Here is a 143,672-nt window from a genome sequence, read left to right on the forward strand (position 1 = left end):
AACCTAGTTTCCGAGCAAGACTCCAACCAAGCAGCTAACCAAGACAAACTGGAGGTAGGTCCTGACAGTGTAATCTTACCCGTGTGTGTGCGGGAGCTTTTTGATCCCTCCTTTTTTTGCAGAACAGACATGCCCCTGGTCATTTGTTTTCTCTAGAAATCTGTTTCTTTTCTGAGTCAACACCTCTCAGGGAGTACACCAGTGTAGCAGGGCATTTGGTTCCCCCCTTCGGATGTACATTGGAATCATTGGGCGTAATGTTTTGAGAATCTATTTTCCTGAGTTTCTCAGTTTGTTCCTCAGCCACATCTGGAGTAAGTTGCCCACTTGTTCTTTGCCTTCTCGGGATAAGCGTGCTAGGTAGTCTACATCGGGGTTCTCCTGGCCTGTGTCTGTGCATTCTCCTTAGCCAGAATATTGCTGTGTTGACAAAACCTGCTTTCTGTTCTTTCACCACACAGTTGCGATCGCTAAAACCCATCTGATGTTTCTCTGGAGCACTTTCTCTGTATATCATGGATTTCTTTGCATTCTGTCCCTAACTGTTTGTGTATGAATTTTGCATTTTTTTCTTGTTAGTGATGTGGGATTTATGTGATTTTGTTACAGAGCAGCACCATAAGTGCATCAGCAGTTCCCTGCGAGGGGAAAGAACCAGGTGCTGGCCAAGCAGCAACAACTTCGGCTCATCCACCCCAAGGGCCAACCGGTCCTGCGAATCCATTCCGGAGGGTAGGGCCTCCTCACGCTCACCCCCCTGCAGGAACGTGGCCAGCCACCCGTGCTTCCACAGTTTTGCCTACGGGTGCTCCTGACCTAGGGCCACTACCACCGTGTGTAGGAGGTATGTGATTTGGTTTGTCAGGGCTTTTTTTCCCCCTCTTCCTTGAAAGCTACGGAGTTGAAACACTAGTTTTGTACGTGAAGGAGATGCTCACTTGACCGTGGCTCATCTAGTCACAAGAGGGTAAGCAAGAGCCAAAGATTTTGGCTCTAATGCCATGGGAATGAAGCGTGACTTTTCAGATTGGGAAGGGAGCCAGCCAGCCATAGACAGCCTTAACGTGAGTCACCTGAATGAGGGGCAGTTGCATACAGATTGTAATACTTGAGAAAACCACTTGCTTCCTTTTTCCCTGTTACACTAACACGGGCATTATTTCACTCTCTATTAGTTGATAGAAACCAATTATGCTGGCTGCTACTGAAGATGATCCTGATTTCCCTTGTCCACAAAAGGACTTGGTGAAATGGTCTTTCGTGAGCAGCTGCTGTACAGTCCTAGTCTATTTACTACCTAGTGAGTGTAAGGCTGCTTCGATCCTGTTTGGCCTCATTATTCCTGACTCTTTTGGCTTTTGTGGGTAACTTGAGATAAGCAACAAACAAAGAGAAAGCTGTGGGGTCGGTGGCGCTGGGGAAAATTGATTGCTCGACTCTTCTCACCTGCCATTCACAAAGAACCAGGTGACTGGAGCATGAATGGTCGTGTGACAAATGCTGGGCCAAGGCCCGTGAACTGTCTTGTCTGATGTCATTTCTGCCCGTGCTTTGGAAATGGAAGGCCAAGGAAAATGAGTTTTGTGGGAGGGGCTGGGGATTTTTTCAGATACACTTTTGGATGCAGCCAAGTGTTTGCCCACCTTTCAGCCAGTCCTACTTGCATTTGGCTAAGATGTCCCAAGCCAAACTACTGTTTTCCCGTCACTCATTTCCTTCAACAGCCTCATGGCACTGTCTGAAGTTGGTCAATCTAGGTATGTGGGTATCCGTGGTGAGTGGACAAGAGGAAGAACTTTTGAAAGACAAGGAAAACATTGATAAGAGATTCCCTCGGGAAAGGCTGTCTATTGGCGTGGGAAGCATGCGGAGATCCGGTGGCCATATTGGGTTTCTGTTGTGTTGTTGTCGGTTGTACGATTTAACGGACAAGCATTATGAGAGTGAGCATGAGGGTCAGAGGTGATCTTGGACCCTTGGATCAGTGTGCCCATGGCTGCGATGGCATGGCATAAGAGGTGATGGCATCGCAGTGGGCACGTTCACACACTGTATCGTTGGACAAGCCATGGCATATTTGTTTAGGAAATTGGGGATTCGGTAAGGCTTATTTTTCTTTACCTGAAAAGCAGGGCTACAGGGAAGAGGCGGCAGGGGTGTGTGGGCTGCGTGTTGGGTTTCTGGATTCTTGTGTGTGTTTGTGTTTTAGAGAGTAGCTGCTGTTTAGGGGAGAGGTAGCAGAGTCACACAGAGAAAAGAAGTGCCAAGAGAGCTTGCATCCTCTGCCCGACTCCACACAAACCACAGCCAAATCGAGGCCGTTGTGATGGTGGGAACCAGGAGTGTGTTCCGAGTTTGCCGTGTGTTTGCAGGGTCTGATGGCCTTGGGCCCGCCTCTGCTGGTTTTCCTGGTTTGGAAGCAGGAAGCGGGATTAGAAAAGAGAGCAGCAGCCAGTGCTCCCCATGCTGGCCATTAGTATGTTGGTGAAGTCTGTACTTAATGGATATGAAGCATCTGACACGTTGTGCATTCAAAATGTGCCATCTCACACTCTTCACCATTCAGTGGCCACATAGCGAGTGTAGGTGCTTTTCAGGAGGATGGATGTTGTCAGTTGTTGGTTGAGGAGGAACCTTGCTTCCATGTCAACAGATGGAAGGCCAGGCACTATGAAGCTGGCAGTATGTTGAAGGAGATGATCAGGTTGAAATGTTCAGGTTCCAGTTGTCATCAATGTGGGCTGTTGTGAGTGAGTGAGTGAGTGAGTGAGTGTGTTTTCCCAGGGTGGGGGAGTTTGAGGGCTCTTCGTTTTCCATCTCTTCTGGCTGTCCAAGTGGCTCAGGTGTAGGTAAAGTGATGTGTGAGCCCCAGATTGATGTAGGCTTAGCACGGTGTCAGTCAAGTACAAAATGAACATGATTTCTAGGACAAGGCTGTTGGCAACTGGCTGACCTGACAGATTGTGGAGTCTGGTGAATCGGGAGAGGATTGAGCAAGTGAGGATGCTGAGAGGTCGGAGAACTAGCACTTTGGTGCGAGCACCAAGTGAGCTGCAGTGTGAGTGAGTAGCCGAGAAAGCAAGGGAAGGGTCAAAGAGTTGTATTCCCAGGAGGGATGTGTGAATGGATGTCCTCGGACGCTGAGCAGTTCCTGATCATAGAGTCCAGGAACACGTATTGCCCAGTGGGGTCTCGTGTTGGCCAGTATTCATTGAAGGAAGAATCAGGAAGCAGGAGCAGAATGGCAGGAAGAAGAGAGGTGCTACTCTCTGGACAGCTTCTCAATGCTGCTGCAGCAGGTGGGTTGCTAAGTGCCAGCTGCAGAGACCTCAACTTCATTTGGCTGTAGAGCATTTGGCATAGCAGGAGTTCCAGCGGCCTCAGGGTATTCTTGTGGCCATAGATTAGGAGGCAGGTGTCAAGCTGGCTTATGCACCGACCTGGATGTGGGAGATATCACAGTGTCCCTTGCGATCCAGAAACGTCCCAAGAACAAAATGCTAAGACCCACGATGTTCATGGTTTCCTTTTTCTCTTTCTTTCTTTTTAATAATGTGTAGGTCCAAACCTAGTTTCCGAGCGAGACTCCAACCAAGCAGCTAACCAAGACAAACTGGAGGTAGGTCCTGACAGTGTAATCTTACCCGTGTGTGTGCGGGAGCTTTGTGATCCCTCCTTTTTTTGCAGAACAGACATGCCCCTGGTCATTTGTTTTCTCTAGAAATCTGTTTCTGTTCTGAGTCAACACCTCTCAGGGAGTACACCAGTGTAGCAGGGCATTTGGTTCCCCCCTTCGGATGTACATTGGAATCATTGGGCGTAATGTTTTGAGAATCTACTTTCCTGAGTTTCTCAGTTTGTTCCTCAGCCACATCTGGAGTAAGCTGCCCACTTGTTCTTTGCCTTCTCGGGATAAGCGTGCTAGGTAGTCTACATCGGGGTTCTCCTGGCCTGTGTCTGTGCATTCTCCTTAGCCAGAATATTGCTGTGTTGACGAAACCTGCTTTCTGTTCTTTCACCACACAGTTGCGATCGCTAAAACCCATCTGATGTTTCTCTGGAGCACTTTCTCTGTATATCATGGATTTCTTTGCATTCTGTCCCTAACTGTTTGTGTATGAATTTTGCATTTTTTTCTTGTTAGTGATGTGGGATTTATGTGATTTTGTTACAGAGCAGCACCATAAGTGCATCAGCAGTTCCCTGCGAGGGGAAAGAACCAGGTGCTGGCCAAGCAGCAACAACTTCGGCTCATCCACCCCAAGGGCCAGCTGGTCCTGCGAATCCATTCCGGAGGGTAGGGCCTCCTCACGCTCATCCCCATGCAGGAACGTGGCCAGCCACCCGTGCTTCCAAATTTTTGCCTATGGGTGCTCCTGACCTAGGGCCACTACCACCGTGTGTAGGAGGTATGTGATTTGGTTTGTCAGGGCTTTTTTTCCCCCTCTTCCTTGAAAGCTACGGAGTTGAAACACTAGTTTTGTACGTGAAGGAGATGCTCACTTGACTGTGGCTCATCTAATCTCAAGAGGGTAAGCAAGAGCCAAAGATTTGGCTCTAATGCCATGGGAATGAAGCGTGACTTTTCAGATTGGGAAGGGAGCCAGCCAGCCATAGACAGCCTTAACGTGAATCACCTGAATGAGGGGCAGTTGCATACAGATTGTAATACTTGAGAAAACCACTTGCTTCCTTTTTCCCTGTTACACTAACACGGGCATTATTTCACTCTCTATTAGTTGATAGAAACCAATTATGCTGGCTGCTACTGAAGATGATCCTGATTTCCCTTGTCCACAAAAGGACTCGGTAAAATGGTCTTTCGTGAGCAGCTGCTGTACAGTCCTAGTCTATTTACTTCCTAGTGAGTGTAAGGCTGCTTTGATCCTGTTTGGCCTCCTTATTCCTGACTCTTTTGGCTTTTGTGGGTAACTTGAGATGAGCAACAAACAAAGAGAAAGCTGTGGGGTGGGTGGCGCTGGGGGAAATTGATTGCTTGACTCTTCTCACCTACCATTCACAAAGAACCAGGTGACTGGAGCATGAACGGTCGTGTGACAAATGCTGGGCCAAGGCCCGTGAACTGTCTTGTCTGATGTCATTTCTGCCCGTGCTTTGGAAATGGAAGGCCAAGGAAAATGAGTTTTGTGGAAGGGGCTGGGGATTTTTTCAGATACACTTTTGGATGCAGCCAAGTGTTTGCCCACCTTTCAGCCAGTCCTACTTGCATTTGGCTAAGATGTCCCGAGCCAAACTACTGTTTTCCCGTCACTCATTTCCTTCAACAGCCTCATGGCACTGTCTGAAGTTGGTCAATCTAGGTATGTGGGTATCCGTGGTGAGTGGACAAGAGGAAGAACTTTTGAAAGACAAGGAAAACATTGATAAGAGATTCCCTCGGGAAAGGCTGTCTATTGGTGTGGGAAGCATGCGGAGATCCGGTGGCCATATTGGGTTTCTGTTGTGTTGTTGTCGGTTGTACGATTTAACGGACAAGCATTATGAGAGTGAGCATGAGGGTCAGAGGTGATCTTGGACCCTTGGATCAGTGTGCCCATGGCTGCGATGGCATGGCGTAAGAGGTGATGGCATCGCAGTGGGCACGTTCACACACTGTATCGTTGGACAAGCCATGGCATATTTGTTTAGGAAATTGGGGATTCGGTAAGGCTCATTTTTCTTTACCTGAAAAGCAGGGCTACAGGGAAGAGGCGGCAGGGGTGTGTGGGCTGCGTGTTGGGTTTCTGGATTCTTGTGTGTGTTTGTGTTTTAGAGAGTAGCTGCTGTTTAGGGGAGAGGTAGCAGAGTCACACAGAGAAAAGAAGTGCCAAGAGAGCTTGCATCCTCTGCCCGACTCCACACAAACCACAGCCAAATCGAGGCCGTTGTGATGGTGGGAACCAGGAGTGTGTTCCGGGTTTGCCGTGTGTTTGCAGGGTCTGATGGCCTTGGGCCCGCCTCTGCTGGTTTTCCTGGTTTGGAAGCAGGAAGCGGGATTAGAAAAGAGAGCAGCAGCCAGTGCTCCCCATGCTGGCCATTAGTATGTTGGTGAAGTCTGTACTTAATGGATATGAAGCATCTGACACGTTGTGCATTCAAAATGTGCCATCTCACACTCTTCACCATTCAGTGGCCACATAGCGAGTGTAGGTGTGTTTCAGGAGGATGGATGTTGTCAGTTGTTGAGGAGGAACCTTGCTTCCATGTCAACAGATGGAAGGCCAGGCACTATGAAGCTGGCAGTATGTTGAAGGAGATGATCAGGTTGAAATGTTCAGGTTCCAGTTGTCATCGATGTGGGCTGTTGTGAGTGAGTGAGTGAGTGAGTGTGTTTTCCCAGGGTGGGGAGCTTGAGGGCTCTTCGTTTTCCATCTCTTCTGGCTGTCCAAGTGGCTCAGGTGTAGGTAAAGTGATGTGTGAGCCCCAGATTGATGTAGGCTTAGCACGGTGTCAGTCAAGTACAAAATGAACATGACTTCTAGGACAAGGCTGTTGGCAACTGGCTGACCTGACGGATTGTGGAGTCTGGTGAATCGGGAGAGGATTGAGCAAGTGAGGATGCTGAGAGGTCGGAGAACTAGCACTTTGGTGCGAGCACCTAGTGAGGTGCAGTGTGAGTGAGTAGCCGAGAAAGCAAGGGAAGGGTCAAAGAGTTGTATTCCCAGGAGGGATGTGTGAATGGATGTCCTCGGACGCTGAGCAGTTCCCGATCATAGAGTCCAGGAACACGTATTGCCCAGTGGGGTCTCGTGTTGGCCAGTATTCATTGAAGGAAGAATCAGGAAGCAGGAGCAGAATGGCAGGAAGAAGAGAGGTGCTACTCCCTGGACAGCTTCTCAATGCTGCTGCAGCAGGTGGGTTGCTAAGTGCCAGCTGCAGAGACCTCAACTTCATTTGGCTGTAGAGCATTTGGCATAGCAGGAGTTCCAGCAGCCTCAGAGTATTCTTGAGGCCATGGATAAGGAGGCAGGTGTCAAGCTGGCTTATGCACCGACCTGGATGTGGGAGATATCACAGTGTCCCTTGCGATCCAGAAACGTCCCAAGAACAAAATGCTAAGACCCACGATGTTCATGGTTTCCTTTTTCTCTTTCTTTCTTTTTAATAATGTGTAGGTCCAAACCTAGTTTCCGAGCGAGACTCTAACCAAGCAGCTAACCAAGACAAACTGGAGGTAAGTCCTGACAGTGTAATCTTACCCGTGTGTGTGCGGGAGCTTTGTGATCCCTCCTTTTTTTGCAGAACAGACATGCCCCTGGTCATTTGTTTTCTCTAGAAATCTGTTTCTTTTCTGAGTCAACACCTCTCAGGGAGTACACCAGTGTAGCAGGGCATTTGGTTCCCCCCTTCGGATGTACATTGGAATCATTGGGCGTAATGTTTTGAGAATCTACTTTCCTCAGTTTCTCAGTTTGTTCCTCAGCCACATCTGGAGTAAGCTGCCCACTTGTTCTTTGCCTTCTCGGGATAAGCATGCTAGGTAGTCTACATCGGGGTTCTCCTGGCCTGTGTCTGTGCATTCTCCTTAGCCAGAATATTGCTGTGTTGACAAAACCTGCTTTCTGTTCTTTCACCACACAGTTGCGATCGCTAAAACCCATCTGATGTTTCTCTGGAGCACTTTCTCTGTATATCATGGATTTCTTTGCATTCTGTCCCTAACTATTTGTGTATGAATTTTGCATTTTTTTCTTGTTAGTGATGTGGGATTTATGTGATTTTGTTACAGAGCAGCACCATAAGTGCATCAACAGTTCCCTGTGAGGGGAAAGAACCAGGTGCTGGCCAAGCAGCAACAACTTCGGCTCATCCACCCCAAGGGCCAACCGGTCCTGCTAATCCATTCCGGAGGGTAGGGCCTCCTCACGCTCGCCCCCCTGCAGGAACGTGGCCAGCCACCCGTGCTTCCAAATTTTTGCCTACGGGTGCTCCTGACCTAGGACCACTACCACCGTGTGTAGGAGGTATGTGATTTGGTTTGTCAGGGCTTTTTTTCCCCCTCTTCCTTGAAAGCTACGAAGTTGAAACACTAGTTTTGTACGTGAAGGAGATGCTCACTTGACCGTGGCTCATCTAGTCACAAGAGGGTAAGCAAGAGCCAAAGATTTGGCTCTAATGCCATGGGAATGAAGCGTGACTTTTCAGATTGGGAAGGGAGCCAGCCAGCCATAGACAGCCTTAACGTGAATCACCTGAATGAGGGGCAGTTGCATACAGATTGTAATACTTGAGAAAACCACTTGCCTCCTTTTTCCCTGTTACACTAACACGGGCATTATTTCACTCTCTATTAGTTGACAGAAACCAATTATGCTGGCTGCTACTGAAGATGATCCTGATTTCCCTTGTCCACAAAAGGACTCGGTGAAATGGTCTTTCGTGAGCAGCTGCTGTGCAGTCCTAGTCTGTTTACTACCTAGTGAGTGTAAGGCTGCTTCGATCCTGTTTGGCCTCATTATTCCTGACTCTTTTGGCTTTTGTGGGTAACTTGAGATAAGCAACAAACAAAGAGAAAGCTGTGGGGTGGGTGGCGCTGGGGGAAATTGATTGCTTGACTCTTCTCACCTACCATTCACAAAGAACCAGGTGACTGGAGCATGAACAGTCGTGTGACAAATGCTGGGCCAAGGCCCGTGAACTGTCTTGTCTGATGTCATTTCTGCCCGTGCTTTGGAAATGGAAGGCCAAGGAAAATGAGTTTTGTGGAAGGGGCTGGGGATTTTTTCAGATACACTTTTGGATGCAGCCAAGTGTTTGCCCACCTTTCAGCCAGTCCTACTTGCATTTGGCTAAGATGTCCCAAGCCAAACTACTGTTTTCCCGTCACTCATTTCCTTCAACAGCCTCATGGCACTGTCTGAAGTTGGTCAATCTAGGTATGTGGGTATCCGTGGTGAGTGGACAAGAGGAAGAACTTTTGAAAGACAAGGAAAACATTGATAAGAGATTCCCTCGGGAAAGGCTGTCTATTGGCGTGGGAAGCATGCGGAGATCCGGTGGCCATATTGGGTTTCTGTTGTGTTGTTGTCGGTTGTACGATTTAACGGACAAGCATTATGAGAGTGAGCATGAGGGTCAGAGGTGATCTTGGACCCTTGGATCAGTGTGCCCATGGCTGCGATGGCATGGCGTAAGAGGTGATGGCATCGCAGTGGGCACGTTCACACACTGTATCGTTGGACAAGCCATGGCATATTTGTTTAGGAAATTGGGGATTCGGTAAGGCTCATTTTTCTTTACCTGAAAAGCAGGGCTACAGGGAAGAGGCGGCAGGGGTGTGTGGGCTGCGTGTTGGGTTTCTGGATTCTTGTGTGTGTTTGTGTTTTAGAGAGTAGCTGCTGTTTAGGGGAGAGGTAGCAGAGTCACACAGAGAAAAGAAGTGCCAAGAGAGCTTGCATCCTCTGCCCGACTCCACACAAACCACAGCCAAATCGAGGCCATTGTGATGGTGGGAACCAGGAGTGTGTTCCGGGTTTGCCGTGTGTTTGCAGGGTCTGATGGCCTTGGGCCCGCCTCTGCTGGTTTTCCTGGTTTGGAAGCAGGAAGCGGGATTAGAAAAGAGAGCAGCAGCCAGTGCTCCCCATGCTGGCCATTAGTATGTTGGTGAAGTCTGTACTTAATGGATATGAAGCATCTGACACGTTATGCATTCAAAATGTGCCATCTCACACTCTTCACCATTCAGTGGCCACATAGCGAGTGTAGGTGCGTTTCAGGAGGATGGATGTTGTCAGTTGTTGGTTGAGGAGGAACCTTGCTTCCATGTCAACAGATGGAAGGCCAGGCACTATGAAGCTGGCAGTATGTTGAAGGAGATGATCAGGTTGAAATGTTCAGGTTCCAGTTGTCATCGATGTGGGCTGTTGTGAGTGAGTGAGTGAGTGAGTGAGTGTGTTTTCCCAGGGCAGGGAGCTTGAGGGCTCTTCGTTTTCCATCTCTTCTGGCTGTCCAAGTGGCTCAGGTGTAGGTAAAGTGATGTGTGAGCCCCAGATTGATGTAGGCTTAGCACGGTGTCAGTCAAGTACAAAATGAACATGACTTCTAGGACAAGGCTGTTGGCAACTGGCTGACCTGACGGATTGTGGAGTCTGGTGAATCGGGAGAGGATTGAGCAAGTGAGGATGCTGAGAGGTCGGAGAACTAGCACTTTGGTGCGAGCACCTAGTGAGCTGCAGTGTGAGTGAGTAGCCGAGAAAGCAAGGGAAGGGTCAAAGAGTTGTATTCCCAGGAGGGATGTGTGAATGGATGTCCTTGGACGCTGAGCAGTTCCCGATCATAGAGTCCAGGAACACGTATTGCCCAGTGGGGTCTCGTGTTGGCCAGTATTCATTGAAGGAAGAATCAGGAAGCAGGAGCAGAATGGCAGGAAGAAGAGAGGTGCTACTCCCTGGACAGCTTCTCAATGCTGCTGCAGCAGGTGGGTTGCTAAGTGCCAGCTGCAGAGACCTCAACTTCATTTGGCTGTAGAGCATTTGGCATAGCAGGAGTTCCAGCAGCCTCAGAGTATTCTTGAGGCCATGGATAAGGAGGCAGGTGTCAAGCTGGCTTATGCACCGACCTGGATGTGGGAGATATCACAGTGTCCCTTGCGATCCAGAAACGTCCCAAGAACAAAATGCTAAGACCCACGATGTTCATGGTTTCCTTTTTCTCTTTCTTTCTTTTTAATAATGTGTAGGTCCAAACCTAGTTTCCGAGCGAGACTCTAACCAAGCAGCTAACCAAGACAAACTGGAGGTAAGTCCTGACAGTGTAATCTTACCCGTGTGTGTGCGGGAGCTTTGTGATCCCTCCTTTTTTTGCAGAACAGACATGCCCCTGGTCATTTGTTTTCTCTAGAAATCTGTTTCTTTTCTGAGTCAACACCTCTCAGGGAGTACACCAGTGTAGCAGGGCATTTGGTTCCCCCCTTCGGATGTACATTGGAATCATTGGGCGTAATGTTTTGAGAATCTACTTTCCTGAGTTTCTCAGTTTGTTCCTCAGCCACATCTGGAGTAAGCTGCCCACTTGTTCTTTGCCTTCTCGGGATAAGCATGCTAGGTAGTCTACATCGGGGTTCTCCTGGCCTGTGTCTGTGCATTCTCCTTAGCCAGAATATTGCTGTGTTGACAAAACCTGCTTTCTGTTCTTTCACCACACAGTTGCGATCGCTAAAACCCATCTGATGTTTCTCTGGAGCACTTTCTCTGTATATCATGGATTTCTTTGCATTCTGTCCCTAACTATTTGTGTATGAATTTTGCATTTTTTTCTTGTTAGTGATGTGGGATTTATGTGATTTTGTTACAGAGCAGCACCATAAGTGCATCAACAGTTCCCTGTGAGGGGAAAGAACCAGGTGCTGGCCAAGCAGCAACAACTTCGGCTCATCCACCCCAAGGGCCAACCGGTCCTGCTAATCCATTCCGGAGGGTAGGGCCTCCTCACGCTCACCCCCCTGCAGGAACGTGGCCAGCCACCCGTGCTTCCAAATTTTTGCCTACGGGTGCTCCTGACCTAGGACCACTACCACCGCGTGTAGGAGGTATGTGATTTGGTTTGTCAGGGCTTTTTTTCCCCCTCTTCCTTGAAAGCTACGAAGTTGAAACACTAGTTTTGTACGTGAAGGAGATGCTCACTTGACCGTGGCTCATCTAGTCACAAGAGGGTAAGCAAGAGCCAAAGATTTGGCTCTAATGCCATGGGAATGAAGCGTGACTTTTCAGATTGGGAAGGGAGCCAGCCAGCCATAGACAGCCTTAACGTGAATCACCTGAATGAGGGGCAGTTGCATACAGATTGTAATACTTGAGAAAACCACTTGCCTCCTTTTTCCCTCTTACACTAACACGGGCATTATTTCACTCTCTATTAGTTGACAGAAACCAATTATGCTGGCTGCTACTGAAGATGATCCTGATTTCCCTTGTCCACAAAAGGACTCGGTGAAATGGTCTTTCGTGAGCAGCTGCTGTACAGTCCTAGTCTGTTTACTACCTAGTGAGTGTAAGGCTGCTTCGATCCTGTTTGGCCTCATTATTCCTGACTCTTTTGGCTTTTGTGGGTAACTTGAGATAAGCAACAAACAAAGAGAAAGCTGTGGGGTGGGTGGCGCTGGGGGAAATTGATTGCTTGACTCTTCTCACCTACCATTCACAAAGAACCAGATGACTGGAGCATGAACGGTCGTGTGACAAATGCTGGGCCAAGGCCCGTGAACTATCTTGTCTGATGTCATTTCTGCCCGTGCTTTGGAAATGGAAGGCCAAGGAAAATGAGTTTTGTGGAAGGGGCTGGGGATTTTTTCAGATACACTTTTGGATGCAGCCAAGTGTTTGCCCACCTTTCAGCCAGTCCTACTTGCATTTGGCTAAGATGTCCCGAGCCAAACTACTGTTTTCCCGTCACTCATTTCCTTCAACAGCCTCATGGCACTGTCTGAAGTTGGTCAATCTAGGTATGTGGGTATCCGTGGTGAGTGGACAAGAGGAAGAACTTTTGAAAGACAAGGAAAACATTGATAAGAGATTCCCTCGGGAAAGGCTGTCTATTGGCGTGGGAAGCATGCGGAGATCCGGTGGCCATATTGGGTTTCTGTTGTGTTGTTGTCGGTTGTACGATTTAACGGACAAGCATTATGAGAGTGAGCATGAGGGTCAGAGGTGATCTTGGACCCTTGGATCAGTGTGCCCATGGCTGCGATGGCATGGCGTAAGAGGTGATGGCATCGCAGTGGGCACGTTCACACACTGTATCGTTGGACAAGCCATGGCATATTTGTTTAGGAAATTGGGGATTCGGTAAGGCTCATTTTTCTTTACCTGAAAAGCAGGGCTACAGGGAAGAGGCGGCAGGGGTGTGTGGGCTGCGTGTTGGGTTTCTGGATTCTTGTGTGTGTTTGTGTTTTAGAGAGTAGCTGCTGTTTAGGGGAGAGGTAGCAGAGTCACACAGAGAAAAGAAGTGCAAGAGAGCTTGCATCCTCTGCCCGACTCCACACAAACCACAGCCAAATCGAGGCCGTTGTGATGGTGGGAACCAGGAGTGTGTTCTGGGTTTGCCGTGTGTTTGCAGGGTCTGATGGCCTTGGGCCCGCCTCTGCTGGTTTTCCTGGTTTGGAAGCAGGAAGCGGGATTAGAAAAGAGAGCAGCAGCCAGTGCTCCCCATGGTGGCCATTAGTATGTTGGTGAAGTCTGTACTTAATGGATATGAAGCATCTGACACGTTGTGCATTCAAAATGTGCCATCTCACACTCTTCACCGTTCAGTGGCCACATAGCGAGTGTAGGTGCATTTCAGGAGGATGGATGTTGTCAGTTGTTGAGGAGGAACCTTGCTTCCATGTCAACAGATGGAAGGCCAGGCACTACAAAGCTGGCAGTATGTTGAAGGAGATGATCAGGTTGAAATGTTCAGGTTCCAGTTGTCATCGATGTGGGCTGTTGTGAGTGAGTGAGTGAGTGAGTGTGTTTTCCCAGGGCGGGGAGCTTGAGGGCTCTTTGTTTTCCATCTCTTCTGGCTGTCCAAGTGGCTCAGGTGTAGGTAAAGTGATGTGTGAGCCCCAGATTGATGTAGGCTTAGCACGGTGTCAGTCAAGTACAAAATGAACATGACTTCTAGGACAAGGCTGTTGGCAACTGGCTGACCTGACGGATTGTGGAGTCTGGTGAATCGGGAGAGGATTGAGCAAGTGAGGATGCTGAGAGGTCGGAGAACTAGCACTTTGGTGCGAGCACCTAGTGAGCTGCAGTGTGAGTGAGTAGCCGAGAAAGCAAGGGAAGGGTCAAAGAGTTGTATTCCCAGGAGGGATGTGTGAATGGATGTCCTCGGACGCTGAGCAGTTCCCGATCATAGAGTCCAGGAACACGTATTGCCCAGTGGGGTCTCGTGTTGGCCAGTATTCATTGAAGGAAGAATCAGGAAGCAGGAGCAGAATGGCAGGAAGAAGAGAGGTGCTACTCTCTGGACAGCTTCTCAATGCTGCTGCAGCAGGTGGGTTGCTAAGTGCCAGCTGCAGAGACCTCAACTTCATTTGGCTGTAGAGCATTTGGCATAGCAGGAGTTCCAGTGGCCTCAGAGTATTCTTGAGGCCATGGATAAGGAGGCAGGTGTCAAGCTGGCTTATGCACCGACCTGGATGTGGGAGATATCACAGTGTCCCTTGCGATCCAGAAACGTCCCAAGAACAAAATGCTAAGACCCACGATGTTCATGGTTTCCTTTTTCTCTTTCTTTCTTTTTAATAATGTGTAGGTCCAAACCTAGTTTCCGAGCGAGACTCCAACCAAGCAGCTAACCAAGACAAACTGGAGGTAAGTCCTGACAGTGTAATCTTACCCATGTGTGTGCGGGAGCTTTTTGATCCCTCCTTTTTTTGCAGAACAGACATGCCCCTGGTCATTTGTTTTCTCTAGAAATCTGTTTCTTTTCTGAGTCAACACCTCTCAGGGAGTACACCAGTGTAGCAGGGCATTTGGTTCCCCCCTTCGGATGTACATTGGAATCATTGGGCGTGATGTTTTGAGAATCTACTTTCCTGAGTTTCTCAGTTTGTTCCTCAGCCACATCTGGAGTAAGCTGCCCACTTGTTCTTTGCCTTCTCGGGATAAGCGTGCTAGGTAGTCTACATCGGGGTTCTCCTGGCCTGTGTCTGTGCATTCTCCTTAGCCAGAATATTGCTGTGTTGACAAAACCTGCTTTCTGTTCTTTCACCACACAGTTGCGGTCGCTAAAACCCATCTGATGTTTCTCTGGAGCACTTTCTCTGTATATCATGGATTTCTTTGCATTCTGTCCCTAACTATTTGTGTATGAATTTTGCATTTTTTCTTGTTAGTGATGTGGGATTTATGTGATTTTGTTACAGAGCAGCACCATAAGTGCATCAACAGTTCCCTGTGAGGGGAAAGAACCAGGTGCTGGCCAAGCAGCAACAACTTCGGCTCATCCACCCCAAGGGCCAACCGGTCCTGCTAATCCATTCCGGAGGGTAGGGCCTCCTCACGCTCGCCCCCCTGCAGGAACGCAGCCAGCCACCCGTGCTTCCAAATTTTTGCCTACGGGTGCTACTGACCTAGGGCCACTACCACCGCGTGTAGGAGGTATGTGATTTGGTTTGTCAGGGCTTTTTTTCCCCCTCTTCCTTGAAAGCTACGAAGTTGAAACACTAGTTTTGTACGTGAAGGAGATGCTCACTTGACCGTGGCTCATCTAGTCACAAGAGGGTAAGCAAGAGCCAAAGATTTGGCTCTAATGCCATGGGAATGAAGCGTGACTTTTCAGATTGGGAAGGGAGCCAGCCAGCCATAGACAGCCTTAACGTGAATCACCTGAATGAGGGGCAGTTGCATACAGATTGTAATACTTGAGAAAACCACTTGCCTCCTTTTTCCCTCTTACACTAACACGGGCATTATTTCACTCTCTATTAGTTGATAGAAACCAATTATGCTGGCTGCTACTGAAGATGATCCTGATTTCCCTTGTCCACAAAAGGACTTGGTGAAATGGTCTTTCGTGAGCAGCTGCTGTGCAGTCCTAGTCTGTTTACTACCTAGTGAGTGTAAGGCTGCTTCGATCCTGTTTGGCCTCATTATTCCTGACTCTTTTGGCTTTTGTGGGTAACTTGAGATAAGCAACAAACAAAGAGAAAGCTGTGGGGTGGGTGGCGCTGGGGGAAATTGATTGCTTGACTCTTCTCACCTACCATTCACAAAGAACCAGGTGACTGGAGCATGAATGGTCGTGTGACAAATGCTGGGCCAAGGCCCGTGAACTGTCTTGTCTGATGTCATTTCTGCCCGTGCTTTGGAAATGGAAGGCCAAGGAAAATGAGTTTTGTGGAAGGGGCTGGGGATTTTTTCAGATACACTTTTGGATGCAGCCAAGTGTTTGCCCACCTTTCAGCCAGTCCTACTTGCATTTGGCTAAGATGTCCCAAGCCAAACTACTGTTTTCCCGTCACTCATTTCCTTCAACAGCCTCATGGCACTGTCTGAAGTTGGTCAATCTAGGTATGTGGGTATCCGTGGTGAGTGGACAAGAGGAAGAACTTTTGAAAGACAAGGAAAACATTGATAAGAGATTCCCTCGGGAAAGGCTGTCTATTGGCGTGGGAAGCATGCGGAGATCCGGTGGCCATATTGGGTTTCTGTTGTGTTGTTGTCGGTTGTACGATTTAACGGACAAGCATTATGAGAGTGAGCATGAGGGTCAGAGGTGATCTTGGACCCTTGGATCAGTGTGCCCATGGCTGCGATGGCATGGCGTAAGAGGTGATGGCATCGCAGTGGGCACGTTCACACACTGTATCGTTGGACAAGCCATGGCATATTTGTTCAGGAAATTGGGGATTCGGTAAGGCTCATTTTTCTTTACCTGAAAAGCAGGGCTACAGGGAAGAGGCGGCAGGGGTGTGTGGGCTGCGTGTTGGGTTTCTGGATTCTTGTGTGTGTTTGTGTTTTAGAGAGTAGCTGCTGTTTAGGGGAGAGGTAGCAGAGTCACACAGAGAAAAGAAGTGCAAGAGAGCTTGCATCCTCTGCCCGACTCCACACAAACCACAGCCAAATCGAGGCCATTGTGATGGTGGGAACCAGGAGTGTGTTCCGGGTTTGCCGTGTGTTTGCAGGGTCCGATGGCCTTGGGCCCGCCTCTGCTGGTTTTCCTGGTTTGGAAGCAGGAAGCGGGATTAGAAAAGAGAGCAGCAGCCAGTGCTCCCCATGGTGGCCATTAGTATGTTGGTGAAGTCTGTACTTAATGGATATGAAGCATCTGACACGTTGTGCATTCAAAATGTGCCATCTCACACTCTTCACCGTTCAGTGGCCACATAGCGAGTGTAGGTGCGTTTCAGGAGGATGGATGTTGTCAGTTGTTGAGGAGGAACCTTGCTTCCATGTCAACAGATGGAAGGCCAGGCACTACAAAGCTGGCAGTATGTTGAAGGAGATGATCAGGTTGAAATGTTCAGGTTCCAGTTGTCATCGATGTGGGCTGTTGTGAGTGAGTGAGTGAGTGAGTGAGTGTGTTTTCCCAGGGCGGGGAGCTTGAGGGCTCTTTGTTTTCCATCTCTTCTGGCTGTCCAAGTGGCTCAGGTGTAGGTAAAGTGATGTGTGAGCCCCAGATTGATGTAGGCTTAGCACGGTGTCAGTCAAGTACAAAATGAACATGACTTCTAGGACAAGGCTGTTGGCAACTGGCTGACCTGACGGATTGTGGAGTCTGGTGAATCGGGAGAGGATTGAGCAAGTGAGGATGCTGAGAGGTCGGAGAACTAGCACTTTGGTGCGAGCACCTAGTGAGGTGCAGTGTGAGTGAGTAGCCGAGAAAGCAAGGGAAGGGTCAAAGAGTTGTATTCCCAGGAGGGATGTGTGAATGGATGTCCTCGGACGCTGAGCAGTTCCCGATCATAGAGTCCAGGAACACGTATTGCCCAGTGGGGTCTCGTGTTGGCCAGTATTCATTGAAGGAAGAATCAGGAAGCAGGAGCAGAATGGCAGGAAGAAGAGAGGTGCTACTCTCTGGACAGCTTCTCAATGCTGCTGCAGCAGGTGGGTTGCTAAGTGCCAGCTGCAGAGACCTCAACTTCATTTGGCTGTAGAGCATTTGGCATAGCAGGAGTTCCAGCGGCCTCAGAGTATTCTTGAGGCCATGGATAAGGAGGCAGGTGTCAAGCTGGCTTATGCACCGACCTGGATGTGGGAGATATCACAGTGTCCCTTGCGATCCAGAAACGTCCCAAGAACAAAATGCTAAGACCCACGATGTTCATGGTTTCCTTTTTCTCTTTCTTTCTTTTTAATAATGTGTAGGTCCAAACCTAGTTTCCGAGCGAGACTCTAACCAAGCAGCTAACCAAGACAAACTGGAGGTAAGTCCTGACAGTGTAATCTTACCCGTGTGTGTGCGGGAGCTTTGTGATCCCTCCTTTTTTTGCAGAACAGACATGCCCCTGGTCATTTGTTTTCTCTAGAAATCTGTTTCTTTTCTGAGTCAACACCTCTCAGGGAGTACACCAGTGTAGCAGGGCATTTGGTTCCCCCCTTCGGATGTACATTGGAATCATTGGGCGTAATGTTTTGAGAATCTACTTTCCTGAGTTTCTCAGTTTGTTCCTCAGCCACATCTGGAGTAAGCTGCCCACTTGTTCTTTGCCTTCTCGGGATAAGCATGCTAGGTAGTCTACATCGGGGTTCTCCTGGCCTGTGTCTGTGCATTCTCCTTAGCCAGAATATTGCTGTGTTGACAAAACCTGCTTTCTGTTCTTTCACCACACAGTTGCGATCGCTAAAACCCATCTGATGTTTCTCTGGAGCACTTTCTCTGTATATCATGGATTTCTTTGCATTCTGTCCCTAACTATTTGTGTATGAATTTTGCATTTTTTCTTGTTAGTGATGTGGGATTTATGTGATTTTGTTACAGAGCAGCACCATAAGTGCATCAGCAGTTCCCTGTGAGGGGAAAGAACCAGGTGCTGGCCAAGCAGCAACAACTTCGGCTCATCCACCCCAAGGGCCAACCGGTCCTGCTAATCCATTCCGGAGGGTAGGGCCTCCTCACGCTCACCCCCCTGCAGGAACGTGGCCAGCCACCCGTGCTTCCAAATTTTTGCCTACGGGTGCTCCTGACCTAGGGCCACTACCACCGTGTGTAGGAGGTATGTGATTTGGTTTGTCAGGGCTTTTTTTCCCCCTCTTCCTTGAAAGCTACGAAGTTGAAACACTAGTTTTGTATGTGAAGGAGATGCTCACTTGATCGTGGCTCATCTAGTCACAAGAGGGTAAGCAAGAGCCAAAGATTTGGCTCTAATGCCATGGGAATGAAGCGTGACTTTTCAGATTGGGAAGGGAGCCAGCCAGCCATAGACAGCCTTAACGTGAATCACCTGAATGAGGGGCAGTTGCATACAGATTGTAATACTTGAGAAAACCACTTGCCTCCTTTTTCCCTCTTACACTAACACAGGCATTATTTCACTCTCTATTAGTTGATAGAAACCAATTATGCTGGCTGCTACTGAAGATGATCCTGATTTCCCTTGTCCACAAAAGGACTCGGTGAAATGGTCTTTCGTGAGCAGCTGCTGTGCAGTCCTAGTCTGTTTACTACCTAGTGAGTGTAAGGCTGCTTCGATCCTGTTTGGCCTCATTATTCCTGACTCTTTTGGCTTTTGTGGGTAACTTGAGATAAGCAACAAACAAAGAGAAAGCTGTGGGGTGGGTGGCGCTGGGGGAAATTGATTGCTTGACTCTTCTCACCTACCATTCACAAAGAACCAGGTGAGTGGAGCATGAACGGTCGTGTGACAAATGCTGGGCCAAGGCCCGTGAACTGTCTTGTCTGATGTCATTTCTGCCCGTGCTTTGGAAATGGAAGGCCAAGGAAAATGAGTTTTGTGGAAGGGGCTGGGGATTTTTTCAGATACACTTTTGGATGCAGCCAAGTGTTTGCCCACCTTTCAGCCAGTCCTACTTGCATTTGGCTAAGATGTCCCGAGCCAAACTACTGTTTTCCCGTCACTCATTTCCTTCAACAGCCTCATGGCACTGTCTGAAGTTGGTCAATCTAGGTATGTGGGTATCCGTGGTGAGTGGACAAGAGGAAGAACTTTTGAAAGACAAGGAAAACATTGATAAGAGATTCCCTCGGGAAAGGCTGTCTATTGGCGTGGGAAGCATGCGGAGATCCGGTGGCCATATTGGGTTTCTGTTGTGTTGTTGTCGGTTGTACGATTTAACGGACAAGCATTATGAGAGTGAGCATGAGGGTCAGAGGTGATCTTGGACCCTTGGATCAGTGTGCCCATGGCTGCGATGGCATGGCGTAAGAGGTGATGGCATCGCAGTGGGCACGTTCACACACTGTATCGTTGGACAAGCCATGGCATATTTGTTCAGGAAATTGGGGATTCGGTAAGGCTCATTTTTCTTTACCTGAAAAGCAGGGCTACAGGGAAGAGGCGGCAGGGGTGTGTGGGCTGCGTGTTGGGTTTCTGGATTCTTGTGTGTGTTTGTGTTTTAGAGAGTAGCTGCTGTTTAGGGGAGAGGTAGCAGAGTCACACAGAGAAAAGAAGTGCCAAGAGAGCTTGCATCCTCTGCCCGACTCCACACAAACCACAGCCAAATCGAGGCCGTTGTGATGGTGGGAACCAGGAGTGTGTTCCGGGTTTGCCGTGTGTTTGCAGGGTCTGATGGCCTTGGGCCCGCCTCTGCTGGTTTTCCTGGTTTGGAAGCAGGAAGCGGGATTAGAAAAGAGAGCAGCAGCCAGTGCTCCCCATGCTGGCCATTAGTATGTTGGTGAAGTCTGTACTTAATGGATATGAAGCATCTGACACGTTGTGCATTCAAAATGTGCCATCTCACACTCTTCACCATTCAGTGGCCACATAGCGAGTGTAGGTGCGTTTCAGGAGGATGGATGTTGTCAGTTGTTGAGGAGGAACCTTGCTTCCATGTCAACAGATGGAAGGCCAGGCACTACAAAGCTGGCAGTATGTTGAAGGAGATGATCAGGTTGAAATGTTCAGGTTCCAGTTGTCATCGATGTGGGCTGTTGTGAGTGAGTGAGTGAGTGAGTGAGTGAGTGAGTGTGTTTTCCCAGGGCGGGGAGCTTGAGGGCTCTTCGTTTTCCATCTCTTCTGGCTGTCCAAGTGGCTCAGGTGTAGGTAAAGTGATGTGGGAGCCCCAGATTGATGTAGGCTTAGCACGGTGTCAGTCAAGTACAAAATGAACATGACTTCTAGGACAAGGCTGTTGGCAACTGGCTGACCTGACGGATTGTGGAGTCTGGTGAATCGGGAGAGGATTGAGCAAGTGAGGATGCTGAGAGGTCGGAGAACTAGCACTTTGGTGCGAGCACCTAGTGAGCTGCAGTGTGAGTGAGTAGCCGAGAAAGCAAGGGAAGGGTCAAAGAGTTGTATTCCCAGGAGGGATGTGTGAATGGATGTCCTTGGACGCTGAGCAGTTCCCGATCATAGAGTCCAGGAACACGTATTGCCCAGTGGGGTCTCGTGTTGGCCAGTATTCATTGAAGGAAGAATCAGGAAGCAGGAGCAGAATGGCAGGAAGAAGAGAGGTGCTACTCTCTGGACAGCTTCTCAATGCTGCTGCAGCAGGTGGGTTGCTAAGTGCCAGCTGCAGAGACCTCAACTTCATTTGGCTGTAGAGCATTTGGCATAGCAGGAGTTCCAGCGGCCTCAGAGTATTCTTGAGGCCATGGATAAGGAGGCAGGTGTCAAGCTGGCTTATGCACCGACCTGGATGTGGGAGATATCACAGTGTCCCTTGCGATCCAGAAACGTCCCAAGAACAAAATGCTAAGACCCACGATGTTCATGGTTTCCTTTTTCTCTTTCTTTCTTTTTAATAATGTGTAGGTCCAAACCTAGTTTCCGAGCGAGACTCTAACCAAGCAGCTAACCAAGACAAACTGGAGGTAAGTCCTGACAGTGTAATCTTACCCGTGTGTGTGCGGGAGCTTTGTGATCCCTCCTTTTTTTGCAGAACAGACATGCCCCTGGTCATTTGTTTTCTCTAGAAATCTGTTTCTTTTCTGAGTCAACACCTCTCAGGGAGTACACCAGTGTAGCAGGGCATTTGGTTCCCCCCTTCGGATGTACATTGGAATCATTGGGCGTAATGTTTTGAGAATCTACTTTCCTGAGTTTCTCAGTTTGTTCCTCAGCCACATCTGGAGTAAGCTGCCCACTTGTTCTTTGCCTTCTCGGGATAAGCGTGCTAGGTAGTCTACATCGGGGTTCTCCTGGCCTGTGTCTGTGCATTCTCCTTAGCCAGAATATTGCTGTGTTGACAAAACCTGCTTTCTGTTCTTTCACCACACAGTTGCGGTCGCTAAAACCCATCTGATGTTTCTCTGGAGCACTTTCTCTGTATATCATGGATTTCTTTGCATTCTGTCCCTAACTATTTGTGTATGAATTTTGCATTTTTTCTTGTTAGTGATGTGGGATTTATGTGATTTTGTTACAGAGCAGCACCATAAGTGCATCAACAGTTCCCTGTGAGGGGAAAGAACCAGGTGCTGGCCAAGCAGCAACAACTTCGGCTCATCCACCCCAAGGGCCAACCGGTCCTGCTAATCCATTCCGGAGGGTAGGGCCTCCTCACGCTCGCCCCCCTGCAGGAACGCAGCCAGCCACCCGTGCTTCCAAATTTTTGCCTACGGGTGCTACTGACCTAGGGCCACTACCACCGCGTGTAGGAGGTATGTGATTTGGTTTGTCAGGGCTTTTTTTCCCCCTCTTCCTTGAAAGCTACGAAGTTGAAACACTAGTTTTGTACGTGAAGGAGATGCTCACTTGACCGTGGCTCATCTAGTCACAAGAGGGTAAGCAAGAGCCAAAGATTTGGCTCTAATGCCATGGGAATGAAGCGTGACTTTTCAGATTGGGAAGGGAGCCAGCCAGCCATAGACAGCCTTAACGTGAATCACCTGAATGAGGGGCAGTTGCATACAGATTGTAATACTTGAGAAAACCACTTGCCTCCTTTTTCCCTCTTACACTAACACAGGCATTATTTCACTCTCTATTAGTTGATAGAAACCAATTATGCTGGCTGCTACTGAAGATGATCCTGATTTCCCTTGTCCACAAAAGGACTCGGTGAAATGGTCTTTCGTGAGCAGCTGCTGTGCAGTCCTAGTCTGTTTACTACCTAGTGAGTGTAAGGCTGCTTCGATCCTGTTTGGCCTCATTATTCCTGACTCTTTTGGCTTTTGTGGGTAACTTGAGATAAGCAACAAACAAAGAGAAAGCTGTGGGGTGGGTGGCGCTGGGGGAAATTGATTGCTTGACTCTTCTCACCTACCATTCACAAAGAACCAGGTGACTGGAGCATGAATGGTCGTGTGACAAATGCTGGGCCAAGGCCCGTGAACTGTCTTGTCTGATGTCATTTCTGCCCGTGCTTTGGAAATGGAAGGCCAAGGAAAATGAGTTTTGTGGAAGGGGCTGGGGATTTTTTCAGATACACTTTTGGATGCAGCCAAGTGTTTGCCCACCTTTCAGCCAGTCCTACTTGCATTTGGCTAAGATGTCCCGAGCCAAACTACTGTTTTCCCGTCACTCATTTCCTTCAACAGCCTCATGGCACTGTCTGAAGTTGGTCAATCTAGGTATGTGGGTATCTGTGGTGAGTGGACAAGAGGAAGAACTTTTGAAAGACAAGGAAAACATTGATAAGAGATTCCCTCGGGAAAGGCTGTCTATTGGCGTGGGAAGCATGCGGAGATCCGGTGGCCATATTGGGTTTCTGTTGTGTTGTTGTCGGTTGTACGATTTAACGGACAAGCATTATGAGAGTGAGCATGAGGGTCAGAGGTGATCTTGGACCCTTGGATCAGTGTGCCCATGGCTGCGATGGCATGGCGTAAGAGGTGATGGCATCGCAGTGGGCACGTTCACACACTGTATCGTTGGACAAGCCATGGCATATTTGTTCAGGAAATTGGGGATTCGGTAAGGCTCATTTTTCTTTACCTGAAAAGCAGGGCTACAGGGAAGAGGCGGCAGGGGTGTGTGGGCTGCGTGTTGGGTTTCTGGATTCTTGTGTGTGTTTGTGTTTTAGAGAGTAGCTGCTGTTTAGGGGAGAGGTAGCAGAGTCACACAGAGAAAAGAAGTGCCAAGAGAGCTTGCATCCTCTGCCCGACTCCACACAAACCACAGCCAAATCGAGGCCGTTGTGATGGTGGGAACCAGGAGTGTGTTCCGGGTTTGCCGTGTGTTTGCAGGGTCTGATGGCCTTGGGCCCGCCTCTGCTGGTTTTCCTGGTTTGGAAGCAGGAAGCGGGATTAGAAAAGAGAGCAGCAGCCAGTGCTCCCCATGCTGGCCATTAGTATGTTGGTGAAGTCTGTACTTAATGGATATGAAGCATCTGACACGTTGTGCATTCAAAATGTGCCATCTCACACTCTTCACCATTCAGTGGCCACATAGCGAGTGTAGGTGCGTTTCAGGAGGATGGATGTTGTCAGTTGTTGAGGAGGAACCTTGCTTCCATGTCAACAGATGGAAGGCCAGGCACTACAAAGCTGGCAGTATGTTGAAGGAGATGATCAGGTTGAAATGTTCAGGTTCCAGTTGTCATCGATGTGGGCTGTTGTGAGTGAGTGAGTGAGTGAGTGAGTGAGTGAGTGTGTTTTCCCAGGGCGGGGAGCTTGAGGGCTCTTCGTTTTCCATCTCTTCTGGCTGTCCAAGTGGCTCAGGTGTAGGTAAAGTGATGTGTGAGCCCCAGATTGATGTAGGCTTAGCACGGTGTCAGTCAAGTACAAAATGAACATGACTTCTAGGACAAGGCTGTTGGCAACTGGCTGACCTGACGGATTGTGGAGTCTGGTGAATCGGGAGAGGATTGAGCAAGTGAGGATGCTGAGAGGTCGGAGAACTAGCACTTTGGTGCGAGCACCTAGTGAGCTGCAGTGTGAGTGAGTAGCCGAGAAAGCAAGGGAAGGGTCAAAGAGTTGTATTCCCAGGAGGGATGTGTGAATGGATGTCCTCGGACGCTGAGCAGTTCCCGATCATAGAGTCCAGGAACACGTATTGCCCAGTGGGGTCTCGTGTTGGCCAGTATTCATTGAAGGAAGAATCAGGAAGCAGGAGCAGAATGGCAGGAAGAAGAGAGGTGCTACTCTCTGGACAGCTTCTCAATGCTGCTGCAGCAGGTGGGTTGCTAAGTGCCAGCTGCAGAGACCTCAACTTCATTTGGCTGTAGAGCATTTGGCATAGCAGGAGTTCCAGCGGCCTCAGAGTATTCTTGAGGCCATGGATAAGGAGGCAGGTGTCAAGCTGGCTTATGCACCGACCTGGATGTGGGAGATATCACAGTGTCCCTTGCGATCCAGAAACGTCCCAAGAACAAAATGCTAAGACCCACGATGTTCATGGTTTCCTTTTTCTCTTTCTTTCTTTTTAATAATGTGTAGGTCCAAACCTAGTTTCCGAGCGAGACTCTAACCAAGCAGCTAACCAAGACAAACTGGAGGTAAGTCCTGACAGTGTAATCTTACCCGTGTGTGTGCGGGAGCTTTGTGATCCCTCCTTTTTTTGCAGAACAGACATGCCCCTGGTCATTTGTTTTCTCTAGAAATCTGTTTCTTTTCTGAGTCAACACCTCTCAGGGAGTACACCAGTGTAGCAGGGCATTTGGTTCCCCCCTTCGGATGTACATTGGAATCATTGGGCGTAATGTTTTGAGAATCTACTTTCCTGAGTTTCTCGGTTTGTTCCTCAGCCACATCTGGAGTAAGCTGCCCACTTGTTCTTTGCCTTCTCGGGATAAGCGTGCTAGGTAGTCTACATCGGAGTTCTCCTGGCCTGTGTCTGTGCATTCTCCTTAGCCAGAATATTGCTGTGTTGACGAAACCTGCTTTCTGTTCTTTCACCACACAGTTGCGATCGCTAAAACCCATCTGATGTTTCTCTGGAGCACTTTCTCTGTATATCATGGATTTCTTTGCATTCTGTCCCTAACTATTTGTGTATGAATTTTGCATTTTTTCTTGTTAGTGATGTGGGATTTATGTGATTTTGTTACAGAGCAGCACCATAAGTGCATCAACAGTTCCCTGTGAGGGGAAAGAACCAGGTGCTGGCCAAGCAGCAACAACTTCGGCTCATCCACCCCAAGGGCCAACCGGTCCTGCTAATCCATTCCGGAGGGTAGGGCCTCCTCACGCTCACCCCCCTGCAGGAACGTGGCCAGCCACCCGTGCTTCCAAATTTTTGCCTACGGGTGCTCCTGACCTAGGGCCACTACCACCGTGTGTAGGAGGTATGTGATTTGGTTTGTCAGGGCTTTTTTTCCCCCTCTTCCTTGAAAGCTACGAAGTTGAAACACTAGTTTTGTACGTGAAGGAGATGTTCACTTGACCGTGGCTCATCTAGTCTCAAGAGGGTAAGCAAGAGCCAAAGATTTGGCTCTAATGCCATGGGAATGAAGCGTGACTTTTCAGATTGGGAAGGGAGCCAGCCAGCCATAGACAGCCTTAACGTGAATCACCTGAATGAGGGGCAGTTGCATACAGATTGTAATACTTGAGAAAACCACTTGCCTCCTTTTTCCCTGTTACACTAACACGGGCATTATTTCACTCTCTATTAGTTGACAGAAACCAATTATGCTGGCTGCTACTGAAGATGATCCTGATTTCCCTTGTCCACAAAAGGACTCGGTGAAATGGTCTTTCGTGAGCAGCTGCTGTGCAGTCCTAGTCTGTTTACTACCTAGTGAGTGTAAGGCTGCTTCGATCCTGTTTGGCCTCATTATTCCTGACTCTTTTGGCTTTTGTGGGTAACTTGAGATAAGCAACAAACAAAGAGAAAGCTGTGGGGTGGGTGGCGCTGGGGGAAATTGATTGCTTGACTCTTCTCACCTACCATTCACAAAGAACCAGGTGAGTGGAGCATGAACGGTCGTGTGACAAATGCTGGGCCAAGGCCCGTGAACTGTCTTGTCTGATGTCATTTCTGCCCGTGCTTTGGAAATGGAAGGCCAAGGAAAATGAGTTTTGTGGAAGGGGCTGGGGATTTTTTCAGATACACTTTTGGATGCAGCCAAGTGTTTGCCCACCTTTCAGCCAGTCCTACTTGCATTTGGCTAAGATGTCCCGAGCCAAACTACTGTTTTCCCGTCACTCATTTCCTTCAACAGCCTCATGGCACTGTCTGAAGTTGGTCAATCTAGGTATGTGGGTATCCGTGGTGAGTGGACAAGAGGAAGAACTTTTGAAAGACAAGGAAAACATTGATAAGAGATTCCCTCGGGAAAGGCTGTCTATTGGCGTGGGAAGCATGCGGAGATCCGGTGGCCATATTGGGTTTCTGTTGTGTTGTTGTCGGTTGTACGATTTAACGGACAAGCATTATGAGAGTGAGCATGAGGGTCAGAGGTGATCTTGGACCCTTGGATCAGTGTGCCCATGGCTGCGATGGCATGGCGTAAGAGGTGATGGCATCGCAGTGGGCATGTTCACACACTGTATCGTTGGACAAGCCATGGCATATTTGTTTAGGAAATTGGGGATTCGGTAAGGCTCATTTTTCTTTACCTGAAAAGCAGGGCTACAGGGAAGAGGCGGCAGGGGTGTGTGGGCTGCGTGTTGGGTTTCTGGATTCTTGTGTGTGTTTGTGTTTTAGAGAGTAGCTGCTGTTTAGGGGAGAGGTAGCAGTCACACAGAGAAAAGAAGTGCCAAGAGAGCTTGCATCCTCTGCCCGACTCCACACAAACCACAGCCAAATCGAGGCCATTGTGATGGTGGGAACCAGGAGTGTGTTCCGGGTTTGCCGTGTGTTTGCAGGGTCTGATGGCCTTGGGCCCGCCTCTGCTGGTTTTCCTGGTTTGGAAGCAGGAAGCGGGATTAGAAAAGAGAGCAGCAGCCAGTGCTCCCCATGCTGGCCATTAGTATGTTGGTGAAGTCTGTACTTAATGGATATGAAGCATCTGACACGTTGTGCATTCAAAATGTGCCATCTCACACTCTTCACCATTCAGTGGCCACATAGCGAGTGTAGGTGCGTTTCAGGAGGATGGATGTTGTCAGTTGTTGAGGAGGAACCTTGCTTCCATGTCAACAGATGGAAGGCCAGGCACTACAAAGCTGGCAGTATGTTGAAGGAGATGATCAGGTTGAAATGTTCAGGTTCCAGTTGTCATCGATGTGGGCTGTTGTGAGTGAGTGAGTGAGTGAGTGAGTGTGTTTTTCCAGGGCAGGGAGCTTGAGGGCTCTTTGTTTTCCATCTCTTCTGGCTGTCCAAGTGGCTCAGGTGTAGGTAAAGTGATGTGTGAGCCCCAGATTGATGTAGGCTTAGCACGGTGTCAGTCAAGTACAAAATGAACATGACTTCTAGGACAAGGCTGTTGGCAACTGGCTGACCTGACGGATTGTGGAGTCTGGTGAATCGGGAGAGGATTGAGCAAGTGAGGATGCTGAGAGGTCGGAGAACTAGCACTTTGGTGCGAGCACCTAGTGAGCTGCAGTGTGAGTGAGTAGCCGAGAAAGCAAGGGAAGGGTCAAAGAGTTGTATTCCCAGGAGGGATGTGTGAATGGATGTCCTCGGACGCTGAGCAGTTCCCGATCATAGAGTCCAGGAACACGTATTGCCCAGTGGGGTCTCGTGTTGGCCAGTATTCATTGAAGGAAGAATCAGGAAGCAGGAGCAGAATGGCAGGAAGAAGAGAGGTGCTACTCTCTGGACAGCTTCTCAATGCTGCTGCAGCAGGTGGGTTGCTAAGTGCCAGCTGCAGAGACCTCAACTTCATTTGGCTGTAGAGCATTTGGCATAGCAGGAGTTCCAGTGGCCTCAGAGTATTCTTGAGGCCATGGATAAGGAGGCAGGTGTCAAGCTGGCTTATGCACCGACCTGGATGTGGGAGATATCACAGTGTCCCTTGCGATCTAGAAACGTCCCAAGAACAAAATGCTAAGACCCACGATGTTCATGGTTTCCTTTTTCTCTTTCTTTCTTTTTAATAATGTGTAGGTCCAAACCTAGTTTCCGAGCGAGACTCTAACCAAGCAGCTAACCAAGACAAACTGGAGGTAAGTCCTGACAGTGTAATCTTACCCATGTGTGTGCGGGAGCTTTTTGATCCCTCCTTTTTTTGCAGAACAGACATGCCCCTGGTCATTTGTTTTCTCTAGAAATCTGTTTCTTTTCTGAGTCAACACCTCTCAGGGAGTACACCAGTGTAGCAGGGCATTTGGTTCCCCCCTTCGGATGTACATTGGAATCATTGGGCGTAATGTTTTGAGAATCTACTTTCCTGAGTTTCTCAGTTTGTTCCTCAGCCACATCTGGAGTAAGCTGCCCACTTGTTCTTTGCCTTCTCGGGATAAGCGTGCTAGGTAGTCTACATCGGGGTTCTCCTGGCCTGTGTCTGTGCATTCTCCTTAGCCAGAATATTGCTGTGTTGACAAAACCTGCTTTCTGTTCTTTCACCACACAGTTGCGATCGCTAAAACCCATCTGATGTTTCTCTGGAGCACTTTCTCTGTATATCATGGATTTCTTTGCATTCTGTCCCTAACTATTTGTGTATGAATTTTGCATTTTTTCTTGTTAGTGATGTGGGATTTATGTGATTTTGTTACAGAGCAGCACCATAAGTGCATCAACAGTTCCCTGTGAGGGGAAAGAACCAGGTGCTGGCCAAGCAGCAACAACTTCGGCTCATCCACCCCAAGGGCCAACCGGTCCTGCTAATCCATTCCGGAGGGTAGGGCCTCCTCACGCTCGCCCCCCTGCAGGAACGTGGCCAGCCACCCGTGCTTCCAAATTTTTGCCTACGGGTGCTCCTGACCTAGGGCCACTACCACCGCGTGTAGGAGGTATGTGATTTGGTTTGTCAGGGCTTTTTTTCCCCCTCTTCCTTGAAAGCTACGAAGTTGAAACACTAGTTTTGTACGTGAAGGAGATGCTCACTTGACCGTGGCTCATCTAGTCACAAGAGGGTAAGCAAGAGCCAAAGATTTGGCTCTAATGCCATGGGAATGAAGCGTGACTTATCAGATTGGGAAGGGAGCCAGCCAGCCATAGACAGCCTTAACGTGAATCACCTGAATGAGGGGCAGTTGCATACAGATTGTAATACTTGAGAAAACCACTTGCCTCCTTTTTCCCTCTTACACTAACACGGGCATTATTTCACTCTCTATTAGTTGACAGAAACCAATTATGCTGGCTGCTACTGAAGATGATCCTGATTTCCCTTGTCCACAAAAGGACTCGGTGAAATGGTCTTTCGTGAGCAGCTGCTGTGCAGTCCTAGTCTGTTTACTACCTAGTGAGTGTAAGGCTGCTTCGATCCTGTTTGGCCTCATTATTCCTGACTCTTTTGGCTTTTGTGGGTAACTTGAGATAAGCAACAAACAAAGAGAAAGCTGTGGGGTGGGTGGCGCTGGGGGAAATTGATTGCTTGACTCTTCTCACCTACCATTCACAAAGAACCAGGTGAGTGGAGCATGAACGGTCGTGTGACAAATGCTGGGCCAAGGCCCGTGAACTGTCTTGTCTGATGTCATTTCTGCCCGTGCTTTGGAAATGGAAGGCCAAGGAAAATGAGTTTTGTGGAAGGGGCTGGGGATTTTTTCAGATACACTTTTGGATGCAGCCAAGTGTTTGCCCACCTTTCAGCCAGTCCTACTTGCATTTGGCTAAGATGTCCCGAGCCAAACTACTGTTTTCCCGTCACTCATTTCCTTCAACAGCCTCATGGCACTGTCTGAAGTTGGTCAATCTAGGTATGTGGGTATCCGTGGTGAGTGGACAAGAGGAAGAACTTTTGAAAGACAAGGAAAACATTGATAAGAGATTCCCTCGGGAAAGGCTGTCTATTGGCGTGGGAAGCATGCGGAGATCCGCTGGCCATATTGGGTTTCTGTTGTGTTGTTGTCGGTTGTACGATTTAACGGACAAGCATTATGAGAGTGAGCATGAGGGTCAGAGGTGATCTTGGACCCTTGGATCAGTGTGCCCATGGCTGCGATGGCATGGCGTAAGAGGTGATGGCATCGCAGTGGGCACGTTCACACACTGTATCGTTGGACAAGCCATGGCATATTTGTTTAGGAAATTGGGGATTCGGTAAGGCTCATTTTTCTTTACCTGAAAAGCAGGGCTACAGGGAAGAGGCGGCAGGGGTGTGTGGGCTGCGTGTTGGGTTTCTGGATTCTTGTGCGTGTTTGTGTTTTAGAGAGTAGCTGCTGTTTAGGGGAGAGGTAGCAGAGTCACACAAAGAAAAGAAGTGCAAGAGAGCTTGCATCCTCTGCCCGACTCCACACAAACCACAGCCAAATCGAGGCCGTTGTGATGGTGGGAACCAGGAGTGTGTTCCGTGTTTGCCGTGTGTTTGCAGGGTCCGATGGCCTTGGGCCCGCCTCTGCTGGTTTTCCTGGTTTGGAAGCAGGAAGCGGGATTAGAAAAGAGAGCAGCAGCCAGTGCTCCCCATGGTGGCCATTAGTATGTTGGTGAAGTCTGTACTTAATGGATATGAAGCATCTGACACGTTGTGCATTCAAAATGTGCCATCTCACACTCTTCACCGTTCAGTGGCCACATAGCGAGTGTAGGTGCGTTTCAGGAGGATGGATGTTGTCAGTTGTTGAGGAGGAACCTTGCTTCCATGTCAACAGATGGAAGGCCAGGCACTACAAAGCTGGCAGTATGTTGAAGGAGATGATCAGGTTGAAATGTTCAGGTTCCAGTTGTCATCGATGTGGGCTGTTGTGAGTGAGTGAGTGAGTGAGTGAGTGAGTGTGTTTTCCCAGGGCGGGGAGCTTGAGGGCTCTTCGTTTTCCATCTCTTCTGGCTGTCCAAGTGGCTCAGGTGTAGGTAAAGTGATGTGTGAGCCCCAGATTGATGTAGGCTTAGCACGGTGTCAGTCAAGTACAAAATGAACATGACTTCTAGGACAAGGCTGTTGGCAACTGGCTGACCTGACGGATTGTGGAGTCTGGTGAATCGGGAGAGGATTGAGCAAGTGAGGATGCTGAGAGGTCGGAGAACTAGCACTTTGGTGCGAGCACCTAGTGAGGTGCAGTGTGAGTGAGTAGCCGAGAAAGCAAGGGAAGGGTCAAAGAGTTGTATTCCCAGGAGGGATGTGTGAATGGATGTCCTCGGACGCTGAGCAGTTCCCGATCATAGAGTCCAGGAACACGTATTGCCCAGTGGGGTCTCGTGTTGGCCAGTATTCATTGAAGGAAGAATCAGGAAGCAGGAGCAGAATGGCAGGAAGAAGAGAGGTGCTACTCTCTGGACAGCTTCTCAATGCTGCTGCAGCAGGTGGGTTGCTAAGTGCCAGCTGCAGAGACCTCAACTTCATTTGGCTGTAGAGCATTTGGCATAGCAGGAGTTCCAGCGGCCTCAGAGTATTCTTGAGGCCATGGATAAGGAGGCAGGTGTCAAGCTGGCTTATGCACCGACCTGGATGTGGGAGATATCACAGTGTCCCTTGCGATCCAGAAACGTCCCAAGAACAAAATGCTAAGACCCACGATGTTCATGGTTTCCTTTTTCTCTTTCTTTCTTTTTAATAATGTGTAGGTCCAAACCTAGTTTCCGAGCGAGACTCTAACCAAGCAGCTAACCAAGACAAACTGGAGGTAAGTCCTGACAGTGTAATCTTACCCGTGTGTGTGCGGGAGCTTTGTGATCCCTCCTTTTTTTGCAGAACAGACATGCCCCTGGTCATTTGTTTTCTCTAGAAATCTGTTTCTTTTCTGAGTCAACACCTCTCAGGGAGTACACCAGTGTAGCAGGGCATTTGGTTCCCCCCTTCGGATGTACATTGGAATCATTGGGCGTAATGTTTTGAGAATCTACTTTCCTCAGTTTCTCAGTTTGTTCCTCAGCCACATCTGGAGTAAGCTGCCCACTTGTTCTTTGCCTTCTCGGGATAAGCATGCTAGGTAGTCTACATCGGGGTTCTCCTGGCCTGTGTCTGTGCATTCTCCTTAGCCAGAATATTGCTGTGTTGACAAAACCTGCTTTCTGTTCTTTCACCACACAGTTGCGATCGCTAAAACCCATCTGATGTTTCTCTGGAGCACTTTCTCTGTATATCATGGATTTCTTTGCATTCTGTCCCTAACTATTTGTGTATGAATTTTGCATTTTTTCTTGTTAGTGATGTGGGATTTATGTGATTTTGTTACAGAGCAGCACCATAAGTGCATCAACAGTTCCCTGTGAGGGGAAAGAACCAGGTGCTGGCCAAGCAGCAACAACTTCGGCTCATCCACCCCAAGGGCCAACCGGTCCTGCTAATCCATTCCGGAGGGTAGGGCCTCCTCACGCTCGCCCCCCTGCAGGAACGTGGCCAGCCACCCGTGCTTCCAAATTTTTGCCTACGGGTGCTCCTGACCTAGGACCACTACCACCGTGTGTAGGAGGTATGTGATTTGGTTTGTCAGGGCTTTTTTTCCCCCTCTTCCTTGAAAGCTACGAAGTTGAAACACTAGTTTTGTACGTGAAGGAGATGCTCACTTGATCGTGGCTCATCTAGTCACAAGAGGGTAAGCAAGAGCCAAAGATTTGGCTCTAATGCCATGGGAATGAAGCGTGACTTTTCAGATTGGGAAGGGAGCCAGCCAGCCATAGACAGCCTTAACGTGAATCACCTGAATGAGGGGCAGTTGCATACAGATTGTAATACTTGAGAAAACCACTTGCCTCCTTTTTCCCTCTTACACTAACACGGGCATTATTTCACTCTCTATTAGTTGATAGAAACCAATTATGCTGGCTGCTACTGAAGATGATCCTGATTTCCCTTGTCCACAAAAGGACTCGGTGAAATGGTCTTTCGTGAGCAGCTGCTGTGCAGTCCTAGTCTGTTTACTACCTAGTGAGTGTAAGGCTGCTTCGATCCTGTTTGGCCTCATTATTCCTGACTCTTTTGGCTTTTGTGGGTAACTTGAGATAAGCAACAAACAAAGAGAAAGCTGTGGGGTGGGTGGCGCTGGGGGAAATTGATTGCTTGACTCTTCTCACCTACCATTCACAAAGAACCAGGTGACTGGAGCATGAACGGTCGTGTGACAAATGCTGGGCCAAGGCCCGTGAACTGTCTTGTCTGATGTCATTTCTGCCCGTGCTTTGGAAATGGAAGGCCAAGGAAAATGAGTTTTGTGGAAGGGGCTGGGGAGTTTTTCAGATACACTTTTGGATGCAGCCAAGTGTTTGCCCACCTTTCAGCCAGTCCTACTTGCATTTGGCTAAGATGTCCCGAGCCAAACTACTGTTTTCCCGTCACTCGTTTCCTTCAACAGCCTCATGGCACTGTCTGAAGTTGGTCAATCTAGGTATGTGGGTATCCGTGGTGAGTGGACAAGAGGAAGAACTTTTGAAAGACAAGGAAAACATTGATAAGAGATTCCCTCGGGAAAGGCTGTCTATTGGTGTGGGAAGCATGCGGAGATCCGGTGGCCATATTGGGTTTCTGTTGTGTTGTTGTCGGTTGTACGATTTAACGGACAAGCATTATGAGAGTGAGCATGAAGGTCAGAGGTGATCTTGGACCCTTGGATCAGTGTGCCCATGGCTGCGATGGCATGGCGTAAGAGGTGATGGCATCGCAGTGGGCACGTTCACACACTGTATCGTTGGACAAGCCATGGCATATTTGTTCAGGAAATTGGGGATTCGGTAAGGCTCATTTTTCTTTACCTGAAAAGCAGGGCTACAGGGAAGAGGCGGCAGGGGTGTGTGGGCTGCGTGTTGGGTTTCTGGATTCTTGTGTGTGTTTGTGTTTTAGAGAGTAGCTGCTGTTTAGGGGAGAGGTAGCAGAGTCACACAGAGAAAAGAAGTGCCAAGAGAGCTTGCATCCTCTGCCCGACTCCACACAAACCACAGCCAAATCGAGGCCGTTGTGATGGTGGGAACCAGGAGTGTGTTCCGGGTTTGCCGTGTGTTTGCAGGGTCTGATGGCCTTGGGCCCGCCTCTGCTGGTTTTCCTGGTTTGGAAGCAGGAAGCGGGATTAGAAAAGAGAGCAGCAGCCAGTGCTCCCCATGCTGGCCATTAGTATGTTGGTGAAGTCTGTACTTAATGGATATGAAGCATCTGACACGTTGTGCATTCAAAATGTGCCATCTCACACTCTTCACCATTCAGTGGCCACATAGCGAGTGTAGGTGCGTTTCAGGAGGATGGATGTTGTCAGTTGTTGAGGAGGAACCTTGCTTCCATGTCAACAGATGGAAGGCCAGGCACTACAAAGCTGGCAGTATGTTGAAGGAGATGATCAGGTTGAAATGTTCAGGTTCCAGTTGTCATCGATGTGGGCTGTTGTGAGTGAGTGAGTGAGTGAGTGAGTGAGTGAGTGTGTTTTCCCAGGGCGGGGAGCTTGAGGGCTCTTTGTTTTCCATCTCTTCTGGCTGTCCAAGTGGCTCAGGTGTAGGTAAAGTGATGTGTGAGCCCCAGATTGATGTAGGCTTAGCACGGTGTCAGTCAAGTACAAAATGAACATGACTTCTAGGACAAGGCTGTTGGCAACTGGCTGACCTGACGGATTGTGGAGTCTGGTGAATCGGGAGAGGATTGAGCAAGTGAGGATGCTGAGAGGTCGGAGAACTAGCACTTTGGTGCGAGCACCTAGTGAGCTGCAGTGTGAGTGAGTAGCCGAGAAAGCAAGGGAAGGGTCAAAGAGTTGTATTCCCAGGAGGGATGTGTGAATGGATGTCCTCGGACGCTGAGCAGTTCCCGATCATAGAGTCCAGGAACACGTATTGCCCAGTGGGGTCTCGTGTTGGCCAGTATTCATTGAAGGAAGAATCAGGAAGCAGGAGCAGAATGGCAGGAAGAAGAGAGGTGCTACTCTCTGGACAGCTTCTCAATGCTGCTGCAGCAGGTGGGTTGCTAAGTGCCAGCTGCAGAGACCTCAACTTCATTTGGCTGTAGAGCATTTGGCATAGCAGGAGTTCCAGTGGCCTCAGAGTATTCTTGAGGCCATGGATAAGGAGGCAGGTGTCAAGCTGGCTTATGCACCGACCTGGATGTGGGAGATATCACAGTGTCCCTTGCGATCCAGAAACGTCCCAAGAACAAAATGCTAAGACCCACGATGTTCATGGTTTCCTTTTTCTCTTTCTTTCTTTTTAATAATGTGTAGGTCCAAACCTAGTTTCCGAGCGAGACTCTAACCAAGCAGCTAACCAAGACAAACTGGAGGTAAGTCCTGACAGTGTAATCTTACCCATGTGTGTGCGGGAGCTTTTTGATCCCTCCTTTTTTTGCAGAACAGACATGCCCCTGGTCATTTGTTTTCTCTAGAAATCTGTTTCTTTTCTGAGTCAACACCTCTCAGGGAGTACACCAGTGTAGCAGGGCATTTGGTTCCCCCCTTCGGATGTACATTGGAATCATTGGGCGTAATGTTTTGAGAATCTACTTTCCTGAGTTTCTCAGTTTGTTCCTCAGCCACATCTGGAGTAAGCTGCCCACTTGTTCTTTGCCTTCTCGGGATAAGCGTGCTAGGTAGTCTACATCGGGGTTCTCCTGGCCTGTGTCTGTGCATTCTCCTTAGCCAGAATATTGCTGTGTTGACAAAACCTGCTTTCTGTTCTTTCACCACACAGTTGCGATCGCTAAAACCCATCTGATGTTTCTCTGGAGCACTTTCTCTGTATATCATGGATTTCTTTGCATTCTGTCCCTAACTATTTGTGTATGAATTTTGCATTTTTTTCTTGTTAGTGATGTGGGATTTATGTGATTTTGTTACAGAGCAGCACCATAAGTGCATCAACAGTTCCCTGTGACGGGAAAGAACCAGGTGCTGGCCAAGCAGCAACAACTTCGGCTCATCCACCCCAAGGGCCAACCGGTCCTGCTAATCCATTCCGGAGGGTAGGGCCTCCTCACGCTCACCCCCCTGCAGGAACGTGGCCAGCCACCCGTGCTTCCAAATTTTTGCCTACGGGTGCTCCTGACCTAGGACCACTACCACCGTGTGTAGGAGGTATGTGATTTGGTTTGTCAGGGCTTTTTTTCCCCCTCTTCCTTGAAAGCTACGAAGTTGAAACACTAGTTTTGTACGTGAAGGAGATGTTCACTTGACCGTGGCTCATCTAGTCTCAAGAGGGTAAGCAAGAGCCAAAGATTTGGCTCTAATGCCATGGGAATGAAGCGTGACTTTTCAGATTGGGAAGGGAGCCAGCCAGCCATAGACAGCCTTAACGTGAATCACCTGAATGAGGGGCAGTTGCATACAGATTGTAATACTTGAGAAAACCACTTGCCTCCTTTTTCCCTCTTACACTTACACGGGCATTATTTCACTCTCTATTAGTTGATAGAAACCAATTATGCTGGCTGCTACTGAAGATGATCCTGATTTCCCTTGTCCACAAAAGGACTCGGTGAAATGGTCTTTCGTGAGCAGCTGCTGTGCAGTCCTAGTCTGTTTACTACCTAGTGAGTGTAAGGCTGCTTCGATCCTGTTTGGCCTCATTTTTCCTGACTCTTTTGGCTTTTGTGGGTAACTTGAGATAAGCAACAAACAAAGAGAAAGCTGTGGGGTGGGTGGCGCTGGGGGAAATTGATTGCTTGACTCTTCTCACCTACCATTCACAAAGAACCAGGTGAGTGGAGCATGAACGGTCGTGTGACAAATGCTGGGCCAAGGCCCGTGAACTGTCTTGTCTGATGTCATTTCTGCCCGTGCTTTGGAAATGGAAGGCCAAGGAAAATGAGTTTTGTGGAAGGGGCTGGGGATTTTTTCAGATACACTTTTGGATGCAGCCAAGTGTTTGCCCACCTTTCAGCCAGTCCTACTTGCATTTGGCTAAGATGTCCCGAGCCAAACTACTGTTTTCCCGTCACTCGTTTCCTTCAACAGCCTCATGGCACTGTCTGAAGTTGGTCAATCTAGGTATGTGGGTATCCGTGGTGAGTGGACAAGAGGAAGAACTTTTGAAAGACAAGGAAAACATTGATAAGAGATTCCCTCGGGAAAGGCTGTCTATTGGCGTGGGAAGCATGCGGAGATCCGGTGGCCATATTGGGTTTCTGTTGTGTTGTTGTCGGTTGTACGATTTAACGGACAAGCATTATGAGAGTGAGCATGAGGGTCAGAGGTGATCTTGGACCCTTGGATCAGTGTGCCCATGGCTGCGATGGCATGGCGTAAGAGGTGATGGCATCGCAGTGGGCACGTTCACACACTGTATCGTTGGACAAGCCATGGCATATTTGTTCAGGAAATTGGGGATTCGGTAAGGCTCATTTTTCTTTACCTGAAAAGCAGGGCTACAGGGAAGAGGCGGCAGGGGTGTGTGGGCTGCGTGTTGGGTTTCTGGATTCTTGTGTGTGTTTGTGTTTTAGAGAGTAGCTGCTGTTTAGGGGAGAGGTAGCAGAGTCACACAGAGAAAAGAAGTGCCAAGAGAGCTTGCATCCTCTGCCCGACTCCACACAAACCACAGCCAAATCGAGGCCGTTGTGATGGTGGGAACCAGGAGTGTGTTCCGGGTTTGCCGTGTGTTTGCAGGGTCTGATGGCCTTGGGCCCGCCTCTGCTGGTTTTCCTGGTTTGGAAGCAGGAAGCGGGATTAGAAAAGAGAGCAGCAGCCAGTGCTCCCCATGCTGGCCATTAGTATGTTGGTGAAGTCTGTACTTAATGGATATGAAGCATCTGACACGTTGTGCATTCAAAATGTGCCATCTCACACTCTTCACCATTCAGTGGCCACATAGCGAGTGTAGGTGCGTTTCAGGAGGATGGATGTTGTCAGTTGTTGAGGAGGAACCTTGCTTCCATGTCAACAGATGGAAGGCCAGGCACTACAAAGCTGGCAGTATGTTGAAGGAGATGATCAGGTTGAAATGTTCAGGTTCCAGTTGTCATCGATGTGGGCTGTTGTGAGTGAGTGAGTGAGTGAGTGAGTGAGTGTGTTTTCCCAGGGCGGGGAGCTTGAGGGCTCTTCGTTTTCCATCTCTTCTGGCTGTCCAAGTGGCTCAGGTGTAGGTAAAGTGATGTGTGAGCCCCAGATTGATGTAGGCTTAGCACGGTGTCAGTCAAGTACAAAATGAACATGACTTCTAGGACAAGGCTGTTGGCAACTGGCTGACCTGACGGATTGTGGAGTCTGGTGAATCGGGAGAGGATTGAGCAAGTGAGGATGCTGAGAGGTCGGAGAACTAGCACTTTGGTGCGAGCACCTAGTGAGCTGCAGTGTGAGTGAGTAGCCGAGAAAGCAAGGGAAGGGTCAAAGAGTTGTATTCCCAGGAGGGATGTGTGAATGGATGTCCTTGGACGCTGAGCAGTTCCCGATCATAGAGTCCAGGAACACGTATTGCCCAGTGGGGTCTCGTGTTGGCCAGTATTCATTGAAGGAAGAATCAGGAAGCAGGAGCAGAATGGCAGGAAGAAGAGAGGTGCTACTCTCTGGACAGCTTCTCAATGCTGCTGCAGCAGGTGGGTTGCTAAGTGCCAGCTGCAGAGACCTCAACTTCATTTGGCTGTAGAGCATTTGGCATAGCAGGAGTTCCAGCGGCCTCAGAGTATTCTTGAGGCCATGGATAAGGAGGCAGGTGTCAAGCTGGCTTATGCACCGACCTGGATGTGGGAGATATCACAGTGTCCCTTGCGATCCAGAAACGTCCCAAGAACAAAATGCTAAGACCCACGATGTTCATGGTTTCCTTTTTCTCTTTCTTTCTTTTTAATAATGTGTAGGTCCAAACCTAGTTTCCGAGCGAGACTCTAACCAAGCAGCTAACCAAGACAAACTGGAGGTAAGTCCTGACAGTGTAATCTTACCCGTGTGTGTGCGGGAGCTTTTTGATCCCTCCTTTTTTTGCAGAACAGACATGCCCCTGGTCATTTGTTTTCTCTAGAAATCTGTTTCTTTTCTGAGTCAACACCTCTCAGGGAGTACACCAGTGTAGCAGGGCATTTGGTTCCCCCCTTCGGATGTACATTGGAATCATTGGGCGTAATGTTTTGAGAATCTACTTTCCTGAGTTTCTCGGTTTGTTCCTCAGCCACATCTGGAGTAAGCTGCCCACTTGTTCTTTGCCTTCTCGGGATAAGCGTGCTAGGTAGTCTACATCGGGGTTCTCCTGGCCTGTGTCTGTGCATTCTCCTTAGCCAGAATATTGCTGTGTTGACAAAACCTGCTTTCTGTTCTTTCACCACACAGTTGCGATCGCTAAAACCCATCTGATGTTTCTCTGGAGCACTTTCTCTGTATATCATGGATTTCTTTGCATTCTGTCCCTAACTATTTGTGTATGAATTTTGCATTTTTTTCTTGTTAGTGATGTGGGATTTATGTGATTTTGTTACAGAGCAGCACCATAAGTGCATCAACAGTTCCCTGTGAGGGGAAAGAACCAGGTGCTGGCCAAGCAGCAACAACTTCGGCTCATCCACCCCAAGGGCCAACCGGTCCTGCTAATCCATTCCGGAGGGTAGGGCCTCCTCACGCTCACCCCCCTGCAGGAACGTGGCCAGCCACCCGTGCTTCCAAATTTTTGCCTACGGGTGCTCCTGACCTAGGACCACTACCACCGTGTGTAGGAGGTATGTGATTTGGTTTGTCAGGGCTTTTTTTCCCCCTCTTCCTTGAAAGCTACGAAGTTGAAACACTAGTTTTGTACGTGAAGGAGATGTTCACTTGACCGTGGCTCATCTAGTCTCAAGAGGGTAAGCAAGAGCCAAAGATTTGGCTCTAATGCCATGGGAATGAAGCGTGACTTTTCAGATTGGGAAGGGAGCCAGCCAGCCATAGACAGCCTTAACGTGAATCACCTGAATGAGGGGCAGTTGCATACAGATTGTAATACTTGAGAAAACCACTTGCCTCCTTTTTCCCTCTTACACTAACACGGGCATTATTTCACTCTCTATTAGTTGATAGAAACCAATTATGCTGGCTGCTACTGAAGATGATCCTGATTTCCCTTGTCCACAAAAGGACTCGGTGAAATGGTCTTTCGTGAGCAGCTGCTGTGCAGTCCTAGTCTGTTTACTACCTAGTGAGTGTAAGGCTGCTTCGATCCTGTTTGGCCTCATTATTCCTGACTCTTTTGGCTTTTGTGGGTAACTTGAGATAAGCAACAAACAAAGAGAAAGCTGTGGGGTGGGTGGCGCTGGGGGAAATTGATTGCTTGACTCTTCTCACCTACCATTCACAAAGAACCAGGTGAGTGGAGCATGAACGGTCGTGTGACAAATGCTGGGCCAAGGCCCGTGAACTGTCTTGTCTGATGTCATTTCTGCCCGTGCTTTGGAAATGGAAGGCCAAGGAAAATGAGTTTTGTGGGAGGGGCTGGGGATTTTTTCAGATACACTTTTGGATGCAGCCAAGTGTTTGCCCACCTTTCAGCCAGTCCTACTTGCATTTGGCTAAGATGTCCCGAGCCAAACTACTGTTTTCCCGTCACTCGTTTCCTTCAACAGCCTCATGGCACTGTCTGAAGTTGGTCAATCTAGGTATGTGGGTATCCGTGGTGAGTGGACAAGAGGAAGAACTTTTGAAAGACAAGGAAAACATTGATAAGAGATTCCCTCGGGAAAGGCTGTCTATTGGCGTGGGAAGCATGCGGAGATCCGGTGGCCATATTGGGTTTCTGTTGTGTTGTTGTCGGTTGTACGATTTAACGGACAAGCATTATGAGAGTGAGCATGAGGGTCAGAGGTGATCTTGGACCCTTGGATCAGTGTGCCCATGGCTGCGATGGCATGGCGTAAGAGGTGATGGCATCGCAGTGGGCACGTTCACACACTGTATCGTTGGACAAGCCATGGCATATTTGTTCAGGAAATTGGGGATTCGGTAAGGCTCATTTTTCTTTACCTGAAAAGCAGGGCTACAGGGAAGAGGCGGCAGGGGTGTGTGGGCTGCGTGTTGGGTTTCTGGATTCTTGTGTGTGTTTGTGTTTTAGAGAGTAGCTGCTGTTTAGGGGAGAGGTAGCAGAGTCACACAGAGAAAAGAAGTGCCAAGAGAGCTTGCATCCTCTGCCCGACTCCACACAAACCACAGCCAAATCGAGGCCGTTGTGATGGTGGGAACCAGGAGTGTGTTCCGGGTTTGCCGTGTGTTTGCAGGGTCTGATGGCCTTGGGCCCGCCTCTGCTGGTTTTCCTGGTTTGGAAGCAGGAAGCGGGATTAGAAAAGAGAGCAGCAGCCAGTGCTCCCCATGCTGGCCATTAGTATGTTGGTGAAGTCTGTACTTAATGGATATGAAGCATCTGACACGTTGTGCATTCAAAATGTGCCATCTCACACTCTTCACCATTCAGTGGCCACATAGCGAGTGTAGGTGCGTTTCAGGAGGATGGATGTTGTCAGTTGTTGAGGAGGAACCTTGCTTCCATGTCAACAGATGGAAGGCCAGGCACTACAAAGCTGGCAGTATGTTGAAGGAGATGATCAGGTTGAAATGTTCAGGTTCCAGTTGTCATCGATGTGGGCTGTTGTGAGTGAGTGAGTGAGTGAGTGAGTGAGTGTGTTTTCCCAGGGCGGGGAGCTTGAGGGCTCTTCGTTTTCCATCTCTTCTGGCTGTCCAAGTGGCTCAGGTGTAGGTAAAGTGATGTGTGAGCCCCAGATTGATGTAGGCTTAGCACGGTGTCAGTCAAGTACAAAATGAACATGACTTCTAGGACAAGGCTGTTGGCAACTGGCTGACCTGACGGATTGTGGAGTCTGGTGAATCGGGAGAGGATTGAGCAAGTGAGGATGCTGAGAGGTCGGAGAACTAGCACTTTGGTGCGAGCACCTAGTGAGGTGCAGTGTGAGTGAGTAGCCGAGAAAGCAAGGGAAGGGTCAAAGAGTTGTATTCCCAGGAGGGATGTGTGAATGGATGTCCTTGGACGCTGAGCAGTTCCCGATCATAGAGTCCAGGAACACGTATTGCCCAGTGGGGTCTCGTGTTGGCCAGTATTCATTGAAGGAAGAATCAGGAAGCAGGAGCAGAATGGCAGGAAGAAGAGAGGTGCTACTCTCTGGACAGCTTCTCAATGCTGCTGCAGCAGGTGGGTTGCTAAGTGCCAGCTGCAGAGACCTCAACTTCATTTGGCTGTAGAGCATTTGGCATAGCAGGAGTTCCAGCGGCCTCAGAATATTCTTGAGGCCATGGATAAGGAGGCAGGTGTCAAGCTGGCTTATGCACCGACCTGGATGTGGGAGATATCACAGTGTCCCTTGCGATCCAGAAACGTCCCAAGAACAAAATGCTAAGACCCACGATGTTCATGGTTTCCTTTTTCTCTTTCTTTCTTTTTAATAATGTGTAGGTCCAAACCTAGTTTCCGAGCGAGACTCTAACCAAGCAGCTAACCAAGACAAACTGGAGGTAAGTCCTGACAGTGTAATCTTACCCGTGTGTGTGCGGGAGCTTTGTGATCCCTCCTTTTTTTGCAGAACAGACATGCCCCTGGTCATTTGTTTTCTCTAGAAATCTGTTTCTTTTCTGAGTCAACACCTCTCAGGGAGTACACCAGTGTAGCAGGGCATTTGGTTCCCCCCTTCGGATGTACATTGGAATCATTGGGCGTAATGTTTTGAGAATCTACTTTCCTGAGTTTCTCGGTTTGTTCCTCAGCCACATCTGGAGTAAGCTGCCCACTTGTTCTTTGCCTTCTCGGGATAAGCGTGCTAGGTAGTCTACATCGGGGTTCTCCTGGCCTGTGTCTGTGCATTCTCCTTAGCCAGAATATTGCTGTGTTGACAAAACCTGCTTTCTGTTCTTTCACCACACAGTTGCGATCGCTAAAACCCATCTGATGTTTCTCTGGAGCACTTTCTCTGTATATCATGGATTTCTTTGCATTCTGTCCCTAACTATTTGTGTATGAATTTTGCATTTTTTTCTTGTTAGTGATGTGGGATTTATGTGATTTTGTTACAGAGCAGCACCATAAGTGCATCAACAGTTCCCTGTGAGGGGAAAGAACCAGGTGCTGGCCAAGCAGCAACAACTTCGGCTCATCCACCCCAAGGGCCAACCGGTCCTGCTAATCCATTCCGGAGGGTAGGGCCTCCTCACGCTCACCCCCCTGCAGGAACGTGGCCAGCCACCCGTGCTTCCAAATTTTTGCCTACGGGTGCTCCTGACCTAGGACCACTACCACCGTGTGTAGGAGGTATGTGATTTGGTTTGTCAGGGCTTTTTTTCCCCCTCTTCCTTGAAAGCTACGAAGTTGAAACACTAGTTTTGTACGTGAAGGAGATGTTCACTTGACCGTGGCTCATCTAGTCTCAAGAGGGTAAGCAAGAGCCAAAGATTTGGCTCTAATGCCATGGGAATGAAGCGTGACTTTTCAGATTGGGAAGGGAGCCAGCCAGCCATAGACAGCCTTAACGTGAATCACCTGAATGAGGGGCAGTTGCATACAGATTGTAATACTTGAGAAAACCACTTGCCTCCTTTTTCCCTCTTACACTAACACGGGCATTATTTCACTCTCTATTAGTTGATAGAAACCAATTATGCTGGCTGCTACTGAAGATGATCCTGATTTCCCTTGTCCACAAAAGGACTCGGTGAAATGGTCTTTCGTGAGCAGCTGCTGTGCAGTCCTAGTCTGTTTACTACCTAGTGAGTGTAAGGCTGCTTCGATCCTGTTTGGCCTCATTATTCCTGACTCTTTTGGCTTTTGTGGGTAACTTGAGATAAGCAACAAACAAAGAGAAAGCTGTGGGGTGGGTGGCGCTGGGGGAAATTGATTGCTTGACTCTTCTCACCTACCATTCACAAAGAACCAGGTGAGTGGAGCATGAACGGTCGTGTGACAAATGCTGGGCCAAGGCCCGTGAACTGTCTTGTCTGATGTCATTTCTGCCCGTGCTTTGGAAATGGAAGGCCAAGGAAAATGAGTTTTGTGGGAGGGGCTGGGGATTTTTTCAGATACACTTTTGGATGCAGCCAAGTGTTTGCCCACCTTTCAGCCAGTCCTACTTGCATTTGGCTAAGATGTCCCGAGCCAAACTACTGTTTTCCCGTCACTCATTTCCTTCAACAGCCTCATGGCACTGTCTGAAGTTGGTCAATCTAGGTATGTGGGTATCCGTGGTGAGTGGACAAGAGGAAGAACTTTTGAAAGACAAGGAAAACATTGATAAGAGATTCCCTCGGGAAAGGCTGTCTATTGGCGTGGGAAGCATGCGGAGATCCGGTGGCCATATTGGGTTTCTGTTGTGTTGTTGTCGGTTGTACGATTTAACGGACAAGCATTATGAGAGTGAGCATGAGGGTCAGAGGTGATCTTGGACCCTTGGATCAGTGTGCCCATGGCTGCGATGGCATGGCGTAAGAGGTGATGGCATCGCAGTGGGCACGTTCACACACTGTATCGTTGGACAAGCCATGGCATATTTGTTCAGGAAATTGGGGATTCGGTAAGGCTCATTTTTCTTTACCTGAAAAGCAGGGCTACAGGGAAGAGGCGGCAGGGGTGTGTGGGCTGCGTGTTGGGTTTCTGGATTCTTGTGTGTGTTTGTGTTTTAGAGAGTAGCTGCTGTTTAGGGGAGAGGTAGCAGAGTCACACAGAGAAAAGAAGTGCCAAGAGAGCTTGCATCCTCTGCCCGACTCCACACAAACCACAGCCAAATTGAGGCCGTTGTGATGGTGGGAACCAGGAGTGTGTTCCGGGTTTGCCGTGTGTTTGCAGGGTCTGATGGCCTTGGGCCCGCCTCTGCTGGTTTTCCTGGTTTGGAAGCAGGAAGCGGGATTAGAAAAGAGAGCAGCAGCCAGTGCTCCCCATGCTGGCCATTAGTATGTTGGTGAAGTCTGTACTTAATGGATATGAAGCATCTGACACGTTGTGCATTCAAAATGTGCCATCTCACACTCTTCACCATTCAGTGGCCACATAGCGAGTGTAGGTGCGTTTCAGGAGGATGGATGTTGTCAGTTGTTGAGGAGGAACCTTGCTTCCATGTCAACAGATGGAAGGCCAGGCACTACAAAGCTGGCAGTATGTTGAAGGAGATGATCAGGTTGAAATGTTCAGGTTCCAGTTGTCATCAATGTGGGCTGTTGTGAGTGAGTGAGTGAGTGAGTGAGTGAGTGAGTGAGTGTGTTTTCCCAGGGCGGGGAGCTTGAGGGCTCTTCATTTTCCATCTCTTCTGGCTGTCCAAGTGGCTCAGGTGTAGGTAAAGTGATGTGTGAGCCCCAGATTGATGTAGGCTTAGCACGGTGTCAGTCAAGTACAAAATGAACATGACTTCTAGGACAAGGCTGTTGGCAACTGGCTGACCTGACGGATTGTGGAGTCTGGTGAATCGGGAGAGGATTGAGCAAGTGAGGATGCTGAGAGGTCGGAGAACTAGCACTTTGGTGCGAGCACCTAGTGAGCTGCAGTGTGAGTGAGTAGCCGAGAAAGCAAGGGAAGGGTCAAAGAGTTGTATTCCCAGGAGGGATGTGTGAATGGATGTCCTCGGACGCTGAGCAGTTCCCGATCATAGAGTCCAGGAACACGTATTGCCCAGTGGGGTCTCGTGTTGGCCAGTATTCATTGAAGGAAGAATCAGGAAGCAGGAGCAGAATGGCAGGAAGAAGAGAGGTGCTACTCTCTGGACAGCTTCTCAATGCTGCTGCAGCAGGTGGGTTGCTAAGTGCCAGCTGCAGAGACCTCAACTTCATTTGGCTGTAGAGCATTTGGCATAGCAGGAGTTCCAGCGGCCTCAGAGTATTCTTGAGGCCATGGATAAGGAGGCAGGTGTCAAGCTGGCTTATGCACTGACCTGGATGTGGGAGATATCACAGTGTCCCTTGCGATCCAGAAACGTCCCAAGAACAAAATGCTAAGACCCACGATGTTCATGGTTTCCTTTTTCTCTTTCTTTCTTTTTAATAATGTGTAGGTCCAAACCTAGTTTCCGAGCGAGACTCTAACCAAGCAGCTAACCAAGACAAACTGGAGGTAAGTCCTGACAGTGTAATCTTACCCGTGTGTGCGCGGGAGCTTTGTGATCCCTCCTTTTTTTGCAGAACAGACATGCCCCTGGTCATTTGTTTTCTCTAGAAATCTGTTTCTTTTCTGAGTCAACACCTCTCAGGGAGTACACCAGTGTAGCAGGGCATTTGGTTCCCCCCTTCGGATGTACATTGGAATCATTGGGCGTAATGTTTTGAGAATCTATTTTCCTGAGTTTCTCAGTTTGTTCCTCAGCCACATCTGGAGTAAGCTGCCCACTTGTTCTTTGCCTTCTCGGGATAAGCGTGCTAGGTAGTCTACATCGGGGTTCTCCTGGCCTGTGTCTGTGCATTCTCCTTAGCCAGAATATTGCTGTGTTGACGAAACCTGCTTTCTGTTCTTTCACCACACAGTTGCGATCGCTAAAACCCATCTGATGTTTCTCTGGAGCACTTTCTCTGTATATCATGGATTTCTTTGCATTCTGTCCCTAACTATTTGTGTATGAATTTTGCATTTTTTCTTGTTAGTGATGTGGGATTTATGTGATTTTGTTACAGAGCAGCACCATAAGTGCATCAACAGTTCCCTGTGAGGGGAAAGAACCAGGTGCTGGCCAAGCAGCAACAACTTCGGCTCATCCACCCCAAGGGCCAACCGGTCCTGCTAATCCATTCCGGAGGGTAGGGCCTCCTCACGCTCGCCCCCCTGCAGGAACGCAGCCAGCCACCCGTGCTTCCAAATTTTTGCCTACGGGTGCTCCTGACCTAGGGCCACTACCACCGCATGTAGGAGGTATGTGATTTGGTTTGTCAGGGCTTTTTTTCCCCCTCTTCCTTGAAAGCTACGAAGTTGAAACACTAGTTTTGTACGTGAAGGAGATGCTCACTTGACCGTGGCTCATCTAGTCACAAGAGGGTAAGCAAGAGCCAAAGATTTGGCTCTAATGCCATGGGAATGAAGCGTGACTTTTCAGATTGGGAAGGGAGCCAGCCAGCCATAGACAGCCTTAACGTGAATCACCTGAATGAGGGGCAGTTGCATACAGATTGTAATACTTGAGAAAACCACTTGCCTCCTTTTTCCCTCTTACACTAACACAGACATTATTTCACTCTCTATTAGTTGATAGAAACCAATTATGCTGGCTGCTACTGAAGATGATCCTGATTTCCCTTGTCCACAAAAGGACTCGGTGAAATGGTCTTTCGTGAGCAGCTGCTGTACAGTCCTAGTCTATTTACTACCTAGTGAGTGTAAGGCTGCTTCGATCCTGTTTGGCCTCATTATTCCTGACTCTTTTGGCTTTTGTGGGTAACTTGAGATAAGCAACAAACAAAGAGAAAGCTGTGGGGTGGGTGGCGCTGGGGGAAATTGATTGCTTGACTCTTCTCACCTACCATTCACAAAGAACCAGGTGAGTGGAGCATGAACGGTCGTGTGACAAATGCTGGGCCAAGGCCCGTGAACTGTCTTGTCTGATGTCATTTCTGCCCGTGCTTTGGAAATGGAAGGCCAAGGAAAATGAGTTTTGTGGGAGGGGCTGGGGATTTTTTCAGATACACTTTTGGATGCAGCCAAGTGTTTGCCCACCTTTCAGCCAGTCCTACTTGCATTTGGCTAAGATGTCCCGAGCCAAACTACTGTTTTCCCGTCACTCATTTCCTTCAACAGCCTCATGGCACTGTCTGAAGTTGGTCAATCTAGGTATGTGGGTATCCGTGGTGAGTGGACAAGAGGAAGAACTTTTGAAAGACAAGGAAAACATTGATAAGAGATTCCCTCGGGAAAGGCTGTCTATTGGCGTGGGAAGCATGCGGAGATCCGGTGGCCATATTGGGTTTCTGTTGTGTTGTTGTCGGTTGTACGATTTAACGGACAAGCATTATGAGAGTGAGCATGAGGGTCAGAGGTGATCTTGGACCCTTGGATCAGTGTGCCCATGGCTGCGATGGCATGGCGTAAGAGGTGATGGCATCGCAGTGGGCACGTTCACACACTGTATCGTTGGACAAGCCATGGCATATTTGTTCAGGAAATTGGGGATTCGGTAAGGCTCATTTTTCTTTACCTGAAAAGCAGGGCTACAGGGAAGAGGCGGCAGGGGTGTGTGGGCTGCGTGTTGGGTTTCTGGATTCTTGTGTGTGTTTGTGTTTTAGAGAGTAGCTGCTGTTTAGGGGAGAGGTAGCAGAGTCACACAGAGAAAAGAAGTGCCAAGAGAGCTTGCATCCTCTGCCCGACTCCACACAAACCACAGCCAAATTGAGGCCGTTGTGATGGTGGGAACCAGGAGTGTGTTCCGGGTTTGCCGTGTGTTTGCAGGGTCTGATGGCCTTGGGCCCGCCTCTGCTGGTTTTCCTGGTTTGGAAGCAGGAAGCGGGATTAGAAAAGAGAGCAGCAGCCAGTGCTCCCCATGCTGGCCATTAGTATGTTGGTGAAGTCTGTACTTAATGGATATGAAGCATCTGACACGTTGTGCATTCAAAATGTGCCATCTCACACTCTTCACCATTCAGTGGCCACATAGCGAGTGTAGGTGCGTTTCAGGAGGATGGATGTTGTCAGTTGTTGGTTGAGGAGGAACCTTGCTTCCATGTCAACAGATGGAAGGCCAGGCACTACAAAGCTGGCAGTATGTTGAAGGAGATGATCAGGTTGAAATGTTCAGGTTCCAGTTGTCATCAATGTGGGCTGTTGTGAGTGAGTGAGTGAGTGAGTGAGTGAGTGAGTGTGTTTTCCCAGGGCGGGGAGCTTGAGGGCTCTTCGTTTTCCATCTCTTCTGGCTGTCCAAGTGGCTCAGGTGTAGGTAAAGTGATGTGTGAGCCCCAGATTGATGTAGGCTTAGCACGGTGTCAGTCAAGTACAAAATGAACATGACTTCTAGGACAAGGCTGTTGGCAACTGGCTGACCTGACGGATTGTGGAGTCTGGTGAATCGGGAGAGGATTGAGCAAGTGAGGATGCTGAGAGGTCGGAGAACTAGCACTTTGGTGCGAGCACCTAGTGAGCTGCAGTGTGAGTGAGTAGCCGAGAAAGCAAGGGAAGGGTCAAAGAGTTGTATTCCCAGGAGGGATGTGTGAATGGATGTCCTCGGACGCTGAGCAGTTCCCGATCATAGAGTCCAGGAACACGTATTGCCCAGTGGGGTCTCGTGTTGGCCAGTATTCATTGAAGGAAGAATCAGGAAGCAGGAGCAGAATGGCAGGAAGAAGAGAGGTGCTACTCTCTGGACAGCTTCTCAATGCTGCTGCAGCAGGTGGGTTGCTAAGTGCCAGCTGCAGAGACCTCAACTTCATTTGGCTGTAGAGCATTTGGCATAGCAGGAGTTCCAGCGGCCTCAGAGTATTCTTGAGGCCATGGATAAGGAGGCAGGTGTCAAGCTGGCTTATGCACCGACCTGGATGTGGGAGATATCACAGTGTCCCTTGCGATCCAGAAACGTCCCAAGAACAAAATGCTAAGACCCACGATGTTCATGGTTTCCTTTTTCTCTTTCTTTCTTTTTAATAATGTGTAGGTCCAAACCTAGTTTCCGAGCGAGACTCTAACCAAGCAGCTAACCAAGACAAACTGGAGGTAAGTCCTGACAGTGTAATCTTACCCGTGTGTGTGCGGGAGCTTTGTGATCCCTCCTTTTTTTGCAGAACAGACATGCCCCTGGTCATTTGTTTTCTCTAGAAATCTGTTTCTTTTCTGAGTCAACACCTCTCAGGGAGTACACCAGTGTAGCAGGGCATTTGGTTCCCCCCTTCGGATGTACATTGGAATCATTGGGCGTAATGTTTTGAGAATCTACTTTCCTGAGTTTCTCGGTTTGTTCCTCAGCCACATCTGGAGTAAGCTGCCCACTTGTTCTTTGCCTTCTCGGGATAAGCGTGCTAGGTAGTCTACATCGGGGTTCTCCTGGCCTGTGTCTGTGCATTCTCCTTAGCCAGAATATTGCTGTGTTGACAAAACCTGCTTTCTGTTCTTTCACCACACAGTTGCGATCGCTAAAACCCATCTGATGTTTCTCTGGAGCACTTTCTCTGTATATCATGGATTTCTTTGCATTCTGTCCCTAACTATTTGTGTATGAATTTTGCATTTTTTTCTTGTTAGTGATGTGGGATTTATGTGATTTTGTTACAGAGCAGCACCATAAGTGCATCAACAGTTCCCTGTGAGGGGAAAGAACCAGGTGCTGGCCAAGCAGCAACAACTTCGGCTCATCCACCCCAAGGGCCAACCGGTCCTGCTAATCCATTCCGGAGGGTAGGGCCTCCTCACGCTCACCCCCCTGCAGGAACGTGGCCAGCCACCCGTGCTTCCAAATTTTTGCCTACGGGTGCTCCTGACCTAGGACCACTACCACCGTGTGTAGGAGGTATGTGATTTGGTTTGTCAGGGCTTTTTTTCCCCCTCTTCCTTGAAAGCTACGAAGTTGAAACACTAGTTTTGTACGTGAAGGAGATGTTCACTTGACCGTGGCTCATCTAGTCTCAAGAGGGTAAGCAAGAGCCAAAGATTTGGCTCTAATGCCATGGGAATGAAGCGTGACTTTTCAGATTGGGAAGGGAGCCAGCCAGCCATAGACAGCCTTAACGTGAATCACCTGAATGAGGGGCAGTTGCATACAGATTGTAATACTTGAGAAAACCACTTGCCTCCTTTTTCCCTCTTACACTAACACGGGCATTATTTCACTCTCTATTAGTTGATAGAAACCAATTATGCTGGCTGCTACTGAAGATGATCCTGATTTCCCTTGTCCACAAAAGGACTCGGTGAAATGGTCTTTCGTGAGCAGCTGCTGTGCAGTCCTAGTCTGTTTACTACCTAGTGAGTGTAAGGCTGCTTCGATCCTGTTTGGCCTCATTATTCCTGACTCTTTTGGCTTTTGTGGGTAACTTGAGATAAGCAACAAACAAAGAGAAAGCTGTGGGGTGGGTGGCGCTGGGGGAAATTGATTGCTTGACTCTTCTCACCTACCATTCACAAAGAACCAGGTGAGTGGAGCATGAACGGTCGTGTGACAAATGCTGGGCCAAGGCCCGTGAACTGTCTTGTCTGATGTCATTTCTGCCCGTGCTTTGGAAATGGAAGGCCAAGGAAAATGAGTTTTGTGGAAGGGGCTGGGGATTTTTTCAGATACACTTTTGGATGCAGCCAAGTGTTTGCCCACCTTTCAGCCAGTCCTACTTGCATTTGGCTAAGATGTCCCGAGCCAAACTACTGTTTTCCCGTCACTCGTTTCCTTCAACAGCCTCATGGCACTGTCTGAAGTTGGTCAATCTAGGTATGTGGGTATCCGTGGTGAGTGGACAAGAGGAAGAACTTTTGAAAGACAAGGAAAACATTGATAAGAGATTCCCTCGGGAAAGGCTGTCTATTGGCGTGGGAAGCATGCGGAGATCCGGTGGCCATATTGGGTTTCTGTTGTGTTGTTGTCGGTTGTACGATTTAACGGACAAGCATTATGAGAGTGAGCATGAGGGTCAGAGGTGATCTTGGACCCTTGGATCAGTGTGCCCATGGCTGCGATGGCATGGCGTAAGAGGTGATGGCATCGCAGTGGGCACGTTCACACACTGTATCGTTGGACAAGCCATGGCATATTTGTTCAGGAAATTGGGGATTCGGTAAGGCTCATTTTTCTTTACCTGAAAAGCAGGGCTACAGGGAAGAGGCGGCAGGGGTGTGTGGGCTGCGTGTTGGGTTTCTGGATTCTTGTGTGTGTTTGTGTTTTAGAGAGTAGCTGCTGTTTAGGGGAGAGGTAGCAGAGTCACACAGAGAAAAGAAGTGCCAAGAGAGCTTGCATCCTCTGCCCGACTCCACACAAACCACAGCCAAATCGAGGCCGTTGTGATGGTGGGAACCAGGAGTGTGTTCCGGGTTTGCCGTGTGTTTGCAGGGTCTGATGGCCTTGGGCCCGCCTCTGCTGGTTTTCCTGGTTTGGAAGCAGGAAGCGGGATTAGAAAAGAGAGCAGCAGCCAGTGCTCCCCATGCTGGCCATTAGTATGTTGGTGAAGTCTGTACTTAATGGATATGAAGCATCTGACACGTTGTGCATTCAAAATGTGCCATCTCACACTCTTCACCATTCAGTGGCCACATAGCGAGTGTAGGTGCGTTTCAGGAGGATGGATGTTGTCAGTTGTTGAGGAGGAACCTTGCTTCCATGTCAACAGATGGAAGGCCAGGCACTACAAAGCTGGCAGTATGTTGAAGGAGATGATCAGGTTGAAATGTTCAGGTTCCAGTTGTCATCGATGTGGGCTGTTGTGAGTGAGTGAGTGAGTGAGTGAGTGAGTGTGTTTTCCCAGGGCGGGGAGCTTGAGGGCTCTTCGTTTTCCATCTCTTCTGGCTGTCCAAGTGGCTCAGGTGTAGGTAAAGTGATGTGTGAGCCCCAGATTGATGTAGGCTTAGCACGGTGTCAGTCAAGTACAAAATGAACATGACTTCTAGGACAAGGCTGTTGGCAACTGGCTGACCTGACGGATTGTGGAGTCTGGTGAATCGGGAGAGGATTGAGCAAGTGAGGATGCTGAGAGGTCGGAGAACTAGCACTTTGGTGCGAGCACCTAGTGAGCTGCAGTGTGAGTGAGTAGCCGAGAAAGCAAGGGAAGGGTCAAAGAGTTGTATTCCCAGGAGGGATGTGTGAATGGATGTCCTCGGACGCTGAGCAGTTCCCGATCATAGAGTCCAGGAACACGTATTGCCCAGTGGGGTCTCGTGTTGGCCAGTATTCATTGAAGGAAGAATCAGGAAGCAGGAGCAGAATGGCAGGAAGAAGAGAGGTGCTACTCTCTGGACAGCTTCTCAATGCTGCTGCAGCAGGTGGGTTGCTAAGTGCCAGCTGCAGAGACCTCAACTTCATTTGGCTGTAGAGCATTTGGCATAGCAGGAGTTCCAGCGGCCTCAGAGTATTCTTGAGGCCATGGATAAGGAGGCAGGTGTCAAGCTGGCTTATGCACCGACCTGGATGTGGGAGATATCACAGTGTCCCTTGCGATCCAGAAACGTCCCAAGAACAAAATGCTAAGACCCACGATGTTCATGGTTTCCTTTTTCTCTTTCTTTCTTTTTAATAATGTGTAGGTCCAAACCTAGTTTCCGAGCGAGACTCTAACCAAGCAGCTAACCAAGACAAACTGGAGGTAAGTCCTGACAGTGTAATCTTACCCATGTGTGTGCGGGAGCTTTTTGATCCCTCCTTTTTTTGCAGAACAGACATGCCCCTGGTCATTTGTTTTCTCTAGAAATCTGTTTCTTTTCTGAGTCAACACCTCTCAGGGAGTACACCAGTGTAGCAGAGCATTTGGTTCCCCCCTTCGGATGTACATTGGAATCATTGGGCGTAATGTTTTGAGAATCTACTTTCCTGAGTTTCTCAGTTTGTCCCTCAGCCACATCTGGAGTAAGCTGCCCACTTGTTCTTTGCCTTCTCGGGATAAGCGTGCTAGGTAGTCTACATCGGGGTTCTCCTGGCCTGTGTCTGTGCATTCTCCTTAGCCAGAATATTGCTGTGTTGACAAAACCTGCTTTCTGTTCTTTCACCACACAGTTGCGATCGCTAAAACCCATCTGATGTTTCTCTGGAGCACTTTCTCTGTATATCATGGATTTCTTTGCATTCTGTCCCTAACTATTTGTGTATGAATTTTGCATTTTTTCTTGTTAGTGATGTGGGATTTATGTGATTTTGTTACAGAGCAGCACCATAAGTGCATCAACAGTTCCCTGTGAGGGGAAAGAACCAGGTGCTGGCCAAGCAGCAACAACTTCGGCTCATCCACCCCAAGGGCCAACCGGTCCTGCGAATCCATTCCGGAGGGTAGGGCCTCCTCACGCTCGCCCCCCTGCAGGAATGTGGCCAGCCACCCGTGCTTCCAAATTTTTGCCTACGGGTGCTCCTGACCTAGGGCCACTACCACCGTGTGTAGGAGGTATGTGATTTGGTTTGTCAGGGCTTTTTTTCCCCCTCTTCCTTGAAAGCTACGAAGTTGAAACACTAGTTTTGTACGTGAAGGAGATGCTCACTTGATCGTGGCTCATCTAGTCACAAGAGGGTAAGCAAGAGCCAAAGATTTGGCTCTAATGCCATGGGAATGAAGCGTGACTTTTCAGATTGGGAAGGGAGCCAGCCAGCCATAGACAGCCTTAACGTGAATCACCTGAATGAGGGGCAGTTGCATACAGATTGTAATACTTGAGAAAACCACTTGCCTCCTTTTTCCCTCTTACACTAACACGGGCATTATTTCACTCTCTATTAGTTGATAGAAACCAATTATGCTGGCTGCTACTGAAGATGATCCTGATTTCCCTTGTCCACAAAAGGACTCGGTGAAATGGTCTTTCGTGAGCAGCTGCTGTGCAGTCCTAGTCTGTTTACTACCTAGTGAGTGTAAGGCTGCTTCGATCCTGTTTGGCCTCATTATTCCTGACTCTTTTGGCTTTTGTGGGTAACTTGAGATAAGCAACAAACAAAGAGAAAGCTGTGGGGTGGGTGGCGCTGGGGGAAATTGATTGCTTGACTCTTCTCACCTACCATTCACAAAGAACCAGGTGAGTGGAGCATGAACGGTCGTGTGACAAATGCTGGGCCAAGGCCCGTGAACTGTCTTGTCTGATGTCATTTCTGCCCGTGCTTTGGAAATGGAAGGCCAAGGAAAATGAGTTTTGTGGGAGGGGCTGGGGATTTTTTCAGATACACTTTTGGATGCAGCCAAGTGTTTGCCCACCTTTCAGCCAGTCCTACTTGCATTTGGCTAAGATGTCCCGAGCCAAACTACTGTTTTCCCGTCACTCATTTCCTTCAACAGCCTCATGGCACTGTCTGAAGTTGGTCAATCTAGGTATGTGGGTATCCGTGGTGAGTGGACAAGAGGAAGAACTTTTGAAAGACAAGGAAAACATTGATAAGAGATTCCCTCGGGAAAGGCTGTCTATTGGCGTGGGAAGCATGCGGAGATCCGGTGGCCATATTGGGTTTCTGTTGTGTTGTTGTCGGTTGTACGATTTAACGGACAAGCATTATGAGAGTGAGCATGAGGGTCAGAGGTGATCTTGGACCCTTGGATCAGTGTGCCCATGGCTGCGATGGCATGGCGTAAGAGGTGATGGCATCGCAGTGGGCACGTTCACACACTGTATCGTTGGACAAGCCATGGCATATTTGTTTAGGAAATTGGGGATTCGGTAAGGCTCATTTTTCTTTACCTGAAAAGCAGGGCTACAGGGAAGAGGCGGCAGGGGTGTGTGGGCTGCGTGTTGGGTTTCTGGATTCTTGTGTGTGTTTGTGTTTTAGAGAGTAGCTGCTGTTTAGGGGAGAGGTAGCAGAGTCACACAGAGAAAAGAAGTGCCAAGAGAGCTTGCATCCTCTGCCCAACTCCACACAAACCACAGCCAAATTGAGGCCGTTGTGATGGTGGGAACCAGGAGTGTGTTCCGGGTTTGCCGTGTGTTTGCAGGGTCTGATGGCCTTGGGCCCGCCTCTGCTGGTTTTCCTGGTTTGGAAGCAGGAAGCGGGATTAGAAAAGAGAGCAGCAGCCAGTGCTCCCCATGCTGGCCATTAGTATGTTGGTGAAGTCTGTACTTAATGGATATGAAGCATCTGACACGTTGTGCATTCAAAATGTGCCATCTCACACTCTTCACCATTCAGTGGCCACATAGCGAGTGTAGGTGCGTTTCAGGAGGATGGATGTTGTCAGTTGTTGGTTGAGGAGGAACCTTGCTTCCATGTCAACAGATGGAAGGCCAGGCACTACAAAGCTGGCAGTATGTTGAAGGAGATGATCAGGTTGAAATGTTCAGGTTCCAGTTGTCATCGATGTGGGCTGTTGTGAGTGAGTGAGTGAGTGAGTGAGTGAGTGAGTGTGTTTTCCCAGGGCGGGGAGCTTGAGGGCTCTTCGTTTTCCATCTCTTCTGGCTGTCCAAGTGGCTCAGGTGTAGGTAAAGTGATGTGTGAGCCCCAGATTGATGTAGGCTTAGCACGGTGTCAGTCAAGTACAAAATGAACATGACTTCTAGGACAAGGCTGTTGGCAACTGGCTGACCTGACGGATTGTGGAGTCTGGTGAATCGGGAGAGGATTGAGCAAGTGAGGATGCTGAGAGGTCGGAGAACTAGCACTTTGGTGCGAGCACCTAGTGAGCTGCAGTGTGAGTGAGTAGCCGAGAAAGCAAGGGAAGGGTCAAAGAGTTGTATTCCCAGGAGGGATGTGTGAATGGATGTCCTCGGACGCTGAGCAGTTCCCGATCATAGAGTCCAGGAACACGTATTGCCCAGTGGGGTCTCGTGTTGGCCAGTATTCTTTGAAGGAAGAATCAGGAAGCAGGAGCAGAATGGCAGGAAGAAGAGAGGTGCTACTCTCTGGACAGCTTCTCAATGCTGCTGCAGCAGGTGGGTTGCTAAGTGCCAGCTGCAGAGACCTCAACTTCATTTGGCTGTAGAGCATTTGGCATAGCAGGAGTTCCAGCGGCCTCAGAGTATTCTTGAGGCCATGGATAAGGAGGCAGGTGTCAAGCTGGCTTATGCACCGACCTGGATGTGGGAGATATCACAGTGTCCCTTGCGATCCAGAAACGTCCCAAGAACAAAATGCTAAGACCCACGATGTTCATGGTTTCCTTTTTCTCTTTCTTTCTTTTTAATAATGTGTAGGTCCAAACCTAGTTTCCGAGCGAGACTCTAACCAAGCAGCTAACCAAGACAAACTGGAGGTAAGTCCTGACAGTGTAATCTTACCCATGTGTGTGCGGGAGCTTTTTGATCCCTCCTTTTTTTGCAGAACAGACATGCCCCTGGTCATTTGTTTTCTCTAGAAATCTGTTTCTTTTCTGAGTCAACACCTCTCAGGGAGTACACCAGTGTAGCAGAGCATTTGGTTCCCCCCTTCGGATGTACATTGGAATCATTGGGCGTAATGTTTTGAGAATCTACTTTCCTGAGTTTCTCAGTTTGTCCCTCAGCCACATCTGGAGTAAGCTGCCCACTTGTTCTTTGCCTTCTCGGGATAAGCGTGCTAGGTAGTCTACATCGGGGTTCTCCTGGCCTGTGTCTGTGCATTCTCCTTAGCCAGAATATTGCTGTGTTGACAAAACCTGCTTTCTGTTCTTTCACCACACAGTTGCGATCGCTAAAACCCATCTGATGTTTCTCTGGAGCACTTTCTCTGTATATCATGGATTTCTTTGCATTCTGTCCCTAACTATTTGTGTATGAATTTTGCATTTTTTCTTGTTAGTGATGTGGGATTTATGTGATTTTGTTACAGAGCAGCACCATAAGTGCATCAACAGTTCCCTGTGAGGGGAAAGAACCAGGTGCTGGCCAAGCAGCAACAACTTCGGCTCATCCACCCCAAGGGCCAACCGGTCCTGCTAATCCATTCCGGAGGGTAGGGCCTCCTCACGCTCGCCCCCCTGCAGGAATGTGGCCAGCCACCCGTGCTTCCAAATTTTTGCCTACGGGTGCTCCTGACCTAGGGCCACTACCACCGTGTGTAGGAGGTATGTGATTTGGTTTGTCAGGGCTTTTTTTCCCCCTCTTCCTTGAAAGCTACGAAGTTGAAACACTAGTTTTGTACGTGAAGGAGATGCTCACTTGATCGTGGCTCATCTAGTCACAAGAGGGTAAGCAAGAGCCAAAGATTTGGCTCTAATGCCATGGGAATGAAGCGTGACTTTTCAGATTGGGAAGGGAGCCAGCCAGCCATAGACAGCCTTAACGTGAATCACCTGAATGAGGGGCAGTTGCATACAGATTGTAATACTTGAGAAAACCACTTGCCTCCTTTTTCCCTCTTACACTAACACGGGCATTATTTCACTCTCTATTAGTTGATAGAAACCAATTATGCTGGCTGCTACTGAAGATGATCCTGATTTCCCTTGTCCACAAAAGGACTCGGTGAAATGGTCTTTCGTGAGCAGCTGCTGTGCAGTCCTAGTCTGTTTACTACCTAGTGAGTGTAAGGCTGCTTCGATCCTGTTTGGCCTCATTATTCCTGACTCTTTTGGCTTTTGTGGGTAACTTGAGATAAGCAACAAACAAAGAGAAAGCTGTGGGGTGGGTGGCGCTGGGGGAAATTGATTGCTTGACTCTTCTCACCTACCATTCACAAAGAACCAGGTGAGTGGAGCATGAACGGTCGTGTGACAAATGCTGGGCCAAGGCCCGTGAACTGTCTTGTCTGATGTCATTTCTGCCCGTGCTTTGGAAATGGAAGGCCAAGGAAAATGAGTTTTGTGGGAGGGGCTGGGGATTTTTTCAGATACACTTTTGGATGCAGCCAAGTGTTTGCCCACCTTTCAGCCAGTCCTACTTGCATTTGGCTAAGATGTCCCGAGCCAAACTACTGTTTTCCCGTCACTCATTTCCTTCAACAGCCTCATGGCACTGTCTGAAGTTGGTCAATCTAGGTATGTGGGTATCCGTGGTGAGTGGACAAGAGGAAGAACTTTTGAAAGACAAGGAAAACATTGATAAGAGATTCCCTCGGGAAAGGCTGTCTATTGGCGTGGGAAGCATGCGGAGATCCGGTGGCCATATTGGGTTTCTGTTGTGTTGTTGTCGGTTGTACGATTTAACGGACAAGCATTATGAGAGTGAGCATGAGGGTCAGAGGTGATCTTGGACCCTTGGATCAGTGTGCCCATGGCTGCGATGGCATGGCGTAAGAGGTGATGGCATCGCAGTGGGCACGTTCACACACTGTATCGTTGGACAAGCCATGGCATATTTGTTTAGGAAATTGGGGATTCGGTAAGGCTCATTTTTCTTTACCTGAAAAGCAGGGCTACAGGGAAGAGGCGGCAGGGGTGTGTGGGCTGCGTGTTGGGTTTCTGGATTCTTGTGTGTGTTTGTGTTTTAGAGAGTAGCTGCTGTTTAGGGGAGAGGTAGCAGAGTCACACAGAGAAAAGAAGTGCCAAGAGAGCTTGCATCCTCTGCCCAACTCCACACAAACCACAGCCAAATTGAGGCCGTTGTGATGGTGGGAACCAGGAGTGTGTTCTGGGTTTGCCGTGTGTTTGCAGGGTCTGATGGCCTTGGGCCCGCCTCTGCTGGTTTTCCTGGTTTGGAAGCAGGAAGCGGGATTAGAAAAGAGAGCAGCAGCCAGTGCTCCCCATGCTGGCCATTAGTATGTTGGTGAAGTCTGTACTTAATGGATATGAAGCATCTGACACGTTGTGCATTCAAAATGTGCCATCTCACACTCTTCACCATTCAGTGGCCACATAGCGAGTGTAGGTGCGTTTCAGGAGGATGGATGTTGTCAGTTGTTGGTTGAGGAGGAACCTTGCTTCCATGTCAACAGATGGAAGGCCAGGCACTACAAAGCTGGCAGTATGTTGAAGGAGATGATCAGGTTGAAATGTTCAGGTTCCAGTTGTCATCGATGTGGGCTGTTGTGAGTGAGTGAGTGAGTGAGTGAGTGAGTGAGTGTGTTTTCCCAGGGCGGGGAGCTTGAGGGCTCTTCGTTTTCCATCTCTTCTGGCTGTCCAAGTGGCTCAGGTGTAGGTAAAGTGATGTGTGAGCCCCAGATTGATGTAGGCTTAGCACGGTGTCAGTCAAGTACAAAATGAACATGACTTCTAGGACAAGGCTGTTGGCAACTGGCTGACCTGACGGATTGTGGAGTCTGGTGAATCGGGAGAGGATTGAGCAAGTGAGGATGCTGAGAGGTCGGAGAACTAGCACTTTGGTGCGAGCACCTAGTGAGCTGCAGTGTGAGTGAGTAGCCGAGAAAGCAAGGGAAGGGTCAAAGAGTTGTATTCCCAGGAGGGATGTGTGAATGGATGTCCTCGGACGCTGAGCAGTTCCCGATCATAGAGTCCAGGAACACGTATTGCCCAGTGGGGTCTCGTGTTGGCCAGTATTCATTGAAGGAAGAATCAGGAAGCAGGAGCAGAATGGCAGGAAGAAGAGAGGTGCTACTCTCTGGACAGCTTCTCAATGCTGCTGCAGCAGGTGGGTTGCTAAGTGCCAGCTGCAGAGACCTCAACTTCATTTGGCTGTAGAGCATTTGGCATAGCAGGAGTTCCAGCGGCCTCAGAGTATTCTTGAGGCCATGGATAAGGAGGCAGGTGTCAAGCTGGCTTATGCACCGACCTGGATGTGGGAGATATCACAGTGTCCCTTGCGATCCAGAAACGTCCCAAGAACAAAATGCTAAGACCCACGATGTTCATGGTTTCCTTTTTCTCTTTCTTTCTTTTTAATAATGTGTAGGTCCAAACCTAGTTTCCGAGCGAGACTCTAACCAAGCAGCTAACCAAGACAAACTGGAGGTAAGTCCTGACAGTGTAATCTTACCCATGTGTGTGCGGGAGCTTTTTGATCCCTCCTTTTTTTGCAGAACAGACATGCCCCTGGTCATTTGTTTTCTCTAGAAATCTGTTTCTTTTCTGAGTCAACACCTCTCAGGGAGGACACCAGTGTAGCAGAGCATTTGGTTCCCCCCTTCGGATGTACATTGGAATCATTGGGCGTAATGTTTTGAGAATCTACTTTCCTGAGTTTCTCAGTTTGTTCCTCAGCCGCATCTGGAGTAAGCTGCCCACTTGTTCTTTGCCTTCTCGGGATAAGCGTGCTAGGTAGTCTACATCGGGGTTCTCCTGGCCTGTGTCTGTGCATTCTCCTTAGCCAGAATATTGCTGTGTTGACAAAACCTGCTTTCTGTTCTTTCACCACACAGTTGCGATCGCTAAAACCCATCTGATGTTTCTCTGGAGCACTTTCTCTGTATATCATGGATTTCTTTGCATTCTGTCCCTAACTATTTGTGTATGAATTTTGCATTTTTTCTTGTTAGTGATGTGGGATTTATGTGATTTTGTTACAGAGCAGCACCATAAGTGCATCAACAGTTCCCTGTGAGGGGAAAGAACCAGGTGCTGGCCAAGCAGCAACAACTTCGGCTCATCCACCCCAAGGGCCAACCGGTCCTGCTAATCCATTCCGGAGGGTAGGGCCTCCTCACGCTCGCCCCCCTGCAGGAACGTGGCCAGCCACCCGTGCTTCCAAATTTTTGCCTACGGGTGCTCCTGACCTAGGGCCACTACCACCGTGTGTAGGAGGTATGTGATTTGGTTTGTCAGGGCTTTTTTTCCCCCTCTTCCTTGAAAGCTACGAAGTTGAAACACTAGTTTTGTACGTGAAGGAGATGCTCACTTGATCGTGGCTCATCTAGTCACAAGAGGGTAAGCAAGAGCCAAAGATTTGGCTCTAATGCCATGGGAATGAAGCGTGACTTTTCAGATTGGGAAGGGAGCCAGCCAGCCATAGACAGCCTTAACGTGAATCACCTGAATGAGGGGCAGTTGCATACAGATTGTAATACTTGAGAAAACCACTTGCCTCCTTTTTCCCTCTTACACTAACACGGGCATTATTTCACTCTCTATTAGTTGATAGAAACCAATTATGCTGGCTGCTACTGAAGATGATCCTGATTTCCCTTGTCCACAAAAGGACTCGGTGAAATGGTCTTTCGTGAGCAGCTGCTGTGCAGTCCTAGTCTGTTTACTACCTAGTGAGTGTAAGGCTGCTTCGATCCTGTTTGGCCTCATTATTCCTGACTCTTTTGGCTTTTGTGGGTAACTTGAGATAAGCAACAAACAAAGAGAAAGCTGTGGGGTGGGTGGCGCTGGGGGAAATTGATTGCTTGACTCTTCTCACCTACCATTCACAAAGAACCAGGTGAGTGGAGCATGAACGGTCGTGTGACAAATGCTGGGCCAAGGCCCGTGAACTGTCTTGTCTGATGTCATTTCTGCCCGTGCTTTGGAAATGGAAGGCCAAGGAAAATGAGTTTTGTGGGAGGGGCTGGGGATTTTTTCAGATACACTTTTGGATGCAGCCAAGTGTTTGCCCACCTTTCAGCCAGTCCTACTTGCATTTGGCTAAGATGTCCCGAGCCAAACTACTGTTTTCCCGTCACTCATTTCCTTCAACAGCCTCATGGCACTGTCTGAAGTTGGTCAATCTAGGTATGTGGGTATCCGTGGTGAGTGGACAAGAGGAAGAACTTTTGAAAGACAAGGAAAACATTGATAAGAGATTCCCTCGGGAAAGGCTGTCTATTGGCGTGGGAAGCATGCGGAGATCCGGTGGCCATATTGGGTTTCTGTTGTGTTGTTGTCGGTTGTACGATTTAACGGACAAGCATTATGAGAGTGAGCATGAGGGTCAGAGGTGATCTTGGACCCTTGGATCAGTGTGCCCATGGCTGCGATGGCATGGCGTAAGAGGTGATGGCATCGCAGTGGGCACGTTCACACACTGTATCGTTGGACAAGCCATGGCATATTTGTTTAGGAAATTGGGGATTCGGTAAGGCTCATTTTTCTTTACCTGAAAAGCAGGGCTACAGGGAAGAGGCGGCAGGGGTGTGTGGGCTGCGTGTTGGGTTTCTGGATTCTTGTGTGTGTTTGTGTTTTAGAGAGTAGCTGCTGTTTAGGGGAGAGGTAGCAGAGTCACACAGAGAAAAGAAGTGCCAAGAGAGCTTGCATCCTCTGCCCGACTCCACACAAACCACAGCCAAATCGAGGCCGTTGTGATGGTGGGAACCAGGAGTGTGTTCCGGGTTTGCCGTGTGTTTGCAGGGTCTGATGGCCTTGGGCCCGCCTCTGCTGGTTTTCCTGGTTTGGAAGCAGGAAGCGGGATTAGAAAAGAGAGCAGCAGCCAGTGCTCCCCATGCTGGCCATTAGTATGTTGGTGAAGTCTGTACTTAATGGATATGAAGCATCTGACACGTTGTGCATTCAAAATGTGCCATCTCACACTCTTCACCATTCAGTGGCCACATAGCGAGTGTAGGTGCGTTTCAGGAGGATGGATGTTGTCAGTTGTTGGTTGAGGAGGAACCTTGCTTCCATGTCAACAGATGGAAGGCCAGGCACTACAAAGCTGGCAGTATGTTGAAGGAGATGATCAGGTTGAAATGTTCAGGTTCCAGTTGTCATCGATGTGGGCTGTTGTGAGTGAGTGAGTGAGTGAGTGAGTGAGTGTGTTTTCCCAGGGCGGGGAGCTTGAGGGCTCTTCGTTTTCCATCTCTTCTGGCTGTCCAAGTGGCTCAGGTGTAGGTAAAGTGATGTGTGAGCCCCAGATTGATGTAGGCTTAGCACGGTGTCAGTCAAGTACAAAATGAACATGACTTCTAGGACAAGGCTGTTGGCAACTGGCTGACCTGACGGATTGTGGAGTCTGGTGAATCGGGAGAGGATTGAGCAAGTGAGGATGCTGAGAGGTCGGAGAACTAGCACTTTGGTGCGAGCACCTAGTGAGCTGCAGTGTGAGTGAGTAGCCGAGAAAGCAAGGGAAGGGTCAAAGTGTTGTATTCCCAGGAGGGATGTGTGAATGGATGTCCTCGGACGCTGAGCAGTTCCCGATCATAGAGTCCAGGAACACGTATTGCCCAGTGGGGTCTCGTGTTGGCCAGTATTCATTGAAGGAAGAATCAGGAAGCAGGAGCAGAATGGCAGGAAGAAGAGAGGTGCTACTCTCTGGACAGCTTCTCAATGCTGCTGCAGCAGGTGGGTTGCTAAGTGCCAGCTGCAGAGACCTCAACTTCATTTGGCTGTAGAGCATTTGGCATAGCAGGAGTTCCAGCGGCCTCAGAGTATTCTTGAGGCCATGGATAAGGAGGCAGGTGTCAAGCTGGCTTATGCACCGACCTGGATGTGGGAGATATCACAGTGTCCCTTGCGATCCAGAAACGTCCCAAGAACAAAATGCTAAGACCCACGATGTTCATGGTTTCCTTTTTCTCTTTCTTTCTTTTTAATAATGTGTAGGTCCAAACCTAGTTTCCGAGCGAGACTCTAACCAAGCAGCTAACCAAGACAAACTGGAGGTAAGTCCTGACAGTGTAATCTTACCCATGTGTGTGCGGGAGCTTTTTGATCCCTCCTTTTTTTGCAGAACAGACATGCCCCTGGTCATTTGTTTTCTCTAGAAATCTGTTTCTTTTCTGAGTCAACACCTCTCAGGGAGGACACCAGTGTAGCAGAGCATTTGGTTCCCCCCTTCGGATGTACATTGGAATCATTGGGCGTAATGTTTTGAGAATCTACTTTCCTGAGTTTCTCAGTTTGTTCCTCAGCCGCATCTGGAGTAAGCTGCCCACTTGTTCTTTGCCTTCTCGGGATAAGCGTGCTAGGTAGTCTACATCGGGGTTCTCCTGGCCTGTGTCTGTGCATTCTCCTTAGCCAGAATATTGCTGTGTTGACAAAACCTGCTTTCTGTTCTTTCACCACACAGTTGCGATCGCTAAAACCCATCTGATGTTTCTCTGGAGCACTTTCTCTGTATATCATGGATTTCTTTGCATTCTGTCCCTAACTATTTGTGTATGAATTTTGCATTTTTTCTTGTTAGTGATGTGGGATTTATGTGATTTTGTTACAGAGCAGCACCATAAGTGCATCAACAGTTCCCTGTGAGGGGAAAGAACCAGGTGCTGGCCAAGCAGCAACAACTTCGGCTCATCCACCCCAAGGGCCAACCGGTCCTGCTAATCCATTCCGGAGGGTAGGGCCTCCTCACGCTCGCCCCCCTGCAGGAACGTGGCCAGCCACCCGTGCTTCCAAATTTTTGCCTACGGGTGCTCCTGACCTAGGGCCACTACCACCGTGTGTAGGAGGTATGTGATTTGGTTTGTCAGGGCTTTTTTTCCCCCTCTTCCTTGAAAGCTACGAAGTTGAAACACTAGTTTTGTACGTGAAGGAGATGCTCACTTGATCGTGGCTCATCTAGTCACAAGAGGGTAAGCAAGAGCCAAAGATTTGGCTCTAATGCCATGGGAATGAAGCGTGACTTTTCAGATTGGGAAGGGAGCCAGCCAGCCATAGACAGCCTTAACGTGAATCACCTGAATGAGGGGCAGTTGCATACAGATTGTAATACTTGAGAAAACCACTTGCCTCCTTTTTCCCTCTTACACTAACACGGGCATTATTTCACTCTCTATTAGTTGATAGAAACCAATTATGCTGGCTGCTACTGAAGATGATCCTGATTTCCCTTGTCCACAAAAGGACTCGGTGAAATGGTCTTTCGTGAGCAGCTGCTGTGCAGTCCTAGTCTGTTTACTACCTAGTGAGTGTAAGGCTGCTTCGATCCTGTTTGGCCTCATTATTCCTGACTCTTTTGGCTTTTGTGGGTAACTTGAGATAAGCAACAAACAAAGAGAAAGCTGTGGGGTGGGTGGCGCTGGGGGAAATTGATTGCTTGACTCTTCTCACCTACCATTCACAAAGAACCAGGTGAGTGGAGCATGAACGGTCGTGTGACAAATGCTGGGCCAAGGCCCGTGAACTGTCTTGTCTGATGTCATTTCTGCCCGTGCTTTGGAAATGGAAGGCCAAGGAAAATGAGTTTTGTGGGAGGGGCTGGGGATTTTTTCAGATACACTTTTGGATGCAGCCAAGTGTTTGCCCACCTTTCAGCCAGTCCTACTTGCATTTGGCTAAGATGTCCCGAGCCAAACTACTGTTTTCCCGTCACTCATTTCCTTCAACAGCCTCATGGCACTGTCTGAAGTTGGTCAATCTAGGTATGTGGGTATCCGTGGTGAGTGGACAAGAGGAAGAACTTTTGAAAGACAAGGAAAACATTGATAAGAGATTCCCTCGGGAAAGGCTGTCTATTGGCGTGGGAAGCATGCGGAGATCCGGTGGCCATATTGGGTTTCTGTTGTGTTGTTGTCGGTTGTACGATTTAACGGACAAGCATTATGAGAGTGAGCATGAGGGTCAGAGGTGATCTTGGACCCTTGGATCAGTGTGCCCATGGCTGCGATGGCATGGCGTAAGAGGTGATGGCATCGCAGTGGGCACGTTCACACACTGTATCGTTGGACAAGCCATGGCATATTTGTTTAGGAAATTGGGGATTCGGTAAGGCTCATTTTTCTTTACCTGAAAAGCAGGGCTACAGGGAAGAGGCGGCAGGGGTGTGTGGGCTGCGTGTTGGGTTTCTGGATTCTTGTGTGTGTTTGTGTTTTAGAGAGTAGCTGCTGTTTAGGGGAGAGGTAGCAGAGTCACACAGAGAAAAGAAGTGCCAAGAGAGCTTGCATCCTCTGCCCAACTCCACACAAACCACAGCCAAATTGAGGCCGTTGTGATGGTGGGAACCAGGAGTGTGTTCCGGGTTTGCCGTGTGTTTGCAGGGTCTGATGGCCTTGGGCCCGCCTCTGCTGGTTTTCCTGGTTTGGAAGCAGGAAGCGGGATTAGAAAAGAGAGCAGCAGCCAGTGCTCCCCATGCTGGCCATTAGTATGTTGGTGAAGTCTGTACTTAATGGATATGAAGCATCTGACACGTTGTGCATTCAAAATGTGCCATCTCACACTCTTCACCATTCAGTGGCCACATAGCGAGTGTAGGTGCGTTTCAGGAGGATGGATGTTGTCAGTTGTTGGTTGAGGAGGAACCTTGCTTCCATGTCAACAGATGGAAGGCCAGGCACTACAAAGCTGGCAGTATGTTGAAGGAGATGATCAGGTTGAAATGTTCAGGTTCCAGTTGTCATCGATGTGGGCTGTTGTGAGTGAGTGAGTGAGTGAGTGAGTGAGTGAGTGAGTGTGTTTTCCCAGGGCGGGGAGCTTGAGGGCTCTTCGTTTTCCATCTCTTCTGGCTGTCCAAGTGGCTCAGGTGTAGGTAAAGTGATGTGTGAGCCCCAGATTGATGTAGGCTTAGCACGGTGTCAGTCAAGTACAAAATGAACATGACTTCTAGGACAAGGCTGTTGGCAACTGGCTGACCTGACGGATTGTGGAGTCTGGTGAATCGGGAGAGGATTGAGCAAGTGAGGATGCTGAGAGGTCGGAGAACTAGCACTTTGGTGCGAGCACCTAGTGAGCTGCAGTGTGAGTGAGTAGCCGAGAAAGCAAGGGAAGGGTCAAAGTGTTGTATTCCCAGGAGGGATGTGTGAATGGATGTCCTCGGACGCTGAGCAGTTCCCGATCATAGAGTCCAGGAACACGTATTGCCCAGTGGGGTCTCGTGTTGGCCAGTATTCATTGAAGGAAGAATCAGGAAGCAGGAGCAGAATGGCAGGAAGAAGAGAGGTGCTACTCTCTGGACAGCTTCTCAATGCTGCTGCAGCAGGTGGGTTGCTAAGTGCCAGCTGCAGAGACCTCAACTTCATTTGGCTGTAGAGCATTTGGCATAGCAGGAGTTCCAGCGGCCTCAGAGTATTCTTGAGGCCATGGATAAGGAGGCAGGTGTCAAGCTGGCTTATGCACCGACCTGGATGTGGGAGATATCACAGTGTCCCTTGCGATCCAGAAACGTCCCAAGAACAAAATGCTAAGACCCACGATGTTCATGGTTTCCTTTTTCTCTTTCTTTCTTTTTAATAATGTGTAGGTCCAAACCTAGTTTCCGAGCGAGACTCTAACCAAGCAGCTAACCAAGACAAACTGGAGGTAAGTCCTGACAGTGTAATCTTACCCATGTGTGTGCGGGAGCTTTTTGATCCCTCCTTTTTTTGCAGAACAGACATGCCCCTGGTCATTTGTTTTCTCTAGAAATCTGTTTCTTTTCTGAGTCAACACCTCTCAGGGAGGACACCAGTGTAGCAGAGCATTTGGTTCCCCGCTTCGGATGTACATTGGAATCATTGGGCGTAATGTTTTGAGAATCTACTTTCCTGAGTTTCTCAGTTTGTTCCTCAGCCGCATCTGGAGTAAGCTGCCCACTTGTTCTTTGCCTTCTCGGGATAAGCGTGCTAGGTAGTCTACATCGGGGTTCTCCTGGCCTGTGTCTGTGCATTCTCCTTAGCCAGAATATTGCTGTGTTGACAAAACCTGCTTTCTGTTCTTTCACCACACAGTTGCGATCGCTAAAACCCATCTGATGTTTCTCTGGAGCACTTTCTCTGTATATCATGGATTTCTTTGCATTCTGTCCCTAACTATTTGTGTATGAATTTTGCATTTTTTTCTTGTTAGTGATGTGGGATTTATGTGATTTTGTTACAGAGCAGCACCATAAGTGCATCAACAGTTCCCTGTGAGGGGAAAGAACCAGGTGCTGGCCAAGCAGCAACAACTTCGGCTCATCCACCCCAAGGGCCAACCGGTCCTGCTAATCCATTCCGGAGGGTAGGGCCTCCTCACGCTCGCCCCCCTGCAGGAACGCAGCCAGCCACCCGTGCTTCCAAATTTTTGCCTACGGGTGCTCCTGACCTAGGGCCACTACCACCGCATGTAGGAGGTATGTGAATTGGTTTGTCAGGGCTTTTTTTCCCCCTCTTCCTTGAAAGCTACGAAGTTGAAACACTAGTTTTGTACGTGAAGGAGATGCTCACTTGACCGTGGCTCATCTAGTCACAAGAGGGTAAGCAAGAGCCAAAGATTTGGCTCTAATGCCATGGGAATGAAGCGTGACTTTTCAGATTGGGAAGGGAGCCAGCCAGCCATAGACAGCCTTAACGTGAATCACCTGAATGAGGGGCAGTTGCATACAGATTGTAATACTTGAGAAAACCACTTGCCTCCTTTTTCCCTCTTACACTAACACAGGCATTATTTCACTCTCTATTAGTTGATAGAAACCAATTATGCTGGCTGCTACTGAAGATGATCCTGATTTCCCTTGTCCACAAAAGGACTCGGTGAAATGGTCTTTCGTGAGCAGCTGCTGTACAGTCCTAGTCTATTTACTACCTAGTGAGTGTAAGGCTGCTTCGATCCTGTTTGGCCTCATTATTCCTGACTCTTTTGGCTTTTGTGGGTAACTTGAGATAAGCAACAAACAAAGAGAAAGCTGTGGGGTGGGTGGCGCTGGGGGAAATTGATTGCTTGACTCTTCTCACCTACCATTCACAAAGAACCAGGTGAGTGGAGCATGAACGGTCGTGTGACAAATGCTGGGCCAAGGCCCGTGAACTGTCTTGTCTGATGTCATTTCTGCCCGTGCTTTGGAAATGGAAGGCCAAGGAAAATGAGTTTTGTGGGAGGGGCTGGGGATTTTTTCAGATACACTTTTGGATGCAGCCAAGTGTTTGCCCACCTTTCAGCCAGTCCTACTTGCATTTGGCTAAGATGTCCCGAGCCAAACTACTGTTTTCCCGTCACTCATTTCCTTCAACAGCCTCATGGCACTGTCTGAAGTTGGTCAATCTAGGTATGTGGGTATCCGTGGTGAGTGGACAAGAGGAAGAACTTTTGAAAGACAAGGAAAACATTGATAAGAGATTCCCTCGGGAAAGGCTGTCTATTGGCGTGGGAAGCATGCGGAGATCCGGTGGCCATATTGGGTTTCTGTTGTGTTGTTGTCGGTTGTACGATTTAACGGACAAGCATTATGAGAGTGAGCATGAGGGTCAGAGGTGATCTTGGACCCTTGGATCAGTGTGCCCATGGCTGCGATGGCATGGCGTAAGAGGTGATGGCATCGCAGTGGGCACGTTCACACACTGTATCGTTGGACAAGCCATGGCATATTTGTTTAGGAAATTGGGGATTCGGTAAGGCTCATTTTTCTTTACCTGAAAAGCAGGGCTACAGGGAAGAGGCGGCAGGGGTGTGTGGGCTGCGTGTTGGGTTTCTGGATTCTTGTGTGTGTTTGTGTTTTAGAGAGTAGCTGCTGTTTAGGGGAGAGGTAGCAGAGTCACACAGAGAAAAGAAGTGCCAAGAGAGCTTGCATCCTCTGCCCGACTCCACACAAACCACAGCCAAATTGAGGCCGTTGTGATGGTGGGAACCAGGAGTGTGTTCCGGGTTTGCCGTGTGTTTGCAGGGTCTGATGGCCTTGGGCCCGCCTCTGCTGGTTTTCCTGGTTTGGAAGCAGGAAGCGGGATTAGAAAAGAGAGCAGCAGCCAGTGCTCCCCATGCTGGCCATTAGTATGTTGGTGAAGTCTGTACTTAATGGATATGAAGCATCTGACACGTTGTGCATTCAAAATGTGCCATCTCACACTCTTCACCATTCAGTGGCCACATAGCGAGTGTAGGTGCGTTTCAGGAGGATGGATGTTGTCAGTTGTTGGTTGAGGAGGAACCTTGCTTCCATGTCAACAGATGGAAGGCCAGGCACTACAAAGCTGGCAGTATGTTGAAGGAGATGATCAGGTTGAAATGTTCAGGTTCCAGTTGTCATCAATGTGGGCTGTTGTGAGTGAGTGAGTGAGTGAGTGAGTGAGTGAGTGAGTGTGTTTTCCCAGGGCGGGGAGCTTGAGGGCTCTTCGTTTTCCATCTCTTCTGGCTGTCCAAGTGGCTCAGGTGTAGGTAAAGTGATGTGTGAGCCCCAGATTGATGTAGGCTTAGCACGGTGTCAGTCAAGTACAAAATGAACATGACTTCTAGGACAAGGCTGTTGGCAACTGGCTGACCTGACGGATTGTGGAGTCTGGTGAATCGGGAGAGGATTGAGCAAGTGAGGATGCTGAGAGGTCGGAGAACTAGCACTTTGGTGCGAGCACCTAGTGAGCTGCAGTGTGAGTGAGTAGCCGAGAAAGCAAGGGAAGGGTCAAAGAGTTGTATTCCCAGGAGGGATGTGTGAATGGATGTCCTCGGACGCTGAGCAGTTCCCGATCATAGAGTCCAGGAACACGTATTGCCCAGTGGGGTCTCGTGTTGGCCAGTATTCATTGAAGGAAGAATCAGGAAGCAGGAGCAGAATGGCAGGAAGAAGAGAGGTGCTACTCTCTGGACAGCTTCTCAATGCTGCTGCAGCAGGTGGGTTGCTAAGTGCCAGCTGCAGAGACCTCAACTTCATTTGGCTGTAGAGCATTTGGCATAGCAGGAGTTCCAGCGGCCTCAGAGTATTCTTGAGGCCATGGATAAGGAGGCAGGTGTCAAGCTGGCTTATGCACCGACCTGGATGTGGGAGATATCACAGTGTCCCTTGCGATCCAGAAACGTCCCAAGAACAAAATGCTAAGACCCACGATGTTCATGGTTTCCTTTTTCTCTTTCTTTCTTTTTAATAATGTGTAGGTCCAAACCTAGTTTCCGAGCGAGACTCTAACCAAGCAGCTAACCAAGACAAACTGGAGGTAAGTCCTGACAGTGTAATCTTACCCATGTGTGTGCGGGAGCTTTTTGATCCCTCCTTTTTTTGCAGAACAGACATGCCCCTGGTCATTTGTTTTCTCTAGAAATCTGTTTCTTTTCTGAGTCAACACCTCTCAGGGAGGACACCAGTGTAGCAGAGCATTTGGTTCCCCCCTTCGGATGTACATTGGAATCATTGGGCGTAATGTTTTGAGAATCTACTTTCCTGAGTTTCTCAGTTTGTTCCTCAGCCGCATCTGGAGTAAGCTGCCCACTTGTTCTTTGCCTTCTCGGGATAAGCGTGCTAGGTAGTCTACATCGGGGTTCTCCTGGCCTGTGTCTGTGCATTCTCCTTAGCCAGAATATTGCTGTGTTGACAAAACCTGCTTTCTGTTCTTTCACCACACAGTTGCGATCGCTAAAACCCATCTGATGTTTCTCTGGAGCACTTTCTCTGTATATCATGGATTTCTTTGCATTCTGTCCCTAACTATTTGTGTATGAATTTTGCATTTTTTCTTGTTAGTGATGTGGGATTTATGTGATTTTGTTACAGAGCAGCACCATAAGTGCATCAACAGTTCCCTGTGAGGGGAAAGAACCAGGTGCTGGCCAAGCAGCAACAACTTCGGCTCATCCACCCCAAGGGCCAACCGGTCCTGCTAATCCATTCCGGAGGGTAGGGCCTCCTCACGCTCGCCCCCCTGCAGGAACGCAGCCAGCCACCCGTGCTTCCAAATTTTTGCCTACGGGTGCTCCTGACCTAGGGCCACTACCACCGCATGTAGGAGGTATGTGATTTGGTTTGTCAGGGCTTTTTTTCCCCCTCTTCCTTGAAAGCTACGAAGTTGAAACACTAGTTTTGTACGTGAAGGAGATGCTCACTTGACCGTGGCTCATCTAGTCACAAGAGGGTAAGCAAGAGCCAAAGATTTGGCTCTAATGCCATGGGAATGAAGCGTGACTTTTCAGATTGGGAAGGGAGCCAGCCAGCCATAGACAGCCTTAACGTGAATCACCTGAATGAGGGGCAGTTGCATACAGATTGTAATACTTGAGAAAACCACTTGCCTCCTTTTTCCCTCTTACACTAACACAGGCATTATTTCACTCTCTATTAGTTGATAGAAACCAATTATGCTGGCTGCTACTGAAGATGATCCTGATTTCCCTTGTCCACAAAAGGACTCGGTGAAATGGTCTTTCGTGAGCAGCTGCTGTACAGTCCTAGTCTATTTACTACCTAGTGAGTGTAAGGCTGCTTCGATCCTGTTTGGCCTCATTATTCCTGACTCTTTTGGCTTTTGTGGGTAACTTGAGATAAGCAACAAACAAAGAGAAAGCTGTGGGGTGGGTGGCGCTGGGGGAAATTGATTGCTTGACTCTTCTCACCTACCATTCACAAAGAACCAGGTGAGTGGAGCATGAACGGTCGTGTGACAAATGCTGGGCCAAGGCCCGTGAACTGTCTTGTCTGATGTCATTTCTGCCCGTGCTTTGGAAATGGAAGGCCAAGGAAAATGAGTTTTGTGGAAGGGGCTGGGGATTTTTTCAGATACACTTTTGGATGCAGCCAAGTGTTTGCCCACCTTTCAGCCAGTCCTACTTGCATTTGGCTAAGATGTCCCGAGCCAAACTACTGTTTTCCCGTCACTCATTTCCTTCAACAGCCTCATGGCACTGTCTGAAGTTGGTCAATCTAGGTATGTGGGTATCTGTGGTGAGTGGACAAGAGGAAGAACTTTTGAAAGACAAGGAAAACATTGATAAGAGATTCCCTCGGGAAAGGCTGTCTATTGGCGTGGGAAGCATGCGGAGATCCGGTGGCCATATTGGGTTTCTGTTGTGTTGTTGTCGGTTGTACGATTTAACGGACAAGCATTATGAGAGTGAGCATGAGGGTCAGAGGTGATCTTGGACCCTTGGATCAGTGTGCCCATGGCTGCGATGGCATGGCGTAAGAGGTGATGGCATCGCAGTGGGCACGTTCACACACTGTATCGTTGGACAAGCCATGGCATATTTGTTTAGGAAATTGGGGATTCGGTAAGGCTCATTTTTCTTTACCTGAAAAGCAGGGCTACAGGGAAGAGGCGGCAGGGGTGTGTGGGCTGCGTGTTGGGTTTCTGGATTCTTGTGTGTGTTTGTGTTTTAGAGAGTAGCTGCTGTTTAGGGGAGAGGTAGCAGAGTCACACAGAGAAAAGAAGTGCCAAGAGAGCTTGCATCCTCTGCCCGACTCCACACAAACCACAGCCAAATCGAGGCCGTTGTGATGGTGGGAACCAGGAGTGTGTTTCGGGTTTGCCGTGTGTTTGCAGGGTCTGATGGCCTTGGGCCCGCCTCTGCTGGTTTTCCTGGTTTGGAAGCAGGAAGCGGGATTAGAAAAGAGAGCAGCAGCCAGTGCTCCCCATGCTGGCCATTAGTATGTTGGTGAAGTCTGTACTTAATGGATATGAAGCATCTGACACGTTGTGCATTCAAAATGTGCCATCTCACACTCTTCACCGTTCAGTGGCCACATAGCGAGTGTAGGTGCGTTTCAGGAGGATGGATGTTGTCAGTTGTTGAGGAGGAACCTTGCTTCCATGTCAACAGATGGAAGGCCAGGCACTACAAAGCTGGCAGTATGTTGAAGGAGATGATCAGGTTGAAATGTTCAGGTTCCAGTTGTCATCGATGTGGGCTGTTGTGAGTGAGTGAGTGAGTGAGTGAGTGAGTGTGTTTTCCCAGGGCGGGGAGCTTGAGGGCTCTTCGTTTTCCATCTCTTCTGGCTGTCCAAGTGGCTCAGGTGTAGGTAAAGTGATGTGTGAGCCCCAGATTGATGTAGGCTTAGCACAGTGTCAGTCAAGTACAAAATGAACATGACTTCTAGGACAAGGCTGTTGGCAACTGGCTGACCTGACGGATTGTGGAGTCTGGTGAATCGGGAGAGGATTGAGCAAGTGAGGATGCTGAGAGGTCGGAGAACTAGCACTTTGGTGCGAGCACCAAGTGAGCTGCAGTGTGAGTGAGTAGCCGAGAAAGCAAGGGAAGGGTCAAAGAGTTGTATTCCCAGGAGGGATGTGTGAATGGATGTCCTCGGACGCTGAGCAGTTCCCGATCATAGAGTCCAGGAACACGTATTGCCCAGTGGGGTCTCGTGTTGGCCAGTATTCATTGAAGGAAGAATCAGGAAGCAGGAGCAGAATGGCAGGAAGAAGAGAGGTGCTACTCTCTGGACAGCTTCTCAATGCTGCTGCAGCAGGTGGGTTGCTAAGTGCCAGCTGCAGAGACCTCAACTTCATTTGGCTGTAGAGCATTTGGCATAGCAGGAGTTCCAGCGGCCTCAGAGTATTCTTGAGGCCATGGATAAGGAGGCAGGTGTCAAGCTGGCTTATGCACCGACCTGGATGTGGGAGATATCACAGTGTCCCTTGCGATCCAGAAACGTCCCAAGAACAAAATGCTAAGACCCACGATGTTCATGGTTTCCTTTTTCTCTTTCTTTCTTTTTAATAATGTGTAGGTCCAAACCTAGTTTCCGAGCGAGACTCTAACCAAGCAGCTAACCAAGACAAACTGGAGGTAAGTCCTGACAGTGTAATCTTACCCGTGTGTGTGCGGGAGCTTTGTGATCCCTCCTTTTTTTGCAGAACAGACATGCCCCTGGTCATTTGTTTTCTCTAGAAATCTGTTTCTTTTCTGAGTCAACACCTCTCAGGGAGTACACCAGTGTAGCAGGGCATTTGGTTCCCCCCTTCGGATGTACATTGGAATCATTGGGCGTAATGTTTTGAGAATCTACTTTCCTGAGTTTCTCAGTTTGTTCCTCAGCCACATCTGGAGTAAGCTGCCCACTTGTTCTTTGCCTTCTCGGGATAAGCGTGCTAGGTAGTCTACATCGGGGTTCTCCTGGCCTGTGTCTGTGCATTCTCCTTAGCCAGAATACTGCTGTGTTGACGAAACCTGCTTTCTGTTCTTTCACCACACAGTTGCGATCGCTAAAACCCATCTGATGTTTCTCTGGAGCACTTTCTCTGTATATCATGGATTTCTTTGCATTCTGTCCCTAACTATTCGTGTATGAATTTTGCATTTTTTTCTTGTTAGTGATGTGGGATTTATGTGATTTTGTTACAGAGCAGCACCATAAGTGCATCAACAGTTCCCTGTGAGGGGAAAGAACCAGGTGCTGGCCAAGCAGCAACAACTTCGGCTCATCCACCCCAAGGGCCAACCGGTCCTGCTAATCCATTCCGGAGGGTAGGGCCTCCTCACACTCGCCCCCCTGCAGGAATGCAGCCAGCCACCCGTGCTTCCAAATTTTTGCCTACGGGTGCTCCTGACCTAGGGCCACTACCACCGCGTGTAGGAGGTATGTGATTTGGTTTGTCAGGGCTTTTTTTCCCCCTCTTCCTTGAAAGCTACGAAGTTGAAACACTAGTTTTGTACGTGAAGGAGATGCTCACTTGACCGTGGCTCATCTAGTCACAAGAGGGTAAGCAAGAGCCAAAGATTTGGCTCTAATGCCATGGGAATGAAGCGTGACTTTTCAGATTGGGAAGGGAGCCAGCCAGCCATAGACAGCCTTAACGTGAATCACCTGAATGAGGGGCAGTTGCATACAGATTGTAATACTTGAGAAAACCACTTGCCTCCTTTTTCCCTCTTACACTAACACAGGCATTATTTCACTCTCTATTAGTTGATAGAAACCAATTATGCTGGCTGCTACTGAAGATGATCCTGATTTCCCTTGTCCACAAAAGGACTCGGTGAAATGGTCTTTCGTGAGCAGCTGCTGTGCAGTCCTAGTCTATTTACTACCTAGTGAGTGTAAGGCTGCTTCGATCCTGTTTGGCCTCATTATTCCTGACTCTTTTGGCTTTTGTGGGTAACTTGAGATAAGCAACAAACAAAGAGAAAGCTGTGGGGTGGGTGGCGCTGGGGGAAATTGATTGCTTGACTCTTCTCACCTACCATTCACAAAGAACCAGGTGACTGGAGCATGAACGGTCGTGTGACAAATGCTGGGCCAAGGCCCGTGAACTGTCTTGTCTGATGTCATTTCTGCCCGTGCTTTGGAAATGGAAGGCCAAGGAAAATGAGTTTTGTGGGAGGGGCTGGGGATTTTTTCAGATACACTTTTGGATGCAGCCAAGTGTTTGCCCACCTTTCAGCCAGTCCTACTTGCATTTGGCTAAGATGTCCCGAGCCAAACTACTGTTTTCCCGTCACTCATTTCCTTCAACAGCCTCATGGCACTGTCTGAAGTTGGTCAATCTAGGTATGTGGGTATCCGTGGTGAGTGGACAAGAGGAAGAACTTTTGAAAGACAAGGAAAACATTGATAAGAGATTCCCTCGGGAAAGGCTGTCTATTGGTGTGGGAAGCATGCGGAGATCCGGTGGCCATATTGGGTTTCTGTTGTGTTGTTGTCGGTTGTACGATTTAACGGACAAGCATTATGAGAGTGAGCATGAGGGTCAGAGGTGATCTTGGACCCTTGGATCAGTGTGCCCATGGCTGCGATGGCATGGCGTAAGAGGTGATGGCATCGCAGTGGGCACGTTCACACACTGTATCGTTGGACAAGCCATGGCATATTTGTTTAGGAAATTGGGGATTCGGTAAGGCTCATTTTTCTTTACCTGAAAAGCAGGGCTACAGGGAAGAGGCGGCAGGGGTGTGTGGGCTGCGTGTTGGGTTTCTGGATTCTTGTGTGTGTTTGTGTTTTAGAGAGTAGCTGCTGTTTAGGGGAGAGGTAGCAGAGTCACACAGAGAAAAGAAGTGCCAAGAGAGCTTGCATCCTCTGCCCGACTCCACACAAACCACAGCCAAATCGAGGCCGTTGTGATGGTGGGAACCAGGAGTGTGTTCCGGGTTTGCCGTGTGTTTGCAGGATCCGATGGCCTTGGGCCCGCCTCTGCTGGTTTTCCTGGTTTGGAAGCAGGAAGCGGGATTAGAAAAGAGAGCAGCAGCCAGTGCTCCCCATGGTGGCCATTAGTATGTTGGTAAAGTCTGTGCTTAATGGATATGAAGCATCTGACACGTTGTGCATTCAAAATGTGCCATCTCACACTCTTCACCATTCAGTGGCCACATAGCGAGTGTAGGTGCGTTTCAGGAGGATGGATGTTGTCAGTTGTTGAGGAGGAACCTTGCTTCCATGTCAACAGATGGAAGGCCAGGCACTACAAAGCTGGCAGTATGTTGAAGGAGATGATCAGGTTGAAATGTTCAGGTTCCAGTTGTCATCGATGTGGGCTGTTGTGAGTGAGTGAGTGAGTGAGTGAGTGAGTGAGTGAGTTTTCCCAGGGCGGGGAGCTTGAGGGCTCTTCGTTTTCCATCTCTTCTGGCTGTCCAAGTGGCTCAGGTGTAGGTAAAGTGATGTGTGAGCCCCAGATTGATGTAGGCTTAGCACGGTGTCAGTCAAGTACAAAATGAACATGACTTCTAGGACAAGGCTGTTGGCAACTGGCTGACCTGACGGATTGTGGAGTCTGGTGAATCGGGAGAGGATTGAGCAAGTGAGGATGCTGAGAGGTCGGAGAACTAGCACTTTGGTGCGAGCACCTAGTGAGCTGCAGTGTGAGTGAGTAGCCGAGAAAGCAAGGGAAGGGTCAAAGAGTTGTATTCCCAGGAGGGATGTGTGAATGGATGTCCTCGGACGCTGAGCAGTTCCCGATCATAGAGTCCAGGAACACGTATTGCCCAGTGGGGTCTCGTGTTGGCCAGTATTCATTGAAGGAAGAATCAGGAAGCAGGAGCAGAATGGCAGGAAGAAGAGAGGTGCTACTCTCTGGACAGCTTCTCAATGCTGCTGCAGCAGGTGGGTTGCTAAGTGCCAGCTGCAGAGACCTCAACTTCATTTGGCTGTAGAGCATTTGGCATAGCAGGAGTTCCAGCGGCCTCAGAGTATTCTTGAGGCCATGGATAAGGAGGCAGGTGTCAAGCTGGCTTATGCACCGACCTGGATGTGGGAGATATCACAGTGTCCCTTGCGATCCAGAAACGTCCCAAGAACAAAATGCTAAGACCCACGATGTTCATGGTTTCCTTTTTCTCTTTCTTTCTTTTTAATAATGTGTAGGTCCAAACCTAGTTTCCGAGCGAGACTCTAACCAAGCAGCTAACCAAGACAAACTGGAGGTAAGTCCTGACAGTGTAATCTTACCCGTGTGTGTGCGGGAGCTTTTTGATCCCTCCTTTTTTTGCAGAACAGACATGCCCCTGGTCATTTGTTTTCTCTAGAAATCTGTTTCTTTTCTGAGTCAACACCTCTCAGGGAGTACACCAGTGTAGCAGGGCATTTGGTTCCCCCCTTCGGATGTACATTGGAATCATTGGGCGTAATGTTTTGAGAATCTACTTTCCTGAGTTTCTCAGTTTGTTCCTCAGCCACATCTGGAGTAAGCTGCCCACTTGTTCTTTGCCTTCTCGGGATAAGCGTGCTAGGTAGTCTACATCGGGGTTCTCCTGGCCTGTGTCTGTGCATTCTCCTTAGCAGAATATTGCTGTGTTGACAAAACCTGCTTTCTGTTCTTTCACCACACAGTTGCGATCGCTAAAACCCATCTGATGTTTCTCTGGAGCACTTTCTCTGTATATCATGGATTTCTTTGCATTCTGTCCCTAACTATTTGTGTATGAATTTTGCATTTTTTTCTTGTTAGTGATGTGGGATTTATGTGATTTTGTTACAGAGCAGCACCATAAGTGCATCAACAGTTCCCTGTGAGGGGAAAGAACCAGGTGCTGGCCAAGCAGCAACAACTTCGGCTCATCCACCCCAAGGGCCAACCGGTCCTGCTAATCCATTCCGGAGGGTAGGGCCTCCTCACGCTCACCCCCCTGCAGGAATGCAGCCAGCCTACCGTGCTTCCAAATTTTTGCCTACGGGTGCTCCTGACCTAGGGCCACTACCACCACGTGTAGGAGGTATGTGATTTGGTTTGTCAGGGCTTTTTTCCCCCCTCTTCCTTGAAAGCTATGAAGTTGAAACACTAGTTTTGTACGTGAAGGAGATGCTCACTTGACCGTGGCTCATCTAGTCACAAGAGGGTAAGCAAGAGCCAAAGATTTGGCTCTAATGCCATGGGAATGAAGCATGACTTTTCAGATTGGGAAGGGAGCCAGCCAGCCATAGACAGCCTTAACGTGAATCACCTGAATGAGGGGCAGTTGCATACAGATTGTAATACTTGAGAAAACCACTTGCCTCCTTTTTCCCTCTTACACTAACACGGGCATTATTTCACTCTCTATTAGTTGATAGAAACCAATTATGCTGGCTGCTACTGAAGATGATCCTGATTTCCCTTGTCCACAAAAGGACTCGGTGAAATGGTCTTTCGTGAGCAGCTGCTGTGCAGTCCTAGTCTATTTACTACCTAGTGAGTGTAAGGCTGCTTCGATCCTGTTTGGCCTCATTATTCCTGACTCTTTTGGCTTTTGTGGGTAACTTGAGATAAGCAACAAACAAAGAGAAAGCTGTGGGGTGGGTGGCGCTGGGGGAAATTGATTGCTTGACTCTTCTCACCTACCATTCACAAAGAACCAGGTGAGTGGAGCATGAACGGTCGTGTGACAAATGCTGGGCCAAGGCCCGTGAACTGTCTTGTCTGATGTCATTTCTGCCCGTGCTTTGGAAATGGAAGGCCAAGGAAAATGAGTTTTGTGGGAGGGGCTGGGGATTTTTTCAGATACACTTTTGGATGCAGCCAAGTGTTTGCCCACCTTTCAGCCAGTCCTACTTGCATTTGGCTAAGATGTCCCGAGCCAAACTACTGTTTTCCCGTCACTCATTTCCTTCAACAGCTTCATGGCACTGTCTGAAGTTGGTCAATCTAGGTATGTGGGTATCCGTGGTGAGTGGACAAGAGGAAGAACTTTTGAAAGACAAGGAAAACATTGATAAGAGATTCCCTCGGGAAAGGCTGTCTATTGGTGTGGGAAGCATGCGGAGATCCGGTGGCCATATTGGGTTTCTGTTGTGTTGTTGTCGGTTGTACGATTTAACGGACAAGCATTATGAGAGTGAGCATGAGGGTCAGAGGTGATCTTGGACCCTTGGATCAGTGTGCCCATGGCTGCGATGGCATGGCGTAAGAGGTGATGGCATCGCAGTGGGCACGTTCACACACTGTATCGTTGGACAAGCCATGGCATATTTGTTCAGGAAATTGGGGATTCGGTAAGGCTCATTTTTCTTTACCTGAAAAGCAGGGCTACAGGGAAGAGGCGGCAGGGGTGTGTGGGCTGCGTGTTGGGTTTCTGGATTCTTGTGTGTGTTTGTGTTTTAGAGAGTAGCTGCTGTTTAGGGGAGAGGTAGCAGAGTCACACAGAGAAAAGAAGTGCCAAGAGAGCTTGCATCCTCTGCCCGACTCCACACAAACCACAGCCAAATCGAGGCCGTTGTGATGGTGGGAACCAGGAGTGTGTTCCGGGTTTGCCGTGTGTTTGCAGGGTCCGATGGCCTTGGGCCCGCCTCTGCTGGTTTTCCTGGTTTGGAAGCAGGAAGCGGGATTAGAAAAGAGAGCAGCAGCCAGTGCTCCCCATGGTGGCCATTAGTGTGTTGGTGAAGTCTGTGCTTAATGGATATGAAGCATCTGACACGTTGTGCATTCAAAATGTGCCATCTCACACTCTTCACCATTCAGTGGCCACATAGCGAGTGTAGGTGCGTTTCAGGAGGATGGATGTTGTCAGTTGTTGAGGAGGAACCTTGCTTCCATGTCAACAGCTGGAAGGCCAGGCACTACAAAGCTGGCAGTATGTTGAAGGAGATGATCAGGTTGAAATGTTCAGGTTCCAGTTGTCATCGATGTGGGCTGTTGTGAGTGAGTGAGTGAGTGAGTGAGTGTGTTTTCCCAGGGCGGGGAGCTTGAGGGCTCTTCGTTTTCCATCTCTTCTGGCTGTCCAAGTGGCTCAGGTGTAGGTAAAGTGATGTGTGAGCCCCAGATTGATGTAGGCTTAGCACAGTGTCAGTCAAGTACAAAATGAACATGACTTCTAGGACAAGGCTGTTGGCAACTGGCTGACCTGACGGATTGTGGAGTCTGGTGAATCGGGAGAGGATTGAGCAAGTGAGGATGCTGAGAGGTTGGAGAACTAGCACTTTGGTGCGAGCACCTAGTGAGCTGCAGTGTGAGTGAGTAGCCGAGAAAGCAAGGGAAGGGTCAAAGAGTTGTATTTCCAGGAGGGATGTGTGAATGGATGTCCTCGGACGCTGAGCAGTTCCCGATCATAGAGTCCAGGAACACGTATTGCCCAGTGGGGTCTCGTGTTGGCCAGTATTCATTGAAGGAAGAATCAGGAAGCAGGAGCAGAATGGCAGGAAGAAGAGAGGTGCTACTCTCTGGACAGCTTCTCAATGCTGCTGCAGCAGGTGGGTTGCTAAGTGCCAGCTGCAGAGACCTCAACTTCATTTGGCTGTAGAGCATTTGGCATAGCAGGAGTTCCAGCGGCCTCAGAGTATTCTTGAGGCCATGGATAAGGAGGCAGGTGTCAAGCTGGCTTATGCACCGACCTGGATGTGGGAGATATCACAGTGTCCCTTGCGATCCAGAAACGTCCCAAGAACAAAATGCTAAGACCCACGATGTTCATGGTTTCCTTTTTCTCTTTCTTTCTTTTTAATAATGTGTAGGTCCAAACCTAGTTTCCGAGCGAGACTCTAACCAAGCAGCTAACCAAGACAAACTGGAGGTAAGTCCTGACAGTGTAATCTTACCCGTGTGTGTGCGGGAGCTTTGTGATCCCTCCTTTTTTTGCAGAACAGACATGCCCCTGGTCATTTGTTTTCTCTAGAAATCTGTTTCTTTTCTGAGTCAACACCTCTCAGGGAGTACACCAGTGTAGCAGGGCATTTGGTTCCCCCCTTCGGATGTACATTGGAATCATTGGGCGTAATGTTTTGAGAATCTACTTTCCTGAGTTTCTCAGTTTGTTCCTCAGCCACATCTGGAGTAAGCTGCCCACTTGTTCTTTGCCTTCTCGGGATAAGCGTGCTAGGTAGTCTACATCGGGGTTCTCCTGGCCTGTGTCTGTGCATTCTCCTTAGCCAGAATATTGCTGTGTTGACAAAACCTGCTTTCTGTTCTTTCACCACACAGTTGCGATCGCTAAAACCCATCTGATGTTTCTCTGGAGCACTTTCTCTGTATATCATGGATTTCTTTGCATTCTGTCCCTAACTATTTGTGTATGAATTTTGCATTTTTTTCTTGTTAGTGATGTGGGATTTATGTGATTTTGTTACAGAGCAGCACCATAAGTGCATCAACAGTTCCCTGTGAGGGGAAAGAACCAGGTGCTGGCCAAGCAGCAACAACTTCGGCTCATCCACCCCAAGGGCCAACCGGTCCTGCTAATCCATTCCGGAGGGTAGGGCCTCCTCACGCTCGCCCCCCTGCAGGAACGTGGCCAGCCACCCGTGCTTCCAAATTTTTGCCTACGGGTGCTCCTGACCTAGGGCCACTACCACCGCGTGTAGGAGGTATGTGATTTGGTTTGTCAGGGCTTTTTTTCCCCCTCTTCCTTGAAAGCTACGAAGTTGAAACACTAGTTTTGTACGTGAAGGAGATGCTCACTTGACCGTGGCTCATCTAGTCACAAGAGGGTAAGCAAGAGCCAAAGATTTGGCTCTAATGCCATGGGAATGAAGCGTGACTTTTCAGATTGGGAAGGGAGCCAGCCAGCCATAGACAGCCTTAACGTGAATCACCTGAATGAGGGACAGTTGAATACAGATTGTAATACTTGAGAAAACCACTTGCCTCCTTTTTCCCTCTTACACTAACACGGGCATTATTTCACTCTCTATTAGTTGATAGAAACCAATTATGCTGGCTGCTACTGAAGATGATCCTGATTTCCCTTGTCCACAAAAGGACTCGGTGAAATGGTCTTTCGTGAGCAGCTGCTGTGCAGTCCTAGTCTATTTACTACCTAGTGAGTGTAAGGCTGCTTCGATCCTGTTTGGCCTCATTATTCCTGACTCTTTTGGCTTTTGTGGGTAACTTGAGATAAGCAACAAACAAAGAGAAAGCTGTGGGGTGGGTGGCGCTGGGGGAAATTGCTTGACTCTTCTCACCTACCATTCACAAAGAACCAGGTGAGTGGAGCATGAACGGTCGTGTGACAAATGCTGGGCCAAGGCCCGTGAACTGTCTTGTCTGATGTCATTTCTGCCCGTGCTTTGGAAATGGAAGGCCAAGGAAAATGAGTTTTGTGGAAGGGGCTGGGGATTTTTTCAGATACACTTTTGGATGCAGCCAAGTGTTTGCCCACCTTTCAGCCAGTCCTACTTGCATTTGGCTAAGATGTCCCGAGCCAAACTACTGTTTTCCCGCCACTCATTTCCTTCAACAGCCTCATGGCACTGTCTGAAGTTGGTCAATCTAGGTATGTGGGTATCCGTGGTGAGTGGACAAGAGGAAGAACTTTTGAAAGACAAGGAAAACATTGATAAGAGATTCCCTCGGGAAAGGCTGTCTATTGGCGTGGGAAGCATGCGGAGATCTGGTGGCCATATTGGGTTTCTGTTGTGTTGTTGTCGGTTGTACGATTTAACGGACAAGCATTATGAGAGTGAGCATGAGGGTCAGAGGTGATCTTGGACCCTTGGATCAGTGTGCCCATGGCTGCGATGGCATGGCGTAAGAGGTGATGGCATCGCAGTGGGCACGTTCACACACTGTATCGTTGGACAAGCCATGGCATATTTGTTTAGGAAATTGGGGATTCGGTAAGGCTCATTTTTCTTTACCTGAAAAGCAGGGCTACAGGGAAGAGGCGGCAGGGGTGTGTGGGCTGCGTGTTGGGTTTCTGGATTCTTGTGTGTGTTTGTGTTTTAGAGAGTAGCTGCTGTTTAGGGGAGAGGTAGCAGAGTCACACAGAGAAAAGAAGTGCCAAGAGAGCTTGCATCCTCTGCCCGACTCCACACAAACCACAGCCAAATCGAGGCCGTTGTGATGGTGGGAACCAGGAGTGTGTTCCGGGTTTGCCGTGTGTTTGCAGGGTCCGATGGCCTTGGGCCCGCCTCTGCTGGTTTTCCTGGTTTGGAAGCAGGAAGCGGGATTAGAAAAGAGAGCAGCAGCCAGTGCTCCCCATGGTGGCCATTAGTATGTTGGTGAAGTCTGTGCTTAATGGATATGAAGCATCTGACACGTTGTGCATTCAAAATGTGCCATCTCACACTCTTCACCATTCAGTGGCCACATAGCGAGTGTAGGTGCGTTTCAGGAGGATGGATGTTGTCAGTTGTTGAGGAGGAACCTTGCTTCCATGTCAACAGCTGGAAGGCCAGGCACTACAAAGCTGGCAGTATGTTGAAGGAGATGATCAGGTTGAAATGTTCAGGTTCCAGTTGTCATCGATGTGGGCTGTTGTGAGTGAGTGAGTGAGTGAGTGAGTGAGTGTGTTTTCCCAGGGCGGGGAGCTTGAGGGCTCTTCGTTTTCCATCTCTTCTGGCTGTCCAAGTGGCTCAGGTGTAGGTAAAGTGATGTGTGAGCCCCAGATTGATGTAGGCTTAGCACGGTGTCAGTCAAGTACAAAATGAACATGACTTCTAGGACAAGGCTGTTGGCAACTGGCTGACCTGACGGATTGTGGAGTCTGGTGAATCGGGAGAGGATTGAGCACGTGAGGATGCTGAGAGGTCGGAGAACTAGCACTTTGGTGCGAGCACCTAGTGAGCTGCAGTGTGAGTGAGTAGCCGAGAAAGCAAGGGAAGGGTCAAAGAGTTGTATTTCCAGGAGGGATGTGTGAATGGATGTCCTCGGACGCTGAGCAGTTCCCGATCATAGAGTCCAGGAACACGTATTGCCCAGTGGGGTCTCGTGTTGGCCAGTATTCATTGAAGGAAGAATCAGGAAGCAGGAGCAGAATGGCAGGAAGAAGAGAGGTGCTACTCTCTGGACAGCTTCTCAATGCTGCTGCAGCAGGTGGGTTGCTAAGTGCCAGCTGCAGAGACCTCAACTTCATTTGGCTGTAGAGCATTTGGCATAGCAGGAGTTCCAGCGGCCTCAGAGTATTCTTGAGGCCATGGATAAGGAGGCAGGTGTCAAGCTGGCTTATGCACCGACCTGGATGTGGGAGATATCACAGTGTCCCTTGCGATCCAGAAACGTCCCAAGAACAAAATGCTAAGACCCACGATGTTCATGGTTTCCTTTTTCTCTTTCTTTCTTTTTAATAATGTGTAGGTCCAAACCTAGTTTCCGAGCGAGACTCTAACCAAGCAGCTAACCAAGACAAACTGGAGGTAAGTCCTGACAGTGTAATCTTACCCGTGTGTGTGCGGGAGCTTTTTGATCCCTCCTTTTTTTGCAGAACAGACATGCCCCTGGTCATTTGTTTTCTCTAGAAATCTGTTTCTTTTCTGAGTCAACACCTCTCAGGGAGTACACCAGTGTAGCAGGGCATTTGGTTCCCCCCTTCGGATGTACATTGGAATCATTGGGCGTAATGTTTTGAGAATCTACTTTCCTGAGTTTCTCAGTTTGTTCCTCAGCCACATCTGGAGTAAGCTGCCCACTTGTTCTTTGCCTTCTCGGGATAAGCGTGCTAGGTAGTCTACATCGGGGTTCTCCTGGCCTGTGTCTGTGCATTCTCCTTAGCCAGAATATTGCTGTGTTGACAAAACCTGCTTTCTGTTCTTTCACCACACAGTTGCGATCGCTAAAACCCATCTGATGTTTCTCTGGAGCACTTTCTCTGTATATCATGGATTTCTTTGCATTCTGTCCCTAACTATTTGTGTATGAATTTTGCATTTTTTTCTTGTTAGTGATGTGGGATTTATTTGATTTTGTTACAGAGCAGCACCATAAGTGCATCAACAGTTCCCTGTGAGGGGAAAGAACCAGGTGCTGGCCAAGCAGCAACAACTTCGGCTCATCCACCCCAAGGGCCAACCGGTCCTGCTAATCCATTCCGGAGGGTAGGGCCTCCTCACGCTCGCCCCCCTGCAGGAACGTGGCCAGCCACCCGTGCTTCCAAATTTTTGCCTACGGGTGCTCCTGACCTAGGGCCACTACCACCGCGTGTAGGAGGTATGTGATTTGGTTTGTCAGGGCTTTTTTTCCCCCTCTTCCTTGAAAGCTACGAAGTTGAAACACTAGTTTTGTACGTGAAGGAGATGCTCACTTGACCGTGGCTCATCTAGTCACAAGAGGGTAAGCAAGAGCCAAAGATTTGGCTCTAATGCCATGGGAATGAAGCGTGACTTTTCAGATTGGGAAGGGAGCCAGCCAGCCATAGACAGCCTTAACGTGAATCACCTGAATGAGGGGCAGTTGCGTACAGATTGTAATACTTGAGAAAACCACTTGCCTCCTTTTTCCCTCTTACACTAACACGGGCATTATTTCACTCTCTATTAGTTGATAGAAACCAATTATGCTGGCTGCTACTGAAGATGATCCTGATTTCCCTTGTCCACAAAAGGACTCGGTGAAATGGTCTTTCGTGAGCAGCTGCTGTGCAGTCCTAGTCTATTTACTACCTAGTGAGTGTAAGGCTGCTTCGATCCTGTTTGGCCTCATTATTCCTGACTCTTTTGGCTTTTGTGGGTAACTTGAGATAAGCAACAAACAAAGAGAAAGCTGTGGGGTGGGTGGCGCTGGGGGAAATTGATTGCTTGACTCTTCTCACCTACCATTCACAAAGAACCAGGTGAGTGGAGCATGAACGGTCGTGTGACAAATGCTGGGCCAAGGCCCGTGAACTGTCTTGTCTGATGTCATTTCTGCCCGTGCTTTGGAAATGGAAGGCCAAGGAAAATGAGTTTTGTGGAAGGGGCTGGGGATTTTTTCAGATACACTTTTGGATGCAGCCAAGTGTTTGCCCACCTTTCAGCCAGTCCTACTTGCATTTGGCTAAGATGTCCCGAGCCAAACTACTGTTTTCCCGTCACTCATTTCCTTCAACAGCTTCATGGCACTGTCTGAAGTTGGTCAATCTAGGTATGTGGGTATCCGTGGTGAGTGGACAAGAGGAAGAACTTTTGAAAGACAAGGAAAACATTGATAAGAGATTCCCTCGGGAAAGGCTGTCTATTGGTGTGGGAAGCATGCGGAGATCCGGTGGCCATATTGGGTTTCTGTTGTGTTGTTGTCGGTTGTACGATTTAACGGACAAGCATTATGAGAGTGAGCATGAGGGTCAGAGGTGATCTTGGACCCTTGGATCAGTGTGCCCATGGCTGCGATGGCATGGCGTAAGAGGTGATGGCATCGCAGTGGGCACGTTCACACACTGTATCGTTGGACAAGCCATGGCATATTTGTTTAGGAAATTGGGGATTCGGTAAGGCTCATTTTTCTTTACCTGAAAAGCAGGGCTACAGGGAAGAGGCGGCAGGGGTGTGTGGGCTGCGTGTTGGGTTTCTGGATTCTTGTGTGTGTTTGTGTTTTAGAGAGTAGCTGCTGTTTAGGGGAGAGGTAGCAGAGTCACACAGAGAAAAGAAGTGCCAAGAGAGCTTGCATCCTCTGCCCGACTCCACACAAACCACAGCCAAATCGAGGCCGTTGTGATGGTGGGAACCAGGAGTGTGTTCCGGGTTTGCCGTGTGTTTGCAGGGTCCAATGGCCTTGGGCCCGCCTCTGCTGGTTTTCCTGGTTTGGAAGCAGGAAGCGGGATTAGAAAAGAGAGCAGCAGCCAGTGCTCCCCATGGTGGCCATTAGTATGTTGGTGAAGTCTGTGCTTAATGGATATGAAGCATCTGACACGTTGTGCATTCAAAATGTGCCATCTCACACTCTTCACCATTCAGTGGCCACATAGCGAGTGTAGGTGCGTTTCAGGAGGATGGATGTTGTCAGTTGTTGAGGAGGAACCTTGCTTCCATGTCAACAGCTGGAAGGCCAGGCACTACAAAGCTGGCAGTATGTTGAAGGAGATGATCAGGTTGAAATGTTCAGGTTCCAGTTGTCATCGATGTGGGCTGTTGTGAGTGAGTGAGTGAGTGAGTGAGTGTGTTTTCCCAGGGCGGGGAGCTTGAGGGCTCTTCGTTTTCCATCTCTTCTGGCTGTCCAAGTGGCTCAGGTGTAGGTAAAGTGATGTGTGAGCCCCAGATTGATGTAGGCTTAGCACAGTGTCAGTCAAGTACAAAATGAACATGACTTCTAGGACAAGGCTGTTGGCAACTGGCTGACCTGACGGATTGTGGAGTCTGGTGAATCGGGAGAGGATTGAGCAAGTGAGGATGCTGAGAGGTCGGAGAACTAGCACTTTGGTGCGAGCACCTAGTGAGCTGCAGTGTGAGTGAGTAGCCGAGAAAGCAAGGGAAGGGTCAAAGAGTTGTATTTCCAGGAGGGATGTGTGAATGGATGTCCTCGGACGCTGAGCAGTTCCCGATCATAGAGTCCAGGAACACGTATTGCCCAGTGGGGTCTCGTGTTGGCCAGTATTCATTGAAGGAAGAATCAGGAAGCAGGAGCAGAATGGCAGGAAGAAGAGAGGTGCTACTCTCTGGACAGCTTCTCAATGCTGCTGCAGCAGGTGGGTTGCTAAGTGCCAGCTGCAGAGACCTCAACTTCATTTGGCTGTAGAGCATTTGGCATAGCAGGAGTTCCAGCGGCCTCAGAGTATTCTTGAGGCCATGGATAAGGAGGCAGGTGTCAAGCTGGCTTATGCACCGACCTGGATGTGGGAGATATCACAGTGTCCCTTGCGATCCAGAAACGTCCCAAGAACAAAATGCTAAGACCCACGATGTTCATGGTTTCCTTTTTCTCTTTCTTTCTTTTTAATAATGTGTAGGTCCAAACCTAGTTTCCGAGCGAGACTCTAACCAAGCAGCTAACCAAGACAAACTGGAGGTAAGTCCTGACAGTGTAATCTTACCCGTGTGTGTGCGGGAGCTTTTTGATCCCTCCTTTTTTTGCAGAACAGACATGCCCCTGGTCATTTGTTTTCTCTAGAAATCTGTTTCTTTTCTGAGTCAACACCTCTCAGGGAGTACACCAGTGTAGCAGGGCATTTGGTTCCCCCCTTCGGATGTACATTGGAATCATTGGGCGTAATGTTTTGAGAATCTACTTTCCTGAGTTTCTCAGTTTGTTCCTCAGCCACATCTGGAGTAAGCTGCCCACTTGTTCTTTGCCTTCTCGGGATAAGCGTGCTAGGTAGTCTACATCGGGGTTCTCCTGGCCTGTGTCTGTGCATTCTCCTTAGCCAGAATATTGCTGTGTTGACAAAACCTGCTTTCTGTTCTTTCACCACACAGTTGCGATCGCTAAAACCCATCTGATGTTTCTCTGGAGCACTTTCTCTGTATATCATGGATTTCTTTGCATTCTGTCCCTAACTATTTGTGTATGAATTTTGCATTTTTTTCTTGTTAGTGATGTGGGATTTATGTGATTTTGTTACAGAGCAGCACCATAAGTGCATCAACAGTTCCCTGTGAGGGGAAAGAACCAGGTGCTGGCCAAGCAGCAACAACTTCGGCTCATCCACCCCAAGGGCCAACCGGTCCTGCTAATCCATTCCGGAGGGTAGGGCCTCCTCACGCTCGCCCCCCTGCAGGAACGTGGCCAGCCACCCGTGCTTCCAAATTTTTGCCTACGGGTGCTCCTGACCTAGGGCCACTACCACCGCGTGTAGGAGGTATGTGATTTGGTTTGTCAGGGCTTTTTTTCCCCCTCTTCCTTGAAAGCTACGAAGTTGAAACACTAGTTTTGTACGTGAAGGAGATGCTCACTTGACCGTGGCTCATCTAGTCACAAGAGGGTAAGCAAGAGCCAAAGATTTGGCTCTAATGCCATGGGAATGAAGCGTGACTTTTCAGATTGGGAAGGGAGCCAGCCAGCCATAGACAGCCTTAACGTGAATCACCTGAATGAGGGGCAGTTTCGTACAGATTGTAATACTTGAGAAAACCACTTGCCTCCTTTTTCCCTCTTACACTAACACGGGCATTATTTCACTCTCTATTAGTTGATAGAAACCAATTATGCTGGCTGCTACTGAAGATGATCCTGATTTCCCTTGTCCACAAAAGGACTCGGTGAAATGGTCTTTCGTGAGCAGCTGCTGTGCAGTCCTAGTCTGTTTACTACCTAGTGAGTGTAAGGCTGCTTCGATCCTGTTTGGCCTCATTATTCCTGACTCTTTTGGCTTTTGTGGGTAACTTGAGATAAGCAACAAACAAAGAGAAAGCTGTGGGGTGGGTGGCGCTGGGGGAAATTGATTGCTTGACTCTTCTCACCTACCATTCACAAAGAACCAGGTGAGTGGAGCATGAACGGTCGTGTGACAAATGCTGGGCCAAGGCCCGTGAACTGTCTTGTCTGATGTCATTTCTGCCCGTGCTTTGGAAATGGAAGGCCAAGGAAAATGAGTTTTGTGGAAGGGGCTGGGGATTTTTTCAGATACACTTTTGGATGCAGCCAAGTGTTTGCCCACCTTTCAGCCAGTCCTACTTGCATTTGGCTAAGATGTCCCGAGCCAAACTACTGTTTTCCCGTCACTCATTTCCTTCAACAGCCTCATGGCACTGTCTGAAGTTGGTCAATCTAGGTATGTGGGTATCCGTGGTGAGTGGACAAGAGGAAGAACTTTTGAAAGACAAGGAAAACATTGATAAGAGATTCCCTCGGGAAAGGCTGTCTATTGGTGTGGGAAGCATGCGGAGATCTGGTGGCCATATTGGGTTTCTGTTGTGTTGTTGTCGGTTGTACGATTTAACGGACAAGCATTATGAGAGTGAGCATGAGGGTCAGAGGTGATCTTGGACCCTTGGATCAGTGTGCCCATGGCTGCGATGGCATGGCGTAAGAGGTGATGGCATCGCAGTGGGCACGTTCACACACTGTATCGTTGGACAAGCCATGGCATATTTGTTTAGGAAATTGGGGATTCGGTAAGGCTCATTTTTCTTTACCTGAAAAGCAGGGCTACAGGGAAGAGGCGGCAGGGGTGTGTGGGCTGCGTGTTGGGTTTCTGGATTCTTGTGTGTGTTTGTGTTTTAGAGAGTAGCTGCTGTTTAGGGGAGAGGTAGCAGAGTCACACAGAGAAAAGAAGTGCCAAGAGAGCTTGCATCCTCTGCCCGACTCCACACAAACCACAGCCAAATCGAGGCCGTTGTGATGGTGGGAACCAGGAGTGTGTTCCGGGTTTGCCGTGTGTTTGCAGGGTCTGATGGCCTTGGGCCCGCCTCTGCTGGTTTTCCTGGTTTGGAAGCAGGAAGCGGGATTAGAAAAGAGAGCAGCAGCCAGTGCTCCCCATGCTGGCCATTAGTATGTTGGTGAAGTCTCTACTTAATGGATATGAAGCATCTGACACGTTGTGCATTCAAAATGTGCCATCTCACACTCTTCACCATTCAGTGGCCACATAGCGAGTGTAGGTGCTTTTCAGGAGGATGGATGTTGTCAGTTGTTGGTTGAGGAGGAACCTTGCTTCCATGTCAACAGATGGAAGGCCAGGCACTACAAAGCTGGCAGTATGTTGAAGGAGATGATCAGGTTGAAATGTTCAGGTTCCAGTTGTCATCGATGTGGGCTGTTGTGAGTGAGTGAGTGAGTGAGTGAGTGAGTGTGTTTTCCCAGGGCGGGGAGCTTGAGGGCTCTTCGTTTTCCATCTCTTCTGGCTGTCCAAGTGGCTCAGGTGTAGGTAAAGTGATGTGTGAGCCCCAGATTGATGTAGGCTTAGCACGGTGTCAGTCAAGTACAAAATGAACATGACTTCTAGGACAAGGCTGTTGGCAACTGGCTGACCTGACGGATTGTGGAGTCTGGTGAATCGGGAGAGGATTGAGCAAGTGAGGATGCTGAGAGGTCGGAGAACTAGCACTTTGGTGCGAGCACCTAGTGAGCTGCAGTGTGAGTGAGTAGCCGAGAAAGCAAGGGAAGGGTCAAAGAGTTGTATTTCCAGGAGGGATGTGTGAATGGATGTCCTCGGACGCTGAGCAGTTCCCGATCATAGAGTCCAGGAACACGTATTGCCCAGTGGGGTCTCGTGTTGGCCAGTATTCATTGAAGGAAGAATCAGGAAGCAGGAGCAGAATGGCAGGAAGAAGAGAGGTGCTACTCTCTGGACAGCTTCTCAATGCTGCTGCAGCAGGTGGGTTGCTAAGTGCCAGCTGCAGAGACCTCAACTTCATTTGGCTGTAGAGCATTTGGCATAGCAGGAGTTCCAGCGGCCTCAGAGTATTCTTGAGGCCATGGATAAGGAGGCAGGTGTCAAGCTGGCTTATGCACCGACCTGGATGTGGGAGATATCACAGTGTCCCTTGCGATCCAGAAACGTCCCAAGAACAAAATGCTAAGACCCACGATGTTCATGGTTTCCTTTTTCTCTTTCTTTCTTTTTAATAATGTGTAGGTCCAAACCTAGTTTCCGAGCGAGACTCTAACCAAGCAGCTAACCAAGACAAACTGGAGGTAAGTCCTGACAGTGTAATCTTACCCGTGTGTGTGCGGGAGCTTTGTGATCCCTCCTTTTTTTGCAGAACAGACATGCCCCTGGTCATTTGTTTTCTCTAGAAATCTGTTTCTTTTCTGAGTCAACACCTCTCAGGGAGTACACCAGTGTAGCAGGGCATTTGGTTCCCCCCTTCGGATGTACATTGGAATCATTGGGCGTAATGTTTTGAGAATCTACTTTCCTGAGTTTCTCAGTTTGTTCCTCAGCCACATCTGGAGTAAGCTGCCCACTTGTTCTTTGCCTTCTCGGGATAAGCGTGCTAGGTAGTCTACATCGGGGTTCTCCTGGCCTGTGTCTGTGCATTCTCCTTAGCCAGAATATTGCTGTGTTGACAAAACCTGCTTTCTGTTCTTTCACCACACAGTTGCGATCGCTAAAACCCATCTGATGTTTCTCTGGAGCACTTTCTCTGTATATCATGGATTTCTTTGCATTCTGTCCCTAACTATTTGTGTATGAATTTTGCATTTTTTTCTTGTTAGTGATGTGGGATTTATGTGATTTTGTTACAGAGCAGCACCATAAGTGCATCAACAGTTCCCTGTGAGGGGAAAGAACCAGGTGCTGGCCAAGCAGCAACAACTTCGGCTCATCCACCCCAAGGGCCAACCGGTCCTGCTAATCCATTCCGGAGGGTAGGGCCTCCTCACGCTCGCCCCCCTGCAGGAACGTGGCCAGCCACCCGTGCTTCCAAATTTTTGCCTACGGGTGCTCCTGACCTAGGGCCACTACCACCGCGTGTAGGAGGTATGTGATTTGGTTTGTCAGGGCTTTTTTTCCCCCTCTTCCTTGAAAGCTACGAAGTTGAAACACTAGTTTTGTACGTGAAGGAGATGCTCACTTGACCGTGGCTCATCTAGTCACAAGAGGGTAAGCAAGAGCCAAAGATTTGGCTCTAATGCCATGGGAATGAAGCGTGACTTTTCAGATTGGGAAGGGAGCCAGCCAGCCATAGACAGCCTTAACGTGAATCACCTGAATGAGGGGCAGTTTCGTACAGATTGTAATACTTGAGAAAACCACTTGCCTCCTTTTTCCCTCTTACACTAACACGGGCATTATTTCACTCTCTATTAGTTGATAGAAACCAATTATGCTGGCTGCTACTGAAGATGATCCTGATTTCCCTTGTCCACAAAAGGACTCGGTGAAATGGTCTTTCGTGAGCAGCTGCTGTGCAGTCCTAGTCTATTTACTACCTAGTGAGTGTAAGGCTGCTTCGATCCTGTTTGGCCTCATTATTCCTGACTCTTTTGGCTTTTGTGGGTAACTTGAGATAAGCAACAAACAAAGAGAAAGCTGTGGGGTGGGTGGCGCTGGGGGAAATTGATTGCTTGACTCTTCTCACCTACCATTCACAAAGAACCAGGTGACTGGAGCATGAACGGTCGTGTGACAAATGCTGGGCCAAGGCCCGTGAACTGTCTTGTCTGATGTCATTTCTGCCCGTGCTTTGGAAATGGAAGGCCAAGGAAAATGAGTTTTGTGGAAGGGGCTGGGGATTTTTTCAGATACACTTTTGGATGCAGCCAAGTGTTTGCCCACCTTTCAGCCAGTCCTACTTGCATTTGGCTAAGATGTCCCGAGCCAAACTACTGTTTTCCCGCCACTCATTTCCTTCAACAGCCTCATGGCACTGTCTGAAGTTGGTCAATCTAGGTATGTGGGTATCCGTGGTGAGTGGACAAGAGGAAGAACTTTTGAAAGACAAGGAAAACATTGATAAGAGATTCCCTCGGGAAAGGCTGTCTATTGGCGTGGGAAGCATGCGGAGATCTGGTGGCCATATTGGGTTTCTGTTGTGTTGTTGTCGGTTGTACGATTTAACGGACAAGCATTATGAGAGTGAGCATGAGGGTCAGAGGTGATCTTGGACCCTTGGATCAGTGTGCCCATGGCTGCGATGGCATGGCGTAAGAGGTGATGGCATCGCAGTGGGCACGTTCACACACTGTATCGTTGGACAAGCCATGGCATATTTGTTTAGGAAATTGGGGATTCGGTAAGGCTCATTTTTCTTTACCTGAAAAGCAGGGCTACAGGGAAGAGGCGGCAGGGGTGTGTGGGCTGCGTGTTGGGTTTCTGGATTCTTGTGTGTGTTTGTGTTTTAGAGAGTAGCTGCTGTTTAGGGGAGAGGTAGCAGAGTCACACAGAGAAAAGAAGTGCCAAGAGAGCTTGCATCCTCTGCCCGACTCCACACAAACCACAGCCAAATCGAGGCCGTTGTGATGGTGGGAACCAGGAGTGTGTTCCGGGTTTGCCGTGTGTTTGCAGGGTCTGATGGCCTTGGGCCCGCCTCTGCTGGTTTTCCTGGTTTGGAAGCAGGAAGCGGGATTAGAAAAGAGAGCAGCAGCCAGTGCTCCCCATGGTGGCCATTAGTATGTTGGTGAAGTCTGTACTTAATGGATATGAAGCATCTGACACGTTGTGCATTCAAAATGTGCCATCTCACACTCTTCACCATTCAGTGGCCACATAGCGAGTGTAGGTGCTTTTCAGGAGGATGGATGTTGTCCGTTGTTGGTTGAGGAGGAACCTTGCTTCCATGTCAACAGATGGAAGGCCAGGCACTACAAAGCTGGCAGTATGTTGAAGGAGATGATCAGGTTGAAATGTTCAGGTTCCAGTTGTCATCGATGTGGGCTGTTGTGAGTGAGTGAGTGAGTGAGTGTGTTTTCCCAGGGCGGGGAGCTTGAGGGCTCTTCGTTTTCCATCTCTTCTGGCTGTCCAAGTGGCTCAGGTGTAGGTAAAGTGATGTGTGAGCCCCAGATTGATGTAGGCTTAGCACGGTGTCAGTCAAGTACAAAATGAACATGACTTCTAGGACAAGGCTGTTGGCAACTGGCTGACCTGACGGATTGTGGAGTCTGGTGAATCGGGAGAGGATTGAGCAAGTGAGGATGCTGAGAGGTCGGAGAACTAGCACTTTGGTGCGAGCACCTAGTGAGCTGCAGTGTGAGTGAGTAGCCGAGAAAGCAAGGGAAGGGTCAAAGAGTTGTATTCCCAGGAGGGATGTGTGAATGGATGTCCTCGGACGCTGAGCAGTTCCCGATCATAGAGTCCAGGAACACGTATTGCCCAGTGGGGTCTCGTGTTGGCCAGTATTCATTGAAGGAAGAATCAGGAAGCAGGAGCAGAATGGCAGGAAGAAGAGAGGTGCTACTCTCTGGACAGCTTCTCAATGCTGCTGCAGCAGGTGGGTTGCTAAGTGCCAGCTGCAGAGACCTCAACTTCATTTGGCTGTAGAGCATTTGGCATAGCAGGAGTTCCAGCAGCCTCAGAGTATTCTTGAGGCCATGGATAAGGAGGCAGGTGTCAAGCTGGCTTATGCACCGACCTGGATGTGGGAGATATCACAGTGTCCCTTGCGATCCAGAAACGTCCCAAGAACAAAATGCTAAGACCCACGATGTTCATGGTTTCCTTTTTCTCTTTCTTTCTTTTTAATAATGTGTAGGTCCAAACCTAGTTTCCGAGCGAGACTCTAACCAAGCAGCTAACCAAGACAAACTGGAGGTAAGTCCTGACAGTGTAATCTTACCCGTGTGTGTGCGGGAGCTTTGTGATCCCTCCTTTTTTTGCAGAACAGACATGCCCCTGGTCATTTGTTTTCTCTAGAAATCTGTTTCTTTTCTGAGTCAACACCTCTCAGGGAGTACACCAGTGTAGCAGGGCATTTGGTTCCCCCCTTCGGATGTACATTGGAATCATTGGGCGTAATGTTTTGAGAATCTACTTTCCTGAGTTTCTCAGTTTGTTCCTCAGCCACATCTGGAGTAAGCTGCCCACTTGTTCTTTGCCTTCTCGGGATAAGCGTGCTAGGTAGTCTACATCGGGGTTCTCCTGGCCTGTGTCTGTGCATTCTCCTTAGCCAGAATATTGCTGTGTTGACAAAACCTGCTTTCTGTTCTTTCACCACACAGTTGCGATCGCTAAAACCCATCTGATGTTTCTCTGGAGCACTTTCTCTGTATATCATGGATTTCTTTGCATTCTGTCCCTAACTATTTGTGTATGAATTTTGCATTTTTTTTCTTGTTAGTGATGTGGGATTTATGTGATTTTGTTACAGAGCAGCACCATAAGTGCATCAACAGTTCCCTGTGAGGGGAAAGAACCAGGTGCTGGCCAAGCAGCAACAACTTCGGCTCATCCACCCCAAGGGCCAACCGGTCCTGCTAATCCATTCTGGAGGGTAGGGCCTCCTCACGCTCGCCCCCCTGCAGGAACGTGGCCAGCCACCCGTGCTTCCAAATTTTTGCCTACGGGTGCTCCTGACCTAGGGCCACTACCACCGCGTGTAGGAGGTATGTGATTTGGTTTGTCAGGGCTTTTTTTCCCCCTCTTCCTTGAAAGCTACGAAGTTGAAACACTAGTTTTGTACGTGAAGGAGATGCTCACTTGACCGTGGCTCATCTAGTCACAAGAGGGTAAGCAAGAGCCAAAGATTTGGCTCTAATGCCATGGGAATGAAGCGTGACTTTTCAGATTGGGAAGGGAGCCAGCCAGCCATAGACAGCCTTAACGTGAATCACCTGAATGAGGGACAGTTGCATACAGATTGTAATACTTGAGAAAACCACTTGCCTCCTTTTTCCCTCTTACACTAACACGGGCATTATTTCACTCTCTATTAGTTGATAGAAACCAATTATGCTGGCTGCTACTGAAGATGATCCTGATTTCCCTTGTCCACAAAAGGACTCGGTGAAATGGTCTTTCGTGAGCAGCTGCTGTGCAGTCCTAGTCTATTTACTACCTAGTGAGTGTAAGGCTGCTTCGATCCTGTTTGGCCTCATTATTCCTGACTCTTTTGGCTTTTGTGGGTAACTTGAGATAAGCAACAAACAAAGAGAAAGCTGTGGGGTGGGTGGCGCTGGGGGAAATTGATTGCTTGACTCTTCTCACCTACCATTCACAAAGAACCAGGTGACTGGAGCATGAACGGTCGTGTGACAAATGCTGGGCCAAGGCCCGTGAACTGTCTTGTCTGATGTCATTTCTGCCCGTGCTTTGGAAATGGAAGGCCAAGGAAAATGAGTTTTGTGGAAGGGGCTGGGGATTTTTTCAGATACACTTTTGGATGCAGCCAAGTGTTTGCCCACCTTTCAGCCAGTCCTACTTGCATTTGGCTAAGATGTCCCGAGCCAAACTACTGTTTTCCCGCCACTCATTTCCTTCAACAGCCTCATGGCACTGTCTGAAGTTGGTCAATCTAGGTATGTGGGTATCCGTGGTGAGTGGACAAGAGGAAGAACTTTTGAAAGACAAGGAAAACATTGATAAGAGATTCCCTCGGGAAAGGCTGTCTATTGGCGTGGGAAGCATGCGGAGATCTGGTGGCCATATTGGGTTTCTGTTGTGTTGTTGTCGGTTGTACGATTTAACGGACAAGCATTATGAGAGTGAGCATGAGGGTCAGAGGTGATCTTGGACCCTTGGATCAGTGTGCCCATGGCTGCGATGGCATGGCGTAAGAGGTGATGGCATCGCAGTGGGCACGTTCACACACTGTATCGTTGGACAAGCCATGGCATATTTGTTTAGGAAATTGGGGATTCGGTAAGGCTCATTTTTCTTTACCTGAAAAGCAGGGCTACAGGGAAGAGGCGGCAGGGGTGTGTGGGCTGCGTGTTGGGTTTCTGGATTCTTGTGTGTGTTTGTGTTTTAGAGAGTAGCTGCTGTTTAGGGGAGAGGTAGCAGAGTCACACAGAGAAAAGAAGTGCCAAGAGAGCTTGCATCCTCTGCCCGACTCCACACAAACCACAGCCAAATCGAGGCCGTTGTGATGGTGGGAACCAGGAGTGTGTTCCGGGTTTGCCGTGTGTTTGCAGGGTCTGATGGCCTTGGGCCCGCCTCTGCTGGTTTTCCTGGTTTGGAAGCAGGAAGCGGGATTAGAAAAGAGAGCAGCAGCCAGTGCTCCCCATGCTGGCCATTAGTATGTTGGTGAAGTCTGTACTTAATGGATATGAAGCATCTGACACGTTGTGCATTCAAAATGTGCCATCTCACACTCTTCACCATTCAGTGGCCACATAGCGAGTGTAGGTGCGTTTCAGGAGGATGGATGTTGTCAGTTGTTGAGGAGGAACCTTGCTTCCATGTCAACAGATGGAAGGCCAGGCACTACAAAGCTGGCAGTATGTTGAAGGAGATGATCAGGTTGAAATGTTCAGGTTCCAGTTGTCATCGATGTGGGCTGTTGTGAGTGAGTGAGTGAGTGAGTGAGTGAGTGAGTGTGTTTTCCCAGGGCGGGGAGCTTGAGGGCTCTTCGTTTTCCATCTCTTCTGGCTGTCCAAGTGGCTCAGGTGTAGGTAAAGTGATGTGTGAGCCCCAGATTGATGTAGGCTTAGCACGGTGTCAGTCAAGTACAAAATGAACATGACTTCTAGGACAAGGCTGTTGGCAACTGGCTGACCTGACGGATTGTGGAGTCTGGTGAATCGGGAGAGGATTGAGCAAGTGAGGATGCTGAGAGGTTGGAGAACTAGCACTTTGGTGCGAGCACCTAGTGAGCTGCAGTGTGAGTGAGTAGCCGAGAAAGCAAGGGAAGGGTCAAAGAGTTGTATTTCCAGGAGGGATGTGTGAATGGATGTCCTCGGACGCTGAGCAGTTCCCGATCATAGAGTCCAGGAACACGTATTGCCCAGTGGGGTCTCGTGTTGGCCAGTATTCATTGAAGGAAGAATCAGGAAGCAGGAGCAGAATGGCAGGAAGAAGAGAGGTGCTACTCTCTGGACAGCTTCTCAATGCTGCTGCAGCAGGTGGGTTGCTAAGTGCCAGCTGCAGAGACCTCAACTTCATTTGGCTGTAGAGCATTTGGCATAGCAGGAGTTCCAGCGGCCTCAGAGTATTCTTGAGGCCATGGATAAGGAGGCAGGTGTCAAGCTGGCTTATGCACCGACCTGGATGTGGGAGATATCACAGTGTCCCTTGCGATCCAGAAACGTCCCAAGAACAAAATGCTAAGACCCACGATGTTCATGGTTTCCTTTTTCTCTTTCTTTCTTTTTAATAATGTGTAGGTCCAAACCTAGTTTCCGAGCGAGACTCTAACCAAGCAGCTAACCAAGACAAACTGGAGGTAAGTCCTGACAGTGTAATCTTACCCGTGTGTGTGCGGGAGCTTTGTGATCCCTCCTTTTTTTGCAGAACAGACATGCCCCTGGTCATTTGTTTTCTCTAGAAATCTGTTTCTTTTCTGAGTCAACACCTCTCAGGGAGTACACCAGTGTAGCAGGGCATTTGGTTCCCCCCTTCGGATGTACATTGGAATCATTGGGCGTAATGTTTTGAGAATCTACTTTCCTGAGTTTCTCAGTTTGTTCCTCAGCCACATCTGGAGTAAGCTGCCCACTTGTTCTTTGCCTTCTCGGGATAAGCGTGCTAGGTAGTCTACATCGGGGTTCTCCTGGCCTGTGTCTGTGCATTCTCCTTAGCCAGAATATTGCTGTGTTGACAAAACCTGCTTTCTGTTCTTTCACCACACAGTTGCGATCGCTAAAACCCATCTGATGTTTCTCTGGAGCACTTTCTCTGTATATCATGGATTTCTTTGCATTCTGTCCCTAACTATTTGTGTATGAATTTTGCATTTTTTTCTTGTTAGTGATGTGGGATTTATGTGATTTTGTTACAGAGCAGCACCATAAGTGCATCAACAGTTCCCTGTGAGGGGAAAGAACCAGGTGCTGGCCAAGCAGCAACAACTTCGGCTCATCCACCCCAAGGGCCAACCGGTCCTGCTAATCCATTCCGGAGGGTAGGGCCTCCTCACGCTCACCCCCCTGCAGGAACGTGGCCAGCCACCCGTGCTTCCAAATTTTTGCCTACGGGTGCTCCTGACCTAGGGCCACTACCACCGCGTGTAGGAGGTATGTGATTTGGTTTGTCAGGGCTTTTTTTCCCCCTCTTCCTTGAAAGCTACGAAGTTGAAACACTAGTTTTGTACGTGAAGGAGATGCTCACTTGACCGTGGCTCATCTAGTCACAAGAGGGTAAGCAAGAGCCAAAGATTTGGCTCTAATGCCATGGGAATGAAGCGTGACTTTTCAGATTGGGAAGGGAGCCAGCCAGCCATAGACAGCCTTAACGTGAATCACCTGAATGAGGGGCAGTTGCATACAGATTGTAATACTTGAGAAAACCACTTGCCTCCTTTTTCCCTCTTACACTAACATGGGCATTATTTCACTCTCTATTAGTTGATAGAAACCAATTATGCTGGCTGCTACTGAAGATGATCCTGATTTCCCTTGTCCACAAAAGGACTCGGTGAAATGGTCTTTCGTGAGCAGCTGCTGTGCAGTCCTAGTCTGTTTACTACCTAGTGAGTGTAAGGCTGCTTCGATCCTGTTTGGCCTCATTATTCCTGACTCTTTTGGCTTTTGTGGGTAACTTGAGATAAGCAACAAACAAAGAGAAAGCTGTGGGGTGGGTGGCGCTGGGGGAAATTGATTGCTTGACTCTTCTCACCTACCATTCACAAAGAACCAGGTGACTGGAGCATGAACGGTCGTGTGACAAATGCTGGGCCAAGGCCCGTGAACTGTCTTGTCTGATGTCATTTCTGCCCGTGCTTTGGAAATGGAAGGCCAAGGAAAATGAGTTTTGTGGAAAGGGCTGGGGATTTTTTCAGATACACTTTTGGATGCAGCCAAGTGTTTGCCCACCTTTTAGCCAGTCCTACTTGCATTTGGCTAAGATGTCCCGAGCCAAACTACTGTTTTCCCGTCACTCATTTCCTTCAACAGCCTCATGGCACTGTCTGAAGTTGGTCAATCTAGGTATGTGGGTATCCGTGGTGAGTGGACAAGAGGAAGAACTTTTGAAAGACAAGGAAAACATTGATAAGAGATTCCCTCGGGAAAGGCTGTCTATTGGCGTGGGAAGCATGCGGAGATCCGGTGGCCATATTGGGTTTCTGTTGTGTTGTTGTCGGTTGTACGATTTAACGGACAAGCATTATGAGAGTGAGCATGAGGGTCAGAGGTGATCTTGGACCCTTGGATCAGTGTGCCCATGGCTGCGATGGCATGGCGTAAGAGGTGATGGCATCGCAGTGGGCACGTTCACACACTGTATCGTTGGACAAGCCATGGCATATTTGTTTAGGAAATTGGGGATTCGGTAAGGCTCATGTTTCTTTACCTGAAAAGCAGGGCTACAGGGAAGAGGCGGCAGGGGTGTGTGGGCTGCGTGTTGGGTTTCTGGATTCTTGTGTGTGTTTGTGTTTTAGAGAGTAGCTGCTGTTTAGGGGAGAGGTAGCAGAGTCACACAGAGAAAAGAAGTGCCAAGAGAGCTTGCATCCTCTGCCCGACTCCACACAAACCACAGCCAAATCGAGGCCGTTGTGATGGTGGGAACCAGGAGTGTGTTCCGGGTTTGCCGTGTGTTTGCAGGGTCTGATGGCCTTGGGCCCGCCTCTGCTGGTTTTCCTGGTTTGGAAGCAGGAAGCGGGATTAGAAAAGAGAGCAGCAGCCAGTGCTCCCCATGCTGGCCATTAGTATGTTGGTGAAGTCTGTACTTAATGGATATGAAGCATCTGACACGTTGTGCATTCAAAATGTGCCATCTCACACTCTTCACCATTCAGTGGCCACATAGCGAGTGTAGGTGCGTTTCAGGAGGATGGATGTTGTCAGTTGTTGGTTGAGGAGGAACCTTGCTTCCATGTCAACAGATGGAAGGCCAGGCACTACAAAGCTGGCAGTATGTTGAAGGAGATGATCAGGTTGAAATGTTCAGGTTCCAGTTGTCATCGATGTGGGCTGTTGTGAGTGAGTGAGTGAGTGAGTGAGTGAGTGAGTGTGTTTTCCCAGGGCGGGGAGCTTGAGGGCTCTTCGTTTTCCATCTCTTCTGGCTGTCCAAGTGGCTCAGGTGTAAGTAAAGTGATGTGTGAGCCCCAGATTGATGTAGGCTTAGCACGGTGTCAGTCAAGTACAAAATGAACATGACTTCTAGGACAAGGCTGTTGGCAACTGGCTGACCTGACGGATTGTGGAGTCTGGTGAATCGGGAGAGGATTGAGCAAGTGAGGATGCTGAGAGGTCGGAGAACTAGCACTTTGGTGCGAGCACCTAGTGAGCTGCAGTGTGAGTGAGTAGCCGAGAAAGCAAGGGAAGGGTCAAAGAGTTGTATTCCCAGGAGGGATGTGTGAATGGATGTCCTCGGACGCTGAGCAGTTCCCGATCATAGAGTCCAGGAACACGTATTGCCCAGTGGGGTCTCGTGTTGGCCAGTATTCATTGAAGGAAGAATCAGGAAGCAGGAGCAGAATGGCAGGAAGAAGAGAGGTGCTACTCTCTGGACAGCTTCTCAATGCTGCTGCAGCAGGTGGGTTGCTAAGTGCCAGCTGCAGAGACCTCAACTTCATTTGGCTGTAGAGCATTTGGCATAGCAGGAGTTCCAGCAGCCTCAGAGTATTCTTGAGGCCATGGATAAGGAGGCAGGTGTCAAGCTGGCTTATGCACCGACCTGGATGTGGGAGATATCACAGTGTCCCTTGCGATCCAGAAACGTCCCAAGAACAAAATGCTAAGACCCACGATGTTCATGGTTTCCTTTTTCTCTTTCTTTCTTTTTAATAATGTGTAGGTCCAAACCTAGTTTCCGAGCGAGACTCTAACCAAGCAGCTAACCAAGACAAACTGGAGGTAAGTCCTGACAGTGTAATCTTACCCGTGTGTGTGCGGGAGCTTTGTGATCCCTCCTTTTTTTGCAGAACAGACATGCCCCTGGTCATTTGTTTTCTCTAGAAATCTGTTTCTTTTCTGAGTCAACACCTCTCAGGGAGTACACCAGTGTAGCAGGGCGTTTGGTTCCCCCCTTCGGATGTACATTGGAATCATTGGGCGTGATGTTTTGAGAATCTACTTTCCTGAGTTTCTCAGTTTGTTCCTCAGCCACATCTGGAGTAAGCTGCCCACTTGTTCTTTGCCTTCTCGGGATAAGCGTGCTAGGTAGTCTACATCGGGGTTCTCCTGGCCTGTGTCTGTGCATTCTCCTTAGCCAGAATATTGCTGTGTTGACAAAACCTGCTTTCTGTTCTTTCACCACACAGTTGCGGTCGCTAAAACCCATCTGATGTTTCTCTGGAGCACTTTCTCTGTATATCATGGATTTCTTTGCATTCTGTCCCTAACTATTTGTGTATGAATTTTGCATTTTTTTCTTGTTAGTGATGTGGGATTTATGTGATTTTGTTACAGAGCAGCACCATAAGTGCATCAACAGTTTCCTGTGAGGGGAAAGAACCAGGTGCTGGCCAAGCAGCAACAACTTCGGCTCATCCACCCCAAGGGCCAACCGGTCCTGCTAATCCATTCCGGAGGGTAGGGCCTCCTCACGCTCGCCCCCCTGCAGGAACGTGGCCAGCCACCCGTGCTTCCAAATTTTTGCCTACGGGTGCTCCTGACCTAGGGCCACTACCACCGCGTGTAGGAGGTATGTGATTTGGTTTGTCAGGGCTTTTTTTCCCCCTCTTCCTTGAAAGCTACGAAGTTGAAACACTAGTTTTGTACGTGAAGGAGATGCTCACTTGACCGTGGCTCATCTAGTCACAAGAGGGTAAGCAAGAGCCAAAGATTTGGCTCTAATGCCATGGGAATGAAGCGTGACTTTTCAGATTGGGAAGGGAGCCAGCCAGCCATAGACAGCCTTAACGTGAATCACCTGAATGAGGGGCAGTTGCGTACAGATTGTAATACTTGAGAAAACCACTTGCCTCCTTTTTCCCTCTTACACTAACACGGGCATTATTTCACTCTCTATTAGTTGATAGAAACCAATTATGCTGGCTGCTACTGAAGATGATCCTGATTTCCCTTGTCCACAAAAGGACTCGGTGAAATGGTCTTTCGTGAGCAGCTGCTGTGCAGTCCTAGTCTGTTTACTACCTAGTGAGTGTAAGGCTGCTTCGATCCTGTTTGGCCTCATTATTCCTGACTCTTTTGGCTTTTGTGGGTAACTTGAGATAAGCAACAAACAAAGAGAAAGCTGTGGGGTGGGTGGCGCTGGGGGAAATTGATTGCTTGACTCTTCTCACCTACCATTCACAAAGAACCAGGTGACTGGAGCATGAACGGTCGTGTGACAAATGCTGGGCCAAGGCCCGTGAACTGTCTTGTCTGATGTCATTTCTGCCCGTGCTTTGGAAATGGAAGGCCAAGGAAAATGAGTTTTGTGGAAGGGGCTGGGGATTTTTTCAGATACACTTTTGGATGCAGCCAAGTGTTTGCCCACCTTTCAGCCAGTCCTACTTGCATTTGGCTAAGATGTCCCGAGCCAAACTACTGTTTTCCCGTCACTCATTTCCTTCAACAGCCTCATGGCACTGTCTGAAGTTGGTCAATCTAGGTATGTGGGTATCCGTGGTGAGTGGACAAGAGGAAGAACTTTTGAAAGACAAGGAAAACATTGATAAGAGATTCCCTCGGGAAAGGCTGTCTATTGGCGTGGGAAGCATGCGGAGATCTGGTAGCCATATTGGGTTTCTGTTGTGTTGTTGTCGGTTGTACGATTTAACGGACAAGCATTATGAGAGTGAGCATGAGGGTCAGAGGTGATCTTGGACCCTTGGATCAGTGTGCCCATGGCTGCAATGGCATGGCGTAAGAGGTGATGGCATCGCAGTGGGCACGTTCACACACTGTATCGTTGGACAAGCCATGGCATATTTGTTTAGGAAATTGGGGATTCGGTAAGGCTCATGTTTCTTTACCTGAAAAGCAGGGCTACAGGGAAGAGGCGGCAGGGGTGTGTGGGCTGCGTGTTGGGTTTCTGGATTCTTGTGTGTGTTTGTGTTTTAGAGAGTAGCTGCTGTTTAGGGGAGAGGTAGCAGAGTCACACAGAGAAAAGAAGTGCCAAGAGAGCTTGCATCCTCTGCCCGACTCCACACAAACCACAGCCAAATCGAGGCCGTTGTGATGGTGGGAACCAGGAGTGTGTTCCGGGTTTGCCGTGTGTTTGCAGGGTCTGATGGCCTTGGGCCCGCCTCTGCTGGTTTTCCTGGTTTGGAAGCAGGAAGCGGGATTAGAAAAGAGAGCAGCAGCCAGTGCTCCCCATGCTGGCCATTAGTATGTTGGTGAAGTCTGTACTTAATGGATATGAAGCATCTGACACGTTGTGCATTCAAAATGTGCCATCTCACACTCTTCACCATTCAGTGGCCACATAGCGAGTGTAGGTGCGTTTCAGGAGGATGGATGTTGTCAGTTGTTGGTTGAGGAGGAACCTTGCTTCCATGTCAACAGATGGAAGGCCAGGCACTACAAAGCTGGCAGTATGTTGAAGGAGATGATCAGGTTGAAATGTTCAGGTTCCAGTTGTCATCGATGTGGGCTGTTGTGAGTGAGTGAGTGAGTGAGTGAGTGAGTGTGTTTTCCCAGGGCGGGGAGCTTGAGGGCTCTTCGTTTTCCATCTCTTCTGGCTGTCCAAGCGGCTCAGGTGTAGGTAAAGTGATGTGTGAGCCCCAGATTGATGTAGGCTTAGCACGGTGTCAGTCAAGTACAAAATGAACATGACTTCTAGGACAAGGCTGTTGGCAACTGGCTGACCTGACGGATTGTGGAGTCTGGTGAATCGGGAGAGGATTGAGCAAGTGAGGATGCTGAGAGGTTGGAGAACTAGCACTTTGGTGCGAGCACCTAGTGAGCTGCAGTGTGAGTGAGTAGCCGAGAAAGCAAGGGAAGGGTCAAAGAGTTGTATTCCCAGGAGGGATGTGTGAATGGATGTCCTCGGACGCTGAGCAGTTCCCGATCATAGAGTCCAGGAACACGTATTGCCCAGTGGGGTCTCGTGTTGGCCAGTATTCATTGAAGGAAGAATCAGGAAGCAGGAGCAGAATGGCAGGAAGAAGAGAGGTGCTACTCTCTGGACAGCTTCTCAATGCTGCTGCAGCAGGTGGGTTGCTAAGTGCCAGCTGCAGAGACCTCAACTTCATTTGGCTGTAGAGCATTTGGCATAGCAGGAGTTCCAGCAGCCTCAGAGTATTCTTGAGGCCATGGATAAGGAGGCAGGTGTCAAGCTGGCTTATGCACCGACCTGGATGTGGGAGATATCACAGTGTCCCTTGCGATCCAGAAACGTCCCAAGAACAAAATGCTAAGACCCACGATGTTCATGGTTTCCTTTTTCTCTTTCTTTCTTTTTAATAATGTGTAGGTCCAAACCTAGTTTCCGAGCGAGACTCTAACCAAGCAGCTAACCAAGACAAACTGGAGGTAAGTCCTGACAGTGTAATCTTACCCGTGTGTGTGTGGGAGCTTTGTGATCCCTCCTTTTTTTGCAGAACAGACATGCCCCTGGTCATTTGTTTTCTCTAGAAATCTGTTTCTTTTCTGAGTCAACACCTCTCAGGGAGTACACCAGTGTAGCAGGGCATTTGGTTCCCCCCTTCGGATGTACATTGGAATCATTGGGCGTAATGTTTTGAGAATCTACTTTCCTGAGTTTCTCAGTTTGTTCCTCAGCCACATCTGGAGTAAGCTGCCCACTTGTTCTTTGCCTTCTCGGGATAAGCGTGCTAGGTAGTCTACATCGGGGTTCTCCTGGCCTGTGTCTGTGCATTCTCCTTAGCCAGAATACTGCTGTGTTGACAAAACCTGCTTTCTGTTCTTTCACCACACAGTTGCGATCGCTAAAACCCATCTGATGTTTCTCTGGAGCACTTTCTCTGTATATCATGGATTTCTTTGCATTCTGTCCCTAACTATTTGTGTATGAATTTTGCATTTTTTTCTTGTTAGTGATGTGGGATTTATGTGATTTTGTTACAGAGCAGCACCATAAGTGCATCAACAGTTTCCTGTGAGGGGAAAGAACCAGGTGCTGGCCAAGCAGCAACAACTTCGGCTCATCCACCCCAAGGGCCAACCGGTCCTGCTAATCCATTCCGGAGGGTAGGGCCTCCTCACGCTCGCCCCCCTGCAGGAACGTGGCCAGCCACCCGTGCTTCCAAATTTTTGCCTACGGGTGCTCCTGACCTAGGGCCACTACCACCGCGTGTAGGAGGTATGTGATTTGGTTTGTCAGGGCTTTTTTTCCCCCTCTTCCTTGAAAGCTACGAAGTTGAAACACTAGTTTTGTACGTGAAGGAGATGCTCACTTGACCGTGGCTCATCTAGTCACAAGAGGGTAAGCAAGAGCCAAAGATTTGGCTCTAATGCCATGGGAATGAAGCGTGACTTTTCAGATTGGGAAGGGAGCCAGCCAGCCATAGACAGCCTTAACGTGAATCACCTGAATGAGGGGCAGTTGCATACAGATTGTAATACTTGAGAAAACCACTTGCCTCCTTTTTCCCTCTTACACTAACACGGGCATTATTTCACTCTCTATTAGTTGATAGAAACCAATTATGCTGGCTGCTACTGAAGATGATCCTGATTTCCCTTGTCCACAAAAGGACTCGGTGAAATGGTCTTTCGTGAGCAGCTGCTGTGCAGTCCTAGTCTGTTTACTACCTAGTGAGTGTAAGGCTGCTTCGATCCTGTTTGGCCTCATTATTCCTGACTCTTTTGGCTTTTGTGGGTAACTTGAGATAAGCAACAAACAAAGAGAAAGCTGTGGGGTGGGTGGCGCTGGGGGAAATTGATTGCTTGACTCTTCTCACCTACCATTCACAAAGAACCAGGTGACTGGAGCATGAACGGTCGTGTGACAAATGCTGGGCCAAGGCCCGTGAACTGTCTTGTCTGATGTCATTTCTGCCCGTGCTTTGGAAATGGAAGGCCAAGGAAAATGAGTTTTGTGGAAGGGGCTGGGGATTTTTTCAGATACACTTTTGGATGCAGCCAAGTGTTTGCCCACCTTTCAGCCAGTCCTACTTGCATTTGGCTAAGATGTCCCGAGCCAAACTACTGTTTTCCCGTCACTCATTTCCTTCAACAGCCTCATGGCACTGTCTGAAGTTGGTCAATCTAGGTATGTGGGTATCCGTGGTGAGTGGACAAGAGGAAGAACTTTTGAAAGACAAGGAAAACATTGATAAGAGATTCCCTCGGGAAAGGCTGTCTATTGGCGTGGGAAGCATGCGGAGATCCGGTGGCCATATTGGGTTTCTGTTGTGTTGTTGTCGGTTGTACGATTTAACGGACAAGCATTATGAGAGTGAGCATGAAGGTCAGAGGTGATCTTGGACCCTTGGATCAGTGTGCCCATGGCTGCGATGGCATGGCGTAAGAGGTGATGGCATCGCAGTGGGCACGTTCACACACTGTATCGTTGGACAAGCCATGGCATATTTGTTTAGGAAATTGGGGATTCGGTAAGGCTCATTTTTCTTTACCTGAAAAGCAGGGCTACAGGGAAGAGGCGGCAGGGGTGTGTGGGCTGCGTGTTGGGTTTCTGGATTCTTGTGTGTGTTTGTGTTTTAGAGAGTAGCTGCTGTTTAGGGGAGAGGTAGCAGAGTCACACAGAGAAAAGAAGTGCCAAGAGAGCTTGCATCCTCTGCCCGACTCCACACAAACCACAGCCAAATCGAGGCCGTTGTGATGGTGGGAACCAGGAGTGTGTTCCGGGTTTGCCGTGTGTTTGCAGGGTCTGATGGCCTTGGGCCCGCCTCTGCTGGTTTTCCTGGTTTGGAAGCAGGAAGCAGGATTAGAAAAGAGAGCAGCAGCCAGTGCTCCCCATGCTGGCCATTAGTATGTTGGTGAAGTCTGTACTTAGTGGATATGAAGCATCTGACACGTTGTGCATTCAAAATGTGCCATCTCACACTCTTCACCATTCAGTGGCCACATAGCGAGTGTAGGTGCGTTTCAGGAGGATGGATGTTGTCAGTTGTTGGTTGAGGAGGAACCTTGCTTCCATGTCAACAGATGGAAGGCCAGGCACTACAAAGCTGGCAGTATGTTGAAGGAGATGATCAGGTTGAAATGTTCAGGTTCCAGTTGTCATCGATGTGGGCTGTTGTGAGTGAGTGAGTGAGTGAGTGAGTGAGTGTGTTTTCCCAGGGCGGGGAGCTTGAGGGCTCTTCGTTTTCCATCTCTTCTGGCTGTCCAAGCGGCTCAGGTGTAGGTAAAGTGATGTGTGAGCCCCAGATTGATGTAGGCTTAGCACGGTGTCAGTCAAGTACAAAATGAACATGACTTCTAGGACAAGGCTGTTGGCAACTGGCTGACCTGACGGATTGTGGAGTCTGGTGAATCGGGAGAGGACTGAGCAAGTGAGGACGCTGAGAGGTCGGAGAACTAGCACTTTGGTGCGAGCACCTAGTGAGCTGCAGTGTGAGTGAGTAGCCGAGAAAGCAAGGGAAGGGTCAAAGAGTTGTATTCCCAGGAGGGATGTGTGAATGGATGTCCTCGGACGCTGAGCAGTTCCCGATCATAGAGTCCAGGAACACGTATTGCCCAGTGGGGTCTCGTGTTGGCCAGTATTCATTGAAGGAAGAATCAGGAAGCAGGAGCAGAATGGCAGGAAGAAGAGAGGTGCTACTCTCTGGACAGCTTCTCAATGCTGCTGCAGCAGGTGGGTTGCTAAGTGCCAGCTGCAGAGACCTCAACTTCATTTGGCTGTAGAGCATTTGGCATAGCAGGAGTTCCAGCAGCCTCAGAGTATTCTTGAGGCCATGGATAAGGAGGCAGGTGTCAAGCTGGCTTATGCACCGACCTGGATGTGGGAGATATCACAGTGTCCCTTGCGATCCAGAAACGTCCCAAGAACAAAATGCTAAGACCCACGATGTTCATGGTTTCCTTTTTCTCTTTCTTTCTTTTTAATAATGTGTAGGTCCAAACCTAGTTTCCGAGCGAGACTCTAACCAAGCAGCTAACCAAGACAAACTGGAGGTAAGTCCTGACAGTGTAATCTTACCCGTGTGTGTGCGGGAGCTTTGTGATCCCTCCTTTTTTTGCAGAACAGACATGCCCCTGGTCATTTGTTTTCTCTAGAAATCTGTTTCTTTTCTGAGTCAACACCTCTCAGGGAGTACACCAGTGTAGCAGGGCATTTGGTTCCCCCCTTCGGATGTACATTGGAATCATTGGGCGTAATGTTTTGAGAATCTACTTTCCTGAGTTTCTCAGTTTGTTCCTCAGCCACATCTGGAGTAAGCTGCCCACTTGTTCTTTGCCTTCTCGGGATAAGCGTGCTAGGTAGTCTACATCGGGGTTCTCCTGGCCTGTGTCTGTGCATTCTCCTTAGCCAGAATATTGCTGTGTTGACAAAACCTGCTTTCTGTTCTTTCACCACACAGTTGCGATCGCTAAAACCCATCTGATGTTTCTCTGGAGCACTTTCTCTGTATATCATGGATTTCTTTGCATTCTGTCCCTAACTATTTGTGTATGAATTTTGCATTTTTTTCTTGTTAGTGATGTGGGATTTATGTGATTTTGTTACAGAGCAGCACCATAAGTGCATCAACAGTTTCCTGTGAGGGGAAAGAACCAGGTGCTGGCCAAGCAGCAACAACTTCGGCTCATCCACCCCAAGGGCCAACCGGTCCTGCTAATCCATTCCGGAGGGTAGGGCCTCCTCACGCTCGCCCCCCTGCAGGAACGTGGCCAGCCACCCGTGCTTCCACAGTTTTGCCTACGGGTGCTCCTGACCTAGGGCCACTACCACCGCGTGTAGGAGGTATGTGATTTGGTTTGTCAGGGCTTTTTTTCCCCCTCTTCCTTGAAAGCTACGAAGTTGAAACACTAGTTTTGTACGTGAAGGAGATGCTCACTTGACCGTGGCTCATCTAGTCACAAGAGGGTAAGCAAGAGCCAAAGATTTGGCTCTAATGCCATGGGAATGAAGCGTGACTTTTCAGATTGGGAAGGGAGCCAGCCAGCCATAGACAGCCTTAACGTGAATCACCTGAATGAGGGGCAGTTGCATACAGATTGTAATACTTGAGAAAACCACTTGCCTCCTTTTTCCCTCTTACACTAACACGGGCATTATTTCACTCTCTATTAGTTGATAGAAACCAATTATGCTGGCTGCTACTGAAGATGATCCTGATTTCCCTTGTCCACAAAAGGACTCGGTGAAATGGTCTTTCGTGAGCAGCTGCTGTGCAGTCCTAGTCTGTTTACTACCTAGTGAGTGTAAGGCTGCTTCGATCCTGTTTGGCCTCATTATTCCTGACTCTTTTGGCTTTTGTGGGTAACTTGAGATAAGCAACAAACAAAGAGAAAGCTGTGGGGTGGGTGGCGCTGGGGGAAATTGATTGCTTGACTCTTCTCACCTACCATTCACAAAGAACCAGGTGACTGGAGCATGAACGGTCGTGTGACAAATGCTGGGCCAAGGCCCGTGAACTGTCTTGTCTGATGTCATTTCTGCCCGTGCTTTGGAAATGGAAGGCCAAGGAAAATGAGTTTTGTGGAAGGGGCTGGGGATTTTTTCAGATACACTTTTGGATGCAGCCAAGTGTTTGCCCACCTTTCAGCCAGTCCTACTTGCATTTGGCTAAGATGTCCCGAGCCAAACTACTGTTTTCCCGTCACTCATTTCCTTCAACAGCCTCATGGCACTGTCTGAAGTTGGTCAATCTAGGTATGTGGGTATCCGTGGTGAGTGGACAAGAGGAAGAACTTTTGAAAGACAAGGAAAACATTGATAAGAGATTCCCTCGGGAAAGGCTGTCTATTGGCGTGGGAAGCATGCGGAGATCCGGTGGCCATATTGGGTTTCTGTTGTGTTGTTGTCGGTTGTACGATTTAACGGACAAGCATTATGAGAGTGAGCATGAAGGTCAGAGGTGATCTTGGACCCTTGGATCAGTGTGCCCATGGCTGCGATGGCATGGCGTAAGAGGTGATGGCATCGCAGTGGGCACGTTCACACACTGTATCGTTGGACAAGCCATGGCATATTTGTTTAGGAAATTGGGGATTCGGTAAGGCTCATTTTTCTTTACCTGAAAAGCAGGGCTACAGGGAAGAGGCGGCAGGGGTGTGTGGGCTGCGTGTTGGGTTTCTGGATTCTTGTGTGTGTTTGTGTTTTAGAGAGTAGCTGCTGTTTAGGGGAGAGGTAGCAGAGTCACACAGAGAAAAGAAGTGCCAAGAGAGCTTGCATCCTCTGCCCGACTCCACACAAACCACACCCAAATCGAGGCCGTTGTGATGGTGGGAACCAGGAGTGTGTTCCGGGTTTGCCGTGTGTTTGCAGGGTCTGATGGCCTTGGGCCCGCCTCTGCTGGTTTTCCTGGTTTGGAAGCAGGAAGCAGGATTAGAAAAGAGAGCAGCAGCCAGTGCTCCCCATGCTGGCCATTAGTATGTTGTTGAAGTCTGTACTTAATGGATATGAAGCATCTGACACGTTGTGCATTCAAAATGTGCCATCTCACACTCTTCACCATTCAGTGGCCACATAGCGAGTGTAGGTGCGTTTCAGGAGGATGGATGTTGTCAGTTGTTGGTTGAGGAGGAACCTTGCTTCCATGTCAACAGATGGAAGGCCAGGCACTACAAAGCTGGCAGTATGTTGAAGGAGATGATCAGGTTGAAATGTTCAGGTTCCAGTTGTCATCGATGTGGGCTGTTGTGAGTGAGTGAGTGAGTGAGTGAGTGAGTGAGTGTGTTTTCCCAGGGCGGGGAGCTTGAGGGCTCTTCGTTTTCCATCTCTTCTGGCTGTCCAAGTGGCTCAGGTGTAGGTAAAGTGATGTGTGAGCCCCAGATTGATGTAGGCTTAGCACGGTGTCAGTCAAGTACAAAATGAACATGACTTCTAGGACAAGGCTGTTGGCAACTGGCTGACCTGACGGATTGTGGAGTCTGGTGAATCGGGAGAGGACTGAGCAAGTGAGGACGCTGAGAGGTCGGAGAACTAGCACTTTGGTGCGAGCACCTAGTGAGCTGCAGTGTGAGTGAGTAGCCGAGAAAGCAAGGGAAGGGTCAAAGAGTTGTATTCCCAGGAGGGATGTGTGAATGGATGTCCTCGGACGCTGAGCAGTTCCCGATCATAGAGTCCAGGAACACGTATTGCCCAGTGGGGTCTCGTGTTGGCCAGTATTCATTGAAGGAAGAATCAGGAAGCAGGAGCAGAATGGCAGGAAGAAGAGAGGTGCTACTCTCTGGACAGCTTCTCAATGCTGCTGCAGCAGGTGGGTTGCTAAGTGCCAGCTGCAGAGACCTCAACTTCATTTGGCTGTAGAGCATTTGGCATAGCAGGAGTTCCAGCAGCCTCAGAGTATTCTTGAGGCCATGGATAAGGAGGCAGGTGTCAAGCTGGCTTATGCACCGACCTGGATGTGGGAGATATCACAGTGTCCCTTGCGATCCAGAAACGTCCCAAGAACAAAATGCTAAGACCCACGATGTTCATGGTTTCCTTTTTCTCTTTCTTTCTTTTTAATAATGTGTAGGTCCAAACCTAGTTTCCGAGCGAGACTCTAACCAAGCAGCTAACCAAGACAAACTGGAGGTAAGTCCTGACAGTGTAATCTTACCCGTGTGTGTGCGGGAGCTTTGTGATCCCTCCTTTTTTTGCAGAACAGACATGCCCCTGGTCATTTGTTTTCTCTAGAAATCTGTTTCTTTTCTGAGTCAACACCTCTCAGGGAGTACACCAGTGTAGCAGGGCGTTTGGTTCCCCCCTTCGGATGTACATTGGAATCATTGGGCGTGATGTTTTGAGAATCTACTTTCCTGAGTTTCTCAGTTTGTTCCTCAGCCACATCTGGAGTAAGCTGCCCACTTGTTCTTTGCCTTCTCGGGATAAGCGTGCTAGGTAGTCTACATCGGGGTTCTCCTGGCCTGTGTCTGTGCATTCTTCTTAGCCAGAATATTGCTGTGTTGACAAAACCTGCTTTCTGTTCTTTCACCACACAGTTGCGATCGCTAAAACCCATCTGATGTTTCTCTGGAGCACTTTCTCTGTATATCATGGATTTCTTTGCATTCTGTCCCTAACTATTTGTGTATGAATTTTGCATTTTTTTCTTGTTAGTGATGTGGGATTTATGTGATTTTGTTACAGAGCAGCACCATAAGTGCATCAACAGTTTCCTGTGAGGGGAAAGAACCAGGTGCTGGCCAAGCAGCAACAACTTCGGCTCATCCACCCCAAGGGCCAACCGGTCCTGCTAATCCATTCCGGAGGGTAGGGCCTCCTCACGCTCGCCCCCCTGCAGGAACGTGGCCAGCCACCCGTGCTTCCAAATTTTTGCCTACGGGTGCTCCTGACCTAGGGCCACTACCACCGCGTGTAGGAGGTATGTGATTTGGTTTGTCAGGGCTTTTTTTCCCCCTCTTCCTTGAAAGCTACGAAGTTGAAACACTAGTTTTGTACGTGAAGGAGATGCTCACTTGACCGTGGCTCATCTAGTCACAAGAGGGTAAGCAAGAGCCAAAGATTTGGCTCTAATGCCATGGGAATGAAGCGTGACTTTTCAGATTGGGAAGGGAGCCAGCCAGCCATAGACAGCCTTAACGTGAATCACCTGAATGAGGGGCAGTTGCATACAGATTGTAATACTTGAGAAAACCACTTGCCTCCTTTTTCCCTCTTACACTAACACGGGCATTATTTCACTCTCTATTAGTTGATAGAAACCAATTATGCTGGCTGCTACTGAAGATGATCCTGATTTCCCTTGTCCACAAAAGGACTCGGTGAAATGGTCTTTCGTGAGCAGCTGCTGTGCAGTCCTAGTCTGTTTACTACCTAGTGAGTGTAAGGCTGCTTCGATCCTGTTTGGCCTCATTATTCCTGACTCTTTTGGCTTTTGTGGGTAACTTGAGATAAGCAACAAACAAAGAGAAAGCTGTGGGGTGGGTGGCGCTGGGGGAAATTGATTGCTTGACTCTTCTCACCTACCATTCACAAAGAACCAGGTGACTGGAGCATGAACGGTCGTGTGACAAATGCTGGGCCAAGGCCCGTGAACTGTCTTGTCTGATGTCATTTCTGCCCGTGCTTTGGAAATGGAAGGCCAAGGAAAATGAGTTTTGTGGAAGGGGCTGGGGATTTTTTCAGATACACTTTTGGATGCAGCCAAGTGTTTGCCCACCTTTCAGCCAGTCCTACTTGCATTTGGCTAAGATGTCCCGAGCCAAACTACTGTTTTCCCGTCACTCATTTCCTTCAACAGCCTCATGGCACTGTCTGAAGTTGGTCAATCTAGGTATGTGGGTATCCGTGGTGAGTGGACAAGAGGAAGAACTTTTGAAAGACAAGGAAAACATTGATAAGAGATTCCCTCGGGAAAGGCTGTCTATTGGCGTGGGAAGCATGCGGAGATCCGGTGGCCATATTGGGTTTCTGTTGTGTTGTTGTCGGTTGTACGATTTAACGGACAAGCATTATGAGAGTGAGCATGAAGGTCAGAGGTGATCTTGGACCCTTGGATCAGTGTGCCCATGGCTGCGATGGCATGGCGTAAGAGGTGATGGCATCGCAGTGGGCACGTTCACACACTGTATCGTTGGACAAGCCATGGCATATTTGTTTAGGAAATTGGGGATTCGGTAAGGCTCATTTTTCTTTACCTGAAAAGCAGGGCTACAGGGAAGAGGCGGCAGGGGTGTGTGGGCTGCGTGTTGGGTTTCTGGATTCTTGTGTGTGTTTGTGTTTTAGAGAGTAGCTGCTGTTTAGGGGAGAGGTAGCAGAGTCACACAGAGAAAAGAAGTGCCAAGAGAGCTTGCATCCTCTGCCCGACTCCACACAAACCACAGCCAAATCGAGGCTGTTGTGATGGTGGGAACCAGGAGTGTGTTCCGGGTTTGCCGTGTGTTTGCAGGGTCTGATGGCCTTGGGCCCGCCTCTGCTGGTTTTCCTGGTTTGGAAGCAGGAAGCAGGATTAGAAAAGAGAGCAGCAGCCAGTGCTCCCCATGGTGGCCATTAGTATGTTGGTGAAGTCTGTACTTAATGGATATGAAGCATCTGACACGTTGTGCATTCAAAATGTGCCATCTCACACTCTTCACCATTCAGTGGCCACATAGCGAGTGTAGGTGCGTTTCAGGAGGATGGATGTTGTCAGTTGTTGGTTGAGGAGGAACCTTGCTTCCATGTCAACAGATGGAAGGCCAGGCACTACAAAGCTGGCAGTATGTTGAAGGAGATGATCAGGTTGAAATGTTCAGGTTCCAGTTGTCATCGATGTGGGCTGTTGTGAGTGAGTGAGTGAGTGAGTGAGTGTGTTTTCCCAGGGCGGGGAGCTTGAGGGCTCTTCGTTTTCCATCTCTTCTGGCTGTCCAAGTGGCTCAGGTGTAGGTAAAGTGATGTGTGAGCCCCAGATTGATGTAGGCTTAGCACGGTGTCAGTCAAGTACAAAATGAACATGACTTCTAGGACAAGGCTGTTGGCAACTGGCTGACCTGACGGATTGTGGAGTCTGGTGAATCGGGAGAGGACTGAGCAAGTGAGGACGCTGAGAGGTCGGAGAACTAGCACTTTGGTGCGAGCACCTAGTGAGCTGCAGTGTGAGTGAGTAGCCGAGAAAGCAAGGGAAGGGTCAAAGAGTTGTATTCCCAGGAGGGATGTGTGAATGGGTGTCCTCGGACGCTGAGCAGTTCCCGATCATAGAGTCCAGGAACACGTATTGCCCAGTGGGGTCTCGTGTTGGCCAGTATTCATTGAAAGAAGAATCAGGAAGCAGGAGCAGAATGGTGGGAAGAAGAGAGGTGCTACTCTCTGGACAGCTTCTCAATGCTGCTGCAGCAGGTGGGTTGCTAAGTGCCAGCTGCAGAGACCTCAACTTCATTTGGTTGTAGAGCATTTGGCATAGCAGGAGTTCCAGCAGCCTCAGAGTATTCTTGAGGCCATGGATAAGGAGGCAGGTGTCAAGCTGGCTTATGCACCGACCTGGATGTGGGAGATATCACAGTGTCCCTTGTGATCCAGAAACGTCCCAAGAACAAAATGCTAAGACCCACGATGTTCATGGTTTCCTTTTTCTCTTTCTTTCTTTTTAATAATGTGTAGGTCCAAACCTAGTTTCCGAGCGAGACTCTAACCAAGCAGCTAACCAAGACAAACTGGAGGTAAGTCCTGACAGTGTAATCTTACCCGTGTGTGTGCGGGAGCTTTGTGATCCCTCCTTTTTTTGCAGAACAGACATGCCCCTGGTCATTTGTTTTCTCTAGAAATCTGTTTCTTTTCTGAGTCAACACCTCTCAGGGAGTACACCAGTGTAGCAGGGCGTTTGGTTCCCCCCTTCGGATGTACATTGGAATCATTGGGCGTGATGTTTTGAGAATCTACTTTCCTGAGTTTCTCAGTTTGTTCCTCAGCCACATCTGGAGTAAGCTGCCCACTTGTTCTTTGCCTTCTCGGGATAAGCGTGCTAGGTAGTCTACATCGGGGTTCTCCTGGCCTGTGTCTGTGCATTCTCCTTAGCCAGAATATTGCTGTGTTGACAAAACCTGCTTTCTGTTCTTTCACCACACAGTTGCGATCGCTAAAACCCATCTGATGTTTCTCTGGAGCACTTTCTCTGTATATCATGGATTTCTTTGCATTCTGTCCCTAACTATTTGTGTATGAATTTTGCATTTTTTTCTTGTTAGTGATGTGGGATTTATGTGATTTTGTTACAGAGCAGCACCATAAGTGCATCAACAGTTCCCTGTGAGGGGAAAGAACCAGGTGCTGGCCAAGCAGCAACAACTTCGGCTCATCCACCCCAAGGGCCAACCGGTCCTGCTAATCCATTCCGGAGGGTAGGGCCTCCTCACGCTCGCCCCCCTGCAGGAACGTGGCCAGCCACCCGTGCTTCCAAATTTTTGCCTACGGGTGCTCCTGACCTAGGGCCACTACCACCGCGTGTAGGAGGTATGTGATTTGGTTTGTCAGGGCTTTTTTTCCCCCTCTTCCTTGAAAGCTACGAAATTGAAACACTAGTTTTGTACGTGAAGGAGATGCTCACTTGACCGTGGCTCATCTAGTCACAAGATTGGGAAGGGAGACAGTCAGCCATAGACAGGCTTAACCTGAATCACCTGAATGAGGGGCAGTTGCGTACTGGAAATTGGGGATTTGGTAATGTTTATTTTTCTTTACCTGAAAAGGAGGGCTACAGGGAAGATGCACCAGGGGTACAATGGTTGTTTTGTTGGGTTTTTTTGTGGTTTTATTTTTGTTTTTTATTTTAAGATTTGTTTATTTTTAGGGAATTGGTACAATTTTAAACCTAATTATTTTGTAAGCATAATTCTTGCCTCCCCCATTTTTTCTTAGGAAATTTTATGTGTTTATGACTGTTTTTGAATCTAGCAATTTTTGTTTGTTTTACCTCTGATTTCTCTTTTTGAATATTTTGCATCCCTTGAATCTAATCCTAGTGTTTGTGTGGTTTAATTATGAATTTCTTCTAGCAGTTATTCTTTCAAATAATTTCTCTTTAGCTCTTTGTTTCTGCTGCTCAGTATTTGGATATTTACTCATTTTTAAAATTAATTTTATTATAATTGTTTTCCAGTACTCTTTGCATCGATGGCAAATGGTTTGCAAAACTGGTGAAATGACTAATAAATTGCTTGAGTTATTTTACTGTTTTCCATTTTGTTGTTTAATATCAAATTACCTGAAAATGTTTTTAGCATTTAGTATGAAATGATTTTCAAGTTATCTTTGTTTTATAAGTTTGTGTATTTTGGCCATGTCTTATTTGTTGGATGATAGCATTTACTGTGTTCTATGCTTCACAAAAATTCTTTTTCATAGTTTTAGATTAGTAATTTTTTTCCTCCCAGATACATTCCTCTATTTTGCTTGAAGATGTTATAGTTTTCTTAGTATTCTTAAAGATTTACATTAAGGTATGATTCTATTTAAATGTTGCTTAGAAAATTGTTTTTCCTTTTATGGTTTATACAATCTGTAATTAAAACAACAAATCAAAACCTTTTTTTTTCCAATTTTTTTCAGCACTGCAAAATATTTTCATTAAGGGATTATCGTCGTTCATCTCTTTTTTTTCTGGATTTTTTCACACCCACACTCTACAAGCGAATAAATTTTAATTAATACTCCATCTTTAACCAGCTCCGGAACATCACAAGCCAAGAAGAAAATCAAAATTGTTTTGATCACTCAGCCAATATAGTCTTGTAGTCTCTCAAGTTTTCTCTTTTAGTAATGGCTCTTATGTGTCTTTTTTGCTCACAATGAACCATCTTGCAACTTTTAAATAAAGATCATTTAAATATAAATCTTATGAGAATTTATTTGCATTTGATTTTATTCTAGAATGTGAAGTTACTGTGTTTTTATTAATCTACTGTTACATACATGCGTACAATAAGAGTTTTTTTTCACATAGTCTTATAGTTGTGCATATTTTCAATCCTAAGTTTATGTTTTTATTGCAGAAAGTGCACTTCTTAAGTTGGCAGGGTAATGTGAATGCAAATTTATGCTTTATTATGTGATTGTAATTGATGTAAAAGCTTGTTTGGCTTTGCTAGTAGCAGTTTAATGAGCTAGTTTTTCCCGTACATGTTTCCACTAGTTATAGTTTTGTCTCTTGAACTTAAACCTTTGTGTCTAAAATGAGTCTAAAAATCACTTTGTGATTTCAGGTTGTTTTTCATTTTTTAATAATTAGGTACTCTACTTGTAAATATTTGAATGATGTAAAGATATAAATTATTTTTCAACTAAAAAATGAGGAATGAAGCTTTGCCCTACTAGTTAAGATGCTGATTAACTTTTGTGGGAAACCATGATGAAGCTCTGGATGAACCATCTGGAAATTGAACCAGCAAATTTCTTTCTTTCCCTTTCTCTCTGTTCCGTAGCCTTTTAAAAAGCTTACATCGGTTAAAAATATTTTCATTTGTATGTCAGAGCTACAAAGTGAGGAGAGAGAAATCCTCTATCTACTGGTTCACACCTAGCTGAGCCTGTCTGAACCCAATCTTAAGCCAGACATGAGGAGATCCATCCCAGGGGCCCAAATGAGTTCAGAACACTTGGTACATCTTCCTCTGTTTTCCCACATGCATTAATCGGGAGATGAATTAGTAGTGGAGCACATTGGATTTGATCTGTCCACCATATAGCATGCCTGTCTATGAAAGGGAAAGGTTTAACCTACTATAAAATTCTGCAGGAGAGCATAAAAGTACCTCTTTCTCTAGTGGGGACTAGAACTTAAAGTGTGACATCCACGCCGAGAGGAACTTTGGGATACAGGGTACACATCACAGGTGTGATGAATGAATGCACACTTTACTGAATTTTTCAGGTCTTATACCAATTTTTTTTTCAGTCAAGCAGGTTTGTAAAAGTTACAAGTTAATGGAACAGTGGTAAGCAAACTACTTCACCAATAGGTTACAAGGGATTAGGGGAAACAATCACAAGGCTCCAAACAGCTGGATAAGTAAACATGAATTACAGGAACCCACACTGGTAAACAAACAGATTTAACTAGAAATAGAATCCAACAGAATTGTGTTTGTGCTCAGATATGTTTAGGCCACAATCACTGAAGGAACAGGGAGATTATGAAGATGCCTCACACCTCCCCAGACATGTTAACCAGCCCAAGGTTTATCTGCAATGTCAGTAGGGAGTCTGCTCCCTGCAGCATTCTCAGACTGCCTTAAAGAGTTAAGATTCAGAGTCCTCAGGCATTGTGATCTGGGTTTTCAGGGGCAAATCTCCACAATGAATAAATCTCCACACTGCTTACTTCTTTTTCTGTTATGTTTCCCAGAACAAGGTCTTTAACAGTTTCTTGCAGGCCTTTTCAAGAATTCCATATGCACACATACACATACAGCTACTTTAAAACACTATGAGAATGGACTTAAAAGATTAGTGTTTTTCTTTAAAATTCACAAAATACATTAGTGAATAAATGTAAAAACATTTTTATAGGTGAGCTGTATGATGGAGACTAGCATATCCGAAGTGAAGATATATTGCAGTATACATGTCTGTTCCTTTATAAAAGGAGGAATCTCAATGAAAACTTGATACATGTAACTTTACAGTAGCATACTAGACTATGTACAATTGTCTATAATTACAGTGCCACAATATATTGAAATAGCAGAATGTAGGACTTAAGGTTGTAGCTGAAGGAGTGTATTATTGTTACAATACAGGGGGAACTGGGAGAAGCTATGGAAGGGTGGAGGGAGGAATCCCTGTACATGTGGAACTGTAGCATAAAGATAATAATATAAAATATACAAATTGTTTTTAAAAAACCGTGAAATTCATGCTAGGGACTTTTAAAAAGCTTGTGTATAAGGCATATTACACAAAAAGGATTCAATGAATTTTGATTTTTACATTAAAATAACTTCATTGTTTAAAAGAATTTTTTTTTGAATGACAGATTTCTACAAAGGGAAAGATCTACAGCCAGAAACTTCTTCTAAGTTTCCAATGTTTTTTGCAGGGACCTAAGGATTTGGGCCATCCTCTGCTGCTTTTCTAGTCCATAAACAAAGAGCTGGATTGGCAGTGGAAAAGCTAGGACTGGAACCAGTACCCACATTTGACACGAGCGTGACAGATAAAAACTCAATCTGTACCATTGCTTCCGGCTGGGGCCAGTTCACTGTCGGTGGGCTTTGAAGGATGTCAGTTGAGGAGTTGGTAGCTCTGAGAAGATTGATATCATGTCAGGTCCAGAACCTGATGCCCAATTCCAGTTCACTGAAATCAAAATGTATTTCAACTCTTACATGTTCACAGACAGAATGAATTGTGTACTAGCCGCATATGGAGGCATTGCTTTGCTGGTTATGTACTTCAGCTTAAGGTCTAAAAATTCCAGCTGTGAAAGCAACATAACTCGATTACAAATTGTTTCCCCATCTGCCCTCATGCCTGGAGAAGCTAATTCAACTCAACTGTGGTAATTCAATTTGTACATTAAATTATGAACCTGGAAAAACAATCTGTACCATGGCATTGGCCCAAATAAACTCATTTTAAACTTAATTTTCTAGGAAATTTCTGAAGTATCTTAGTCGATATATAATTCTATTACTTTGTCCAACATTTTTTATTTTCCACTTTGCCACTAGAACGTATTTCAATCACTGCATACATAGTATTATATAAATTTGTCTTCATGTATTTTAACAATCCCCTATTGACACAGATTGATTGTTTCTGTTTTATTCCCATAATAATATTATAAAAACCTGGTGTTTCTATAGGACCAAATATATGCAAGATAATTTCTACAGTTGAATCCCATCAAAGGACATTTGCATTTAAAGAGGTTTTTAGAGAGTTGTGACAAAGTAACCTTCAAAGAAACTTTATGGTATTACAGTCTTACCAATGTGAGTCCAATAGCCTGTTTCTTACCTCTTTGTCAGCAAGTGTATACTGTCAGACATACTCAGAATTCCTTCAGGCACTGCAAATTTTCCATTTTCTTTTTAAAAACATTTTAATTTTGTTTTATGACATAGTTTCATAGGCTCTGGGGTTCCCCCAGCCCCTCCAAAAAGCCCTCCCCCCGAATTGATTTGCTCCATATTGTTACAGTAGTACAGTTTGTATCCAGTCACGATTCCTTCATTGTGGTATGGGCCACGTAGAGAGTCCAGCATCTTATTGTCCAGATAAATTTAACAGTTTCATTGGGAGACCATCCCTGGTCTGAAAGTAGAGCTGCTAGAATATCATCCCCTCCAATGAAAAGGCATTACACAAGTTCAACAACAATTTACAACATCATGAAGTTAATTGACATGGTATTGAGTGACCAAAATGTTAGAAAATGCAAGTCCTTAACCGCATCCTGTGACTACTTCACTGACATTTCAATTGTAGTTTTCATACAACCGGCTGCTATACACCTTATAATAGTTATAGGGTACCATTCAGCTGTCTTGTGTCTATTTTCATTGTTATATTTAGCAGCTTATAGTATTCAAGTGTGATTCCTACTGAACTTCATGAACTTTAGGTTAGTTCAAACAAGCTTATAACTCAAACATACCATATGTTAGCAATTGAGAAGCAGAATAGTTTTAGGAGGAGTGTGCAGAGAAATCTTTAGTACCTTAATGAGGAGTAACTAATCTGTGTCCTTCCTAGTAAGGTATATGGGAGTCCAAGTTGACTGTTTCCTGTCTGTTCTAAGCTTTCCTTAGTGGTCTCTATCTGTTCTAATTTTCCCCTTTCTTCTGATCTTCGCCTTCAGGTTCTCTTTCCTTCTTTGTAGCTCTCTGGTCACACTTGGTTTGCTTTTTGATTTTTGTTTCACCATGCTTCCCTGTGAGGGCTGTCCTGTGCTCATTTCCCACTAACACTCTACATTCCTCATTCTCCCAACAATCTTTTTACATGCTCATGGACTTCCCTTATAGTTTCCTGAAGCTCTCCAAACTGAACAGAAAACAGGTACTCTTTCTTAACCTCTAAACCTGCCACACTTCTGAACCAACAGAAAAAGCTGATCAGGAAAGCTGGAAAGACTTAATATTGGACATATTGTGAGAATAAGTAAATTCCTATTGATGTATCCATAAAGAAAAATCACCTTGCTTTGTATCGCCTTTTGTTTGAAGTTTCTTTTTTCTTTTTTTCTAAATCTCATACTATTGTAGGACTTTTTGACACAAAATACAGCAGCAACCTCAATTCTTGTCTCCCAGGAAAAAATCATTTTCTTGAAGACAGTTTAGTTTTCAAGCAAGATTTGTTAGAAGAAAGGAGAAAATATGCTCCCATCCTTGGAACTGGAAGGGGCTTCAAGAAAGGAGACCTGTGCACAGGGGCTATTGGCATCATTTAAAATTTTGCTTCAAAGGAGTTTCTCTAAAAACAAAGGAAAATTCACGGTTTCCATGATACATGGCTTTGGGACAAAAGGCCCAAAAAGGTGTTACCAGTTAACTTCCTCGGTCTCATTCTAATGATAAACAGACCAGTCTGACACTACACAGAGATGGAATTGGGTGGGCACTTTAGATGGGGAACTGATATGTTAATTTCATTCTTATTTCTTGGAGGAAGCATGTTCTTGATATGTTCATTATGCACTTGTCTCTTGGAAGAAATGTGCTCTAGTGAATTTAGACATAGTGGAGAAAATACAATTTTATATTTGAGAAAATTGATTCGTGGACCCAGAACACCCTAACTGCCTAATACCCAGTCTGACTCCTCACAATGTACTTGATACAATTTTTTTTTTTTGAGTCAATGTGTTGTGAGTTTCATTCATTGCTCCTTTTTGGTGGGAGTGGGACAAAAATAGAAGTGAAATAATATAAAAGAAAGTCTAAAAGTTCCAGATCTAGACTTTATCAAGAACGCAGGGATGCTCTTTAGTTTGCAAGCAGCCTGGGGACTTATGAGCATCCACAGTGAAATGAAAATGGTGGGAGGAATGGATCCCACAAAGGGAGAAAAAGGTATGACACGGATTGTTTGCCAGCTCCCCTTTTAGATAGCAGTAGTTGATGCTAACACTATCTGATTTACTCAGAGTTTATAGAAGGGAGAGCCCAAAGTCTATGATTCTGTGTTGCTGCCTCTCCCTGAACCGATTTTCTCTTACTGCTTGTCAGTGTGAGAGGATTCTCCCAGTCCTGTGCTCAATCCTAGGTGAGGTCCTTTATGCTATGTCAAAGAGAGTGAGTCAGTTGCCAATTCACAGCAGAGGACACAGATTATCATAGTGATTACCTCCTGAGCCAGAAGCTGCATGAGGTGACACTGGATAGTCACATTAACAGATGCAGGCCCATGGAAATGAAGCAAAAAATAATAACATGGATGATTGCTTTTTTAAGGAGGCAGGAAGCTATACTGGAAGAAAAATTCCAACCTCAAGTGTAAATGCAAGTCTAATGATTTCAGCCCCAAATACCCAGGAACTAAAAGCCACCAGATCCTCACACTATGTCCTTTTTGTGATTGAATTCAGTGCTATAAAAGGCTAAATATTATAATGAAAATAGACACAAGACAGCTGAACAATAATCTATAGCTGTTTTAAGATGTATAGAACCCACTGTATATAAACTAAAATTGAAATGTCAATGAAGTAATCACAGGATGTGGTTAAGAACTCGCATTTATTTTTAACATATTGGGTACTCAATACTATGTCAATTAATTCCATAACATTATTAATTGTTGCTGATGGCATGTTGGAGCTTTTAATTGATTGGGATGATACTCTGCTGGCTCTACCTTCAGACCAGAGAAGGTCTCCCTAAGAAGCCGTTGAAATTAACTGGACAATAAGATGCTGAACTCTATGTTTGGTATTTGCTTGCAATGAAGGAATCTCAACTGAACTTGAGCTGTGGTTATGCAACAAGGTGAGAGAATCCACCATGGTGGGAGGGTTTTGGAAGGGGTGGGGAGAATCCCAGTACCTATAAAACTGTCACATAATACAATGTGATTAATAAATAAATTTTTTAAAAAACCTACACATCAGCACTGTTCTTCAAATGGTTAAAGCCTAAATTACAGATACAATCTGCAGGTGCAAATGACTAAACCTGGAAGCTGCTTCTAACCCTCAAACCGTATTGCTTTATAAATGAACACTTGAACCCTATGATGATTTGTACTTCCCCTACTGGAGCACTGTAGAAGGACATTCAGAATCTTTGCTATTGTGAGAGACATAGTGTCGCTGTCCCGCAGCGCAGCGATGGACTTGGTGCACGGAGCCGATAATAACACGTGGACCCTGACTGATGGTCAAAAGCCGAGGTTTATTAGTAGCATCAGACTTTATACTCTGAGGGTCATATAGGATAAGGGAGGAAGTGCTGAGCTTATCAACAAAACCATTAATGCTTGTTTGGAATTCCTTTTGTCTTGTATATTCCACCAGGTGTTCTCATATACATATGCAGATGATATCCAATAAGGTATACACAAGGTAGCCATTTGGTTATTCTCCTCCAAATATTATCCAACCAACTGTAATCCTGTGCTCACTGACCTTTTAGGGTCACAATGTCCTCCTACAACATAGCAAGTTGCATCTCCCCTGAAGGTGCCAGGAGCAATTGATATGAAGGTGAATGAACAGGAAACCTGGTTTACAGGTTTAGGTATAAACAAGTTGCATTTTGGAAACTGTACCTTGCTGTTAAGATGTAAATGGCTCAAGCTCCTTCTCTCTGGGGGCCTACATGACAACCTTCTTTTAAAAATCTGGTGCTGTTAATAAACTTCAGCTGTTGACCACCAGTCAGTAGTCCATGCATGTTATTATCGACTCCATGCACCCAGTCGATCACTGCAGGACAGCGACAGAGCACTTTTCATAATATTCTGCAACTGCTAACTCAAGTGTAAGATCAAGTGAGGCAGGAAATATCACCTATCTTTCTCAGCATCTTACCCTTAGTAACTAGCCTGATGTCTAGAATAAGGCAATTACTCAGTACATCCCTATGATGCTTAAATTAATGCGTACATTACACTCCAGAATCAGGATAAATTCCCTAAAACATGCAAGGTTATTATTTTTTATTTTACTTCTTTTTATTATTATCATTTCATGGTACAGTTCCATAGGCCCTGGGACTTCCCATATCCTCTCCCCAATTCTCTCCTCCATCACTATATAGTTACTATGGTATAGTTCTTCATGCACAGTAATATGTCCATCACTGCAGGCATGGACAATGGCAGAGTCCAGCATCCTATTGTCATGATATAGTAAACAGTTTCATTGGGAGTCCATCTTTGTCTGGAAGTAGAGATGCACACTGCATTGTATCCCCACATCTGAATATGATAGTCCCCATTACATAGTTACTATATATCCCCTGAAATGAAAAGCCACAGTAAAAATCAACAACAGGAGAAAAATAGAAATTTACAATGCCATGAAGTTGAATAACATGCTGCTAGATTTGATAGTCTCCATTACACAGTTACTATACATCCTCTTAAATGAAAGGTCACAAATAAAATAAACAACAGGAAGAAAGAAAGAGAAATTAACAAGATCATGGATAAATAACATGCTACTGAATGACTAATGTGTCGCTGAAGAAATGAAAAAGAAAATCAAGAACCTCCTTGAACATACTGTATGATCTATGAGTCATTCAAGAATTTAACCAGAAGAAAGAATTTTAAAGAGATGAAACTAACCAAAAATATCAAAATCCATGAGATATAGTTTCTGCTGACCTTTATTGGTGAGATATGTCTCCTGCAGGCAACAAATAGAGTGGTGTTGTTTTTTAATACAGTCTGCTAATCTATGACGTTTGCTTGATGAGTTTAAGCCGTTTACATTCGGGGTTAATACAAATAGGTCGTAATTTGGTTCTGTCATTTTAGCAGTGGGTTGTTCATTGATTTAGTACTCTGTTATTTTACTGGGATGTTCTTTGCATTTGCCTTTGATTTTGGTGGGCGCTATTCCTTTTCTCTGTCAAGAGAACATCTTGAAGTATCATTTGTAGGGCAGGTTTGGAAGAGGCATATTCTTTTAAATTTTCTCTAATTTGGAAGAATTTTATTTCATTTTCAAAGACAAAGGAAAGTTTTCCTAGGTACATTATCCTGGGCTGACAATTTTTTGGTTTTAGAATCTGGAATGTGTGGCTCCATTAACCTCTGGCCTGTAGAGTTTCCTGTGAGAGGTCTCCTGTGAGCTTAATTGGCATTCCCTTACATGTCAATTGATTTCTTCACGTGTACATTTAAGGATCTTTTCCTTATGTTTGAAGAGAACTTGATTATTACATGTTATGATGAAGATTGCTTTTGGTCCTTGGTCCTTGTAGGGAGTTCTGTTTCCCTCCTGGATGTTGTATCCCAATTCTTCCTGTAGATTAGGAAAATTTCCCCTTACTATTTCATTAAATATATTTTTAAACCCAGCTTCTCTTTCTGCACTTTCTGAGACTCCCTGAACTCTTATATTAGGTGTCATAATAGTGTTTTTCAATTCTTGAATACTTTTTTTTTAAGCCTGATCCAGCTCTGCTTCCAGCTTTCTGTTTGTTTCCCCTTGGTGGCAGGAAATATCTTCTAATTCTGAGATGCTTTCTTCTACCTTCTTCATTCTCTTTTAGAGACTCTCCACTGTACTTTTAATTTGCTCCACTCTGTTCTTCATTTCTGATATATCAGATCTCATCTGATTCATTTCCAGTGTGATATACTCCTTGAATTCCTTGAATGCCTGCTGTACATGCTTCTCGTTGATAAGAAGTTTTATAACAACTGTTTTGAACTCTGTATGCCCATTTTCTCGATGTCTCCCTCAGTGAACTCTGAGGTTGGCATAGGGTTTTGCTCCTTTGCAGGGGAGTCTTCAGCAATATTCATTTTGCCTTTGTCCTTTCATTTGCTCTTGATCATTATACTTATGTTTAGCAGAATCTTCTCCTTGGGGCAGGTTTCTAAGCTATGTCACCCACAGGTCTACAGTTCGGTTTTACTTATTGCAGTTCTTACATGGCTCTTTGTTTGCAGCCAATTGTGCCACTCTCTCCAGCGAATTCCAGGTCTGGGTTCTTATATTAAATTTCCACCATGGTCTCTGTAGCCCCAGCTCTTGGTTCACCACACTCCACCTCCTATGATACTGCTGAGGCTTCACCATTGTTTGTACAACCTTTCTCCCACTTCTGGTTGGAACAGGTCCCAGGCTTAGGGAGACACTAGGAGTCCTCTATAGCTAGGTTGTTGTTGGTGCTGATCTTGCCGGAACCTGTTGGCCATTATGTCTGGGCGTCACACAGACCTATTTTGACCCATATGTAGTCATAGTTGGTATTATTTTCCTTGGGACCAGTGCAATGCACTGAGCCCAGTGAGTTCTCGCTGAACTCAGTGCATTTGCAGCTCAGTGTTGTCCCCTGTAGTCTTAAATTCTTTGGCACATTGTAAGAAATGGCACCTGATGTGCCATTGCTAGAGTTATTGATCTGTTTGCCATCAGGTCTGAGGGCTACCTAGACCTCTCTTAAGTGGAACCTGTAGGATGCCATGTTGTAGTTCACTGAGTCAGAAATGAGTTCACTCCCAGCTCAGTGAATGCGCAATCCTGCCCCATAGCCCTTGCCTCCATAAACAAAATGGCGCCCAATTTGGCTTTAGGAGGTGGACTGGGCTATGACATCTACCCTGTTCCCACACCGCCCATCTGGTCTGCCACTCTCTCTCTCTGTTCCTGGTCAAATCAAACAGACCAGCAGAATGGGTTGTTCTTTTTCTGTGTTCACCTCTGCCAGTGGAGTTCAGATCACCATTAGCTGAATGCTGCTGGGGTATCAGTCACTGCAACACTGCACCATTGTATCCACTGCCTTTCTGTGTCTGTCAGTCTCCAGGTACCTCTCTGCTGTTGTTCTGTCCTCTTCTGTTTCTTGGAATGTGCCTTCTATGTTTCACTCTGGCTAATATTTCTCCATCTGTTTAAACATGTCCTTACCCTATTCTGCCATCTTGATTCTTCAGGAAATGATTGCAAGGTTATTTTTGGCTCTCTACACCAATGGCGTGGGCCCTGGTTTATGGTTTTCAGAACACAGCCTATGTTCTTTCCCTCACTCATGATCTGCATCACTGCATCCTCTGCTGTTTTAGCTATTTTCTTCCTTAAAACTTCCCTGTTATATATATATATACATATATATATATATATATATATATATATATATATATATATATGTATATATATATATATTTCAGAATAAATATAGTGTGGAAAAACAGCCTCAGTTTACAAATTCTCACAAAGCTTCAAGAAAACTGCCCTGTCTACTCACCACCCAATTATTTCAAATTTCAGCTGTTTCCTGATGAAAGCTGAGCCAATAATCTTAGCAAGCAACTGATTCCCAGTTTTGTGTTTCCGGGTCAAGCTGAGGAAAGGGGCTCCTGGGCTTTCCCAGTAGCGTTTACCAATTATACATATCTGCTTAAGATGGGGGCCCGGCAGCACGGCCTAACAGCTAAAGTACTCGCCTTGAACGCCCTGGGATCCCATATGGGTGCCGGTTCTAATCCCGGCAGCTCCACTTCCCATCCAGTTCCCTGCCTGTGGCCTGGGAAAGCAGTCGAGGATGGCCCAGGGCTTTGGGACCCTGCACCTGCGTGGGAGACCTGGAGGAGGTTCCAGGTTCCCTGCTTCAGATCAGCGCAGCACCGGCCATTGCGGCTCACTTGGGGAGTGAATCATTGGATGGAAGATATTCCTCTCTGTCTGTCCTCCTCTTTGTATATCTGACTTTGTAATAAAATAAATAAATCTTTAAAAAAAAAGAGCAAATAGAGAAAACCAAGCAAATCTGTCTACCCTGGCAAACACTGAAAATCAACAAAAATTGGAGATTTCTAGAAACAATTCACTGAGTCTACACTCAATTTCAATCAACAAATACTTCACACACGAGGCCTTGTGGATACAAAGAAGAAATAAACAGCATGCCCAACCCATACTAGGTAGCTTGTGTTCAAAAATTAACTTTCCTAACTGACTTAGGATGGACGGAGATTGGAGTTTTAGCAAACCTCAGGAGTTGGTCCCAGGAAGCCACCACATGCATGTCAGTCACCAAATATTATTTTTACTTTTGAAAACTTAGGAATAGTCTTTAAATTGTATTATAGATAGAAAAGCTAGTTAACAAATAATAGGAAACATTCAAGAGGGAGCTGACAAGGATATGAATTGAAATGATGAGGATGGAAAAGAAGAGAAAGAGATGTCAGGCACATTCCCTCCAGAAACAGGAGAATAAGAGGTTTAGATGTACCACTGTTCAATTCTGTCTGAAGAAACTCGTGGTAGGCAGATAGGAGAAAAGAAAGCAAATATTGTTAAATCTCAAGGAAAACCACTCTGTCAAGTGGATTGCAAAGGGAGTGGGGGAATAGAAAGACACAAAAAGCATCTTGGAAAGCGTTGGTGAAGATGAGAGCAGTCAGGAGCCATGTTCTGAAGGAAGCACACTGCTCTGCTGGGTACAGAGGGGCTAGAGAGTCCCGACAGGATCCATGGGCTGTGGTGTGTCAGACTGAGCAGCAGGTGTGCTGCAGCAGACTGGGCGTGGATGTGGGGAAAGGGGTGGAGGGTTGCGCACAAAGGCATCGGCTTCAGAGACAGCACACAAGTTTTCTTTGAGCTCCAGCACTGCCACAGATAATAGAACTCCAGTAATATTAAAAAACAACAGAAAGAAAACATTAAAATGTTGCTTTTATATTACTGAATAGAAAGAGAATAAACACTTGTGAAACATAGGAAGTCAAATTAATACTTGCTGAACTTACTTCATCTTAGACAAAAATTTAGCATTGTCCTTTTGAAAATCTTAAGAATTGTGCTTTTGAAACTCTCAGCCATTCTGACTGGCTAGCCTGAGGGCCTCCATGGAGGCTGAGGCAGAGCAGGAGGCAGAGGGCTGGGTCTCACCTGATTGCAGCTGCAGAGCCAGCTGCTGTGGATGGAACTGAGTGATGTCTTTGGGCTGCAGCTTCTCTGCTGTTCTTTTGCTGTGATTGGTGACATTTTTATTTTTCTTGATGGCTGTGGAACCTGTGGGATTCTCTATGTCATCTGGATGGCAGCCTTTCTTTTTCAAGGCCTCTAAACCATCACACCGTGCAGAAGTAGGCATTCCTTCTTGTAGAAAGGTCTAAATAACACATGAAAATATAAGTAAAAGGGGGACATATGACGCATCTCACCCTTGGCTTGTAAATAAAGCACTCCCTTCACTCAAATCATTAAAGTGCTCATTTAAAAACAAAATCATTCCAGAGAAAGTAACACCTCTTTCAAGAACTGACCTAAGTGTTTGTTTTAAATGTTCCATTTGTGAATTCAAAAAATAAACTTCTCAGTGAAACCATGTGTTGAATACAGTTGACAGCAACTGGTAACCTATATACCCAAGTATCAGGCAGTTTCCCAGAATTTCCCCTAGCAGTGTCTTTATAAAATCCCACAGCACCTCCCTCAGCACAACTTTTGGACTTTAACTGTAGGTTAAGGAAAAGCACAGCAGCATAAACACATCTCAGTTAGTGATGGGTGCTTCAAAAAGGAGACTAAGATATTTAACACTGATTTAATTAATCCTGAGAGTCAGAAAAAGTTTCTAAGTATTGGCTATCATTTTAAGTGTTTAGAAATTATTTAAATCAAAGTATTTTACGGGGCAGGCATTCTGTCTATCGGATAAGATGCCCTCATCTCACACTGACATGCCTGGTTCCAGCTTCCAATGCCTGTCTCCTGTTAATGCAGACTCTGGGGGAGGCAGCAGGTGATGGCCTTAGCCTTTCATGGGAGACCTAGATTAAGTTCTCAGCTTCTAGCTTCAGTGCAGCCCAATTTTGATGATTACAGGGATTTGGGGAAGGAGCTGGCAGATTACAGTTCTCTGTCTCTCTCTGAAACAATGTAAGTAATATGAAGATGGAGGGAAAAGTAAGGGCATGATAATCGTATCTGTTCTTACACACCAATTTCATGACTTTTACATAAAGTATGAGTGAAGATACTTAAATGTGAAGAATAAATAGGGGCCAGCACTGTGTCACAGCAGGTAAAGCCTATGCTGCAGGCATCCCATATGGGCACCAGTTCAAAACTCAGCTGCCCACTTCTGATCCACCTACTTGCTAACACATCTGAGCAAGCAGAAGATAGCCCAAGTACGTGGGTGTCTGCACTGACATGGGAGACCTGAGGAAGCTGCAGGATCGTGACTTCAGTGGCCATTTGTAGAATCAGCCAATGGAATGCAACATCTCACTCTGTCTCTAATTATGGCTTTCAAACAAAAACAGAACAAAAAGAACAATGACTTCACAAGTGTTCAAGTCAAACACAACACTACTAAGGTCACTTTTGAGAAACAAATGGGAAAGACGACCAAGATACAAATGGCTCAAAGCTGGGACTAAAGCTTCAGCTCTGAAATAGCTCCTGACCCAAAGCACAAAATCTAAGTGGGGATTATACTTTCCCACGTATCAGCCAATTCAGACACTTTAAGAATACATTCTGAAAGAGCTTTTAATCATTTAAAAATTATGTCCCAAAACTCTGAAGCTGAATTTTTGGGAACATCCCATGCCTGAGTGAATCCTGTAGCACAACGAGCACCACCTCCACTTCCTCAGTCAGGCAAACTCTGTGTTAGACCCGGAGGGCAGTCGCTGTCCCTGCAATGCCACCCACTCAATCCCACACCGTGTAATCCCAATACAACCCTGGACACCATTCGCAAGAAAACACCAAGTGTCAACAGAAAAAAATCTGTAAAGAAACAAAGTTTCTCAATGTTCTTCCATGGTCAAACCACAAATCTGATTATGTGAGCAGCTATGGCAACAAAAACAAATAGGTACTTAAAATGTGGGCGCAAATGCCTGATAAAAAATTATGCTTTTATCTTCTGACATCAGCTGTTTATTCTGTGAATAAACCGCTTGACTTCTGATCTGGCCTCTCTGCCTCCTGTTCTGATAATAGCGCCTATGCAAGGAAAGGGTTAAAAATGACAGAAGGGGTAGAATCCAAATGCCAACCACAGCAGGTTCTTAAGGACACAAATCAATTCTATATTATCTTAACTCAGACTTCACCGGGAAGTTTAATTTATTCACACACACACACACACACACACACACACCAGAAAAGTTACAACAAACAGCTTAATTACTTTGGAAAGTTACCCAATACAAATATGACACATGTCCTAAAGGTGAACCACACATATTCTAAACCTATCCAGCATTCACAACAAAAAAAAGGAAAATTAACTCTAAAATGATGTGTTAAAACATGCATATATGCATATATTCAAAATTATATTATTTCAACATTATTAATGATTCTTTTATACTAAGTCATAAAGTACAATACATATTTGAAACTTATAGCAATTTTCAATTTCTAACACCCAAACAAGGGTATTGCAAGAAGTTTGTGGAAACAGAACTGAAAGGTAAGCCTTGGTGCACACAATCTTTGCTAGCTTGAGCAGCCTTAAAAGAGCCCCACAGTCTCAGGGCCCATGGGCTGCTATGCTGAATGGCACAGTTCTTGGCCATCACGTATTATATAATACACATCAGAAACCTGAGAACTGCAGATTTTAAACAGGAGGCTATCTACTTACCGAATTCATGCAGCACCCACAACTGGGGCCTGCCTGTATGCATTTTCCACAGGACTTAGCGTTGGCTTTTATACATCTATTTTCATCTGTCAAGAAAATGAACAGACCATTTTCCATGAAGTTGCAGAAAGAATACAATGAAATAGGATCATTGAAACAAGTGATGCTGTGTGAGTTAGCATCACAGTTATCGGACTGAAGGCACCGACTGATCCCAGAAGTGGTACTACAAGCCATGGAAGGACAGCTGTCTTCCTTGTTTTCCATATGAAAGCCAAGTACCTTCTGTACATTTACGTCCTTGTCTTCAAAGGCACAAATTTCAAAATTTGTCATTTGGGATGGTCACAAATGTCCTACACTTTCTTACAATCAGGTAAAGGGCCCACAGTTACCCAAAATGACCCCTGGGGACCTTCCTTTAAGGATATGAAGCCACTGAGGTGCTCACTGATCTGATCCATAACCCAGGGCTGCTCTGGTCTGTTCAGTGTGTCCTTAAATGTCTCTGAACTTGCCTAGGGAGCAGCATGCCTCTCATACACTAAACACAAGAAGGACTGGCTGTCATCTCTTTCCCGATTATTAACTTCACATGTTCTCATCCACAGGAAATTTGAAAAATTCCTAAAACCATAAATACAAAAAAGTCATCTACACCACTACCAGATAACCACTTCACCCCTGCCACCTACTTCATTCCAGCTGTTGTCTTGAGCAGAGACAACAGGAAGCAAGCACACACAGACCATTTAAATGAAGCTGATGACACAATTTGCATAGCATTTAATATGTCACTTTTTAAATATTTTGTTGTGTGATTAAAAATTCTTCAAAAACATACCTTGTAATTATTATGCAGCATCTCATTACTTGAATATATCCTACTTAATGTTGGGACAATTCCATGTATGTGTGCAATACACATGCTTGTTCACATGTGCAGACTCCATGCACAGCCACACAATTACTGTACATATGCACATATGTCCAGCACACATATAAAACACACTACACTCATCTACACACATACCATTCTCATCCGTATACACAGTGGCTTGCACATGCACACACACACGCATATTGTGAACATGCACATTTATGCATGCACTCTGGAACTGTTTTTGTTTTGTTTTTAAGATTTATTTATTTACAGGAAAGCCCTAGAGAGAGAGAAAAAAATAGAGCTCTTTCATTCGCTGGTTCACTCCCCAAAGGCCAACAGCAGCCAGGACTAGGCCAGGCCTGAGGTCAGAAGCAAGGAATCCAGCAGGGGCCCAATTATGTGCGCCATCACTGGCTCTCTCCCAGATGTATTAGCAGGAAGCTGGACCAGGTGTGTAATAGCTGGGACTGAAATAGGCACTCCAACGTTGGATATGGGTTCTCAAACAACTGAACCTGCTGCACCACAGCACCCATTTCAACCACTTATATCTAAAATACACACTGGACATTCCAAAAGGGGGACGTACTAAACATTATATTAATGTTTTCACACTTCTCAATACATTCTAATTTCTGCTCAAGTAATATACCTATTAATATTCTTACATGCCATGTATTAACACCATTTCACCAAACCTCCAATACCAAGTACTTAATGTCACAAATGTTACTCCTCAATGGACATTGAGTCCAGTGGTTAAAACACGCATGTCCCATACTGGTAGACAGTGGTGATGGTTCAACTACTTGAGTTGAACCCACACTGAGTACCTGGATTGTCCTCTGGGCATCAGCCACAGTCCAGCTCCTGCTGTTGTGGGAGTTTGGGTGGTAGAACAGCACATGTGAACTCAATTATGCCTGTCTGACTCTATCTCTGCCTCTCAAACAAAATACAATGTAAAAATATATTATAATTTTACTACTAGGCATAAAGAAAGCATCAAACTGTCAAGTTATTTAAGGTTTCAATTATTCATGTTTACTGGTCACTTATTTTTTAAGTTCTGTGTTTGCTTGCAAATTTTTCAACTGTCACATTTATTGTTTTTATTGATTTCTGTTCACATTACTTAAGGTATAAGCCTGTTTAATTTCTAGTATGATTTATCACATTCTGAAACATACTGTTTTTCTTGCTGTCATTGGTAATTTTGTGTAATCCACGTAGACCAACATGTTTTCCCTGATGGAGCCTTCCACTGTTTTTACATGTAGCAAGGCACTGCTCCTGGGCTGGACTCCAAACAGGAACAAACAGATCATGATCTACTTGTAGACATGTTACCTGCCGGGACTTCTCTGCACACTCAGCCATTCCTGTCCAATCCATGCTTGTAAGCTCAGCCTTTAGCCAGACAACAGGACTGGAGTGGGGGCAGCTTGGCCACGGAGGACCCTTGCCCTTCAGTCTGAGGACATGCTGTCACTGTGGGACTTCCAGGGGAGTGGCAACATTGGACTTGAGTTTTCTCCAGTAGCCCCGGTCAAGAGTGAAAACAAGGGGCTGCTATCATGGAATGGCAGGTTGGCCACCATCTGCCACACACTGGCGTTCCATGTGAGAAATAAGTCCCACTGCTCCATTTCTGATCTAGTCTTTGCTAACACACCAGGGAAAGCAGCAGAGAATGGCCCGAGTACCTGAGCCTGTGTGACCTCACAGGAGATCCAGATGAAGCTCCAGGATTCAGCCTGGCACAGCCATGGCTCTGCAGCCACTTGGGGAGTTGAAGAACACCAGTGGATCAAAGAACATTCATTCTCCCACCCTTTTTGGCACTGTGGCTTTCAAATAAATATTTAAAAGCAAAACAAAACAAAACAAAACACCAGTACCAGAATGAAAAGTTGAGAAAACTTTCTTTTACCTGTTTGGCCAAACACACAGTAAATTGAACCAATCAGTCCAATGCAGAACATCAGTTGTAAATGCATCTGAAATTTTAAAAATGTGTATCATTATACCAAAAAAAGTAATAAATGAAAATGCATTTAGTACAAAATGTTCCAGTCCATCTCCTGACTTTATAAACCTTTATAGCCAGTCAGCCCCTCCCCCACTAGCACAATAATTTCCAAGGCTCTCCTAGCTCCAGGGGGAGGACCCAAAGGCCTAGTCAGAGCACTAGGCATGGTCACCTTGCTCACCCTCAAGGCTGAGCATCAGTGTGAGCAAACACATCGTGATCAGGATGGCCCCTCTGCAACTATTCTAGAGTTTTCATCCCTTTGCAGGTCAAAATCAACAAACCTGCAGAAGGTCCCAAATAAATTTTTGTATCTGAGTTCCCATCAATTTTTTTAATTAGATGTGGGTAAAATAATTAAAATATTAATTCTCTACATTTTGCAGGTCTGAAAATTAGGCAAAACAATTCTTTTAAAAAGCCACAGTCTCTGGGCCCAGCACAAGATAGCCTAGCAGCTAAAGACCTCACTTTGCAGGCCAGGATCCAATATGGGTGCTAGTTCTAATCCCATCAGCCTTGCTTCCCATCCAGGACACTGACAAGAGGAGACAGGGAAGTGCATTAGAGCAGTGGACACTCAGCTGGAAAAAGGACAGGATGCCACCACATTCACAGGACACAGTGGACACACAGACACAAGAGGAAAGCAGAAGTGACAACATATGAACCACCAAGCAAGACGCCTGGAGAAGAGACAACATGTGTGTAGAAGACAACACATGCATGCTCACATGTTCATTTGTAACATTGCTTTTTAATGAAAACAATTAATCTTGTTTCTTGGTAAGTTTTGGCCAGTAACAAAGAGCTAACTGAACTCCAAGCCCAATGTTCTCCCTCCTGGGTGTATTCCCATGCCATGGTGCCATACGCATCAGCAACACCTGTGCCACCCCTGCTCCAGGCTGGCTCCTCCAAGGGAAACACAAGGAAAACCTGCACAGGCATCAATGATGTAAGCCTTGCTTCTGTCATGTCTCGAGATTAGTTTTGCTCACACATTCCTTGTGACTACATCCAAGAAAACAGCAGAAGGGTAGGGTAGCAAGTGGAAAGCATACAGCAGTTCACCTTCTAAGGCCTGCCTGAAATGTGCAGTCCATCAGAACAGACTAGAAATCTATACAACCCAACTAATGCTGACAATTCCAAGGGCATGAGTTCATGGAGCCATGTGGACACACACTGCCTGATGAAGATGTCTGAGTAGCTTCCACACACAGTGAGCATGGAGACTAGCCACTACATAAATGGAGTCACATTTGGGATACTACCCAGGCTACTTTAATGGCCACAGAATTCCAAGAATTGCTACTAGAATAAGTGTACCAGGCAACAGAAAACATGTACTAATATTATTCTAAGACTATCACTTCTAAAACATCACTTTAAGGAACACTGCCTTTTTCCTTCAATAAACCTTGACAAGCCAAAGGTGCACCTCTGAAACCCTCCTGTCTCTGCTAAGCTCCCAATCCAGAACTAGGTGAGGCCAACATGGGCACAGGAGAGCAGATGAGCCCATGAGAGGTCTGTAACAGTCCCAGCATTCAACTCCTCTCTCCTGGGAATGCTGAGGTCCAGGCCAGAAATAGGTGTGCTCACTAACTGATGACATCTGGAAAAGGCCAGGCTTTCCCTCCAGGCAATGGAAATGGAGGAAAGTAACAGAGATGACAGCAACACAGAATAAAAGAGATGTGGGCATCTGGCCTAGTGATTAAGACATCCACAACCACACTGGAGTATGTGTGTTGGCAACGCCTGCGTCACCATGTACCCCGAGCCGAGCGGAAGGACTATGGTTACAAAAAAGACATCATGCAGTGGACCATTCTTTTCAGGAGAATGCTGAATGTGAATGATCTTTATTGAAAATCCAGGCTTTCTTTTATGCTCTGCCTAGCTCCTCCCAGTGTTTATCCAGTCCTCAAGTGGTCACCCTAAATCCCTCGAGATCCTCTCAGTGTCTATCCAATCCTCTAGTGGCCACCCTAAATCCCTTGAGTTCCTCCCAGTGTCTATCCAATCCTCAAGTGACCACCCCAAATCCCTTGAGTTCCTCCCAGTGTTTATCCAATCCCTTGGCAGATAACTTGACAAATAGGAAGCAGGAACTTGCAGTTAAGCCAGTGGCTAGATGTATCAGGCCAAAATTGCCCATCCTGTTACCCTGTGAGAAGCAAGCTAAGCTGTGGAGTTAACCCTTGGGAGACCGGGGCCTGCATATGTGGGCTCTGGCTCCCCACTCAACTTCCTGCTAATGCACTCTGGGAGGCAGCAGTGAAAGCTTAAGTGGTTGGATTCATGCCACCCACACAGCAAACCAGAATTTCTGGCTCCCAGCTTCAACCCAGCCCAGCCCTGCCCCGCCATGGCAGACACTAGTGAATCAAAGCATGAGGGCTCCCTTGCCTCTTAAAGCAATGAGGGTACAGCAGTCTGATCTGGAAGTTGACCTCAGGAGGAGAGGTACTAAACAGAGTGAATCAATAGAAAGAGGAAAAAACCAACACGCGGGTATTTATCTCAGAGTGGGCACCTGGAGGCTCAACCTTGACATCCAAAGCAATAATGTGCCCTCAGAGGAGCATCAGTGCAAAGCACCTCTTCAACTCCAGGCTCCTGCAGGGAAACTGTGGCCTTGCTCAAGGAGCACTTGCTCCTCTACACTTCCAAGCAGTGCCCACCTGAGAAGGTCCCACTTGGTCACCTGGTAGAGACCATGGGACATCACTCAAAGCCACAGCTGGATTTCACGGAGGGCCCCTGCTGCCCACATTGGACATTGTGGGAAAGACCTGTTCCATGACACGGCCAGACAGGCCATTCCCCAGGAACACAGGACATGTGTTCTAGAGATTCAAGTACTTGAATGCATGAGTTGCTTCACCTAAACTTTCAATACTAGGCTTTTATTCAAACATCTTCAAGTAACAGAAACAATGACAATAATAATAACATCGATATCTTCCAGTCACCCAGTGAGGTTCAGGAGTCATTATTTGGGAAACCAAGCCACAGACAAGGTAAGGAACTAGCACGGGTGGGACTGAAACCAGACCACCTGAGCCCAGATGCGGTCTGAATACGAACGTCATTAGCTCTGAGTTTTTGAAGGCTTGCTTAATCATTATTTTAAAGGAAGCAACATCATGTTAGAACTGACTCAGGGTGCAGAAATGTAAAGAGCTTGTCATGCTTGGTGAGTTGATCCTGTGGCCTCTCAGGCTGACTGGAAGCCAACAAGAGCTATTTTAACTTTGTTACTTCACAAATACAGACACAAGGTTTTTGTCCCATTCCCACCAGAATATTTCACTCTGAGGTCATTTTCTCTCATGTTCAATTTTAGCTACGGGGTCACAATTCACCTTCTGAACAATAATCTTAGGCACCTCCCACACACTGATCTCATCTTAATGGTAAATAGCAGCAAATGGGTGCAATGCTGCTACTGTCAGGAAAATTGTGCCCAATTGTCTTAATCCTCACAGTACAAGCATCTTTATTCATGAAGGTTAAAGATGGTTTTATATTCTGCTGAAGCTTTTAAATACACACTCAGTTAACTCGCCTGGCCTTTTTTTTTTTTTTTTTTTTTTTTTTTTTACATTTGCAGACAACTTTAAAACTGCATGTACAGGTTGAAATCCCTTATTTGAAATGCCTAAGACCAGAAAGGTTTGGATTTCAGAGGTTTGGGGATTCTGAAGTGAAGTGTGTATGGGGAGGGGGGTAAAAGCTTGTAGAAAATGAGGTCCCAATTGTTTATTTTGGTCTCGATTTCTACTGCATTTGGAGTCTTTTTTAGGAAGTGAGGGCCTACCCCTAAGTGTTCCAGTGTGTTTCCAACATTTTCTTCCAAAAGTTTGAAGGTTTCTGTTTTTTAGATCTGTTATCCATTTGGATAGGATCTTAGTGTATGGTGAGAGATGTGGATCTATTTTTTTGTTTCTGCAGGCTATCAACCAGTTGTCCCAACAGCATTTATTGAACAGACCTTCCCATTTGCCTGGATTGTCGTTTGTCTTTTTGTCAAAGATTACTTGGCTGTATCTGTGTGGGTTTCCTTCTGGTGTTTCTATTCTGCTCCATTGATCTTCCTCTCTATCTTTGTGCCAGTACCACGCTGTTTTGATAACCACTGCCCTATAGTATGTCCAGAGGTCCGGAACTGTGATTCCCCCTGCTAACTTCCTGTTCTCCAGGATGGTTCTAGCTATCCGTGGTTTTTTGTTCTTCCAGATGAACCTTTGGATCATTGTTTCCAGTTCCATGAAGAATGTTTTGGGCAATTTGATTGGGATTGCGTTGAATGTATATATTGCTTTTGGCAGTATAGACATTTTAATGATATTGATTTTACCTATCCAGGAGCATGGGATGTTACTCCATCTTTTGAGGTCTTGTTCAATTTCTTTTTTAAGTAGTTTGTAGTTTTCTTCAAATAAGTCTCCTACATTTTTGGTTAGATTTATTCCCAGATATTTCATACTTTTCTCTGTTATTTTGAATGGTATCTTGCTGGTTAAGTCTTTTTCCATCTTGGGGCTGTTCGCATACACTATGGCTGTTGATTTCTGTTCATTAATTTTGTACCCTGCCACTCTACCAAACTCTCGTACAAGTTCTAGCAGTCTCTGTATTGAGTCTCTTGGCTCTTCTACATAAAGAATCATATCATCTGCATATAGTGAGAGTTTGACTTCTTCATTTCCCATTTGGATTCCTCTGATTTCTTTTTCTTGTCTTATGGCCTCAGCGAGTACCTCTAGGACTATGTTGAATAGTAGTGGAAAAAGAGGGCATCCCTGTCTTGTTCCAGATCTCAGTGGGAAGGGTTCCAGCTTTTCTCCATTCAGTATGATGCTGGCGAATTGGGACCTCATCAAACTAAGAAGCTTCTGTACAGCTAGAGAAACAATCAACAAAGTAAAAAGGCAACCCACAGAATGGGAGAAGATCTTCGCACACGACATAGGTGATAGAGGGCTGATCTCCAGAATATACAAAGAGCTACAAAACAACCAAAATGTCAAAACAAACAAGCCACTCAAGAAATGGGCACGGGAAATGGGCAAACATTTCACAAAGGAACAAACCCAAATGGCAAATAAACATATGAAAAAATGCTCAAGTTCCCTGGCAATAAGGGAAATCCAAATTAAAACATCAATGAGGTACCACCTAACGCCAGTAAGACTGGCCCACATGAATAAAAGCACCACCAACACTTGTTGGCGAGGGTGTGGGGAAAAGGGATCCCTACTCCACTGCTGGTGGGGCTGCAGGCTGGTACAGCCTCTATGGAAATCAGTATGGAGAACATTCAAACAACTCAAATTCAAAGTACCGTATGATCCAGCAATAGCACTCCTAGGAATATATCCAGAACACCTGTTTTATGAGAAACCAACATGCACTCCTATTTTCATAGCAGCACAATCAGTAATTGCAAAAACATGGAAGCAACCAAAATGCCCATCAACAGAGGATTGGATAAGAAAGCTATGGTTCATCTACTCCATGGAATACTACTCAGCTATTAAAAAAAACAAAATGCAGTTCTTTGTGGCCAAATGGGCCAAACTGGAAACCATAATGCTAAGGGAAATGAGCCAATTCCAAAAGGTTAAATACCACATGTTTGCCTTAATTTAAGATGATATGATGTTATGTATAACATGTTATGTTTTGAATGTTATATGTTGTGTATAAACTAAAATTGAAGTGTAGGTGAGGTGGTCACAGAAGGTGGCTGGGAACTCGCATTTACTTTTACCATATTGGTTACTCATTACTATGTCAATTAATTCCATAATGATGTAAATTTTTGCTGATGGTATGTTGGAGCTTTCAATTAACTGGGATGATACTCTGCTGGCTCTGTCTTCAGACCAGAGTGGGTATACCTAAGAAGCCGTTGAACTTGACTGGACAATAAGATGCTGGACTCTATGTTTGGTATACGCTTGCAATGGGGAAA

Source organism: Ochotona princeps, chromosome 30 (assembly GCF_030435755.1).
Source record: "Ochotona princeps isolate mOchPri1 chromosome 30, mOchPri1.hap1, whole genome shotgun sequence".
Taxonomy (NCBI): Eukaryota; Metazoa; Chordata; class Mammalia; order Lagomorpha; family Ochotonidae; genus Ochotona; species Ochotona princeps.